The sequence below is a fragment of the Lygodium microphyllum genome, chromosome 9 (assembly GCF_053477565.2).
Source record: "Lygodium microphyllum isolate KBCC chromosome 9, Lygodium_microphyllum_v1.1.10, whole genome shotgun sequence".
Classification (NCBI taxonomy): domain Eukaryota; kingdom Viridiplantae; phylum Streptophyta; class Polypodiopsida; order Schizaeales; family Lygodiaceae; genus Lygodium; species Lygodium microphyllum.
Window position 1 is genome coordinate 142,167,333 of NC_141143.1, and position 144,179 is coordinate 142,311,511.

A 144,179-nucleotide genomic window follows, 5' to 3' on the forward strand; every position below is an offset into this window, starting at 1 on the left:
AACTGACTTATCAATCCAACATCATAGCTCAAATCTGGCCTGGTAATAGTCATATAAATCAAACTTCCTACTATGCGTTTGTACATAGTAGGGTCTTCCAGAAGCTCACCTGCATCTGCGCTCAGCTTCACATTCTGTTCCAAAGGAACTGAAATAGGCTTACAGCCTGTCATTCCATATTTGGACAACATGTCCAATCCATACTGCCTCTGCAAGAGCCGTATCTCACTTGGTGATCTAATCACCTCAATGCCCAAGAAATAACGCAGCTCTCCCAAATCCTTCATCTCAAACTTCTACTTCAATAGCATTTTCACATGAAGGATATCTTCATCACTGTCACCTGTCATAATCAAATCATCAACATAAATGACAAGTAGCATAATACCTTTCTCTGTTTTTCTCACATAAAGTGAGAAATCTGCCTTGGAAATCTGAAAGCCAATAGTGACAAGATACTGTCCTATCTTGTCAAACCATGCTCTAGGTGCTTGCTTCAACCCATACAAGGCTTTCTTCAACCTACAAACAAACTCAGGATGAAGAGCATGCATATAACCTGATGGCTGCTCCATATAGACCTCTTCTTGCAAATCACCATGCAAGAAGGCATTCTTTACATCCATCTGATGTAAAGACCATTCCTTTGATGCAGCCATAGCAATGACTGCTCTTACAATTGCCATCCTTGCAACCGGACTGAATGTTTCTTCATAATCAATGCCATATGTTTGTGCATACCCCTTGACTACTAATCTTGCCTTGTATCTGTTCACAGAACCATTTGCATTGTGCTTCACCTTATAAACCCACTTACAGCCAATTGCATTCTTACCTTTAGGCAAAGGTACCAATTCCCATGTAGCATTTGCTTCCAAGGCATCCATTTCTTCATCCATGGCTTTCTCCCATTTTTCTTTTCCCATGGCTTGCTCAAAAGAAGCGGGTTCTGGTTCATGTATCACTTTGACCATATAGGCATAGTGAATGGCTGTAAATCCATCATCCTGGTCTTCCTTACTCCAGGTGTAACAATAGAAGGAATACCCAACTCATCATCAATGCTCTGTTCTGAGCCACTGGATTCACCATCCACATAAGAGTGACCTGCATTCACATCAAACATGGGCTGATCTACCTTCTCTTTTCCTTTTCATGAAACCTGCATACCAGTATCTGCATTGTTTTGAGGAGATTCTCCTAATCTCAATCTGCCTGTCCATGGCGAAGAATATGAACCACTGCTAGAGGACACTCCAGGTCCACTAATATTTTGTGACTGCTACTGTGAATTCTGTGCCGCGTTACCATTTTGTGCATCTACATCATCAATCACATTTATTGGTTTATACCAACTACTCATCTCATCAAAAACAACATCTCTGCTCACTGTAAACTTACGAGTAGAAGGGTTATAGCATCTATACCCTTTCTGCTCTGCAGAGAGTAACCAATAAAGATACACTTCTCAGCTTTTGGATCCAACTTGGATCTCAACTCATCTAGCACATGAACATAGGCAATGCAACCAAAAATTTTCAAATGAGAAATATCCGATTTCCTACCAGTATACCTCTCCTCTGGAGTCATCCCATGTATTGCTGCAGTGGGAGTCCTGTTCATTATGTAGACTGCTGTAGCAACTACCTCAACCCAATAAAAATCTGGCAAGTCTTTTTCATTGAGCATGGCACGAGATACCTCTCCAATATACCTGTTTTTCCTTTCTGCAATCCCATTTTGTTGTGGGGTATGACTGCATGAATATTGCTGCTTTATACCATGCTCGTGCAGGAACCTTGCAAACTCATTTGAGAGGTACTCTCCCCCTCCATCTAACCTTAGGCATTTTATTTGCAGGCCTGTTTCTTTTTCAACCATAGCTTTAAGAGTTTTGAAATGCCCAAAAACTTCACTTTTCTTTTTCATAAAATACACCCAAATTTTCTTGCTATAGTCATCAATAAAAGTGACAAAATAATGACAGCCTCCAAGAGATGTAGCTTTAGTAGTCCACACATCAGAGTGGATTAATTCCAATGGCTTCTTACTCTCTTGAACATGTCTAGGAAATGGTTTCCTTGCCTGTTTTCCAAACTGACAGGCTTCACATACCTTATGCATTTCTACAACCTTGAATTTTGGCAATCCTGCAACAATATTTTGGGCCTGCATTGATTTAAGTCATTGTACATTAACATGACCAATGCGTTTATGCCAGATATCAATATCTGCAACTACACTGGTCCCATGTGCAAACATTGCTGCACTTAATTCAGACATGTCTGCATCCAACGTAAACATTCTGCCCTTCTTCTTTCCTTTTGCTATCAAGCGACCTTTATTTTTCATATCCTCAACAAAGCATCCATGAGGATTAAATCTGACCTGCAAGCCCTGCTCAACCATTTGACCAACAGAAACCAGATTCTTGGTGATATTCGGGACATGAAATACATCGGACAGGTATCTCTTTTTTCTGTCTTGCATAGACAAAGGAATTTTTCCAATCTGCACAATAGGATGTGTAGTATTATCACCAGTCTCCACAAATCCTGGTTTTTCCATTTTTCTTGCATCCTCCATCCATTCTGCATGACCTGTCATGTGGTTTGATGCACCTGAGTCAACATACCACACATCATTGCTTTCTTCTGCACTTGTCACAGAATTGTTCATGTGCTGCACCATAAACAAATGCTCATTTCTGTCATCACCCTGTTTACTAGAAGATGCATAATTCCCTTGTTGCAATTTTCCATTCATGATGTCATTCTGCTTTTTATAGCAGTCTTTAGCCATATGACCCATTTTACCACAATAGTAGCATTCAACATTGCTATTTGCATTTTGGCCTCTTTGCCATCCACCACGACTTCTTTGGCTCCCCCTGCCTCTAGAGTTACCACGTCCTCCTCCATAGGACTGGTTTTCTTGAGTCTGTTGCATATTCTGATTTCTACCACGGCCTCCAGATCGGCCTCCTCTACCTCTGCCTCTACCTCTTCCAGCATTTGAGTAGAAGACAGCTTCTTTTGAAGTTCCTCCTGAAGAAGATGCACCACCATTTCTCTGCTCCTCAGAAATTAGAAGAGCAATCAACTCCTCAAAATCAGGAAATCTTTCACGGATGGAAATGGATGTTCGGAACTGTGCATAATCCTTTCCTAGACCATTCAAGGTCACAGAAACTAAGTCATCATCTTCCACTGGCGACCCAATGGAAGCAAGTGCATCTGCAATCTTCTTCACCTTCATGTGGTAGTCATTGATGCTCATATTTTCTCTTTGCACATTATGAAACTCTTGCTTGAGCTGCATTTTCCTGGCTTGCGTATTTGTGCTATACATTTTTGACAAAGTATCCCATGCCTCCTTTGGCGTACTTGCATCTTGAATATGCACAATCATAGAGTCTGAAATGCTGATAGACATCCAGTACATAACTTTCCTGGCTCTCTCATGCCATGCTTTAAATGCTTGCATTTGTTGTTGATTGGAAACATCAGGAAGAACTGGTTCTTCTTCATTTCCTGTAACAAATTCCCAATATCCTTTTCCCATAAGGAAATTCGTCATTCTAAACTTCCATGCTTGGAAGTTGTTCTTGTCAAGCTTTTCAGTGACAATCAGTGAAAGAGAATCAGATGCCATTACAGAACACTGCAAAAAAATTCTGTCACTGCAAAGAACACAGCTTCAGCCTCACAAGGGCAAGTCTGCAAAACTGACGAAAGTGGTATTTGATCACACAGTCACTTCCTAGTGACGATTTTGCATCAATAGGCAACAAGGATGATTCTGTAACTCCCAATGTCTCTGCGCACAGGCATACGATGCAATTTCTACAGTAACTTTTCACCGACCTATAGAATAGTGGTTACACAGCATAAAACTGGGCCTTTTCCTGAGTGCGTACAGAAAACTTCCTCCTCCAAAACAGGCCCCGAAATGGCCTCAAATCAAAAAAACAGGGTCACCAAGGGCTAAAGCCATATCCCGTAGCGTATACTGCCCTCTTACTTCACCACGAAGGGCGTCTCAACCTGAGACAATGCACTCTTGCAATTTTCGGCTGTGCTACCTGCAGAGATCTGCTCCCAAAACAGAAAATGAAAGCAACACTGCTCCTCTTACCAGAACACCACGAGCTTGGCTTGCTTTCTTGAGCTCCTTACCACGAGCAAGGCTCTGATACCATGTCAAGATTGTGGGAGAGAAGGAAGGAGTCTCACTTGTAGCTTTCTTGCTTGCACAATGGGGGAATACACACAAAGGTGGAGGCTGAAAACAGTTTTTCTCTCTTAGTTGTGTAAGCCAAAAAGAACTCTTGTACATAGAAATAGAAGAACCCTATATATGGGTCTCAAACCAAACTCAACTAACTAAGGTGGCATACTAACTGAGCCACGAACTAGAGTAGATAAGGATAGCTGTCATCTAGCTATTATTCATAAGCGGTGTACCAACTGCATCTGCAAGTGACAAGTCGGTGACATAAATGCACAACGGTCACCCTGGCATATCACGAGTGGAGCTCGATATCTCAACAGAGAGGACATAAGGAAGCCTGTCTCTAAAGAGCTGCCAAGTCGTGCTGTGAGAGAGAAGGGATCAAGGGAACATGAGGGCTTGGAGGAACAGATCATGACTTTGCCAATTGATCTTGCAACTGCTTGATTTGGGAAGCTTGTGATTCCATTGTGTCATTAGTAGTCTGTAAGGCTGAAAGTTTGACATTTAAAAGAGTTTGGAACTCCTGTGCTTCTTTGGACATCCTCTCCTTCTCCTCTGAAAGGCTAATAACCTCCGATTGAGCCTCTGTTAATTGAATCTTCAAAGAAGATATCTCATCTCTTTGGGTTGCAACCAGGTGGGTTTGTTGCTCCATCTACTTAAACAAATTGGCTAGGGTATCCTTATCACAGGCTAACTTGGATGTTGCCTTATGCAACTGGTCCTTAGACTGCATCAGTTCTTCATAAAAGGAAGCGTACAGCTGTTGAACACAGGCTGTCACGGACAGTTCAATGGAACTCTGAATGTCTTTACATAGGAAAGGAATGGCATCTCCCGATACTAGACTATTCAGTGAGGGGATTAATATATCCAACGAACCTTCTCGATGTGCTCTGAACAGGTTATTACATGTGAGATAACCAGGGAGATCATTGCCAGAAGTAGCAGGAATGGGCACTGAAGGAAGAACTGAAGGAGCTTTATCTGCTACCCGCTTCAAGCGTTTGCGCTGTATGACCATGGGAGGCAGAGAATCATCATCCTCTATATCAATTAGTTCTGACTCATCTGAAGGTGGAGGAGGAGGTACTAAATCAGATGGAGGAGATGGAGGCACACTCTTCTGTAAACCTGAGTAGGTCAAGAAGGCAGACAAGTACGATCCATAGGTGACATTGATAATATTGCCCCTGGTAACTTTGACGAAATGTTGATCTATCTTAGTGAGTAGGTAAGTGCTCCAATCAATAGCTACTCCTTTTAACACCATCCTTGAAGCTGTAAAGAGCTCTTTGGGCAAGTAATGGGATGGCATTTTTGCAGGCATAAACCTGTCTTGAAAAAACTTTGGAGGAAAGAGACAGAGCCTTCCCTAGCCCTCGAGGTGTCAAATTCATAGAAATACCCTAGACCAGTCCTAACTTCTTGCTATAGGAGGCCAAAAACTCGTCACACAAGGATGGATCCTTTGGAAGCAATGGAAAGGAGACAGCTACAAAAGGTACGAGTCCCGCCTTCGTGAGAGGCTCAAAAGTGAGTAGGGAAGAGTAATCCCTACTGACTAGTGGGACATACTGGATAGGTGGAGGAGCGTGAGACGCCATTCATATGGTTACAAACACACCACAAACACAGACAATCAAGGAGAATTTCTGCAAAGTAAGAAACAAAAACCAAGGATAAGATATCAACCAAAACGGTAAAACGTGACTCGACCAACTATCCCCAAGCAAACCACAGCCTAGAAAAAATTCGACATGACCTCTAGACATATGTGACCAAAAGCTTCATGCTATGCAACATGCAAACACCCAAATCCCCGTATCAGGCAATTAAAAAAAAAACTACACACCGTACCCTTAACGGTAACAAAGAAACTGAACCAGAATATAACCACAACCCACACATATCAAGACCACAACTTTGATAATCAAGTGTTGACCATGGAGACAACTCCAAAGACTTCGCATACCCATCCCACGAAACGATTTCATTAAAAAGGGAAAATAAGTGCAGTGAGGGGGAATTAATTTAATGAAATGTTCATTTTATGAATTATTAAGAAATGTGTGAATTTTTAATTAAGTGAAAAACCTTATCAAGAAAACGACGGTTCCTTTTTAAAATTTTAATTACCAATTATTAGATTAAAGCAGTGCTTAAATCCGAATCCCGGACTTCGATACCCAAACTGGCTCTCTAAATGTAAATTCATTTATTAAAAATTAAGGTGATATGGAGCGCTTTTTTGCCAGCGCGTGCTCTTGTGACGGCTGGTTCATTTTAATTAAAAATATTAAAGTACCTCTTAAGCGCACTTAGCGCGTGCTAAGTGAACGGCGGGTTTATTTTTATTAAAAAATGGTGTGTTTAGTGCGAATGCGTGTGCCATGGTGATGTTTAGGGTTCATTTTATGAATTAACCATGGAGTTTAGGGTAGCTGGAAAAATATAAAAGGAAAAAGGAAAAAAAATACCTGGTAGTGGGTATATGTGAATGCAAAGAATGCGCTCTTCTCAATCCCAAAAATATATGGATTTTTTTTCTAGATGTTTAGTTGGTATTTGGATGAAAAAGGATTTTTTTGGATGAATTTAGGTGTTTAATGAACTATTTTTACAGCTGAGAAAATATGCCAAAAATAAGTAAAAATATTAATGAAAATTTTAGGCATTTTTTGGAAATTAATTTGGATTTTTTTACCATTTTTAATGATTTTTTTTCATTTTTTGGGTATTTTTAAAAGAATTTTTAATTTCAAAATGGTATGAATTTTTTTCTGAAATTTTTAGGTTAGAAAAAATAGGGCAATTTGCTGCAGAAATAGGGGGAGTTTGTCTAGATTTTTCTGTAATTTTGTTCAGAATTTTAAGTGGGTTTTATTTTTTGAATGATTTTTTAAATTTTCAATGTTTTTTTAAAAAGGTTTGCGGGTATTGGAAATTAACAATCCGGGAAAATACCTAGAAATAGACTGCGTGGCAGCTATGTGTGATGTACCCGCGCTACTCAGGGCCATAGGGCGGCGTGGGAGGGAGGGAGGAGAAGAGGAGGAGGAGGGGAGAAGAAGAAGAGGAAGAGGGGAGGGAGAAGAAGGAGGTGGAGAGGGAAGTAGAGATGGAGGGGAGGAGATGGAGGGAGGGAAGAGAGAGAGAGGGAGGGAGGTAGTTGGGGTGGGGAGGGTCGGGGAGAGAGAAGGTTGGGAGGGTGAGGGGATAGGGAAGGGTATGGGGGGGGTAAAGGGTGGGAGGGTATGGGCAGGGGCCCATGGGGGGTGGGCATAGGAAAATGGGCAGGGGCCCATGGGATGGGGGGTGCCCAAGGGGGTGCCCGGGGGAAGGGTAGGGGAAAGGGGGTGGGGGGGTGCCCGAGGGGTAGGGTGCCCAAGGGAAAGAATGGGGGGGGGGGAGGGAGGGCGGCGCCATAAAAGAGAGGCGTACCCCCGTCCCACGCGCGTGCGCAGGGCGGGGTAAAAAACATTTGTCGAGATGGGATCGAAATAGTGCAGGGATGGCGGTACGGGCCACGCGGACGCGACCGGGGGGCGTGGAGGCGCGTAAAATCGAAACGCACGCGCAGGACGAGTCGCGCGAAAACACATAAAAAATAAAGAAACATGAATATCTCCCAATACGAACGTCAAAACAAAATGCCATAAAAACAAAAAGTGGGCAATATGGCAGGGTGAAGACAGGGAAAATGTGGAACAAGGGTTTCGGGGGGGTAAAGGGCGTTCACGTGCAAAAAAACGGAAAAAACGGGTCCAAAAACGTAATTAAAAATTAATATTGAAAGTTCCATGCATCGGAACGAGGTTCACAAGAAAGGAAAAATGTGCAGACAAATGTGCCCGACAATCCTATCACACCAAAACATAGTTCCGAGTGAGATAAGACGCGTTCACATGGAAAAAACCCAAAAAAAACCCGAAAATGGGATCGAAAATTAATATTGGATGAACCGCTCGCCGGAATGATAGGCAACAAAAAGAAAAAATGTCCGAGGAAGGGGGGGTACAGGGTTGTTATGTTAGAACGCAGTTTTGGCTAAAGTAGGAGGGGTTCACATGCGAAAAACACCAAAAATACACCGAAAAACACATTGAAAATTTAATAATAAAAAATTGAGAAGTCGAAAAGGGGTGGAGGAAAAAGGAAAAAGGTGGGGAAAGGCACAGAGACACGATTGTCAAATCAAATTGGAGTTCCGATGCAAACAAGGCAGGTTCACATGGAAAAATGTCAAAAAGACGCACGAAAAAGTCTTTAAAAAACTGCAAAATTAATATTGGACAAACCGTGCATCAGAATGACACAGAGTAAAAAGAAAAAATGGCAGGGAGAAAGTGGTTGTCAGGGCTATGATGTCAGATCACGGTTCCGAGGCAAGCAAAGCGCGTTCACATGGAAAACCGGCTAATGTGTGCAAAATGCTTCAAAAATTAATAACTCGAAAACCGTGCACCAAAACAGGGGTAGGTAAAAGGAAAAATGGTCAGTTCAAAGGGATGAACAGGGCTATAAGGTTGGATGTGGACTTCGGTGAACGTAGGGTACGTTCACATGGCAGGACCGCAAAATCAGGGAATTAAGGAAAACTGTAAGGGAGCAGGCCCGAGGGTGGGTGGAACATAAACGAGTGGGTGGGGAGAGACCCATCAGGGTAAAAGAAAGGCATGGCATAGAGGCATTAGCAGGTGGAGGCATATGCAAAATGATATGCAATGTAGACGCGCAGGGACGCGTCCCCACACTTAAAACCTGAACGGATAGGGTTAACCAAGCAACAGGGACCTAGGACCATATAACAGAACTTCCACTAACGTCCCAACACTTAAAACATGAATGTCACTGAGAAACAGAAGTGGTAGGGTTAGAAAAACTTGACCCATGTTGTTGAGGATCAAGGTTGATTGTCGATGGCACGTCCTATGTTATTGTCGGCTGCAGGAGGTACCAAGGTTCACTCCAGTACACGTCCTTCATGGCAGGGAACACGCGGAAACACCCAGGGAGGTAGCTGGTTGAAGGAATCGCAGGAAATTTGTCGATGATGAGGAATATTGCACTCAACTCACAGTCACTCAAATGGAATGAAAGAGTTGTCACTCGCCCCACGACTAATATCACTCGAGGAATAATGATTGAAACCCATATCTCATACCCGGTTTAGAAATCGACAGGGGGGATGGTGCAGAGGGAGTATGCTAGGGTACACAGTTGATGGTGCATTAGTGCATCTAACCCATCTGGCATAAGTGCAAGGAGGAAGGCAAGGGAGCCTTACAGTGCAGTGTACAGAACAGGGTGACGTGTCTTGTGATAACGGTAGAGACCCATCCCGTGGGGTGCATAGGGAAACGTGAACATACCTGACTCCAAGTGTCGTAACGTCTCTCAATCTCACCTCTCGGTAATTGATTGAAGAAACTCCAGTCACACTCAACCCACCCTCTATCTCACGCTCTACTGATAAATACAGGAGGGCAGCCCTTTCCTGAACCCCATTGATGTTATCCTCACGGTCACTTGTGCAAAGATTGTATGCCTTGTGCACATTTGATGTTGCAACTGTGCATCCCGCCCCGTGTCGGCATACTGTGCAAGAAGGAAGGCTAGGGAGCCTTATGGTGCAGTGCACAGAAACAAATTGTGCTTTGTGCATTGAGAGGCCCATCCCGTGCGTGCAACACTTCATTCACACTTCTCACCTCTCATTTGATTTGAAGGGAAAGATTGGTCACGCGCCCCACCCTCTGTCTCACACTCTGTTGATAATTACAGAGAGCAACCATACTCACTTCCCCATCCGGTTAGGATGAAAGCTCACATCACTCAATTGTTTGTCGATGAAGATCGCGTTGCCAGTTGTTGAAGAGGCGTACCCAGGGAGGTAGCTATCAAATCGAACGTTGTGTTGGATAGGACATGTCATCTGCTAGAGGACAGTTAGACACTCTACAGAGAGACCCAAGACACAGCACAGCGTACCAAGGGAGGCAGCTTCGGAACTGGATCCTGGGGATATCAATTGATGAATCCACTTTCTGGACTGCTGGGTATTGCCACCTTTTCCATAGCCAGCTTCCCGCCCAAGGGTGTTAGCCACCTTTTCTTGGAGCGAGGCCTGCTATGACAGGGAATTGCTTCCTTTTCTCCCATAACAGATTTTGTTTTTTTTCTTTTCTTTTGTTTTTTTTTTCTTCTTTTCTCTTTTTTTTTCTTTTTTTTCTTGTTTTCCCCTATTCCCGAGGGTGTTTCCACCTTTTCTTGAAGAATAGGTCGGCATGACACGGACCTAAGTCCTTTTCTCCCATGACTGATATATATATTTTTTCTTTTTTCTCTTTTGTTTTTCGATTTAAGCAAGGGAATGGTAGAAATACCACTTATCAGAACCCACCTCGCCACTGTCGCTAGTGAAAATAGAGGATAAGAGATCAAGGCTGGAAGATGGGGCTGAGGGGACAGAGGGTTGCGTCCACCTCATCAGGAGTGGCTGAAGAATGGCTATCAGAAGTAGCATCATAAGACTTGCAGTGCCACGCCAACGGGGGAAAAGATCAGGTGACCGTGATTGTGAAGATCCCCAAGGAGGGAAGTACTTCTTCAGGCGATATCCATTGATCAAGAAGGGATCATCAGAGGCATCAACGGTCTGCACTTGGACAGAGCCATTAGGGTTGACAGCAAGTACCTTATATGGGCCCATGCACCGCTGTTGGAGCTTGCCAGGAAACTTGCCAAATCGTGAATCATAGGCTAGGACCAAATCACCTTCTTTGAACTCCTTGTGCTTGATGAAGCTATCATGGTAAGCCTTACGTCGAGCTTGCGTGGCTTCCATGCACTATAGAGCCATCCTACGAGTTTCGTCCAAACATTCCAGGTGCAGGAGATGGTGTTGCAGTGAATCATCATCCCCCAAATGCTCTTGGATAGCCACTCTCAAAGAGGGCAATTCCAATTCAACAGGGAAAACAGCTTCTGTACCATACACCAGCTAGAAGGGTGTCTGTCCTGTTGCTACTTTATGGGAGGTTCTGTACGCCCAGAGGGCCTCTGTAAGTCGATCATCCCAATCACGACGATGTGTGGCAATCGTCCTTGTCAAGATCGAGCAGAGGATGCGATTGGTGACTTCGATCTGGCCATTGGCTCTGGGGTAATAAGGAGTGGACTTGCGATGGCGGATCTTATACAGCTCTATCAACTCTTCCATGACTTTATTAATGAAATGAGTGCCTCTGTCACTTACCAGCTCTAAGGGACTGCCAAAACGGGTGATGATATTCTCGTACATGAATAGGGCTACGCTGTTACCATCGTCTCGCTTTAGGGCTTTAGCTTCACACCACTTTGTGACATAATCCGTACATACGAGGATGTATCGGTTCTGCTTCCTTCTGGTAGGAGGATCGATTGGGCCTATGAAGTCGATGCCCCACTTCTCAAACGGCTTCAAAGGAAGGATAGGTTGAAGTGGCATGGCACTTGTTTTGGTGGGTTTTCCCATTCTCTGACAAGCATCACATCTTTTACAGTAACCATAGGCATCCTTATGGAGGGTCGGCCACCAGTATCCTGCTAGTAGTAGAGCCTTCCTGGCTATGGCTTCTCCTGCAAAGTGACCTCCACATGGCTCGTCATGGCAAGCCTTTAGAACAATCCCAATCTCATCTCCTGCAACACATCTTCTAAGCACTTCATCTTTGCCTATCTTGTATAGTGCACCGCCTAACAGGGTATAGGGGGCTGATTCTAACATAAGCTTCTTCCTTTCCCGACTAGAAATGCCAGGAGGGTACTGTTGGGTTGCCAACAGATTGGCAATGTTTGCATACCAGGGAGTTACAGTTTCTACCAGGAATAGGGAAGAATCAGGGAGGTCTGGATCATCCTGCTCCTCGTTTTCAATTTGTGGGATACGTGACAGATGATCAGCCAGAACATGGGAACGACCAGGTTTGGTAATTATCTCAAAGTCAAACTCCTGGAATAAAAGGAGCCATCTCATCATTCGTCCTTTCACATTCGCTTTGTTCGTCAGGAAGGATAGGGCCTCATGATCCACATAAAATTTAAAGTGGGTAGACAGGAGGTAGTGGCGAAACTTTTCTAGGGCAAACACCATTGCCAAGCACTCCAGTTCTGTCACTGTGTAATTCCGTTCCCGATCAATGACTTTTCGGCTTGTGTAGTAGATGGGTTGATCTAACTTCAAGGAGCCCTTCTGGCAAAGAACTGCGCCTAAGCCTTCAACTGATGCATTAGTGTGTACATGAAACTCCTTCGTCCAATCAGGAGGTTGTGGAATGGGTACCTCAATCAGACACTGCTTCAGAGTGTTGAAGGCTGTGTCACATTCTTCCGTCCAAGTATGTTCCAAATGTCCCCAGTGTTCACGGATCAAACTATAGACATAGAAGTCATCCAAATATACCTCAATAAAGTCGTGCAGGTGATTTTGGAATGCGGCCATCATGACTTGTTGGAAAGTAGCACGGGCATTGCAGAGTCCAAACGACATCACTCAGTAAGCGTAGGTCCCCCATTCTGTGGTGAAGGTTGTTTTGGATTGGTCCTTTTCTACTATCTGCACTTGGTTGTATCCACTGAATCCATCCAGAAGGGAATAAAGCTCATGGCCTACCACTGTGTCCAACAGTTGGTCTGTTAAAGGGATAGGAAAGTGATCATTCTTTGTCTTGGAATTCAACTTGCGGAAATCCACACATATACGAAGCTTTCCATTCTTCTTGGGTACAACCACGATGGGTGAGACCCATTCACTATTTGCCACTGGATAGATGAACTCGGCCTCTAGAAGCTTCAGCAGCTCTGCTTTCACCAATGTGGAATAATTTGGGTTCAATCGCCTCTATCATTGCCGTACTGGCTTGGCATCAGGCTCCAAGTCAATATGATGCTGACATATTGTGGAATCAATCCCCTTTAGGTCTTTGTAGGACCACACAAACATGTCCAAATTTTCTTTCAACAAGTTGTACAAGGTTGACAACTCCTCTTCTGGTAGGCTGCTACCCACCTTCAAGTGGCATTAATGCCATCTGCATCCACAAAAGCTAACTGCCTTTCACCTTCTACTTCACGGATGAAGGTCCCACGGACTGCTTCTAGATACAGATCGGACTCCTTCAAGGGAGTGGTGTCCTCTTTTGATGTCCCACTAGAACCACTTCTTCCTTTGGTGGAGACTTAGGTTGCTCCTTAAGATGTTGAAATGGGATTAGAGCTGTTTCGGGTTTGGTTTCAAAATTAGTTACCTCTTGGCTTGAAGACTCATCTTCCGATGACGCGTCGAGGAACGTCGCATAATAGGGACTTGCTGATGCCTGTTGGGTTTGTGAGACTGGTGCTTGTTGGCACGGTGCATCATCATCATCTTTCTTTGGCAAGGATGGTTGAGGGTGGCATAAGCCACTGCTAAAAGATGGCTTGGTCTTCTTAATCCATTTCTTATAAAGATTTTGCATATGAGAAGATCCATTTACTAGACCAAATGGTACCATCGACATTCTGTCCCACAGCATGAGCTCGTCTGCTTGTGATACTTCTGGAACTTCTTCTTCATATATATTCTCTTCGGGTGGGATAGACTCTTCCATCTCGCTTTCATAACCTTCTTCTTCAATATCATCTCCATCCTCTTCTATCTCTGTCTCTGGCTCTGTCTCTGTCTCTGTCTCTGGCTCTGTCTCTGTAGGAGCTCTGTAAGAGAAGAACAGGTTCTCTGTTTCATCTTCTGCCTCTGTCTCTGGCTCTGCTATGGCCATGTAATAGGGAGAGCAGTACATCCATGCTTCTATCTCACTGTCAGAAGTGATTTCGGAAATCATTCCTAGTTTAGGCAGGAAGTATTCACCCATTGACAATGGCTTTGTATCTTTTGGGAGTCGGCTTACAGTATCCACTGTTAAGGAACGTGCCACTGTTTTCTTGGGAAGGATCTGTTTGACAGCATCTTCGTCTGCTGATGTTCCATCTGTAGCCTCATTAGGGGAGTCAGAAGATAATTCCAAGGAGGTGGATCCATGTCCTTTTTGAGAACCATATAGCTTCAGCACCACTTTGTTGGGTCCTCTACCCAAGGTCAAGGTTCCTTTGAACCAATCCGTCCTTTCTCTGGCTTCAAAAAGCCATGGTCTGCCCAGTAACAAAGGGTAGGATGTACCGTAAGAGTTTGGCTTCACCACCAGATAGGTTAGCCAATAATCTTTTCCGGCCACCGTAGTCTTCACATATGGGAGAATACCCAAAGGCTTGATTCTACTCTGATCCGCCAGTCTGATGAGCCATTGGGTGGGTTGCACACCTTGTAGGCCTAGATCCTTCATTGTCACATCCGTCATAATGTTCACTGATGAGTCACCATCAATCAGTGCATTTGCAATGAAGCAGCCTTCTATCCACACGCCAATCTCTAGGGTACCTAGATCTAGGAAGGCGTTAGCTACGTCCACTTCTTTGACAGGCTCTGGAGCTTTGTTGGACTTTGTTGCTATTGAGGGAGCAATCCTTAATCCACGTCTTCTTGTCAGTATACTTTTGAACCTTTTTCGGCAACTGGGAGACAACATCAATAATTGTCAGAATGTGAGGTTTGGTTTAAAGGTATCTAGATCTCTTACCAGATCGTTTTCCTTAATAGGATCCACTGGCTTCTCTAACCGGTTAGGAAATGGGGCAACACCCATTTTCATTTTCCTTTTTTCTTCCAACAGGGGTATCATGGGGACTTCTTCTGCCACTTGTGGTACTTCCTCCTCTTCTATCTCCTGGACCTCTGGTCCTGTCTCTGGAACTGTCTCTGTGACTCTCTGTGGCACTGTAGTGCTCTGTACGGCACTGTCAGGCTCTGTTCTGTTTTGTTCTTCTGGTGGAAGATTGAACTTCACTATTCTAGCAGGAGGATTATTTTCTTTCTGGATAGGTGGTTCCTTCTTCTTTGCATGCATGATGGCAGCAACTTTCAATTCCACTAAATTGGAGGTAGGCTCTTGGGCCTTGGCTAGACTATTAGTAGCACTGTTTTTCACTGGGACTGGCTTGGACAGTCTTTTGTAGTGTGGCCTTCTCCTTTGCATCGACTCCATAAGGGCTTATAATCCACTGACCTTCTGGGATTTGGACAATTTGGTGAAATGTGTCACTTTTCTCCGCATCTGTAACACTCTACTTCTGATCTCTGACCACCGCCAGACTGTCTTCCTCTGTAACTTTGGGATGGAAATCTTTTGGGTCCGAAATTAGGACCAAAATCTCTAGGCTTGGGTCCAATATCTTGTGTTGTCATTTTTTATTCCAACAAGTTGAATCTTGCGTCTTCTTCCTTCCTTCTTCTATCATGCATCTCCTTCAGAGAGCAAATATCCTCTGTATGGTTCTTTCACAAACAGTAGGAACAGAAGGCTCCAGGAATGGTTGGTTTGCGTGTACATTCAGTGGCTAAAGGGCCTGCTTGATGACACTTTCCACACCAAGTATTTGACCGCATCACATCTCTTCCTACTCCTGCAATGTTGGATATGCTAGCGGTATTCACTTTCAGCGTCTGTAGCTGCTTTGTAATCACATCCATCAACTCCTTTTTGATATTTGCAACTGAGTTAGATAAATAATCCTTCAAGCTTTCTCCTCCTGAGATACTGGTAGTAGGGTTTTGAGGAGTCTCTATAATCACTGCATAAACAGGTTGGGCTGGTGCAGAGGGATCTCTATTCTGATTCTGATTCAGAGCTCATGTTTGAACTGTTGGCTGTTGGCTCCAGTTGGTAGGGTTCCACTGTTGCTGCTGATTTGGTATTGGGGAAATTGGTTGGGACCATTGTTGTTGTGGTTGAACCATCATTTGAGGCATTGATTGTGGCCATTGTGGATTTGGTGCATTGTACTGTGATACTGGGGGCATCTGTTGGTAGGGGTAGGGGACTGTCCCTAGGACTGCATTTGGTGGGTACATCATTCCTGGAATCAGAGGAGGTAGGACTCCTCTTCCTGGATTCATTGCCAATCTAGCTTCCACTTCATCATACAGTCTTGCACCTTCTGTTGCAGCTTGCAGTGTGGTTGGTCTTTACAGCTCCATAAACTTACAGACTTCTAGTTGTAATCCTCTGAGAAACACCCCCTTCTGAATGCCATCATCTAGATTATGATTAGTCCATCTCTTCAGGATGGATTCCATTCGTGAGACATAAGCTTCTACTCTTTCTCTAGAGGACTGACTTAGGTTCATAAATTCCTCTCGCATCTGCTCTTCAAAACCTTCACGCCTGAATTTAGTGAGGAAGGCCAACTTCAGGTCGTCCCATGTGCCAAAAGTTCCTACTGCTTGTCTCTCATACCACTGAAACGCCACGCCCTTGAAAGTGGCAGGGAATATTGCTAGCCAATGCTCAAGAGTTCTGGCATTGTTAGCCACACATGCTACCATAAACTCTGCTACATGAAGATCGAGGTCTTCATTGTACTCTCCCTTAAAAACTGGCAATGGAACTACATTTGCTGGCCTGTCATCAATATTTCCAGGATGGATCTGGCTTGGAAGTGGGCCTCCAACAGGAAGAGGAAGGGCTTGATGTGCCATTAGGACTTCTGTAAATAGTTCCACAAGGGTGTCAAAGGTAGCTTCTGCTACGAGCTCGTTCTCGGCTCTAATTTTTGCTTTCTCTCTTCTCACGTACCTCTGGACTCGTTCTAACGCTTGCCTCTTTATTGCGTCATTCATCAGGGGGTTGGCTCCACTCTGTTGTTAGTGCTCCACAGAGGGTTAACAGAAGGCTTCAATATCTGGAGGACTCTCTTGCCAACATTTCTTCTACTTCTTCCTTTTCAACGTCTCTAAATTCTGCTTTCATGCTGCTGCTGCACAGAGGAAGGTATTCAGTTCTGAAGGTGTCAAAATGCATACCTCTGAGCATTGTGGTGGTGCCATCATCATAGTAATGCCAGCATCTGATGGTTTCAACAATATATGTTGTGAAGAACACTCTGTCTACCAACTTCCAGTGGGTTGCTAATTGAACAAACAGAAGATTATCAGTGCACCAAGCATCCCATGTATCTTGCTGTTGAGCATCCACGAACAAATTCCAACTCTTTTCCTTCTTGTATTTGTGAACCTCTACAGACCAAGACTCCTGAAGCTTCTTCACAATCTCCCACTTGATGATGTTTGGAAACTTCTCAATAAATGCCAAATCTTCCATGTATGGTCATTCTCTCTATTTCTGCTATTCAGTTTGTCCCCAAATAGTTTGCCAAAGATGCACGTTTCTGCTGCTTTAACAGGAAGAGGAAACTGTCCACCACATAGAGCATGCATCATGATGGTGATGTGTTTCCGCCATTGTGGGATGAAATTCTTGTGGAAAGTGGCTTTGATTATGAGAAATTCCAACTCTTCAGTAGAAGAAGGAACTTTATAAACATCCATTGAATTCTTCTTTTCTTGACAATGCCATTTCCTTCATTTTCAACCTCTTCTGGTGCTTGTTGATGGCAAGGTTCCCCGGCTGCGCACCAAAAACATGGAGCCCCAAGAGGAACACCAAGGAAAAGGGAATTCTCTTGCAAGAAAATCTATCTTGTAACATCAACAAGCTTGTTTATTAGGTTTTATATGATCACAATGAAGAAAAGAACACCAGGCACAACAAATCTTCATGTAGCATCATGTAGATCTCCCACGGATTTGATAGAATCAACCATATTCTTCAATATCTTCACAAAATCCATCAATAGAACAAAGAAAGCAAAGGAATACACCATATTTGAATGGAAATACATCACATAGTATTCATCTTCAATCTTCATAGTCTTCTCTCTCAATCTCTCACATATAATCACTCTGTTTTAGTAGAATTGGCTATCTCTGACTCTCTCTCTCTCTCTCCATCAATAATACATCATATCCTCACTAAAATCTCTCATAATCACTCTCAATAATCCTTCTTAGGTCGTGGATACCCCTCCCAAGAGGTATGTCTGATATGAAGAGTCACCAGAGCCACTACAGTGTCCTGTCATAGCTCACTACTATCACTTCACTTCAGTCTTTACTTGAGTCTTCAGTAGCTACTTCTTTCACTTCTTTTAGTTCTTTTGCACTTGTATTCACCTCTTTCCAAGGCTAGAAAACTTTCCCAAGCTACACTCTCATCCAACAGAACACATACAGAATCATACAGAACAGTCACAGTACAGTACCAGAACAGCTACAGTACAAAGACAATACAGCTACAGAAGCTCTACAGAAGCTCTATAGAAGGTTACAGAAGGTCATCAAAACCTCATAACTCATACTCAAACCATTCCAAACTCTCAAAAAATATTCAATAAACTTTCACAATATCTCAATCTTCATCAATCAATAATCCATCCCTCCTTAGAGAAAGAAATCAGAACAAAACAGAAGCTATACAGAAGGTATACAGAACCAATCAGAACCTATCAGAACATTACAGAACTTCATATCTCTACTAATAAACATCATGAACTTCCAAAACATAATCAATATAATCCAAAACACTCTCAAACCACTTTCAAACCAATCAATCATCTCATAAAATCAACCATTCAACTCTCAAAAACAACAAAAATCAGCCAAAAAACAGGTCATTTCAGAGATGCTAGGGGAGATCTCTATCAAGGATCAAGACCCGAAGCTACAAGAAAGGTATCTAGAATTCTCTATCAATGGTAGACTTATCTACTATAGAACGAGATTATGTATACCAGCAAGCCAGTCGCTTAAGTAGAAAATACTTTGGGAAGCTCATGACTCCCCTTTTTCAGGACATCCTGGCTATGCCAAGACCCTCAATGCAGTCAGGAAGAGTTATTATTGGGAGAGGCTTAAAGGTGACATTCTCAAATATGTCACAGAGTGTTTGTCTTGTCAACGCATTAAGGCTGAACATGTCAAAATGCCAGGGAAGTTGCAACCACTTGACATTCCCCAAATGAAATGGGAATTCATTAGTATGGATTTTGTTGTTGGCCTACCCCAAGTTCAGGGAGGATACAACTCTATTATGGTTATGGCGGATATGCTAACCAAGGTTGCACATCTTATTCTTGTTAAGACAAAATATAAAGCCTCAGACATTGCAAGGTTATTTATCAATGAGATATTCAAACTGCATGGGTTACCCAGAAGAATCATTAGTGATCGTGACTCACTCTTCACATCACACTTCCAGAGGGTTATCTTCGAAGCCATTGGGACTCAACTTTGTTTTAGTACACCTTACCATCCCCAAACCAATGGTCAAACAAAGCGAGTCAACCAAGTTATTGAAGACATACTAAAGGCACACTGTTGTCACGAACCCAAAAAGTGTATTCAATATTTGCCACTGGTTGAGTTTGCCTACAATGCTTCCTACCAACAAAGCATTCAAATGACCCCTTTCAAGCATTGTACAGATACGACTGTCGAAGTCCTTTAAACTTCTCAAATCCAACCTTGAGGGTTGAAACTTCAAAGCAACTGCTGGAAGATATGGATGACCAAATAAAGTCAATAAGACAGGATATCCAAGCCACCAAGGATAGACAGAAGGCATATGCGGATTTGAAACGTCAAGATAGATCCTTCGCTGAAGGAGATATGGTCTTCATTCGCGTACGCCCAAAGAAGAGTTCCCTATCCTTAGGTGAATGCAAGAAGCTAAGTCCAAGGTATTGTGGACCCTACAAGATTCTCAAGTGCTAAGGACCTAATGCTTATAGACTGCAACTCCCTGAGAACCTAAAGGTTCATAATGTATTCCACATCAGTCTACTGAAGAAGTATGTACCTAGCCTTAGCCATGTGCTTGATGATCAACAAGTTGTAATGCCTAGCCAAGGAGTCCTTGAGCTACAGCCTGACAGGATCTTAGATGTTAGGGAGAGACATTTGAGATCCAGAACCTTGAGAGAACATCTCGTCTAGTGGAATGATTATCTCGAGGAGGATGCCACTTGGATGGATGAAAGTACTCTCAACAACAATACCCCCAGTTCTTCTCAAGATGAGGACATCTCGATTCCTCTAAGGGGGAGAGAATTTAATATTTGTGCTCAAAATATTAAAGAATTTTGATCGCCGCACGCTCGTACAAAAGCTATGCAAAGTCAACTCCCGCATTGATTAATGTCAGTGACAAAGTCCTTAACCACACATGCAACAATACTCCCCATCCATGTTGTGAAATTAAGGCCGGGGCTTGAAGACCGCAAAGCCACATGAGAACACCCTTCGTGAAAAAAGGGGCAATTGGATAATGGGTAAGGATTAAGACAAATTTTTGTAATTATCCCTCCCCTCAGCTGATGCATGGCAGGGAGAGAGGGAGTGGGAGAAGAAGGTGTAGTGGTGGAGCGCATGGGGAGAAGGCATCAAAGCTCTCCACATGTGTGGAGCTTTCCCCCCCTCAAAGGCTTTAAAATCTCCCCCTTAGGCTTGAGGGGAGGTAGGAACAAAGTGAGAGAAGAGAAGGCCATGCTACAGCCGTTGTTGCCGCCTTACAACACCATGCAGGCCGCCATTGTCGCAGCTGTGAGGACCGCCGCCGCCCATCCCACCACCATCGTCGTCAATTCCTCTCCTTCAATCATTACCCCCCCCCCCTCCACGTAATCCTGTTTGAAGCAGAAACTTCTTAGAAGCTTCTTTAGAAGCTTCTAAAGGCAAGATTCCATAAGCCTAGTGCATACGGCTCATCCCCAGGATTTAAAAACCCAAGCTCCAAGGCCCTGATCCCGCGCAGGAGAGGAAGATTCACGAACTGTGAGTCTCCAAGACGCGCGAGTAACCCAAGGAAAGTTGCTGCAATAAAAAAATACGCTACATAAATGGCCCCAAAACAAAAGATGCAAGGCGCACATGCCAAAGTCTCGAACCCAAGTCTACGCATGGATATTCCTATAAGTTCTCATGCCCAAGTTCTACGAGTTTAATTCCACATAAAAGAAATGCATTAGGCATGTTATATTTCATGGGAAGAATGCATTTACACATGGTTCTAATTCACATAGCCCAGTTAAAATACATTTGGGAAATTATCTCCTTGAACGATTTACAAGGGTTAGTGCATGTCATGCAAATTGGGTTGCTTGCATTTCCAAGTTGAAATTCCTAAGCACATATTGCTTAGGGTTAAAAGATGAAATTGTTTAAATGCATCTTTGATTGGCCATGGAAAGAACAAGCGTATATTGCATTTAGGCAATAACTTCCTTGTTGTGATTCACATGAGAAGGTTGTTAACATCCGTTAGATGTTGTCCAAAGAATTGCATGGCATGAAAATGAAACCATGGACTTGCATGTTGCATGCGAAGATGCTTGTAGGATGGATTAAGTCAACATTAGTCTTATAATATTCATCATACATGAGCTTCATTCATCGAAGTTGTATCTAGAAAAGGTTGCATGTTACATATTCATCATGCATGAACTTCATTCATTGAAGTTGTATCTAGAAAAGGTTGCATAGCATATTAAAGCTTGAAATTCAATTGCATTAAACAAAAGGTTGTAGGCATAGCTTCTTGATGTAAATCTTTGTAGGTTTTATGCAAGTTGTTCTCCAAATTGTCATTCGTCATGACTTTAGCAAGAAAAGAAAGGGCTATTGCAAATCTTATAGTACATAGAGGTAATGAATTGCATATTTACACGTAATGTGATGTCTTGCAACTATTTAAACCTTTAGAACAAGTTTAGCATCTCTAAGAAGAGATCGTTTCTTGTCGCAAGACAAGTAGACCGATTTGGTTAGATCACTTTTAAGGGTATAACCCTCAAGGGATTCCTATAAGCATAACTAGTTAGTACAACGAACACCTCAAAGTATTAACTAGGGTTTAGCACGTTAGAAATTCTGCCTAGTATCGCACTTGGTCGCCAAGTCGAGACCCTCAAACCCAAAAGTCCTACCCACAATTCACAGAATGTTTGGGTTAAATCGAACGCCCATACAATAACGATCTAGGGTTTACCCTAAGGATCGATCAACCTAATACTAAACTTCTGATTAAGTTTAGAATCCCTAGGACCAAACATTATTGGCCTAGTAAGGTTAGGGATTGGGTCGGGTAAGTAGACACCCCAAACCCTACATCTTGGGTAAGCATATTTCTTGACCAAGGAATGTCGTTGAAGGGAGATTGATCCCACAAGTTAGATGTGACTCCTATGCAACAAGTTGCAATGTCGCATGGTTTTGTGTTAAACCACAAAGTTGAGTTGCCACTCCTTAGAACAAGGTTGGCAGGTTCTAGCGCAAGTCCAACTTGCAAGGGGATGTGTAGTCATCCTGCTACATCACCCTTCTTGGTCTAATTTGCCAAGTTAGGGGAAGTTATGTATTGCCTAGCAAGAAATTGATCAATGAAGTTAGAGTGACATGGTCGCTAGGTTTTACTTAAGGAACCTGAGGTGTTGGTTGATTGGGTTAATAGGGTATAAAACCTAACCCAAGGATAAAAGGTAAACAAACAAACCCTTGAGATCTTGCCAAGTCACAATTGATCTTAGATTGAATGCTGGATGCATTCGAAGAGAAGGATTCACTCCTTAGCCGTTGGCCAAGTAAACAACCACTAGTTTGATTGTGTTTGTATAGTTTAGGAGCACTGTTTGTATTGCTTTGCTCAAGGAACTAAAGGATGGAAAAATAATTAATCCTTCAAGTTGAAAAATAATTAATGCTTCAAGTTGAAGGCCTGGAGGGAGAGATAGCATCAGTTACCCCCGACTGTCTGCTTGACCCTAACCAAGGGGGTTGTTAGCCGCGTCGAGAACGTGGATCGAACCCACCGCAAGAGGTCTCTTCGTTGGGTGCTACTTGGAGCAGGAGGATGCTTGGGTGCTAGAGGGGGCTCTGGCCGTAAATCCCTTGCCTTCCGGGCCCTACACAAGAGGCCAATGTGACTCGGAATTGGATCTCGAGGCCCGCATACTAGTCTATGGGGACAGAAACTTTGATTAGTAATCCCTCTAGATTATGGATTGCATTTGGGCGGATTATGGATTAGCCTTCGGGCTAGATTATTATGATGTATTCCAAAGACTGATTAATAAGATAACTTGTTGAAAAGGAACTTGTTTGGCATTGTTTTTCTATGTCAGTGCTGCTAAGATTACGTGAAGGAATCGGTGACTAATTGGCTAATTAAGGAAGCTGTCTTATGCGTGTCCAACTAAATGTGGTAGGTAATTAGATAACTAAAGCAACCCTGAGGAAAGTGTGGTGGATGTGGCCATGGGTCTATCCTACGGATGGGTAGTCCCGGTTGGCCAGGAACTTTTCTCAAAGAAATGAATAGCAAGCAACATTGACCTAGAGTCTAGGTTACTGGAATCCCTATTTATACTGTTTGAGGGGAACGGAATGGGACTATGCCTTATGGGCAAAGAGGTCGAGCTTTGCATCCCTCTCGTTTCCCATTCTCCTTGAACCAAGTGCAGCATGAATCCACTTCGACCCTGACATTTCTGCGTAAAGTAGTTCTTCGTAAAGTGACATTTCGTGGGAGTGCCGGGTGGCGCTTTCTGGACTCTCTTCTCGATGGGCTGCTTAGACATGTCCTACGAGCGAACAGGTGGACACATTACATCTGCCCTTATGCACCCTTGCTTACAGTGGGTTCCTATGCCTATCTTCTAACAGATTATGTGTACCTACATTATGGTACATTTCATATTAGTCATTTATTATGTTATAGAGCTAGCTTTTTTATGTTGAAGAAGGAGGAAGGAGAAGAAAAAATAAGAAGAAGATTTCAACTCTATCTCCCTATATTGTGCTCAAGTTTCCATTGCTTTTGTATGTGTGCTCTTGGTCTCTTCACCGCTCTTTCCTCTTGTTTGTTTTTATGGTATCAGAACCGTCACCTAGCTATGAAAAGCTGAACTAAAGGCTGAGGTGAAGGCATTGGAGTATGAAATCAAGAAAGTAAGCATCAGATAAGAAGCTCTTTCACCTTACTTGATTTGCCTCAAGTTATAGCTATAGGAGGCTCTTGATGCTTGAAAAGTTGTAGTCTCTAATTGCAGTGAAACTTAGTGAGTATAAAAAATGATGCATATACTTCAAATAAGCCCTTTCGGACATGCCACTACGATTTTTGGAATTTGAGGTGATTTTGGTATCCATTCAAGACCTGTAAGTGGTCCCAACATCAATTTTTGGTATATTGTAGTTTTTCCTGTGTCCACCATTTACAAGTGCACAAATTATAGATTATGAATTTGTAAGGTTTTAGATGTTTGCTAGGTTGCAAGTACAAATTCATTTTCATATAGATTGCAAATTTTAGTTATTGTTATGCATTCAGGGAAAAACACAACGTGTTTAGTTGTGATAGACTTGGTATCAGGTTGCTTACATATTGCAAGTTTTGCAAGGCTTTTGGTTTTGTCAAAATGTCTGATAACTTCAATTAGATTGTCAAAATGAGAAGCTTCATAATAAAAATTATCATGCATGGAATTTATGATGATAAATTTCTTGAAGGGCAAAGGAATTTGGAATTACATTGAAGGAGACATTGTAGTAGCACCTAAAGTTCCAGCACGAAATGCTACTGCAGAATAGTTAAAGGCTAAAAAAGATTAGGGACAAACATAAAGTAAAGTCATGTACTGGGTTGTCTATTAGTGCCACAAATAGCATGATGGGCTATTTGGAGGAGTCTTAAATCCCCCTACTACATGGAAGAATTTGGCAAGATTGTTTGAAGTAAATACAAAGGCCAGAAAGCTATAGCTTAAAACTAACTTGTAAAAAGAGGAAACCTACCTACTAATGATTACGCCTTAAAGATCAAGTGTATTTTTGAAGCTCTCGGATCTATCAATGTGGTAGTTTATGTCAATGATATTGTGTGTGCATGTTTAGATGGACTTGGAGATGAATACAAGAGCTTCAAGTCATATATGAATACAAGGGATGATATCCCTGATTTTGCAAACTTGATTTTGATGTTGATTCTTGAGGAGAAGAACCTTGGCTTGGATTCCTATTTTTCTCAAAGCAAAAACAAGTCTAAACAGGTGTTTTATTCTATTAACACAAGTAGAGATCGTGGTAGAGACCAAGGTGGTAGTCGTTGGTCAAGGTTATGATACACATCAAAATAGAGGAGGATTGTCATGAGGAAGGGGGAGTCAAAAGAAGACATTGCAAATTCTAATAGATAGTAGAATTTTGATGATAGCAGTAGGGAGTGCTAGCATTGTAGTACAACAGGTTACATCTCTTAAAATTGCTTCAAAAAGAAGGTAGAAATAGAAAAAAAAGAGGTAATTATGCATCTAATAGCAGAAATAATCCTGTCAAAAAGTGAACAATTATTTATTATTCAACAATTTATGAATACTATGACTATTGATGACTTATTAAAGAATGATGTATGATATATAGACTTAGGTGCTTCTAACCACATGACTTCTCATGGATAGTGGTTTAGAGAGATACGCAATCCAGAGTCTTTAGGCTATGTGGAGATAGGAGATAATACAACTCACCCCATTACTCATGTTGGAAATGTTCCTTTGATTATGTAAGATGGCAAAACTAAGTACTTGGATGATATGCTACATGTACCAAATATTATAAAAATTTTGATTTCTACTGTTCAGATGGTAGAACATGGATTGTAAGGTTGGTTCACATCTAATGGTTATTATGAATAATATATAAAAAATGATTGTAGAGTGATTGCAAAAGAAAATGTGTTGGTAGATTTCTTACTCTTGATGTAAGTCTGCATGAAATGGATGCTACTATGTTTATATAAGGTTCCATATTGTGACTAATATTGAAGTCTGGAATAAGAGAATTGGTCATATGAATTTAGTTCCTGAAAGGCATGCAATCAAAACATATTGTAGATGGCTTGCTAAGGTTTAGGGTTGATGGATTACATAAAGTATGTGAAGAAAGTCAATTTGGAAAGTAAGCAAGGCATGTGTTTCCATATGAAAAGCATGTATGCAAGAAGTGTTGAGAGTGGAAAAAGACTGAATTTTTGACTGATTTTTGTTGATTTTGAGGACTAAATGATTGATTTTTTATGGATTTAGAGTGATGTATGGTTGATAATGGAAGTGTTTTAGAGTGTTTTGGATTATATTTATTATGTTTTGGAAGTTCATGATGATTTTTAGTAGAGATATGAAGCTCTGTGATGTTCTGATTGGTTCTGTATACCTTCTGTATAGCTTCTATTTGTTTTGATTTTCTTCTGTATGAAGCATGGATTGATGATTGATGAAGATTGAAATCTTTTGGAAGTTTATTGAATTATTTTTGATAGTTTGGAATGGTTTTAGTATGAGTTATGAGGTTTTGAAGACCTTCTGTAACCCTCTGTAAACCTTCTGGAGAGCCTCTGTCTCTGCTCTATCTCTGCTCTGTAACTGTTCTGTATCTGTTCTGGTACTATACTATACTGTTATGTAGATATTCTGTAAGTGTTCTGTAGGAAGTATGTGTGACTTTGAAAAAGTTTTCTAACTTTTGGAAAGGATGAATCTAAGTTTAAAAGAACTAAAACAAATGGAAGAAGCAGCTGCTGAAGACTGAAGAGAAGACTGGAGTGACAATGACAGTAGTGAGCTATGAAGAGACACTGTAGTGGCTCTGGTGCCTCTTCACATCAGACATACCTCTTGGGAGGTGCATCCACAACCCAAGAAGGATTATTAAGAGTCATTATGAGAGTATTGTAGTGAGCAGATGATGTACTATAGAGAGAGAGAGAGAGAGAGAGAGAGAGCAAAAGATAGTCAATTTCTATCAAAATAGTGTAACTATATATGAGAGATTGAGAGAGAAGACTATGCAGACATTGAAGATGAATATTATGTGATTGATTTCCATCCAAAGATGGTGTATTCTTCTATATTCTTTTTTCTATTGATGGATTTTATCAAGATGTTGAAGATTATGGTTGATTCTATCAAATCCATGGGAGATATCTACTATGATGTTGCGTGAAGATTTGCTATTTTCTTTTTTTGGGTCATCAAAAGAATGAAATAAAAGCTTGCTGATGTTACAAGATAGATTTTCTTGCAGTAGAATGCCTTTTTCCTTGGTGTGCCTCTTGGGGCTCCATGTTTTTGGTGTGCAGCCGAGGAAACTTGCCATCAACAAGCATCAAAAGAGGCTGAAAATGAAGGAAATGGCATTGCTGAGAAGAGGAGAATTCGATGGATGTTTGCAAAGTTCCTTCTTCCACTGAAGAGTTGGAGATTCTCATTATCAAAGCCACTTTCCACAAGAAGTTCATCCCACAATGGCGGAAACATATCACCATCATGATGCATGCTCTATGTGGTGGAGTGTTTCCTCTTTCTGTTGAAGTAGCAGAAATGTGTATCTTGGTGGCAAAATTGTTTGGGAGCAAAAATAGAGAGAATGACCATCCATGGAAGATTTGGCATTCATTGAGAATTTTCCACGCATCATCAAGTGGGAAATTGTGAAGAAGCTCCAGGAGTCGTGGTCTGTAGAGGTTCACGAAAACAAGAAGGAAAAGAGTTGGAATTTGTTCATGGATGCTCAATAGCAAGATACGTGGGATGCTTGGTGCACTGACAATCTTCTATTTGTCCAATTAGCAACCCACTAGAAGTTGGTAGACAGAGTGTTTTTCACAACATACACTATTAAAACCCTCAGAAACTGGCATTATTATAATGGCACAACAACGATCCTAAGAAGAATGAGTTTTGATACTTTCAGAATGGAATATCTCCCCCTCTGTAGTGGTTTGAAAGCCAAATTCAGAGATGTTGAAAAGAAGGAAGTAGAGGAGATGTTGGCCAAAGAATCCCCCAAAGACTGAAGCCCTCTTTGATACTATCCTATTGAGTACAGATCAACTGGTTGGAGCCAAGCCCCTGATGAATGACACAATCAAGAGGTAAGCGTTAGAACGAGTCTAGAGGTACTTGAGAAGAGAGAATAAAAAAATCAAAGCTGAGAACGAGCTAGCAGCAGAAGCCTTCTTTGATGCTCTAAATGCACTCTTTATAGAAGTTCCCATGGCGACTCAAGGTCCCCTTCCTAGTTAGATTCGTCTTGGAAATATTGATGATAGGCCAGCAAATGTAGTCCCATTGCTAGTTTTTGAGGGAGAGTACAATGAAGACCCTGATCTTCATGTAGCAGAATTCATGGTAGCATGTGTGGCTAACAATGCCCGAACCCTTGAGCATTGGTTAGCAGTATTCCTTGCCACTTTCAAGGGCGTGGCGTTTCAGTGGTATGAGAGACAAGCAGTAGGAACTTTTGGCACATGGGACGACCTGAAGTTGGCCTTCCTCACTAAATTTAGGTGCGAAGGTTTTGAAGAGCGGATTAGAGAGGAGTTCATGAAACTAAGTAAGTCCTCTAGAGAAAGAGTAGAAGCTTATGTCTTGTGAATGGAATCCATCCTGAAGAGATGGACTAACCATCATTTGGACGAAGGCATTTAGAAAGGAGTGTTTCTCAGGGGCCTACAACTAGAAGTTCACAAGTTCGTGGAATTGAGAAGACCACTCAATCTCCAAGCTGTAGTGGAAGGTGCAAGATTGTATGATAAAGTTGAAGCAAGGCTGTTAATGACTCCAGGAAGAGGAGTCTTACCTCCTCCCATGCTAGGAATGGTATACCCACCAAATGCACTCCCAGGGACAGTTTCCTACCCCTATCCCCAGATGCAAACAGTGCCACAATATAATGCACCTAATCCACTGTGGTCAGCACAAACGACAGTGCCTCAAATGATGGTTCAACCACAACAACAGTGGCCTCAAACAGTTCCTCCAATGGCGACTCAACAACAGTGGAATCCTACCAATTGGAATCAACAACCCCAAGTCTTAACAGGAGCTCTTAATTAGAACCAGAATAGAGGACCCTCTGGATCAACCCAACTAGTGTATGCAGTAATTACAGAAGCTTCCCAAAACCCTACTACAATCACTTCAGGAGGTGAAAATCTGAAGGACTACTTATCCAACTTAGTTGCAAGTATTAAGAAAGAGCTTATGGATGTGATTACAGAGTAGCTACAGACGTTGAAGGTGAATACCGCCAATATATCCACTCCTGCGGGGCTGAAAGAGATGTGATGCGCTCTAATACATGGTGCAGAAAGTGTCATCAAGTGGGACATTTAGCCACTAAATGTACCCAAAAACCAACCATTCCTGGAACCTTCTATTCCTACTGTTTGCAGAAGAACCATACAGAGGATATTTGCTCTTTGAAAGAGATACATGAATGAAGGCAGAAGGATGAAAATGTAAGATTTAACTTGTTAGAATCCAAAATGACAACATACGATATTGGACCAAACCCTAGAGAATTTGTTCCTAATTTTGGTCCAAGGAGGTTTCCCTCTCAAAGTTACAGAGGCTGACAGTCTGGTGGTGGTCAGAGATCAGAAGTGGAATGTTATAGGTGTGGAGAAAAGGGTCATATCTCCCTAAATTGTCCAAACCCTAGATAATCTATGGATTACAAGCCCTTATGCAGCCGATGCAAAGGAGAAGGCCACACTGCAAAGGACTGTCCAAGTCCAGCCCCTGTAAAGGCCAATGGCACTGATAGCCAATAAAAGGTACAAGAGCTTGCCTCCAATTTGGTAGAATTGGAAGTTGCTGCTGTCACGCGCACCAAGAAGAAGGGACCAGTTGTGCAAGAAGAGAACAACTCTCATGCCTGTCAACAGAGGGACAGAGCAGTACAGAACAAAACAGTACAGTACAGAGCATTGTAATGCCACAGAGGGTTACTGAGACCGTCCCATAGACAGTACCAAAAGTTCAGGAGATAGGTGATATAGAAGCACCTCCAGAAACAGAGGAAGTGCTGATGGTGCAATTATTAGAAGAAAAAGGAAATATGAAAATGGGTGTAGCCCCATTCCCTAGCAGGCTGGAGAAGCCTGTGGATCCTATCAAAGATTATGACTTGGTCAAAGACCTAAACACTTTTAAACCAAACCTAATATTTAAATAGTTACTGATGTTGTCTCCCAGTTGCCGAATGAAATTCAAAAGCATCTTGATAAGAAGACGTGGGCTAAGGATCGCTCCTTCAATAGTGACCAAGACCCAATAAGGCCACAAAGCTTGTAAAGGAAGTAGATGTGGCTAATGCCTTCCTAGATCCTAGAACCCCAGAGATTAGTGTATGGATTGAAGGGTGTTTTATTTTAGAAGCATTGATTAATGGAGGCTCATCAGTAAACATAATGACAAATGTGACAATGAAGGACTTAGGGTTGCAAGGAATTCAACCTACACAATGGCTTATAAGATTGGTAGACCAAAGCAGAATTAAACCGTTGGGCATCCTCCCATACGTAAAAACAACCCTTGCAGGAAGAGACTATTGGTTGATATATCTATTGGTCAAACCAAATTCTTATGGAACCTCATAACCTCTGCTGTTGGGAAGACCTTGGCTTTTTGAAGCGAGAGCCAGGACGGACTAGTTCAAAGGGACTCTAACCCTAGGCAGAGGACCCAACAAAGTGGTGTTAAAGTTGTATGGATCGCAAAAAGGCAATGGATCCACATCCATTGAAGTTATAACAGACTCTTCCAACGAGGTAACAGATTGTACATCAGGAGACGAAGAGGCTGTCAAATAGATCTTTCCTAAGAAAACAGAGGCAAGTCCCTAACAGTGGGCACTGTAAGACAACTACCAAGGAAAGAAAAGTCCTTGTCCATGGGAGAATACCTCCTGCCTCAACTAGAATTAACTTCTAAAATCACCTCTGACAGTGAAATAGAAGCATGGATATACTGTTCTCCCTATTACATGACAATTGTAGAGACAAAGCAAAGGCAAAACTGATACAGAGCAGTAACAGATACAGAGACAGAGCCAGATGCAAAACATAGACAGAGAAGATACAGAGATAGTCACAAAGACAGTAACAGACACAGAGCCAGAGATAGAGGCAGAGGCAGAGTCAGAAGCTATGACAGAAGTAGAAACAGATGCAGAGGCAGAAGATCTGTTCTTCTCTTACAGAGCCTCTACAAAAGCAGAGACAGAGCCTCCAAAGGAAGAGGATGAAAATTATGAGGAAGAAAATGAAGTAGGTTATAAAAGTGCAAATGAAGAATTTTCTCTAATAGCGGATGATCTTGCTGATGTCCCTACAGAGACCTTAGAGGCCGAAGATCTCAGGGTGCTGTATGGAAATACTATGGTTCCATTTAAGTTGGCCAATGGACCACAAAGTATGCAGAGTCTGTATAAGCAATGGATTAAAAGCATAAAAATTAAGTTCACCAATGGCTCCTGTCTTCGTAATTGTTCAAATCAGAGAAAAGACGATGATGATGCCCCCTGCCAATAGAAGTCAGAGCTATCAAAGCCTTGGCCTCTAGAAGATCCGTATTATGTGACATTCCTAGACGCATCCTTTGAAGATGAATCCCTAATTCCATAAGAAATTACCACTCACACAGAAGCAAACAAAGTTCTGATATCCTTCAAGCAATCTCAACAGACAAACAAGTCCTTTGTTGAGAAGGAGGATAGTGGTTCTAGTGGAACATCAGACAAGGATATGGCTCTCTTGAAAGAGTCAGACCTCTATCTAGAAGCAATTCGTGGGACATTTATCCATGAAGTGCAAGGTGAAAGACAAGTAATGTTCTTGGATACTAACGGTACTGAACATCACTTGAAAGTGGCTCTCAATCTTCTAGAAGAAGAACTAGTGGTCCTACGAGATCTACTCAAAGAGAACTTAGACGTGTTTGCTTAGTCATATAAAGGCCTAAAGGGGATTGATCCCATAGTATGTCAACATCACATTGACCTAGAGCCTGATGCCAAACCTGTAAGGCAAAGACGAAGGCGTATGAATCCTAATTACTCTGCTCTGGTGAAGGCTGAATTATTGAAACTTCTTGAAGCCGAGTTCATTTATCCCATGGCTAACAGTGAATGGGTTTCGCCCATTGTGGTTGTAACCAAGAAGAACGGGAAACTTCGAATATGTGTGGACTTTCGAAAGCTCAATTCGAAGATGAAAAAGGATCATTTCCCTATCCCTTTTATAGACCAACTGTTGGACACAGTGATAGGCCATGAGCTGTATTCCCTCTTGGATGGATTCAGCGGATATAACCAAGTCCAAATCGCAGAAGAGGACTAATCCAAAACAACCTTCACCACAGAATTGGGGACCTATGCCTATAGAGTGATGCTATTTGGGCTCTATAATGCTCCTGCCACCTTCTAATGAGTAATGATGGCTACCTTCCAGAATCATCTTCATGATTTCATTGAGGTGTATCTTGATGACTTCTGTGTCTATAGCTTAATCCGTGAGCATTGGGGACACCTAGAGCAATGTTTTGACATATGCCGAGAGTATGGTATTTCTCTCAAACTCGACAAATGTGTCTTTGGCGTCTCATCAAGCGTTCTTCTGGGCCATATTGTCTCTGTGTACAAGGGATTGCAACAGACCCGGGCGAAGATTGAGAAGATTGCCACCTTGATAGCACTAACAAACCTCAAGCAATTGAGAGGATTTCTTAGCCATGTGGGCTATTACATAAGATTTATTGCACATTTTGCAACCAAGGCAGCCCCTGTGCACAAGCTCCTAAGGAAAGATGCGGATTTCCTTTGGACTAATGACTGTGAAGAGGCCATTAATACCCTAAAACAGTGCCTTATCCAAGCACCTATTTTACAACCTCCTGATTGCACGAAGGAGTTCCATGTGCACACAGATGTTTCAGTCGAAGGGCTAGGTGCTATCCTATGTCAAAAGGGCCCCTCTAAATTAGATCAATCGATATATTATGCAAGCCAAAAGGTCACTAATAGGGAACGGAACTACACAGTGAGAGCTTGAGTGCTTGGCAATGGTGTTTGCATTGGAGAAGTTTCGACACTATCTATTGTCAATGCATTTCAAGTTCTATGTGGATCATGAAGCCCTATCCTTCTTGATGAACAAAGTAGATGTTAAAGGACAACTGATGAGATGGTTGCTCCTATTCTAGGAGTTCGATTTTGAAGTGGTCACTAAGCCTGGCCATTCCCATGTCCTAGCAGATCATCTATCACGGATCCCTCAAACAGAAGAAGAGGAACCGGATGACCCAGACCTTCCTAATGCTTCTTTGTTTCTAGTTGAAACAATTACTCCTTAGTATGCAGACATAGCCAACCTCCTGGCAGCTCAATAGTATCCTCCTAGCATCTCAAACTGTGAGAAGAAAAAGCTTCTGTTAGAATCAGCTCCCTACACTTTGCTCGGCGGTGCACTGTACAAGAGAGGCAAAGATGAAGTATTACGAAGATGTGTTGCAAGGGATGAAATCGGCATAGTATTGAAAGCATGCCATGACAAACCATGTTGTGGACACTTTCCAAGAGAAGCGACAGCCAGGAAGGCTCTGTTAGCAGGATACTGGTGGCTGACCCTCCACAAGGATGCATATGATTACTGCAAAAGATATGATGCTTGTCAGCGAAATGGGGAAACCGACCAAAACCAGTGCCATGCCACTGCAACCTATTCTTTCCCTAAAGCCGTTTGAGAAGTGGGGGATTGATTTCGTGGGTCCCATTGATCCACCCACTAAACGGAAGCAAAACAAATACATCTTAGTATGTACAGATTATGTCACAAAGTGGTGTGAAGCTAAAGCTCTGAAGCGGGACGATGGTAACAACGTAGCCTTGTTCATGTACGAGAATATTATCACTCGTTTTGGCAGTCCCCTCGAGCTGGTAAGTGACAAAGGTACTCATTTCCTTAACAAAATTATGGAGGAGCTGACGGAGCTGTATGCGATTCGCCATTGCAAGTCCACTCCTTATTACCCCAGAGCCAATGGCCCAGTTGAAGTCACCAATCGCATCCTTTGCTTGATTTTGACAAGAACGATTGCCGCACATCGTTGCGAATGGGATGATCGACTTACAGAGGCCCTCTGGGCATATAAAACTTTCCATAAGGCAGCTACAGGATAGACCCCTTTCCAATTAGTGTATGGTACAGAAGTCGTCTTCCCTATTGAACTGGAATTGCCCTCTTTGCGAGTGGTAGTTAAAGAACGCTTGGGAGATGCTGAATCACTGCAACACCGTCTCCTACACTTGGAATGCTTGGATTTAGATATGGTGGATGGCCCTATAGTGCATGGAAACTACTCAAGCGCGACGCAAGGCCTATTGTGACAGTTTCATCAAGCACAAGGAGTTCAAAGAATGTGATCTTGTCCTAGCCTATGATTTGCAATTTGGCAAGTTTCCTGGCAAGCTTCAACAATGGTGGATGGGCCCGTACAAGATACTTGATGTCAATCCTAATGGCTCTGTTCAGGTGCATACCATTGATGCCTTTGATTATCGCTTCCTGATCAATGGCTATCATCTGAAAAAGTACTTCCCTCCCTTGGGATCTTGATAATCACAGTCGACTTACCCTTCCCCTTTTGGGCGTCGCACTGTTCTTCTCATCGTGCTTCTGATAGCCCTTATGATTCTCCTCATGAGGCGGTCTCGTTCTGCTAACCCCTCATAGAAATATCTCAACCCGACCTTGTTCTCTTCTCATTTGATCCAACAATGGTGGCGAGATTGGTCCTGACACATGGTATTTCTAAAATTTTCTTTCTTAAATGAAAAAAAAGGAAAACAGAAAAGAAAAGAAAAGAAAAGAAAAAGAAAAAAAACAAACAAAACTGTTATGGGAGAAAAGGAAGAAATTCTTTGTCATAACAGGCCTCGTTCCAAGAAAAGGTATAAACACCCTTGGATAAGAAGCTAGTTTTGGAAAATGTGGTAACACTCCGCAGTTCACGATAGCTGATTCATCAGAAGAACCTCTCTAGCATGTAATTTGAAGCCACCTCCCTTGGTGCGTTGTTTCTGCAATATCAGTCCGTCTGCCCTTCTTAACAGACGACTTTTCTTACAAATCATTGAAGTATGAGATTTGTAGGCTGTCTCCTTGGGTACGCCTCGTCTTCAAGATCCTGATGACAACAGCCGACATGATCTTCCTCACCAACTCCTTGAGTGATGTGAGCTTTCATCCTAACAGGATGGGAACGTGAGTATGGGCTGCTCTCTATATCTATCAAAGAGTGAGACAAAGGGTGGGGTGAGTGACTAGTCTTTCCCTTCCAATCAAATGAGAGGTGAGATCTGTGAACGGAGTGTTGCACGCATGGGATGAGCCTCTCAATGCACAACGCACGATCTATTCCTGTGCACTGCACCATAAGGCTCCTTGGCCTTCCTTCTTGCACTGTATGCCGGCACAGGGCGGGATGCACAGTTACACCATCAAAGCGTACAAGGCATACAACCTCTGCACAAGTGATAGTGAGGATTACATCAATGGGTTTCAGGAATGGGCTCCCCTCTGTATCTTTCAACAGAGCGTGAGACAATGGGTAGGTTGAGTGTGACTGGTGTTTCTTCAATCAATTATTGAGATGTGAGGATTGAGGGACGTTACGACAATTGGAGTCAAGTACGTTTCTGTTTCCCTATGCACGCATGGGTTGGGTCTTTGCCATCAGCACAGGACACGTCACTCTGTTCTATACACTGCACTACAAGGCTCCCTGGCCTTTCTCCTTGGACCTATGCCATATGGGTTGGATGCACTGATGCACCATCAATTGTGTACCCTGGCATACTCTCTCTGCACCATTCCCTTGTCGATTCCTAAATTGGGTGTGAGATCTAAGTTTCCATTATTATTTTCTCGAGTGATGTTAGTAATGGGGCGAGTGACTCTTCTTTCATTCCATTTGCGGGATCGTGAGTTGAGTGCAATATTCCTCGTCATCTACGACTTTCCTACGATTCCTTCAACGAGCTACCTCCCTGGGTGCTGTCGCATGGTCCTTGCCACGATGGAGGATGGACATGAGATGTGAAGACATCTGGGTACCTCCTGCAGCCAACAACGATACAAGATGCAACCTCGATAGTCGACATTCCTCCTCGGCAATTTGGGCCAAGTTTTTCTAACCCTACACCTTCTGTTTGTCAATGACGGTCATGTCTTAAGTGTAGGGACGTTCGTGGTTGGTCTGATGTGTGGTACTAGGTCCATGATGTTCAGTTTACCATTTCTATTAAGGTTTTAAGTGTGGGGATGCGCCCCGCGCGTCTATGTTGCATATCCCCATACATATACCCTGCTATGATCACCCTTTTACCAACCCCTGTTTCGATAGACGGTTCTAAAGTTATTAATTTTTAAAGCAATTCTCGTAAATTGAACGATTTTCCATGTGAACGTGTCTTCATTACTTCGGAACCCTGATCTGATGTGCCAGCCTATCCTACCCATTTCCCCTGACATTTTTTCTTTTTACTCTGTGTCATTCCGATGCACGATTGGTCCGTTATTAATTTTTACGTGTTTTCGGGCCCTTTTCGTGCATATTTTTCACATTTTTCCATGTATACCTGCCCTATTCTCACCGGAATTTCAGTTTAACTTGAAAGTCATGTCTTTCCAACCTTTCTGCCATTTTTTCTTTTTTCCTCCCTCCTCTTCCGACTGCTAGATTTTTAGTTATTAAATTTTCTGTGTGTTTTCAGGTGCGTTTTTTGTGTTTTTCCCATGTGAACCCTTTCCACTTTCCCCCAAACTAAGTTTTGATACACCAGCCCTATGAATCCCTTTCTTTCAGATATTTTTTCTTTTTACCGTCCTCTATTCCGATGCATGGTTCTTCTCGTATTAATTTTCGAGTCCATTTCGGGTCCCTTTTTGGGGTTTTTCATATGTGAATGTATCCTATTTTGATCTGAGGTGTGTTTTGCTATGATAGAGTTATTGGAACCTTATTCTGCACAATTTTACTTCTTTCTATACTTCATTCTGATGTGCGAATTTTCCGGTATTAATACCCGTATGTGTTTTTGGGATTTTTTTTGCGTTTTTTTCATGTGAACACCCTGATTTTGCCCTGGACTCGATGTTGCATGTTTCCATCGTTTTTCCCTTGTCTCCCAACACATTTGTCCTTTTTACAGATTTTCAATCTGACGTGCGGTTTGGGTTTTATTAAATTTTCTTCCCTTTTACTGTGTGGCTGTGTTTCTCGTGTCGCGCGTGAAGGCGCCCGTTTTTGGTTTTACGCGCCTTGAGACGCCTCATGGCATCTGTGGCTCGCGCGTCGCCATCCCTACCCCGTCTGCTCCAGCCAATGCAATTCTTTTTTTACTCCCGCCCCGCGCATGCATGCGGGACGGGGGTGCGCTCTTTTTTCCCACCCCTCACAAATTTAACTTTAAAAAAAAAAACAAACACCATTAACAAAAAAAAAGGAACAAAAAAAAAACACACACCAACCACCTTTTTAAAAAAACAACAACAACCAACAACAACACATTAAACTACTCATACAATAAACTTTAAAAGAAAAAAACAACAAACCATTCATCTTTTTAAAATATATATAATAAAATAAAAATCAATCAAAAAATTTAAAAACTAAAAAAAAAAACCCACAAACACCCTTCTCCACACAACCCTACATTTTAAAAAAAAAACAAAGGGACAAATGAAAAAGAGAAAAAAGAAAGAAAAAAAACCAACAAATAAGAAGAATTAAAAAAAAAAACGACTTACCTGCCTTCTGCGTCGTGCCCGTGAGACTGGTGCACAGATCGGTCGCAGTATGCTCATGTAGTGAATCCCGGAAGGTCCCCAAGAACAATGAACTCTACCTTTTTGCACAAAAAACAATGTAAAAGCATGAACAACAAGAAGCAAGAGACCAATTGGGTTCAATCTCCCCCCATGCCCTTGTGTGAGCGCTTCACAAAGCATGTATTTTTATGTATATTTCCATCTTCATGCTCAATAATAGCCCAATTTACAAAAATATGACAAGATTTTAGCTTTTGAGTTTGCTTTCTACAAAAATAGGAAATAAAGCTAATGGACGGTGCCCATAGAGTCTGGCACGCCCAATCTCAATGTCCAAATAGAAATAACATATCCGTGCGCATAGGCGCGTACAAAATAATAATCAATAATCAATGCCTCAATAGACATAACAAAATATAGGGGTGGCACCTATCCAAATATAATCCAAAGGTCGAATACTTGCTAGACTCCAATGCTTTCCTCCGCCACTGCTGCTATCTCTACACATCAACTGAAGCATTCACAATCGTTAGTAAAATAATACAATTAAACCGACAAAAGTGAATACCTAGCAGTCTTCAGCTACAAAAATAAATCAACTGGTTAGAAATAAATCCTAACCTTAATTTATTACGAGTGCGCACTCTAAACTTATAAACGTTTATTAATTTAATATGCATTTTGCGGAATCACCCGCTATGGAATCACCCATGTATACACTAAATTAATGAAACGCCCAAAAAGGACACGCGTCCCCATCAACTTCTCGCACAAAGAATCCTCTTTGTGTATGAGCCCCGGTCATCTAAGTTTACGGAATCCACCGTAAAACCTCACGGAATCCACCGTGGCACGGAATCCACCGTGAAATATGCCTCCTGGCATCATACCCCCGGGGTGGGATAGCAATTGACCTCAATTGCTATTAGCTCAATGTGGAGCTAACAGAGTGGGGAAAGCATTTAGGTCTCTAGCGTGCATCCATTGTGCTTCCTCTACATGATGGTTCTTAAATTTAACTAGATATCTAGAATACCTTCGGCCAGTTCTAGTGGTCATATAGTCAGTGTCTATGATGGCTTCTGGTTCAAGTATTTTAGTCTCTTCCTCTAATAAAGGTGGGTTTTCATAAATAGGGTGGATAGGTAATTGGCCTCTAAATGGTCTCAATAAACTAATGTGAAATGTATTGTGAATTTTCCAATGAGATGGTAATTCTAACTGAATATTATCATTAATTTTATGAATGATTCTAAATGGTCCATAGAATCTAGGAGCTAATTTGACAACTGGATGTCTATCTACACTTTGCAGTCTACGTTTTTCTATTCTCAGCCAAACATAATCATCAACTTTGAAATTCATGGCTTGTCTTTCCTTATTGGCTTGTTTGGTATATGATTGTTGGGCTTTAGCAATCATATCCTTAACCTCATCAAAAATACTATTATGCATACTAGCAATATCATCAGCACTCTCAATTCTATTAGACAAAGATGCAACAGGTGTAGATAATCTATATCCATAAATGACTTCAAATGGTGCTTTCTTTGTAGATGTGTGCGGTGTATTGTTATATGCAAACTGTAATAAATGCAAATGAGTGTCCCATGTCTGAGGTTTAGAGATAGTATATGCACGTAAAAGATCTAGAATGGTGCTGTTTGTGGCTTCTGTTTGTCCATTAGTTTCTCGATGAAATACAGATGAGAAATCAATCTTTGTGCCTAGATTAGCAAACAGGGTAATCCAAAAATTGTTACAAAATCTAGAGTCACGATCTGAAATAATCACTTTTGGCAATCCATGGTTAGTAAAAACAGTTTTCAAAAATAACTGTGCTGCTTGTGATGCTGTTAAAGTTTTCTTACATGGAATGAAATATGCTTGCTTACTAAATCTATCTACAACTGTCCAAATCATATCATGGTTAGATTTAGTATTTGGTAAACCAGTGATGAAATCCATAGAAATATGTTCCCAAGGTTTAGATGGAATAGACAAAGGCATTAGTAATCCATACTGTTTACCATGATGTCTTTTTACTCTTTGACAAATCAAACATTCAGAAACGAAATTAGATACATCTATATCCATATGCGGCCAAGAAAAATCTTCAGTTAACATACGTAATGTAGATATGATACCTCTATGACCTTGATATGGGGGACAATGAATTTCATTCAAAACAAAAGATCGGAATGGAATAGTAACACACAGTCTCTTTTCATAAAACATAAATCCATCATTATATGACAATGAATCAACAGGAATGAAATTATTTTGAACTAATTTATTCCAATCAGAATGAAAGGTAATATCCTGGTGATATGTATCTTTCATAGCAATCAAAGAATCAAAAGATATGACAGAAATATTATGAATTGCAGGTCTTCTACTCAATGCATTAGCAACTACATTTTCTTTTCCAGGTTGGTATTGAATGATAGGATGAAAACTTTGAATAAAGGAAGCCCATTTGATATGACGGTCATAAATTTGAGGTTGGCTAAGTAAATGTCTAATGCTTTGCTGGTCGGTCTTTATCATGAATTCTAAACCCATTAAGTAGTGTTTCCACTGTCTTAATGCTTGTACAACTGCTAATAATTCTTTGTCATAGGTGGAATATTTCAGCTCAGAGGGTTTCAGCTTAGAACTAGAATATGCTATTGGATGATTGTCTTGCATTAGTACGGCTCCTATTCCTGATCCGCTAGCATCGGTCACAACTAGAAAGAATGGTCTATTAAAGTCAGGCAACTGTAGAACAGGGGCATTGGTTAATGCACGTTTCAGTAAGTCAAAGGATTTCTGCTGGTTTTCAGTCCATTGATAAACAATTCCTTTCTTGAGAAGTTTGGTTAATGGTAAAGCAAGTAATGAGAAATTACGTACAAACTTCCTATAGAAACTAGCAAGACCAAGGAATGAGCGCAACTCATGCACGTTTTTAGGAACAGGCCAATGCAATATTGCATCAATTTTCTTAGGATCAACTTTAATTCCTTCAGATGATACAATATGACCTAAATACTCTATTTCTGTCTTAAAGAATTCACTCTTTTCAAAATTTGCAAACAATTGATTTTCTTTCAGTAATTGAAAAACTAATGACAAATGCTCATAATGCTCTTTCTCATTTTGACTAAACACCAAAATATCATCAAAGAAAACAATCACACAGTACTGATATTTCAAAAAGATATGGTTCATCATTCTACTGAAAGTGGCAGGTGCATTAGTAAATCCGAATGGCATGACTAAGAATTTGTAATGGCCAAACTGTGTTCTGAATGTAGTCTTAAATATGTCAGATCTATCTAGCCTCACCTGATGATATCCAGACTTAAGGTCAATTTTACTAAATATAGAAGATCCTTGCAGTTTGTCCATAAGGTCATCAACTCTAGGTATAGGATACCTATTCTTTACAGTGATCTTATTTAAAGCTCGGTAGTCAATACACATACGATAAGTATTATTCTTTTTCTTGACTAAGAGTACAGGTGCACCGAATGGAGAACTGCTAGGTCGAATTAAACCTTTATTTAGTAATTCTTCAACTTGACTCTGGATTTCTTTTTGCTCTATTTGATTGTGCCTATATGGTGCTTTGCAAGGTGGTTGTGTGCCAGGGATCAAATCAATCTTATGGTCTTCTGGACGTGAAGGAGGTAAACCTGGTGGTAGGTCTTCTGCATAACAGTCCTTAAAATATGCAAGAAATTCCTTATGCCTAGGGTGCATATGATTTTCCTTTGCGTGCAATTCATTCACCCAAATGAGATATGATTTAGTACTCTTGCGTAATGCATGTTTTGCTTGAGTATGCGAAAGCAGTGGAAAAATATTAGATGCATGCATACCATATAATGTAATAGATTTTCCTTGAAAATTAATATTCATTGTGTGTGTGGAATAATCTATATTTGGATTATGCTGGTGTCGCCAAGGCATTCCTAAAATAATGTCGCTTGACTGTAATGGAACAACTAAGAAATTTCTTCTTTCAGTGTATGAACCAATTTGAATCTCTAAATCTTGTACTTCTTGTGTACCATTATACCTAGTACCTAAAAATGCAGCTTTTATGCGATAATGCGTAGGTACAATCTGTAATTTCAATTCCTTTACCAATTTTACTGAAATAAAGTCATGAGTACTACCGTCATCATGCAAGATAGTCTTTTCCTTTCCATGCACCAAACATTTCATAGTCAATAATGAATGTGGAGTAGGCATACCTGGTAAAGTGTCGGAAGTAGTAGTAGTATCATCCTCATCTTCAGTGAAATCAGGCATATCTTCATGTTCGTCTTCGTCCATTGCTCCAAGGTAGTTGATATGGGCAGGTGGCTTCTTTGAATGACAATTTGCTGCGAGATGCCCAGGTTGGTGACATTTATAGCATACTATTGGCTTGGCTTTGGTTACATTATTTGCAATGGCTGGAAGTCTGGGTACATTTGGATTTGCTTGTGGAATAGGCTTAGGATTTGGATTGACATTGGATGGTAATGCAGGTGGTTTAGCCCAATTCTTGCGGAAAGATGGTGAAGAGAAACGACCTGGATTAAACCTTCTAATATTGGAATTGAATTGTTTAGATCCATAATTACCATTGGCTTGGAATTGCTGTGGTCGTCTGTCTCTTCCGCGTAACTTATCTTCAGTGTCGTGAGCTAGTGAGATGGCGTCTTCAAGGGTAGCAGGCTTGAACATGTTCACTTCAGCGTAGTAATGCCCAAGAAGTCTAGACATATACTTCCGCTTATGTGTCGTCTCTGGTACGTCTTCAAGCATACGTAGCTGTAGGAGTGCATTCCAAAAACGCTCTGTACACTGTGGAATAGGCTCACGATCCCGTTGTTGAAGCAGATCCTATTGCTTGATAGCCTTCTCATGAAATTGCGGTGGAAGGAAATTCTGCATTATTTTCTTCTTGAAATCTTCCCAAGTAGCAGGACATTCTATGCTCTTGCGTACTACAATCCACCAAAGTGATGCGCTGTCTACCAAATGATTAGTAACACACTTGATTTTATCTTTTTCTGGATAAGTTTCCTCATGGAAATAGTCATCAAACTGGCTAATGAATGATAAAACAGTCTTTCCTTCTCGCATGCCATTGAAAGTGCGAAATTTGAAACTTCGTTTACTTATCTTTGATTCCTTGCGAATGGTTTGAGCTTCAAGAGTGGCGTCGATGGTACGTCAAATCAAATCTTCAGCTTGAGGTTCTTCTTTGTTGGTAGACGCTCTTTGTAAATTTGTCAATTGCGCTTGCAATGCTTGCCTAGCACTTCGTTCTTCTTCCAATTGCATCATGATTAGATCCAACTTTTGTTCCATGGTAGGCTCAGGTAGGTCGTCTTCAGCCATAGGATCATCCATATGTGGGGTCGTCATCCTGTAAAACTCAATAAACCTTTCTCACTCAAAATCAGGTTAGCGGGATGAGCGTAGCTCAAATTCGGGGTTACAAGGCTATGTATTTTTGGGTATTTCTTTCTCAATTTTCAGAAAATCTGCAATATTTCCTTCTTCGCATGTTGAAAATACTTCAGCGGACCTGTGGATGGGTAGAATACTTTGCCACGAACAACTTTGCAGTTCAGAGTTTCTGCGCAGGAACAACCCTTCTAGGAGTTTTGAGCACTAGTCAGTTCTGACTCTAGTTCACTATTTGACTTGCAGAGTTGCAGACTTAGCCGACTTGCAGAGTTGCAGACTTGCAGAACTTAGTGAACTTGCAGAACTTGATTCCAGTCGACTTGTAGGACTTGACTTCGGAGGTGCATGACCTAAAGTTTGTTGACTTGTTTGTCTTGTCCAACTTGATGAAAGCTTAGTGATTTAAGCTTAATAGCTTAAGCTTAATAAGGGGGGGTTAATGGACAGCAACAGCGCGAATCGGGGGGGGGGGGGGGGGGCGTTTTCTCCACGTCGCGTGATTTTCGAAAGGCCCTCTTACACATCGATGAGGATTTGTGGAATTTCCTTAAGCTTTTAAGCCTTATGACTAAGCTTTTGAAGAAAATAGATATGAACTTCTTACTGTATATCCACGACTTGTCTATGGAGATGATTGCGTGGTTCTCCGCCTGTACAGCCTGGTCCTTCGCGATCTGACAGTAGAAACAGGGGTTCTTGATCGCGAGAAGTCTGCCTGTACCGACGATTCGTGACGAGATTGACTGTAGAGCCCGATCCTTCCAGGAGCTCCGCCTTCGCACGAGATGGGTACTGATTGGAAGCTCTTGATCTCAGCTCCGCTCTGATACCACTGGTGCACAGATCGGTCGCAGTATGCTCACGTAGTGAATCCCGGAAGGTCCCCAAGAACAATGAACTCTACCTTTTTGCACAAAAAACAATGTAAAAGCATGAACGACAAGAAGTAAGAGACCAATTGGGTTCAATCTCCCCCCATGCCCTTGTGTGAGCGCTTCACAAAGCATGTATTTTTATGTATATTTCCATCTTCATGCTCAATAATAGCCCAATTTACAAAAATATGACAAGCTTTTAGCTTTTGAGTTTGCTTTCTACAAAAATAGGAAATAAAGCTAATGGACGGTTCCCATAGAGTCTGGCACGCCCAATCTCAATGTCCAAATAGAAATAACATATCCGTGCGCATAGGCGCGTACAAAACAATAATCAATAATCAATGCCTCAATAGACATAACAAAATATAGGCATGGCGCCTATCAAAATATAATCCAAAGGTCGAATACTCGCTAGACTCCAATGCTTTCCTCTGCCACTGCTACTATCTCTACACATCAACTGAAGCATTCACAATCGTTAGTAAAATAATACAATTAAACTGACAAAAGTGAATACCTAGCAGTCTTCAGCTACCAAAATAAATCAACTGGTTAGAAATAAATCCTAACCTTAATTTATTACGAGTGCGCACTCTAAACTCATAAACGTTTATTAATTTAATATGCATTTTGCGGAATCACCCACTATGGAATCACCCATGTACACACTAAATTAATGAAACGCCCGAAAAGGACAGGCGTCCCCATCAACTTCTCGCACAAAGAATCCTCTTTGTGTATGAGCCCCGGTCATCTAAGTTTATGGAATCCACTGTAAAACCTCACGGAATCCACCGTGAAATATGCCTCCTGGCATCAGTGACCTTCCCCCTCATGTTCTCCCTCTCCCGTGTTCTCCCTCGCCTGCACGTCAGCTTCCTCCAACTCCACGCCACTCCACGCCCTCCCTTCCAACTCGCCTCCACTCCCTCCCTTCCAACTTGTCTCCTCTCCCTCCCCTCCGCCTCCTCTCCCGCTCTCCCCCCCGCCCCCCCCCCCCCCCCCCCCCCCCCCCGCACCTTCTCTGCCTCTCCTGCCGCCTCCTCCTCCCCTCCTCTCGTCCACCTCCTACTCTCATCCCCCTCCTTCCCTCCACCACCTCCTCCCTCCACCCCCTCCTTTCCTCCACCACCATTCCTCCACCCCCTCCTTCTCTCCACCACCTCCTCCTCTCATCCACCTCCTCCCCCTCCACTTCTGGTCCCCCTCCACATTGGCCCCCTCCACATTGGCTCCCCCTCCAAATTGACCCCCTTTAACCCCACAGTGGTTCCCTTAACAACACTGAGGTCCCCTTAACCCCACAGTGGTTCCCTTAACCCCCCTGTGGTTACCCTTAACTCCACCCTGGTTACTCTTAACCCCAAACCCCCCCCCCACCCAACCCTAACCCTTGTTCCTACCTTAACCCCACCCCCCACTAACCTCAGTTACCCTTCCCCTAGCCCCCCTTCTCACCCACACCCCTCTCCCCCCGTTGCAAACCCCCCTCTCCCATAGTCCCTGTTCCCCCTCACCATCGGATGAACAACACCCGCGTCACACCCTCCCCACACCTCCCCACAAGCCCGTATTTCTTTTCGTGCGCGTCTCCGCGTGTGCTTGTGATGTGTTCGTGAGTTGCTCGCAGACGATCATGCGCGAGGACACACTTTCAATTCGTTCGTGCGGTGGTGTATTGCAGTCAACCGTTCACACGCAGTCATCCTCCGCTGTTCACACATAGCTCGGGTACCGCCTTTTAATTTTCAAACTCGAAAAACATATAAAAACACATAAAAATACACCTAAAACACCAAAAAATCCAAAAATTTATTAAAATTCATTTAAAATTCAAAAAATTTGCAAAAAATCCCTAAAATTTTTCCAACATTGCTAAAATCATTTGGAATATTTTTTTAAAGTGAGAATTCAAGAAAATAAATTGCAAAAAATTCAAAACTTTAAATTTCCTTCAAAAATACATGAAAAATAAGTAAAATTCATTAAAAATTAGTAAAAGTTCGAAAAAATATTTCCAGAAAAAATTCAAAAAATTCCACAAACCTCCTTGCCCCTTTTATCAATAATTTCTCAATAGAAAATGCTTCCATAAATGGCTAAAGTATTATTTGAAGCCAAAACCCTAATTTTGATACTTTACCTCACGAAAATTCATTTTAAGTTCCAAAAACCAGTTGAAAAGTCATGGATAAATTACAACACATTGTTGACATTTGCTGGATTGCTGAAATTCCACCCTTACACTTCACAACATATTCATGTGTCATATATCTCGTTTTAATTATTAAAAAAATAATAAAAACAAAAGCAAAAGAAAATAAAACACACACACATAACCTACAAAATACAAACGCACTTTTAAAAAACAAAATAAAAAATAAAAAAATAAAATAAAAATAATACAAAAACACTAAGGTGTTTTTTTTTCAATCGTAGTGTTTGTTTTTTTTATTGGATTCCTTGCATTTGGGGACTACTCAGTGCGCCTTCAGTCTCTTGCATGCACACCCCTACCAGGTATTTATTTTTGTGCTTTATTCATTTTTATTATCCCTTAACCACAATTAATTGCTAAAATACACTTTATTCACCCACTTTTTCACGCGTACTCATGCTAAACACATAATGTTTCTAATAATTAAAAATGAACCAACCGTTCACTTTGCACACACTACGTGTGCTTCAGAGGCACCTTAATTTTTATTTAAAATGAACAAGCCGTCACAAAAAAAACACGGACTGGCAAAAAAGTGCTCTACATTACCATTAATTTTTAATTAATAAATTTACATTTAGAGAACTCAATCTAGGAATCGCAGTCTGAGTTTTGTTAAAGCATCGCTTCACCCTAATAAATTGTAATTAAAATTTAAGAATGAATTGTTGTTTTCTTATTAAGGTTTATAACCTAATAAAATGTCACCCATTGTTAATAATTTCTTAAAATGAACCCTTTATTAAAACCATTTCTCCTCGCTACACTTTTTTCCCTTTTAATAAACATGCTTCGTGGGATGGGCACATAAAGTCCTCTTAGCTGAAATTGTTGGTCAAAAGTTATGGTCAGGTCTTGATTAGGTTTTTTTTGGTATTATGGTCTTCTTATGTGCTACGATTAGGGGTGCGATTTGAAGTTTTTTTCTTTCTTGCCTGATACGGGGTTTTGGGTGCTTGTTTGTTGCATCGCATGAAGTTTTTGATCGCATATGTGTAGAGGTCATGCCAAATTTTGTCTAGGATGTGGGTTGTTTGGGATGGTAAATTGGTTAGCTACGTCTGTGTGTGTGTGCTTCTTTTGATCGATTTCTTTTTTATAACTCTTTGGTTGTTCTGCAGGCATTCTTTGTGATTGTCTGTGTTTGTGGTGTGTGTGTTTTCCATCTGAATGGCACCTCACGGTCCTCCCCCTTTCGTGGCTGCTTCACTCCCATTGATTTCAGATGATCCATCCCTGTGTGATGAATTTCTTGCATCATATACTAAGAAGTCGGGTCTAGTTCATGGTGCTTCCATGGTGTTGACACCTCGAGGGTTAGGGAAGGATTTGTCTCTTCCCTACAAAGGAGAACCCTTTGTTACAGTTAGACAATTATTCTCCCATGATAAGATTTTCAAGCTGTTAACAGAAGCAAACCAAAGAGATTCTGGATGTCAAGAAAGTGATAAACACTTCAGGAGTATCTTTTTCCATGATCATTGATCCTCTTTGGAAGTTAGTCTGCCAATTCCTCCAAGACAGGTTTATGCCTGCCAAAACACCATCCCATTATTTGTCCAAGGAACTCTTCACAGCATCCAGGATGGTGTTAAAAGGGGTGGCCATTGATTGGAGTACTTACCTACTTACGAAGATGGACCAACATTTTGTCAAAGTAACTAGAGGAAATGTCACAAATGCCACTTATTGTTCCTACTTATATGCTTTCTTGACATACTCAAGCCTTAAGAAGGGTGTGCTACCACCTCCTCCATCTGATCCAGTTCCTCCCCCTCCACCTTCAGAAGAGTTAGAACCTATTGACATAGAGGATCTTGATTTCCCTCCTCCATTGGTCATTCAGTGGAAGCGCTTGAAGCGTGTGGCAGATAAAACTCCATCAGTCCTTCCTTCAGTCACAATTTCTGCTACATCTAGCAGTGACCTCCCTGCTTACCTCACATGTAACAATTTATTCAGGGCACATAGAGAGGGTTCTTTGGAAATATCAGTCCCTTTACTAAACAATTTAGTGTCAAGAGATGCTATTCCATTCCTTTGTAATGACATCCAGAGTTTGATTGAGCTTTCAGTGAGACAGCTTGTATTCAACAATTGTATGTTTCTTTCTATGAAGAACTGATGCAGTCCAAAGACCAGTCGCATAAGGCAACCACAAAGTTAGCCTCTGCTAAAGACACACTTGCTAATCTCTTTAAGCAGATGGAGCAGCAGACCCAAATGATTGAGATCCAGAGAGAAGAAATATCTTCTTTGAAGATTCAGTTAACAGAATCTCAGTCAGAGGTCACTAGAGTCTTAGAGGAGAAAGAGAGAATGCCCAAAGAAGCTCAAGAGTTTCAGACTCTTTTAAATACAAAACTGTCAGCTTTGTAGACTGCTCATAATACATTGGAATCACAAGCTTCCCAAATTAAGCAGTTGCAAGATCAACTGACACAGTCACGGTCTGTTCCTCCAAGCCCCAATGTTCCTATGATTCCTTCTATCTCTAAGCAGGACTTGGCAGTTCTCCAAAGACAGGCCACATTGTGTCCATCGTTTCAAGATAAAGTGGAAAGATTGCAGTCCAAGATGGATTTGTTATGGTCTACATTTGAGCACTTTCAAGAATATGTTTCTCCGGACCATTCTTTCTTTATCCACTATCACTTGCAGAAGTTGGCCTTCTATATGAAGCTTTCAACGATGGACTTCCTCTTCCAGAGGATGGTTGGAGTGGGGCTTGGTCTTCTGATTTGCTAATAGAAGTGGTCCGTATGGTGTTTGAAGATTCTATGATGACGGATACCATGTTGCTGTCTTATATGTATCTACGAGGTGATCTGTTGACTTCAGATGATATAGATATGGCCTGGTATGTGGGAGATGTGGTTTTCCAAGCTGCCTTATATGTCAACTATTTGGAGTTGCGGATAGATGACTTGTTCCAGTGTTATTCCTCAAAAGTGGCTACTTGCCCTAATAATTCATGGCATTCAATGATTGATTCTGTAGTCCTGAATCAATGTCAAACTACAGTTTCTACTTATGTGCAGAGCACTAACCAACTGAGAGTGGATCTCTAGCTTATCTTTCCAAGAACCATCCATTTGATTCATTCTTTTTTGGTGCCTACTAGAGAAGATCTGTCTTAGGTCCCTTTGTTCCTAGCCTATTGTACTACCAACAAATGGCTCATCGCCATGATACTTATCTTTCTCTTTATCAAACCAACTCAGCAGCTATCTTACCTCTTCTTTTCCAACCTCAAGGTTTTCCTCAAATTTCTATATTTACCTATTGTTCTTTCATCAAAGATAGAGTTTTTTTCCCTTCTCCACCTTGCCCTTCACCATCTATCCATATACCTTCTACTTTTCTTGCTTATCAATTGACACCTTTCCTAACTGATTCACTTAAATTTTCAGCCACTCCTCCTTTATCTTATTCCTCCTTTTATGATTTCGCCTACCCATCTCTTCATCCTCTTTTACTTATTCCACTTCCATCTCTTGCCACTTCTATTTCTCAACCCCCTCAGTTGGCTAGTGAGTATGAAGGATTTGATCAGTAGATTTCTAGAAGAAGAGGATGGAGCTCGACTGATTCTCTCACAGGACCACAGATTAACTGACTATTAATTTCAGGGGACTGGATAACTGCTAGTCAAGCATACCAGAATTACCTCCATTTTGCTCACCAATATTCACAATCTCTAGATCCTTCAGTGAGATTGACATCTCATTTTGCTTGGTATCTAGCATACATGCATAGGCATTTCCATAACGATCAAAAGGCCATTCCAAAGATTTGTATGAATGTCAATGTGAACATTGATCCCCAACAGTTGGATGTCCTATATTTTCATGCCCTATGTTTACCTAACATATACCTTGTTTTGCTAGAAAGAATGTGCTGCCTGTAGTTCTTTCAAAATCCTCCAAAGACATTTGTGGATGAGTCCTTCTCCATGGATCGTTTTCGAAACCACCAAGCCTTCAAAAGAGATCACCTTCATTGATGCCTTTGCAATGTATTTTGGATGATTCTTAATGATATATATCTCTCTTTTTGGAGGTGTAATTTAGATGGTTGTGTTAGTGTTTGTGTGTGTTGTAATAATTTGTATGTGATGAGTTTGTGTTGGTTGAGTAATTTGTTCGAGAGCTCTTTTTAAACTATTAATGGTGGATGGCATGCCTATCATGGAAAGCTGAAGAATCTCTTATATTCTTAACAAATTTGTTATGACTTTCAATTGTTTATCAGATGAGTTGATGAATAACAAAGTTTTCCTTTAGTAGTTTTTTCTAGAAATACAGGTAATAAGTTGGGGCCGTGACTAAGAGAGATTGTTGAAGATCCTACGGAAGATAAAATTAAGCTCTTTAGTGAACTTATATTCTTTTTTTCCTTAGGTTGTAAGGATGCTTTCTTTCTAAGTGTGGGGATATGTTGAGAGTGGAAAAAGACTGAATTTTTGATTGATTTTTATTGATTTTGAGGACTAAATGATTGATTTTTTATGGATTTAGAGTGATGTATGGTTGATAGTTTGAGAGTGTTTTGGATGATATTGATTATGTTTTGGAAGTTCATGATGATTTTTATTAGAGATATAAAGCTATGTGATGTTTTGATTGGTTATGTTACCTTCTGTATAGCTTTTGTTTTGTTCTGATTTTCTTCTATATGAAGCATGGATTGATGATTGATGAAGATTGAAATCTTTTGGAAGTTTATTGAATAGTTTTTTATAGTTTGGAATGGTTTTAGTATGAGTTATGAGATTTTGAAGACCTTTTGTAACCCTCTGTAAACCTTATGTAGAGCCTCTGTAACTGTTATGTATCTGTTTTGGTACTGTACTGTACTGTTCTGTAGATCTTCTGTAAGTGTTATGTAGGAAGTATGTGTGACTTTAGGAAAGTTTTCTAACTTTTGGAAAGGATGAATCTAAGTTCAAAAGAGCTAAAACAAATGGAAGAAGCAGCTGTTGAAGATTGAAGAGAAGACTGGAGTGACAGTGACAGTAGTGAGCTATGAAGAGACACTATAGTGGCTCTGGTGTCTCTTCACATCAGACATACCTCTTCCGAGGTGCATCCACGGCCTAAGAAGGATTATTGAGAGTCATTATGAGAGTATTGTAGTGAGGAGATGATGTACTATTGAGAGAGAGAGAGAGAGAGAGAGAGAGAGAGAGAGAGAGAGAGAGAGAGAAAGAGAGAGAGAGAGCAAAAGATAGTCAATTTCTATCAAAACAGTGTAACTGTATATGAGAGATTGAGAGAGAAGACTATGGACATTGAAGATGAATATTATGTGATTGATTTCCATTCAAAGATGGTTTATTATTTTATATTCTTTGTTCTATTGATGGATTTTATAAAGATGTTGAAGATTATGGTTGATTCTATCAAATTCGTGGGAGATATCTACTATGATGCTGCGTGAAGTTTTGTTATTTTCTTTGTTTTGGTCATCAAAAGAATGAAATAAAAGCTTGTTGATGTTACAAGATAGATATTCTTGAAGTAGAATCCCTTTTTCCTTGGTGTTCCTCTTGGGGCTCCAAGAATCTACTTGAATTGATATATTCTGATGTGTGGAGTCCGACAAAGAGTGCAAATTTGAGTGGTTGAAGGTATAATGTTTCCTTTATTATTTACTAGGTGCTTTAGCATCCTCTTGTGCCTTCCATACATCGGGTATTTTAATAGATGGAATTCTAAACTCCTCATCCAAGCTCTACTTAAAGCCATCTAAGTTAGCATTAACATGAGAGAAAGCTAATGATAAATCTATCGCAATAAGTGAGTCCCCAACTTTCTCTTTATCTTTTCTTGACATTTGTAATGTACCTACAGGAGTAACTTGTGATCTCAATCTACCACTTCAAGATCTATGAATAATAATATATAGGAGTTAATATCCTTACGTAAAGGCAAGAAAGCTATTGGCTGCAAATGGGTTTACAAGCAAGCATAAGTCAAATAAATCTATTGAGCACTATAAGACGTGATTGGTTGCCAAAGGATATGTGCAAACTCATGGTATTGATTATGAGGAGATTTTTGCTCTAGTGGCTAAAATGGCCACTATAAGGGCTCTCATAGCAGTGGCTGCATTGAATGGTTGGATCATGTATCAAATGGATGTCAAGAATGCCTTCTTATAGGGGGAGTTTCAAGACGAACATTATATGGAGTAGCCACTTGGTTTTGTGAATGAGAATGATCTAGATTATATATGCAAGCTTCATAAGGCCTTGTATGGGCTAAAGCAAGTACCTAGGTCCTAGCATGATAGGATTGTAGAATACCTTGCTAACATTAGATTTCGCAGAGCATAGGTTGATCACTTACTCTATGTATGTGAGTGAGAGTGATGTAGATATTGTGGTTATTATTATATATATGGATGATTTGATCATTGTGGATGATACTAAGATAGATATTAACAATGTGAAGAGTATTTTTAAGGCTAAATTTGAGATGAAGGATTTAGGAGAGTTATGTTATTTTCTTGGCATAGATATCATCAAGACTCTAGAGGATATATGGTTGTCACAAAGATAGTATGCATAAGATATGTTAAAGAAGTATGGTATGGTTGATTGCAAGCCTATTTTTATACGTTTGGATGTTATTGTTAAGCTTAGTGTACATAAGGGTGACTTGATTGAGGATGTCATCATGTATCAAAAAATTGTGGGCAGCCTTATCTAATTGACGATCACTAGGCTAGACCTAAACTACACAATTGGTTTGGAGAGCCAATTTATATAGTTTCCATGGAAGCCACATTTGGAGACACTGCAGTGCACATTGCACTAAAGTCCACATTAGACTATGCCTTATTTTATGGTACAAGTATATCATTGGACTTACATGGTTATACAGATGTAGATTGAGATGGTAGTATTTTAGATAGGAGATCTACCAATTTTTCTATATTTTTCTTTGGCAATGGTGCTATTACTTGGAGCAGCAAGAAACACCCAACCATTTCCTTATTTAGTATGGAGGCAAAGTATAGAGTTGTTGTAACTATAGCATGTGAGGTAGACTTGGTGATTTGAGGATGTATGTGGATAAGAAGATTATCATCTAATGTGATAACCTTAGTAGCATTCAATTGGCTAGGAACCCAATGTATCATACATGGATCAAACATATAGAGGCCCATTACCATTTCATTGGGGAGCACATTCTACTTGGTGATATTGACTTGGTTTATGTCAGTAGAGAGGATCAAGATGCTAGTACTCTTACAAAGGCCTTGGGATCTTAGAAGCTTCAATGCTTTAGGTCTATTCTTGGAGCTCACAAGCTCATGGTGAGATCGAGGGGGGAGCAATTAGATATCAAGCTCTACATGAGTTAGCATCCACTATGTGCCTTAGTGATATGTCAAGATATTATTCACTTGTATATTAGGTGATTGATATGGAGATGCGCTAGTGATTCTATAGTTGGATTATACCCATGTGGTCCTCCTTGGTTACAACAGATTCATTATGACACCTCTTCCTTTCTTAGCATGTTCACACTTAGTGACTACGTGTATATACATTGTGGTCCTTTTCATATTAATATTTTATCATGTTGTAAACTTAGTTTTTTGGTGTGATAAAATAAGGAAGAAGAAGAAAGAACAAGAACTTGTGTAATGAAGTCTCAATTTCTTTTGTGTGTGTGCTCTTGGTCTCTTCACTGCTCTTCCGTCTTGTTTGTTTTCAACTGGTCCTATGGTTCCATGAAAAGCTTTCATATAGTTCAATATACATCAAAAGGTCTATGCCTAGGTCCATTCTCGAAGAATTCTTGTACTCTTGTTTCCTTGCCTAGATTACATGTGCTTATCTCCTTCACATACTACAAGCCCTTCTTAGACTCCACCTCCTCCATATAGCAAGTTCTCTATCTACATACTCTCCAAGTCCATACTAAAGACATTAATTTTATCATACAATCAAGCACTTTGAGGTATTGATAGCTCAACATACTACCAATGAGGGTGTCATGGGCTTGGATAGAAGATGATCTATTTAATGTAAAAAAAGAGCATGTTGCAAAGAATGAAAAAGAAATTGAGAAATTTTTGTTATGAAAAAAATAATGAAAAAGCTCATGCATAGGCTCATAATGACTTGTCAAGACAAACATATCGCACAAATCATTCCATCTTTTCTTGAAATCTACCTCTAAGAATCTGAATGGTCCTCACCGAATGGTTCCCTACTCCTTCCAATACCACTTTAAACCATTGTACATCGAATATGATTATGGAGGAACTATGGTAATCTGGTGAAATAACACTTTGTAGGTTGCCAATATACTCCATCTTGTCCACCATAATGTTTAGATCTATGGCCCACCATCGATCCTTTTCTTGCTCAAAATTTTCCATGGCACTGGAGTCCCTCGTGTGGAGTGCATTTTGTCAATGTGCTTGACTCAAAAATATCACCCATGTGACCATTCCGTGTTATAGATTCAATATTGTACATTGAAATACTGAGGTTAGTCATCGTGTTGAATACAATTGCTAGATACAGCAACAACAAAGAAAGCACGTGGTTACCTTTGGATTGCATCCCCTTGAGAACTCCCACTCCTCAGAGACTTCTTTCTCTTATTGTAAAGTTGCGGTCAAGGCATCATGCTGCCATCTTGTAGACATGGATTGCAGCAACTCCTCCATGCCCTCGAGATGTCAAATCACCATTGGCATGTCCTATGCCAAGATTGTGATCACACTACCTCCATTCCCTTATGGCTTACTTGTACCTACCTAGTGACTTCTCCATGGATTTATGGTACAACATAAAAAAATAATTTACTTTCTCCTTCATGGCACCATCCATCCTCTTCTCTGTTCCAATTCCCACTACCACATCTCCTATTAGTCTATCATCATCCTTTAGCATCAATAGTATCTTGGTAATCTTAATACATCATTGACAACCACTCCAAAACATATACCAATGCCTCCAACACTAGCCAACCTTCAACCATGTTGCCCTCTAGACACAAGCCCATTGTCACACAAAGCCTTTCATGGTTTTCATGAAGTAATCCAAGAAGAATATTCATTAGGTATGGACTGGTCCTACAATGCCAACTTCATCCACAAGATGCACTAGGAGGTGAGTTTATATCATGAGGATTCTCATGGGTAACTACTTCTCAAAGAGATAGATTGTCTCCACTACTTCTTTCCTTGGGAATTCAATTGAGAATGTCTTGATCTCCTTTAGTAAGATCCATTGCACTAACAACTTATAAATCACCAAACATATCTCTATAGTGAGGTGCTCGATGATTCTGGTCAGTAGAGATGAACTACTATAAATTTAATGTATTACAAACACTCCCTTTCCCACTCTCTTTCTTTCTCCCTCTCTCATTTCTCACAGTCCCTCCCTCTCTATTTCTCTCTCACTATCTCCATGTTTTTCTCTCCCTCTATCCCTTTTTCTCTATTTATCTCTCACTATCTCCATGACTCTCTCTTGCCCTCCCTATCTCCTTCTTTCCCTCACTCTATCTATATCCTTTTCTCTATTTATCTCCATGTCTCCATCTCATGCTCCCTATCTCCTTCTTCCCCTCACTTCCTCTATCCCTTTCTCTCTTCTACCTCTTCCTATTCCTCTCTCTTCTTGACCATCTATTTATCTCTCACTATTTCCATGTCTCTTCATCCCTATTTCTCTCTCTATCTCTCACCCCTTTCCTCCCTCCCTCACCATCTCTATTTCTCTCCCTCCCTCCCCCTCTATTTATTTTTGTCTCTTCCTTCATAGACTCTCTCTATTAATATTTGCCTTTCTCTCTCTTTATTTTTGTCTCTTCCTCCCTAGGATCTTTATATCTCTCTCTCCCTCTTCTTCTCTCTATTCTTCTCTCTCCCTTCTCTATTTTGCTGGCATCATTTTTATCTCTCTTGTTATTTTTCTCTCTGACTTTCTATCCTCTCTCTACTTCTGTCTCGCTCCCTCTCTCTATTTCTCTCTTTCTCTCTCTATTTTTCTCTCTATCTCTCTCTCAGTTTCTCTCTCTCCTTTTCTCTTTTGTTTTCCTCCTTTTCTTTTATTCCTTCCACTATCTATTTCTCTATGTTCCTCCCTCTTCTTTAACTCTATTCCCTAGAGGGGGGTCACCTTATAGAAGCCCTCTATATAACATGCATTCAAAGGATACTTTAAATTTTTTTTGGTAAACTTTTTGCATCATTTTGTGTACCCTTTCGTATGATTTTCGGAGGCAATAGTTATATCCCTTCTATTAGTCTAAAATTCAAAGAGAAGGTGCATTTTCATGGCCCTTCTATACAATTCAAATTAAACCATGGTCAATTAAAGTTTAGAGTGGAAAATTGTGCTTGGATTTTTCATAAATACTTCATAGGTTAGAGACATAGAATGCTTGCCATCCCCTTGTTGTTTTATCTTACTTGTAGATTTTCTCTTCTACCAACATGGACCTTTCCCTCCCAAAGGTAGATCTTGAATCATCTCTTAATGCTACTGCAAAATTTTCTTCTATAGTAAGGTAAGGAAATGCAAGGAGCTACTTAGTTAAAGGGAAGGAAAGTTGATGTTGATTTGATGTAGCTTCTATAATAAGGTAAGGCAAGGCAATGAGCTACTTAGATAAAGGGAAGGAAAGTTGATGCTGAGTTTATTGCTTTGGGTGTGGCTAGAAGTTGAAACTTTAGATGAGGTGGTTGAGATGGCATCCCCTTATCTTAAATGTTTTTTTTCCTATTGTGCATAATTAGGGTTGCCCTTGATTCCTCTTCCATATGCAATAATCTTATGGCATAGCTATCTTGCTTCTTCTTTTGAATCGATTCAAGTTTATTGATGCCAGGAGGCATATTCCACGGTGGATTCCGTGAGGTTTTACGGTGGATTCCGTAAACTTAGATGACCGGGGCTCATACACAAAGAGGATTCTTTGTGCGAGAAGTTGATGGGGACGCCTGTCCTTTTCGGGCGTTTCATTAATTTAGTGTGTATATGGGTGATTCCATAGCGGGTGATTCCGCAAAATGCATATTAAATTAATAAACATTTATGAGTTTAGAGTGCGCACTCGTAATAAATTAAGGTTAGGATTTATTTCTAACCAGTTGATTTATTTATGTAGCTGAAGACTGCTAGGTATTCACTTTTGTCGGTTTAATTGTATTATTTTACTAACGATTGTGAATGCTTCAGTTGATGTGTAGAGTTAGCAGCAGTGGCGGAGGAAAGCATTGGAGTCTAGCGGGTTTTCGACTCTTGGACTAGATTTTGATAGGCGCCACGCCTATATTTTGTTATGTCTATTGAGACATCGATTATTTATTATTATTTTGTATGCGCTTATGCGCCTGGATATATTATTTCTATTTGGACATTGAGATTGGGCGTGCCAGACACTATGGGCACCGTCCATTAGCTTTATTTTACTATTTTTGTAGAAAGCAAACTCAAAAGCTAAAAGCTTGTCATATTTTTGTAATTGGGCTATTATTGAGCATGAAGATTGGAAATATACATAAAATACATGCTTTGTGAAGCGCTCACACAAGGCATGGGGGAGATTGAACCCAATTTGTCTCTTGCCTCTTGTCGTGCTTGCTTTTACATGGGTTTTTGTGCTAAAAAGTAGAGTACTTTGTTCTTGGGGACCTTCCGGGATTCACCACGTGAGCTATCTGCGACCGATCTGCGCACCAGTGGTATCAGAGCGGAGCAGAGATCACGAGCTTCCAATCGCTACCAATGTCGGGCGAAGGCGGAGCTCCAGGAACAAATAGCCTCTACAGTCAATCTCGTCGCGAACCGTCGATACAGGCAGACTTCTGGCGATCAAGAACCCCTGTTTCCACTGTCAGATCGCGAAGGACCAGGCTCTGCAGGCGGAGGACCACGCATCCAACTCCTTCATCAAGTCGTGGATAATCAGAGTATTTCCTTTTCTTCAAGCTTAAAAGCCTAACATTATTAATCAATAAAGCTTGGAGAAGAAGCTTAATAAGCTTCAAATTTTAAATCGAGGTAACTGAGGACGTCCGAAAAATCCGCGTCGTCATCAAAGACATACTCTTGTCCTCCACGAATTGCGCCGTTTTTTGATGGCTCTTCATCTCCACAAGGTCTAAGCTATTAAGCTTATTAAGCTTAAGCTTAACTTCTTAAGATAAGTCACACAATTCTCTGCAAGTTACACTGGGCAGACAAGTTCAGTAACTCCGGGTCTCGCACTTCTGAAGTCAAGTTCCGTAAGTCGACAGTAATCAAGTTCTGCAAGTCGACTTAAGTCCAGCAAGTCAACAACTCTGCAAGTCTGCTAAGTCTGCAACTCTGCAAGTCAGACTAAATCAAAACTGACTAGTGCTTAAAACTCATAGAAGACTTGTTCGTATGCAAAAACTCTGAACTGGAAAGTTGTTCGCAGCAAGCTGTTCTACCTATCTACAAGTTCGTTGAAGTACTTTCAGCAAACGGAGACAAAAATATTGTAGAATTTCTGAAAATTGAAGAAGAAAATATCCAAAAATACATAGCCTTGTAACCCCAAATTTGAGCTACGCTCATTCCGCTAACTCATTTTGAGTGAGAAAGGTTTGTTGAGTTTTACAGGATGACTACCCCACATATGGATGATCCTATGACTGAAGACGATCTACCCAAGCCTACCATGGAACAAAAGCTGGATCTTATCATGCTGCAATTGGAAGAAGAGCGAAGAGCTAGGCAAGCCTTGCAAGCGCAATTGACAAAGCTACAAGGAGCGACCACTGATAAAGAAGAACCCCAAGCTGAAGATTTGATTCGCCGTACCATCAACGCCACTCTTGAAGCACAAACCATTCGCAAGGAATCCAAGATAAGTAAACGAAGTTTCAAGTTTCGCACTTTCAATGGCATAAGAGAAGGAAAGACTGTTTTATCATTCATTAGCCAGTTTGATGACTATTTCCATGAGGAAACTTATCCCGAAAAAGATAAAATCAAGTGTGTTACTAATCATCTGATAGACAGAGCATCACTTTGGTGGACTCTAGTCCGCAAGAGCATAGAATGTCCTACTACATGGGAAGATTTCAAGAAGAAGTTCATGCAAAATTTCCTACCACCGCAATTTCATGAGAAGGCTATCAAGCAATGGGATTTACTTCAACAGTGCGATCGTGAGCCTATTCCACAGTATACAGAGCGTTTTTGGAATGCACTTCTACAGTTACGCATGCTTGAATTGTGTTGTCTAAGTCACATAAACCACACGGGATTCATATGGGCATGGTTCAGACGATATGATAAGTATCCCAAGTGCTAAACTAGGGTTTAGTGCGATAAGAATTCGACCTAGCTTTACACTTGTTGCCAAGTCAAAACCCGCAAACCCAAAGATCTTACACACAGTCACTAAATGTCGAGTCAATTGGATGTTCATGCATAAAATGATCTAAGGTTTTATCCTAAGGATCATTCATTCAAATGATGAAACTCCGACGGAGTTGCAAACTTCTAGGACCATGGGACAACATAATTAGGAATGGGTTGGAGGATACCCTAAACCCTGCTACTCGGCTAGAGGTAATTCCGTGACCGGAAAACGCTAAACAATGGGAAGAATAATCCCGTGGAATAGATGCAATACATGTGCAAAAAGCTGCAACATCGTATAGACTTGAGATTTGTCCACAAGAGAGTTTTGTCATCTCTCGAAATGAGGTTGGCAAGTTATTGAAAGAATTTAACTTACAAGAGGATGAGTAATCATCCTGTTACTCACTTTTCTTGGGGGATAACTGCCAGGGAAAAGGAAAGGTTAGGTGTTTGCCTTGAAGCAAATGACCAGACAATAAACTAAAGCGACATGGTCGCTGGATCCTGCCACAACAAAACCTAAAGTATGGGTAGGGTATGACCCTAACCCAAGAATGATAGGAATCTTGCCAAGTTGCAATTGATTCCGGATCGAATGCGGGTTGCATTCGGAGAAAAGGAGTCACTCCTTAACAGTTTGCCAGCTAAACGACCATTGAAATTGATTGTGCTTGTAACAGTTAGAAAGGACTGTTTGCATTGTTTGCTCAATGAACTAAAGGATGAAAATATATCTAAAGCTTCAGGTTGGTACCTGAAGGGAGAGGCAGCTTCAGTTACCCCCGACTGCCTGCCTGACCCTAACCAAGGGGGTTGTTAACTGCGCCGGGAACGTGGACCGAACCCGCCGTGAGAGGTCTCTCCGTTGAGTTCTACTTGGAGCAGGAGGACGCTTGGGTGCCAGGGGGGGCTCTGGCTGTAAATCCCTCGCCTTCCCGGCCCTGCACAAGAGACTAACGTGACTCAGGATTGGATCTCGAGGCCCGCATACTAGTCTATGGGCAGAAACTTGGATTAGTGATCCCTGGTGGATTACTGGATAGCCTTCGGGCGAATTATGAATACGCCTACGGGCGGGAACTCCTTGTATTTCAAAGATAAAAGGATAAAATGATAATAAAGGAGTTGTTTGACATTGTTTTCTTTATGTCCTGTGATAAGATTACGTGAAGGAACCAGTGCTTAACAGGGCTAATCAAGGAAGCTGGTTGTTATATGTCAAAATAATGTGGTAGGTAATTACGTAACTAAAACAAACCGAGGAAAGTGCGGAGGATGGACCATGGGTCCGTCCTATGGATGGGTGGTCCCGGTTAGCCGGGAACTTTTCTCAAAGCATTCGACGAACAGAAGGACGATCGACATCACCGAAACAAGTAATGAGAACGATGACTCGGAATTACCGATTACCCGATTCAAGCTGTTTTAGGGGAACGGAATGGGACTATGCCTTATGGCAGAGAGGTCGAGCCTTGCATCCCTCTCGTTTCCCATTCTCCTTGAACCAAGTGCAGCGTGAATCCGCTTCGGACCTGGCATTTCTACGTAAAGTAGTTCGCTCGGGTCTGACGCTAGTTGTTGCTAGCTAATGACCAAACAGGGAAACCCAAATTCAGGTCGATCCTAAGTGGGAACGGCCAGGATACTTCCGCTACGTGGCAGACTCGGGAAGACCTAGATTGCAAAACCCGTAACATTCCATGGGAGTGCCGGGCGGAGTTTTCTAGACATCCTTTCCGATGGACTGCTAAGACATGTCCTGAATGGTTCTAGTGGACACGTTACAAGATCCATTTAATAATTTTATGGTCTTTTACTAGTGAGAATTTCTTCCTGAGTAGATAATGTCTCCATAACTTAAGAGCATGGATAATTGCCAGTAATTCTAGCTCATGAGTAGCGTAATTTCTCTTGTGAGTCTTCAATTTTTTGGAGGAATATGCTATTGGATGTCCTTTGTGCATGAGTACGCATCCCTAAGAAAGAGAACTCGCATCGGTCACCACTTCAAATTCTTTGCTAAAATTGGGTAGTTTGAGGATCAAGGTTGTGACTAAGCTTGACAAGCTAGACTGTTCAACTTGGGTCCATTTAATGGAAACTCGCTTCTTGAGTAGGTCGATGAGGGGTACAATGATCAAAGCATAATTCTTGATAAAGATTTAATACCATCCTATTAAATCCAAAAAGCTACGAACTTCACTTATGGTGGTTGGAGGCGACCAATCTTGTAAATCCTTGACCTTGGATCTACTGAAATTCCCTTTGTTGAAACTACAAACCCTAAATACTCGATTTGCTCCTTGAAGAACACACACTTCTTTTTCTTAGCATACAGCTTGTGAGTTTGCATTGTCTCAAGAACTATCCGCAGCTGTGACTCGTAACTTCCTTCATGCTTGGAATATGTTAAGATGCTGTCAAAGAATACAAGGACAAGATCATTAAGATAAGGTCTAAATATATCTTGCATTAAAATTTTGAAGGTAGCAGGGGCATTTGTTAATCCAAATGACATTATGATAAACTCGTAATCCATACCTTGTGCTAAAAGCTGTTTTTGGGATATCTTCTTACTTGATTATGATTTGGCAATACCCTAATCTGAGATCAATCTTGGAGAAAATCTTCGCTCCTTGTAGTTGATCAAGTAGTTCATCAATTCTTGGAATCAGATACTTATTCTTGATCGTTACCTAATTTAGCCCTCGATAATCAATGCAGAGATGGAGAGTCCCATCCTTCTTTTTTTGAAATAACATTGGAGCTCCCTAGGGTGAGTTACTAGGTCTAATGTATCCCTAATCTAAAAGTTTTTTGAGTTTTTCCTTTAGTTCTATGGCTTTCTGAATGAACATTCAATATGGTTTCTTTGCAACTGGTGCAGCTCCTAGTACTAGTTTGATTTTGTGGTCGACTTCTCTCTATGGTGGAAGTTTAGTTAATTCTTCAGGAAATACATAATCATGTTTCCTTAGCCATGACGGTTCATCTTCAGCTTCTTTATCCTGTTCAATTTTATTTAATTTGATTAGATATACAGGTAAGCCTTTTCTTAAACCTTTAGCGATTTGAGAAGCTTTTGCTAATTGAATCTTTGGTTTTTTTGCTTCTCCCTGTGTGGTCACTTGTTGTCCTACAAGATTCAAGAATGTGACTTGGCCCTTTTCACAATGAATATGAGCATCATTTGGAATTAACTAGTCGATTCCTAACAGGCACTCATAGGTTCCCAGGTTCATCACTCAGAATTGCATGTTGGTCTGATTGCCACCCAAATTAAACTCCACCTTACTTGTCTATTGTATTGAGGAAAACTTCTTTTCCATCAGCTAACTTAACAATCAGCCCTGGTGCATACATTGTGTCTACACCTAGTTTTCTAGCACACCTTGGTGATATGAATGAATGTGTGATTCCAAAATTAATCAAAATTTTAAAGGGTTTACCGTTATAGATTGATGGTGTTTGAATCACTAAGAACTGTCGATTTGGTCCCTTCTTGTTGAGAGAGGCGTGAATTCTCACTCTCTCCATGTCGATTTCCAAAGTGGGACCCTCATCATCTTCTACTTCCTTGAGGGTTATGCCAGAAAATCTTCCTCTAACTATGGTTGTGCGAGTCTCAGGTTGTTACGGAACTTGCTTTGGCATTTGTTTTGTTTGAGTTTTGGGCATCACCTTTGGATGTGGCTAGGTTCGTTATAATAATAGTACCTGAAAGTATCCTTATTATCACTAGTAAAGTTCTCTACCATCGACATCTTAGCCTTCTTGCTATTAGCAGATTGGAATTGACCTTGGGCTCTTTTTGCATAGTCCCTAGTTATATTTTTGTTTTGGAACTTATTATTTCAAGGCTTATTGTTTCTTGGTTTGGACTGGAGTTCTTGTACAATTAGTCTTGCTCTTATCAATGCATCTTGGAGGTCAGATGGATGCATTGCTTCAAGCCATGTGCTCAAGGGATCATCCAATCCATGGCAAAACTTGGATACTTGTTGTGAAATATCCATAGGTGGTGCATACTTGAGAAGTGTTACAAACTTCAAGTAATAGGCTTCTAATTTCATTCCACCAAAGAATTCATTCATCTTTTGCATACGGTATGCTGGCCAGAGTTACCGGCCTTGCATTGTATCCTTTAATACGTTCCAACTAGTAGATGCTTCGGAGATTCCTTGGTCTTTACACCATTGTTTTCACCAAATTCTGGCTTCTCTTGTTAGCTTTAGCTTGCTAATCATTGCTTGATTCGCTGGGATAATTCCAACAGCAAATGAAATAATCTTCCAGGGACTTGACCCATATTTCTAGTTCAACCTCGACATTTTTTCATTGGCCATCAAACTCAGGTGGTTTGATTTGCTTAAGCATGAACTTCTTTTCTTGGATCTCAGTAGCATTAAGGGTAGGAATAGCTTCCCATGGTATCGTAATATTTTCTCTAGTTAGCTCTACAAATGTTACCATATAATTTGCTCGTATCTTTTGAAAAAGAGAAATCATTTCACAAGGATAGAAATACCTTATATTAAATTTTCAAAGAAGGTTACATCATGATAGAGTTTTTCGAATTAACTTAAGGAATGTAACCTTGGATTTCAGATATATCTACTGACTCGTAAATCTTAATTGCTAAAGTGGTAACCAATTTCATATTCAATGGATAGAAAAAATAATTTCCTTTGCTAAAGGAAAAAAATACATGGTTTATTTTGGGATGACTGGTTATTTGGGAGAGAAAATCTCCTTAATACAATCTAGGCATGGCATTTGGATACATCCATTAGGTAATAATTGGGCTTTGAAGAATGGATGTCTAAAAATTGATACTTTAAAGGAAGATTAAGAAGTCCATCTTTGATGTAGTTACAATTTTTAGAGCAACCAACAACTATAATTCGGTCCGCTAGGATGACCTTTGTCACTTCCTCATAAATACATCGATTTAGTTTAACCTCTCGACCTCTAGTGAATAAAGTTGAATTCACTTTGGCTTCATGGAATAAATAAACCTTGAAGACTAGGAATTTCTCACAATCTTTGTCTCTCTAGGTAATATTAAAAAACACATATCAGCAAGGGAAAGGGAAAACAACTCATATCTCAGGCTAGAATTACTAAGTTTTTTATTTCTTTTGGTTTTGATAACAATTGTAATATATCCGTCTTTATTACATGACGAGTTACATTTAAGTAGTCGCCTAGAGTTTACCTTCCAACCATCACCATCCATACTCTAACCAGAATGATCAAATTTTGTCCGGCTCTATAACCCTAGGTCTACCCCGTAGGGGAAGCATCTTGTCGTTACCCATGGAGGATCGACCTGAAGGTTTCTAATTGACCTAATAGTCATCTATCAACAACCAGCTCTCGTATCCGGAGGCGTCCTTCTAGAGGCTTATTGTCCGGAAGGAGTGACTGCCATTACCCTTGGTTCATGGAGTACAACACTTTTTTCCAGGACCAGACTAAGGATTTATAAAATCCCTCACAGTGCTCTGGCACAGTCATTGTACCTTTTCCCTAAGATAATTTACACTCCGAGTTCTGAGACCAAACCCTAGGTAAGTCAGCCAATCGGCCCTTCTTAGAGTTTCTTCCTGGCGTTTGTTTTTGGGAAAACCTCTTCACAAACTGAGATCACTGTGCCATAGGACTAGATTCGTCGAGAATCCATCTACTTGCTTCCATCTATGGAAGTTCTTAGTTATCTAATTACCTACCACATTACGTGAAATATAAAAAAAAATCTTTATTAATTAAAAATAATCATTTTTTGCATAGTTGTTCATTTGTGTAATTTACTCATAGACATATAGTCATAATAAAATAAATTTATTAATTATGTTTCATAATGTGTGTTCTCCTACCCATACAATAGAAACATTACAATTATACGTGCTGCCTCATTCGACACATCTGCATGTCACCAAGATCAAATCCACCCATAGCTAGCATTTTTAGGTGTCCCAAGTAGAACTTGGGTCATACATGGGACCAAGTAGTTCCTAGGTGCATAAAGGATTTACTAGCCAGAGCCCCTCCTAGCACCTTAACCACCTCCTACTTAAAACAATCCCTCTTGGGAGACCTCTCGCCATTGAAGTCAGTTCATGCTTCCATGACTGTAAAGACATCCCCTCTTGGTATGGGGATTCAACACCTATCCTTGGGGGAGCTATAGGGTTCCTCAATTTTTATATGTTTCAATACTTAATTCAATCAGGATGATCTAATCTAGAAAATCACAAACAAGATTGATGTCTTTAAGCAATTATGACTTCAAACACTCATGCAACTTTCAAGTGATGATTAATCTCGTAGCAATCGAACTTTGAGATTCACGCAGTGAGCTCTTCCCCTAGGGTATCTAGATTTTGGGGACTCTAAAAATTGTTTTAACTATCAACAATACTTTATTGATGCTAATAACATGCATTGATGGAAACTTATCTATCAATAACCATTATAGCCAACTAGAGTCCCTTCTTATGCATGTTTACTAGGGAGCATTAATACTATGGCAAGAGGTAGGCTTACTCTCGCTCTTCACTTAGACTAAATTAGCAAGGTACTTGACATAAATGCACTTTGTATAGTATTGAAGATGAATCAAATACACTTTGCATAGTATTAAAGTCTGTTTTTTCAACTTAGAGATATTTCCGATCTTAAAATCTTTTATCAAAGCTTCTAGATTAAACTAGATCCTTGACTAATTTCTTTGAGGTTCATTCTTAATAAATCCGTCTTGAAAAATTCCTCATGATTTCATTAGCCAACAACCCCTACAAAAATAGTAAGGGATGTCCTACGAATATGTCGTTGAACGATCCGATGCATCCATGATAGAATAGGAAGATGGTCAATCGTTACCAATTAACTTGTAACCCATACTAACCATTAGCAGTCCAAAATAGGACATGTCAGCAAAGTAGTCCCCAAAGTTTCCTTGGAATAACATTAAGAGGCAATTGTAAAATGCCCTCAAGACCACAGTTAAGAAAAACATGTTCAACTAAGACATAATTAGCTAGGGAGTCTACAAAGAAATTCCACTATCGTTGGGGAATAAGTGGCATGTCACTACATCAAAGATCTCAAGGGTGTCCAAGGTTACATGATGGTATATCCTTAAAATGGGATCCCTCACACTATAATGGTAAAGGGTTGTTATCCGCTCCCGTGACTCTATCAGTGACTCCTGTGCTCGCAACTCCAATTGTTGCTTCCATGTTAGTAGGGTCATTCGTGATTTGTGCTTTTGAATTCTTTTTCTTTAGGGCCATGAATAATTATCTTCATAATGAGGGTCGATTTCATAATTAGAGCTAGTATTCAATTTTCTTTGGAATGTATACACACATTAAAGTAAACTAAGTAATGGGGACATTGTCAAACAATCTTATAAAAGAATCATCCCATTTGGGTTTGAACTTGCCTGGGAAGAGCTCACAACTAGCATCATAATATAGGACCAATTGGACTATTACCAAACTTATATTTCTTAGTATGAAGATCATGACGTATTTTAATTAGCTCCTTTCCTACTTCATGATTTAACAAGGCTTGCAATTGTCTCATTAAGATGTTCAAGGGAAGTGAGCTTTTCTTGCAATTCTTTCTCCTCACTCAAAGAATGATTTAGAGTAAACCTCACTATAGGCAGCTCATTCTCCAAATGTAGAGAGCACTCTTTCACATATGCTAATTTAAAAGGGGTATGGCTTGTAGCTCTTTTGAATGTTGTATTATAATCCCAAACAGCCACATACAACTTCTTATCCCAATCATGCTTATCTTTAGATACAATCTTGAATAAAATCCTCAAAAGTTGCTTATTGGGCAACTCTCTACTTATCTGTTAGCTTGGGCTTGTAAGGCATGGTTTTATTATGTTTAATCTTCAAATATTTCTTCAATGTCTCAAATCCTTTATTCAAAAAATGTGTCCTACGGTTAGACACAAGCTCCTTAGATGGACGAAAATGATAAGTAATATCCTCCATATTAAAACTAGTCATTTCCTTGTTATCATCCTTCATTGTAGCATAGGTTTTAGACCACTTAGTGAAATAGTCTGTCACCACAATGATATAATGCTTTTGTTTAGTTAATGAAGGATGTATAGGTTCAGTTAAATCAATGATCCACTTCTCAAATGGTAGTATAGCCATGGTAAGAGTCGGTGAACACTTCCTATTCTCTCTATTGTCATGTCTTTGAGATGTTTCACATCTCTTAATATATGCAAATACATCCTAGGAAATGGACAACCACCAATATCCAGCTCTTAAAAGGCCCTCCACGAGAAAAGTCATTACACTTTTCCAAGACAAAGAAAACCTCATCAAGTATGACATATCAGTCATAAACATCATCGACTCCTTGACAATGTAGTGTTCCTATAATCAAGGTAAATTTCAAGGCTTATTGCCTAAATTTTCTCTTTTCAACCTTTGACAAAGTAGCTTCAATCTCTCTTGTGGATAGATAGTACATTATGGCAGCATATTAGGATCGAATGGAGAGCGTATCAATTTTAAATAGACCCTTGAGGTCACTACCTTCAACCAAGACTTCCGCTTTCTAAAATCCACAAGACATTCAACGATGCCTTGCAACTTCGGCGATTTACTCCTAATTTTATAGTCAAATTCCTACAAAGTGATTAACCACTTTGCTAGGTGGTCAAGCTGTCAAGCATCGCGTGGTGGAGGGGGTTGCTCAAGATGCTGCGCCGAACACACACAGAATGCACAAGGAGAAGCTCACTCAAGAGACAAGAAGAGAGATGGAGGCCAAAACGTTTTCTTGCTAGTTTCTTCTTCTTCTTCCACACACTTTACAATGTACACAAACTATAGATAAGATACAACATAAAAGGAAAGTGGCCTACTAAGTCAAACAATGCATAACCGACTACACTAGTCGACTGGCGCTATAACTATGCCAGTTGTAAATAGGTGTAACAACCTAAATATAATAAGTAATGAGTCAGTGGCCATGTGAGATGCATAATGACCACCGACGTGCTAAGTGTAGACGTGTGGACCCATCTAACCAGGCGGTCCATCATCCATGTCCACATGTGTTGAGCTTGCCATCTCAACACTCCCCCTCAAGCTCAACTGCATCTCTGCAACTCCAAGTAAGCTTTGAAACTTTTGAAGCTTCTCTGTACCCAATGCCTTCATGAAGATATCAGCTATCTGATCCTGTGTGCTGACATACACCAAGTCAATCTCACCTCCTAGTACCTTCTCTCTCATAAAGTGGTAGTGTACCTCAATATGTTTTGTCCTGGAATGGAACATAGGGTTCCTAGCCAACTGTATACTGCTCATGTTGTCACAATAAATGACAACTGGACCTTCCACCTGGACATCCAAATCAGCCAATAGCTTTTGTAGCCATACTACCTCACATGCTACAATAGCAGCACCTCTATACTCAGCCTCTGTACTCGACAAAGCAACTGTAGATTGCTTTTTGCTACTCCATGCAACTGCTGCACTACCAAGAGAGAACATGTATCCGCTGGTAGATCTTCTATCAGACATACTACCAGCCCAATCTGCATCTGTGTATCCAAATACCTGTACATCTGTACCTACCTCATAGAAAAGTCCATAATGTAATGTGGACTTCACATACCTCAATATGTGTCTGACTACATCCAAATGTGGCTTTCTAGGTACTTGCATAAACTGACTCACAAGACCAACAGTGTAGCTCAAGTCTGGCCTTGTAATAGTCATGTAAATCAAACTCCCCACTATCCTCCTGAACATAGTAGGGTCTTCTATCTCATCTCCAACATCAGCACTTAGCTTTACATTCTACTCCAATGGGACTGAAAGTGGTTTGCATGCTGTCATACCATACTTGGACAACATATCCAAGCCATACTGTCTTTGGGACAGCCATATACCATCATCACATCTGACCACCTCAATGCCAAGGAAGTACCTTAGCTCACCTAGATCCTTCATCTCAAACTTCATCTTCAACCAGCCCTTAACTTCAGCAATCCCAGTATCACTATCACCTGTAATAATCAAGTCATCCACATAGATGACTATGATGACCAAACCTGCATCTCCCTTTCTCACATAAAGTGAGTGATCAGCATCAGAAACATAAAAACCAATATTGACAAGATACTCTCTAATCTTGTCAGACCATGCTCTAGGTGCTTGCTTGAGCCCATAGAGTGCCTTCTTCAACCTGCACACATACGTGGGATGCTCTAAATCTTCATAACCTGCTGGCTGATCCATATACACTTCTTCCTGCAAATCACCATGCAAGAAGGCATTCTTTACATCCATTTGCTGCAACCTCCAACCTTTGGCTGCTGCCAAAGCAATCACACATCTGACAGTTGCCATCCTAGCAACTGGACTAAAGGTTTCATCATAATCTATGCCATATGTTTGAGCATAGCCTTTTGCAACCAGCCTAGCTTTGTACCTGCTAATAGAACCATCTGCGTTGTGCTTAATCTTATAAACCCACTTACATCCAATAGCTTTCTTTCCCTTCGGCAATGATACTAGATCCCAAGTCTTATTGGCCTCTAATGTAGCCATCTCCTCATCCATTGCTGCATCCCAATGAGCATGACCAACAGCCTCCTCAAAACATGTGGGCTCAACATCCTCAACTAGTTTCACTATATAAGCATAATGGTGAGTTGCATAACCCTCAAAACCAAATCTTTTAACAGGGTATTTCACCCTGCTAGACCTGCGTACCACTGGATCACTCAATGGAGTCTTTGCATTAACACATGCTCTCTGCACACCTGGAATCCTCACTGAAGGAATGCCAAGCTCATCATCCAAGCTCTTTGAGCCACTGGAGTCTCCATCAATAACTGCATCAATGCCTTCTGACACTTTATTCTTTCCTTTGTCTTTACCTGTAGTGCTACTAGATGCACTCGAAGATGTAGAGGTACTCCTTAGTCTCCTAGACCAAGGACTACCAGATGATGTCTCTGGTCCACTAAGAGTCCGTGATTCTTGCCTTTCAGCCTGCACATGAGTGTCACGATCATCATCAACATCCAATGCATCACCACTAGATGCATACCAACTGCTCATTTCATCAAAGATGACATCCTTGCTCACTCTGAACTTACATGTGACAGGGTTGTAATAGCGATACCCTTTCTGCTCTAAAGAGTATCCAATAAAGACACATTTTTCAGCCTTTGGATCCAGTTTCTTCCGCAACTCATCTGGCACATGAACATACGCAATGCAGCCAAACACTTTCAAGTGTGAAACATCAGGTTTCTTACCTGTAAAACATTCTTCAGGGGTCATACCATGAACTGCAGCTGTGGGAGTTCTGTTCATAATATAAACAGCAGTATGAACAGCCTCAGACCAAAAATGCTTAGGCATATTCTTTTCAGCCATCAAGGCACGTGCAACTTCTGCAATATGCCTGTTTTTCCTTTCTGCAACCCCATTTTGCTGTGGGGTATACCTGCATGTGAACTGTCTCTTTATCCCATGAGACCTCAGAAAATCACTGAACTCATTGGAGAGGTACTCTCCCCCTCCATCTGACCTCAAGCACTTTATTTTCAAGCCTGTTTCTCTTTCAACTGCAGCCTTGAAAGTTCTAAAGTGCTCAAAAGCTTCACTCTTTTCCTTCATAAAATATACCCACAGCTTTCTAGAAGAATCATCAATGAATGTGACGAAGTATGAACTACCTCCAAGAGATACATTTTGTGTAGGCCCCCAAATGTCTGTATGAACAACATCAAGGATATTTCTGCTTACATCTATGTCATGTGAAAAGGGTTGTCTTGCCTGCTTACCAAACTGACATGCTTCACATACCTTCTGAAATTCTGCAACTTTAAATGTAGGCAAACCTGTAACCAACCCTTTGGACTGCATTAATTTCAGCCTTTGTACATTTGCGTGTCCAATGCGTTTGTGCCAAATTTCAATGTCTGCAACAACACCTTTTCCTTTGGCATACATAGCAGCATTCATAGTAGGAATTCCAGCATCTAGAGTGAACATACGTCCAACTCTACTTCCCTTTGCTACCAACCTGCACTTGTCATTGAAGTCTTCTACAAAGCAACCCTTTGCATTAAATCTGACTTGCAGCCCTTGCTCTACCATTTGACCGACTGACACCAAGTTCTTTGTAATAGATGGCACATGTAATACATCTGAAAGACTCTTTGTCTTACCATCATGCAAGGACAAGGGAACTTTTCCAATGTGTGAAATTTGGTGGCATGAGTCATCACCCGTCTGCACATAACCTGCATTCTGCAAATCCTGCATCTCTCCAAACCATTCTGCATGGCTGGTCATATGATTGGATGCACCTGAATCAACATACCAAACATCTTCATGTGTTCCCTTTCCTGTAATAGCATTCAGCATATGTTGCATAACGAACAAACGTTCATTTTTATCTTCATTCTGTCGTGAAGACGATGCATAGTTTCCTTGCTGCAACTTACCACTGCGGATATCATCTCTATCAAAACAGTGTAACTGTATATGAGAGATTGAGAGAGAAGACTATGGACATTGAAGATGAATATTATGTGATTGATTTCCATTCAAAGATGGTTTATTATTTTATATTCTTTGTTCTATTGATGGATTTTATAAAGATGTTGAAGATTATGGTTGATTCTATCAAATTCGTGGGAGATATCTACTATGATGCTGCGTGAAGTTTTGTTATTTTCTTTGTTTTGGTCATCAAAAGAATGAAATAAAAGCTTGTTGATGTTACAAGATAGATATTCTTGAAGTAGAATCCCTTTTTCCTTGGTGTTCCTCTTGGGGCTCCAAGAATCTACTTGAATTGATATATTCTGATGTGTGGAGTCCGACAAAGAGTGCAAATTTGAGTGGTTGAAGGTATAATGTTTCCTTTATTATTTACTAGGTGCTTTAGCATCCTCTTGTGCCTTCCATACATCGGGTATTTTAATAGATGGAATTCTAAACTCCTCATCCAAGCTCTACTTAAAGCCATCTAAGTTAGCATTAACATGAGAGAAAGCTAATGATAAATCTATCGCAATAAGTGAGTCCCCAACTTTCTCTTTATCTTTTCTTGACATTTGTAATGTACCTACAGGAGTAACTTGTGATCTCAATCTACCACTTCAAGATCTATGAATAATAATATATAGGAGTTAATATCCTTACGTAAAGGCAAGAAAGCTATTGGCTGCAAATGGGTTTACAAGCAAGCATAAGTCAAATAAATCTATTGAGCACTATAAGACGTGATTGGTTGCCAAAGGATATGTGCAAACTCATGGTATTGATTATGAGGAGATTTTTGCTCTAGTGGCTAAAATGGCCACTATAAGGGCTCTCATAGCAGTGGCTGCATTGAATGGTTGGATCATGTATCAAATGGATGTCAAGAATGCCTTCTTATAGGGGGAGTTTCAAGACGAACATTATATGGAGTAGCCACTTGGTTTTGTGAATGAGAATGATCTAGATTATATATGCAAGCTTCATAAGGCCTTGTATGGGCTAAAGCAAGTACCTAGGTCCTAGCATGATAGGATTGTAGAATACCTTGTTAACATTAGATTTCGCAGAGCATAGGTTGATCACTTACTCTATGTATGTGAGTGAGAGTGATGTAGATATTGTGGTTATTATTATATATATGGATGATTTGATCATTGTGGATGATACTAAGATAGATATTAACAATGTGAAGAGTATTTTTAAGGCTAAATTTGAGATGAAGGATTTAGGAGAGTTATGTTATTTTCTTGGCATAGATATCATCAAGACTCTAGAGGATATATGGTTGTCACAAAGATAGTATGCATAAGATATGTTAAAGAAGTATGGTATGGTTGATTGCAAGCCTATTTTTATACGTTTGGATGTTATTGTTAAGCTTAGTGTACATAAGGGTGACTTGATTGAGGATGTCATCATGTATCAAAAAATTGTGGGCAGCCTTATCTAATTGACGATCACTAGGCTAGACCTAAACTACACAATTGGTTTGGAGAGCCAATTTATATAGTTTCCATGGAAGCCACATTTGGAGACACTGCAGTGCACATTGCACTAAAGTCCACATTAGACTATGCCTTATTTTATGGTACAAGTATATCATTGGACTTACATGGTTATACAGATGTAGATTGAGATGGTAGTATTTTAGATAGGAGATCTACCAATTTTTCTATATTTTTCTTTGGCAATGGTGCTATTACTTGGAGCAGCAAGAAACACCCAACCATTTCCTTATTTAGTATGGAGGCAAAGTATAGAGTTGTTGTAACTATAGCATGTGAGGTAGACTTGGTGATTTGAGGATGTATGTGGATAAGAAGATTATCATCTAATGTGATAACCTTAGTAGCATTCAATTGGCTAGGAACCCAATGTATCATACATGGATCAAACATATAGAGGCCCATTACCATTTCATTGGGGAGCACATTCTACTTGGTGATATTGACTTGGTTTATGTCAGTAGAGAGGATCAAGATGCTAGTACTCTTACAAAGGCCTTGGGATCTTAGAAGCTTCAATGCTTTAGGTCTATTCTTGGAGCTCACAAGCTCATGGTGAGATCGAGGGGGGAGCAATTAGATATCAAGCTCTACATGAGTTAGCATCCACTATGTGCCTTAGTGATATGTCAAGATATTATTCACTTGTATATTAGGTGATTGATATGGAGATGCGCTAGTGATTCTATAGTTGGATTATACCCATGTGGTCCTCCTTGGTTACAACAGATTCATTATGACACCTCTTCCTTTCTTAGCATGTTCACACTTAGTGACTACGTGTATATACATTGTGGTCCTTTTCATATTAATATTTTATCATGTTGTAAACTTAGTTTTTTGGTGTGATAAAATAAGGAAGAAGAAGAAAGAACAAGAACTTGTGTAATGAAGTCTCAATTTCTTTTGTGTGTGTGCTCTTGGTCTCTTCACTGCTCTTCCGTCTTGTTTGTTTTCAACTGGTCCTATGGTTCCATGAAAAGCTTTCATATAGTTCAATATACATCAAAAGGTCTATGCCTAGGTCCATTCTCGAAGAATTCTTGTACTCTTGTTTCCTTGCCTAGATTACATGTGCTTATCTCCTTCACATACTACAAGCCCTTCTTAGACTCCACCTCCTCCATATAGCAAGTTCTCTATCTACATACTCTCCAAGTCCATACTAAAGACATTAATTTTATCATACAATCAAGCACTTTGAGGTATTGATAGCTCAACATACTACCAATGAGGGTGTCATGGGCTTGGATAGAAGATGATCTATTTAATGTAAAAAAAGAGCATGTTGCAAAGAATGAAAAAGAAATTGAGAAATTTTTGTTATGAAAAAAATAATGAAAAAGCTCATGCATAGGCTCATAATGACTTGTCAAGACAAACATATCGCACAAATCATTCCATCTTTTCTTGAAATCTACCTCTAAGAATCTGAATGGTCCTCACCGAATGGTTCCCTACTCCTTCCAATACCACTTTAAACCATTGTACATCGAATATGATTATGGAGGAACTATGGTAATCTGGTGAAATAACACTTTGTAGGTTGCCAATATACTCCATCTTGTCCACCATAATGTTTAGATCTATGGCCCACCATCGATCCTTTTCTTGCTCAAAATTTTCCATGGCACTGGAGTCCCTCGTGTGGAGTGCATTTTGTCAATGTGCTTGACTCAAAAATATCACCCATGTGACCATTCCGTGTTATAGATTCAATATTGTACATTGAAATACTGAGGTTAGTCATCGTGTTGAATACAATTGCTAGATACAGCAACAACAAAGAAAGCACGTGGTTACCTTTGGATTGCATCCCCTTGAGAACTCCCACTCCTCAGAGACTTCTTTCTCTTATTGTAAAGTTGCGGTCAAGGCATCATGCTGCCATCTTGTAGACATGGATTGCAGCAACTCCTCCATGCCCTCGAGATGTCAAATCACCATTGGCATGTCCTATGCCAAGATTGTGATCACACTACCTCCATTCCCTTATGGCTTACTTGTACCTACCTAGTGACTTCTCCATGGATTTATGGTACAACATAAAAAAATAATTTACTTTCTCCTTCATGGCACCATCCATCCTCTTCTCTGTTCCAATTCCCACTACCACATCTCCTATTAGTCTATCATCATCCTTTAGCATCAATAGTATCTTGGTAATCTTAATACATCATTGACAACCACTCCAAAACATATACCAATGCCTCCAACACTAGCCAACCTTCAACCATGTTGCCCTCTAGACACAAGCCCATTGTCACACAAAGCCTTTCATGGTTTTCATGAAGTACTCCAAGAAGAATATTCATTAGGTATGGACTGGTCCTACAATGCCAACTTCATCCACAAGATGCACTAGGAGGTGAGTTTATATCATGAGGATTCTCATGGGTAACTACTTCTCAAAGAGATAGATTGTCTCCACTACTTCTTTCCTTGGGAATTCAATTGAGAATGTCTTGATCTCCTTTAGTAAGATCCATTGCACTAACAACTTATAAATCACCAAACATATCTCTATAGTGAGGTGCTCGATGATTCTGGTCAGCAGAGATGAACTACTATAAATTTAATGTATTACAAACACTCCCTTTCCCACTCTCTTTCTTTCTCCCTCTCTCATTTCTCACAGTCCCTCCCTCTCTATTTCTCTCTCACTATCTCCATGTTTTTCTCTCCCTCTATCCCTTTTTCTCTATTTATCTCTCACTATCTCCATGACTCTCTCTTGCCCTCCCTATCTCCTTCTTTCCCTCACTCTATCTATATCCTTTTCTCTATTTATCTCCATGTCTCCATCTCATGCTCCCTATCTCCTTCTTCCCCTCACTTCCTCTATCCCTTTCTCTCTTCTACCTCTTCCTATTCCTCTCTCTTCTTGACCATCTATTTATCTCTCACTATTTCCATGTCTCTTCATCCCTATTTCTCTCTCTATCTCTCACCCCTTTCCTCCCTCCCTCACCATCTCTATTTCTCTCCCTCCCTCCCCCTCTATTTATTTTTGTCTCTTCCTTCATAGACTCTCTCTATTAATATTTGCCTTTCTCTCTCTTTATTTTTGTCTCTTCCTCCCTAGGATCTTTATATCTCTCTCTCCCTCTTCTTCTCTCTATTCTTCTCTCTCCCTTCTCTATTTTGCTGGCATCATTTTTATCTCTCTTGTTATTTTTCTCTCTGACTTTCTATCCTCTCTCTACTTCTGTCTCGCTCCCTCTCTCTATTTCTCTCTTTCTCTCTCTATTTTTCTCTCTATCTCTCTCTCAGTTTCTCTCTCTCCTTTTCTCTTTTGTTTTCCTCCTTTTCTTTTATTCCTTCCACTATCTATTTCTCTATGTTCCTCCCTCTTCTTTAACTCTATTCCCTAGAGGGGGGTCACCTTATAGAAGCCCTCTATATAACATGCATTCAAAGGATACTTTAAATTTTTTTTGGTAAACTTTTTGCATCATTTTGTGTACCCTTTCGTATGATTTTCGGAGGCAATAGTTATATCCCTTCTATTAGTCTAAAATTCAAAGAGAAGGTGCATTTTCATGGCCCTTCTATACAATTCAAATTAAACCATGGTCAATTAAAGTTTAGAGTGGAAAATTGTGCTTAGATTTTTCATAAATACTTCATAGGTTAGAGACATAGAATGCTTGCCATCCCCTTGTTGTTTTATCTTACTTGTAGATTTTCTCTTCTACCAACATGGACCTTTCCCTCCCAAAGGTAGATCTTGAATCATCTCTTAATGCTACTGCAAAATTTTCTTCTATAGTAAGGTAAGGAAATGCAAGGAGCTACTTAGTTAAAGGGAAGGAAAGTTGATGTTGATTTGATGTAGCTTCTATAATAAGGTAAGGCAAGGCAATGAGCTACTTAGATAAAGGGAAGGAAAGTTGATGCTGAGTTTATTGCTTTGGGTGTGGCTAGAAGTTGAAACTTTAGATGAGGTGGTTGAGATGGCATCCCCTTATCTTAAATGTTTTTTTTCCTATTGTGCATAATTAGGGTTGCCCTTGATTCCTCTTCCATATGCAATAATCTTATGGCATAGCTATCTTGCTTCTTCTTTTGAATCGATTCAAGTTTATTGATGCCAGGAGGCATATTCCACGGTGGATTCCGTGAGGTTTTACGGTGGATTCCGTAAACTTAGATGACCGGGGCTCATACACAAAGAGGATTCTTTGTGCGAGAAGTTGATGGGGACGCCTGTCCTTTTCGGGCGTTTCATTAATTTAGTGTGTATATGGGTGATTCCATAGCGGGTGATTCCGCAAAATGCATATTAAATTAATAAACATTTATGAGTTTAGAGTGCGCACTCGTAATAAATTAAGGTTAGGATTTATTTCTAACCAGTTGATTTATTTATGTAGCTAAAGACTGCTAGGTATTCACTTTTGTCGGTTTAATTGTATTATTTTACTAACGATTGTGAATGCTTCAGTTGATGTGTAGAGTTAGCAGCAGTGGCGGAGGAAAGCATTGGAGTCTAGCGGGTTTTCGACTCTTGGACTAGATTTTGATAGGCGCCACGCCTATATTTTGTTATGTCTATTGAGACATCGATTATTTATTATTATTTTGTATGCGCTTATGCGCCTGGATATATTATTTCTATTTGGACATTGAGATTGGGCGTGCCAGACACTATGGGCACCGTCCATTAGCTTTATTTTACTATTTTTGTAGAAAGCAAACTCAAAAGCTAAAAGCTTGTCATATTTTTGTAATTGGGCTATTATTGAGCATGAAGATTGGAAATATACATAAAATACATGCTTTGTGAAGCGCTCACACAAGGCATGGGGGAGATTGAACCCAATTTGTCTCTTGCCTCTTGTCGTGCTTGCTTTTACATGGGTTTTTGTGCTAAAAAGTAGAGTACTTTGTTCTTGGGGACCTTCCGGGATTCACCACGTGAGCTATCTGCGACCGATCTGCGCACCAGTGGTATCAAAGCGGAGCAGAGATCACGAGCTTCCAATCGCTACCAATGTCGGGCGAAGGCGGAGCTCCAGGAACAAATAGCCTCTACAGTCAATCTCGTCGCGAACCGTCGATACAGGCAGACTTCTGGCGATCAAGAACCCCTGTTTCCACTGTCAGATCGCGAAGGACCAGGCTCTGCAGGCGGAGGACCACGCATCCAACTCCTTCATCAAGTCGTGGATAATCAGAGTATTTCCTTTTCTTCAAGCTTAAAAGCCTAACATTATTAATCAATAAAGCTTGGAGAAGAAGCTTAATAAGCTTCAAATTTTAAATCGAGGTAACTGAGGACGTCCGAAAAATCCGCGTCGTCATCAAAGACATACTCTTGTCCTCCACGAATTGCGCCGTTTTTTGATGGCTCTTCATCTCCACAAGGTCTAAGCTATTAAGCTTATTAAGCTTAAGCTTAACTTCTTAAGCTAAGTCACACAATTCTCTGCAAGTTACACTGGGCAGACAAGTTCAGTAACTCCGGGTCTCGCACTTCTGAAGTCAAGTTCCGTAAGTCGACAGTAATCAAGTTCTGCAAGTCGACTTAAGTCCAGCAAGTCAACAACTCTGCAAGTCTGCTAAGTCTGCAACTCTGCAAGTCAGACTAAATCAGAACTGACTAGTGCTTAAAACTCATAGAAGACTTGTTCGTATGCAAAAACTCTGAACTGGAAAGTTGTTCGCAGCAAGCTGTTCTACCTATCTACAAGTTCGTTGAAGTACTTTCAGCAAACGGAGACAAAAATATTGTAGAATTTCTGAAAATTGAAGAAGAAAATATCCAAAAATACATAGCCTTGTAACCCCAAATTTGAGCTACGCTCATTCCGCTAACTCATTTTGAGTGAGAAAGGTTTGTTGAGTTTTACAGGATGACTACCCCACATATGGATGATCCTATGACTGAAGACGATCTACCCAAGCCTACCATGGAACAAAAGCTGGATCTTATCATGCTGCAATTGGAAGAAGAGCGAAGAGCTAGGCAAGCCTTGCAAGCGCAATTGACAAAGCTACAAGGAGCGACCACTGATAAAGAAGAACCCCAAGCTGAAGATTTGATTCGCCGTACCATCAACGCCACTCTTGAAGCACAAACCATTCGCAAGGAATCCAAGATAAGTAAACGAAGTTTCAAGTTTCCCACTTTCAATGGCATAAGAGAAGGAAAGACTGTTTTATCATTCATTAGCCAGTTTGATGACTATTTCCATGAGGAAACTTATCCCGAAAAAGATAAAATCAAGTGTGTTACTAATCATCTGATAGACAGAGCATCACTTTGGTGGACTCTAGTCCGCAAGAGCATAGAATGTCCTACTACATGGGAAGATTTCAAGAAGAAGTTCATGCAAAATTTCCTACCACCGCAATTTCATGAGAAGGCTATCAAGCAATGGGATTTACTTCAACAGTGCGATCGTGAGCCTATTCCACAGTATACAGAGCGTTTTTGGAATGCACTTCTACAGTTACGCATGCTTGAATTGTGTTGTCTAAGTCACATAAACCACACGGGATTCATATGGGCATGGTTCAGACGATATGATAAGTATCCCAAGTGCTAAACTAGGGTTTAGTGCGATAAGAATTCGACCTAGCTTTACACTTGTTGCCAAGTCAAAACCCGCAAACCCAAAGATCTTACACACAGTCACTAAATGTCGAGTCAATTGGATGTTCATGCATAAAATGATCTAAGGTTTTATCCTAAGGATCATTCATTCAAATGATGAAACTCCGACGGAGTTGCAAACTTCTAGGACCATGGGACAACATAATTAGGAATGGGTTGGAGGATACCCTAAACCCTGCTACTCGGCTAGAGGTAATTCCGTGACCGGAAAACGCTAAACAATGGGAAGAATAATCCCGTGGAATAGATGCAATACATGTGCAAAAAGCTGCAACATCGTATAGACTTGAGATTTGTCCACAAGAGAGTTTTGTCATCTCTCGAAATGAGGTTGGCAAGTTATTGAAAGAATTTAACTTACAAGAGGATGAGTAATCATCCTGTTACTCACTTTTCTTGGGGGATAACTGCCAGGGAAAAGGAAAGGTTAGGTGTTTGCCTTGAAGCAAATGACCAGACAATAAACTAAAGCGACATGGTCGCTGGATCCTGCCACAACAAAACCTAAAGTATGGGTAGGGTATGACCCTAACCCAAGAATGATAGGAATCTTGCCAAGTTGCAATTGATTCCGGATCGAATGCGGGTTGCATTCGGAGAAAAGGAGTCACTCCTTAACAGTTTGCCAGCTAAACGACCATTGAAATTGATTGTGCTTGTAACAGTTAGAAAGGACTGTTTGCATTGTTTGCTCAATGAACTAAAGGATGAAAATATATCTAAAGCTTCAGGTTGGTACCTGAAGGGAGAGGCAGCTTCAGTTACCCCCGACTGCCTGCCTGACCCTAACCAAGGGGGTTGTTAACTGCGCCGGGAACGTGGACCGAACCCGCCGTGAGAGGTCTCTCCGTTGAGTTCTACTTGGAGCAGGAGGACGCTTGGGTGCCAGGGGGGGCTCTGGCTGTAAATCCCTCGCCTTCCCGGCCCTGCACAAGAGACTAACGTGACTCAGGATTGGATCTCGAGGCCCGCATACTAGTCTACGGGCAGAAACTTGGATTAGTGATCCCTGGTGGATTACTGGATAGCCTTCGGGCGAATTATGAATACGCCTACGGGCGGGAACTCCTTGTATTTCAAAGATAAAAGGATAAAATGATAATAAAGGAGTTGTTTGACATTGTTTTCTTTATGTCCTGTGATAAGATTACGTGAAGGAACCAGTGCTTAACAGGGCTAATCAAGGAAGCTGGTTGTTATATGTCAAAATAATGTGGTAGGTAATTACATAACTAAAACAAACCGAGGAAAGTGCGGAGGATGGACCATGGGTCCGTCCTATGGATGGGTGGTCCCGGTTAGCCGGGAACTTTTCTCAAAGCATTCGACGAACAGAAGGACGATCGACATCACCGAAACAAGTAATGAGAACGATGACTCGGAATTACCGATTACCCGATTCAAGCTGTTTTAGGGGAACGGAATGGGACTATGCCTTATGGCAGAGAGGTCGAGCCTTGCATCCCTCTCGTTTCCCATTCTCCTTGAACCAAGTGCAGCGTGAATCCGCTTCGGACCTGGCATTTCTACGTAAAGTAGTTCGCTCGGGTCTGACGCTAGTTGTTGCTAGCTAATGACCAAACAGGGAAACCCAAATTCAGGTCGATCCTAAGTGGGAACGGCCAGGATACTTCCGCTACGTGGCAGACTCGGGAAGACCTAGATTGCAAAACCCGTAACATTCCATGGGAGTGCCGGGCGGAGTTTTCTAGACATCCTTTCCGATGGACTGCTAAGACATGTCCTGAATGGTTCTAGTGGACACGTTACAAGATCCATTTAATAATTTTATGGTCTTTTACTAGTGAGAATTTCTTCCTGAGTAGATAATGTCTCCATAACTTAAGAGCATGGATAATTGCCAGTAATTCTAGCTCATGAGTAGCGTAATTTCTCTTGTGAGTCTTCAATTTTTTGGAGGAATATGCTATTGGATGTCCTTTGTGCATGAGTACGCATCCCTAAGAAAGAGAACTCGCATCGGTCACCACTTCAAATTCTTTGCTAAAATTGGGTAGTTTGAGGATCAAGGTTGTGACTAAGCTTGACAAGCTAGACTGTTCAACTTGGGTCCATTTAATGGAAACTCGCTTCTTGAGTAGGTCGATGAGGGGTACAATGATCAAAGCATAATTCTTGATAAAGATTTAATACCATCCTATTAAATCCAAAAAGCTACGAACTTCACTTATGGTGGTTGGAGGCGACCAATCTTGTAAATCCTTGACCTTGGATCTACTGAAATTCCCTTTGTTGAAACTACAAACCCTAAATACTCGATTTGCTCCTTGAAGAACACACACTTCTTTTTCTTAGCATACAGCTTGTGAGTTTGCATTGTCTCAAGAACTATCCGCAGCTGTGACTCGTAACTTCCTTCATGCTTGGAATATGTTAAGATGCTGTCAAAGAATACAAGGACAAGATCATTAAGATAAGGTCTAAATATATCTTGCATTAAAATTTTGAAGGTAGCAGGGGCATTTGTTAATCCAAATGACATTATGATAAACTCGTAATCCATACCTTGTGCTAAAAGCTGTTTTTGGGATATCTTCTTACTTGATTATGATTTGGCAATACCCTAATCTGAGATCAATCTTGGAGAAAATCTTCGCTCCTTGTAGTTGATCAAGTAGTTCATCAATTCTTGGAATCAGATACTTATTCTTGATCGTTACCTAATTTAGCCCTCGATAATCAATGCAGAGATGGAGAGTCCCATCCTTCTTTTTTTGAAATAACATTGGAGCTCCCTAGGGTGAGTTACTAGGTCTAATGTATCCCTAATCTAAAAGTTTTTTGAGTTTTTCCTTTAGTTCTATGGCTTTCTGAATGAACATTCAATATGGTTTCTTTGCAACTGGTGCAGCTCCTAGTACTAGTTTGATTTTGTGGTCGACTTCTCTCTATGGTGGAAGTTTAGTTAATTCTTCAGGAAATACATAATCATGTTTCCTTAGCCATGACGGTTCATCTTCAGCTTCTTTATCCTGTTCAATTTTATTTAATTTGATTAGATATACAGGTAAGCCTTTTCTTAAACCTTTAGCGATTTGAGAAGCTTTTGCTAATTGAATCTTTGGTTTTTTTGCTTCTCCCTGTGTGGTCACTTGTTGTCCTACAAGATTCAAGAATGTGACTTGGCCCTTTTCACAATGAATATGAGCATCATTTGGAATTAACTAGTCGATTCCTAACAGGCACTCATAGGTTCCCAGGTTCATCACTCAGAATTGCATGTTGGTCTGATTGCCACCCAAATTAAACTCCACCTTACTTGTCTATTGTATTGAGGAAAACTTCTTTTCCATCAGCTAACTCAACAATCAGCCCTGGTGCATACATTGTGTCTACACCTAGTTTTCTAGCACACCTTGGTGATATGAATGAATGTGTGATTCCAAAATTAATCAAAATTTTAAAGGGTTTACCGTTATAGATTGATGGTGTTTGAATCACTAAGAACTGTCGATTTGGTCCCTTCTTGTTGAGAGAGGCGTGAATTCTCACTCTCTCCATGTCGATTTCCAAAGTGGGACCCTCATCATCTTCTACTTCCTTGAGGGTTATGCCAGAAAATCTTCCTCTAACTATGGTTGTGCGAGTCTCAGGTTGTTACGGAACTTGCTTTGGCATTTGTTTTGTTTGAGTTTTGGGCATCACCTTTGGATGTGGCTAGGTTCGTTATAATAATAGTACCTGAAAGTATCCTTATTATCACTAGTAAAGTTCTCTACCATCGACATCTTAGCCTTCTTGCTATTAGCAGATTGGAATTGACCTTGGGCTCTTTTTGCATAGTCCCTAGTTATATTTTTGTTTTGGAACTTATTATTTCAAGGCTTATTGTTTCTTGGTTTGGACTGGAGTTCTTGTACAATTAGTCTTGCTCTTATCAATGCATCTTGGAGGTCAGATGGATGCATTGCTTCAAGCCATGTGCTCAAGGGATCATCCAATCCATGGCAAAACTTGGATACTTGTTGTGAAATATCCATAGGTGGTGCATACTTGAGAAGTGTTACAAACTTCAAGTAATAGGCTTCTAATTTCATTCCACCAAAGAATTCATTCATCTTTTGCATACGGTATGCTGGCCAGAGTTACCGGCCTTGCATTGTATCCTTTAATACGTTCCAACTAGTAGATGCTTCGGAGATTCCTTGGTCTTTACACCATTGTTTTCACCAAATTCTGGCTTCTCTTGTTAGCTTTAGCTTGCTAATCATTGCTTGATTCGCTGGGATAATTCCAACAGCAAATGAAATAATCTTCCAGGGACTTGACCCATATTTCTAGTTCAACCTCGACATTTTTTCATTGGCCATCAAACTCAGGTGGTTTGATTTGCTTAAGCATGAACTTCTTTTCTTGGATCTCAGTAGCATTAAGGGTAGGAATAGCTTCCCATGGTATCGTAATATTTTCTCTAGTTAGCTCTACAAATGTTACCATATAATTTGCTCGTATCTTTTGAAAAAGAGAAATCATTTCACAAGGATAGAAATACCTTATATTAAATTTTCAAAGAAGGTTACATCATGATAGAGTTTTTCGAATTAACTTAAGGAATGTAACCTTGGATTTCAGATATATCTACTGACTCGTAAATCTTAATTGCTAAAGTGGTAACCAATTTCATATTCAATGGATAGAAAAAATAATTTCCTTTGCTAAAGGAAAAAAATACATGGTTTATTTTGGGATGACTGGTTATTTGGGAGAGAAAATCTCCTTAATACAATCTAGGCATGGCATTTGGATACATCCATTAGGTAATAATTGGGCTTTGAAGAATGGATGTCTAAAAATTGATACTTTAAAGGAAGATTAAGAAGTCCATCTTTGATGTAGTTACAATTTTTAGAGCAACCAACAACTATAATTCGGTCCGCTAGGATGACCTTTGTCACTTCCTCATAAATACATCGATTTAGTTTAACCTCTCGACCTCTAGTGAATAAAGTTGAATTCACTTTGGCTTCATGGAATAAATAAACCTTGAAGACTAGGAATTTCTCACAATCTTTGTCTCTCTAGGTAATATTAAAAAACACATATCAGCAAGGGAAAGGGAAAACAACTCATATCTCAGGCTAGAATTACTAAGTTTTTTATTTCTTTTGGTTTTGATAACAATTGTAATATATCCGTCTTTATTACATGACGAGTTACATTTAAGTAGTCGCCTAGAGTTTACCTTCCAACCATCGCCATCCATACTCTAACCAGAATGATCAAATTTTGTCCGGCTCTATAACCCTAGGTCTACCCCGTAGGGGAAGCATCTTGTCGTTACCCATGGAGGATCGACCTGAAGGTTTCTAATTGACCTAATAGTCATCTATCAACAACCAGCTCTCGTATCCGGAGGCGTCCTTCTAGAGGCTTATTGTCCGGAAGGAGTGACTGCCATTACCCTTGGTTCATGGAGTACAACACTTTTTTCCAGGACCAGACTAAGGATTTATAAAATCCCTCACAGTGCTCTGGCACAGTCATTGTACCTTTTCCCTAAGATAATTTACACTCCGAGTTCTGAGACCAAACCCTAGGTAAGTCAGCCAATCGGCCCTTCTTAGAGTTTCTTCCTGGCGTTTGTTTTTGGGAAAACCTCTTCACAAACTGAGATCACTGTGCCATAGGACTAGATTCGTCGAGAATCCATCTACTTGCTTCCATCTATGGAAGTTCTTAGTTATCTAATTACCTACCACATTACGTGAAATATAAAAAAAAATCTTTATTAATTAAAAATAATCATTTTTTGCATAGTTGTTCATTTGTGTAATTTACTCATAGACATATAGTCATAATAAAATAAATTTATTAATTATGTTTCATAATGTGTGTTCTCCTACCCATACAATAGAAACATTACAATTATACGTGCTGCCTCATTCGACACATCTGCATGTCACCAAGATCAAATCCACCCATAGCTAGCATTTTTAGGTGTCCCAAGTAGAACTTGGGTCATACATGGGACCAAGTAGTTCCTAGGTGCATAAAGGATTTACTAGCCAGAGCCCCTCCTAGCACCTTAACCACCTCCTACTTAAAACAATCCCTCTTGGGAGACCTCTCGCCATTGAAGTCAGTTCATGCTTCCATGACTGTAAAGACATCCCCTCTTGGTATGGGGATTCAACACCTATCCTTGGGGGAGCTATAGGGTTCCTCAATTTTTATATGTTTCAATACTTAATTCAATCAGGATGATCTAATCTAGAAAATCACAAACAAGATTGATGTCTTTAAGCAATTATGACTTCAAACACTCATGCAACTTTCAAGTGATGATTAATCTCGTAGCAATCGAACTTTGAGATTCACGCAGTGAGCTCTTCCCCTAGGGTATCTAGATTTTGGGGACTCTAAAAATTGTTTTAACTATCAACAATACTTTATTGATGCTAATAACATGCATTGATGGAAACTTATCTATCAATAACCATTATAGCCAACTAGAGTCCCTTCTTATGCATGTTTACTAGGGAGCATTAATACTATGGCAAGAGGTAGGCTTACTCTCGCTCTTCACTTAGACTAAATTAGCAAGGTACTTGACATAAATGCACTTTGTATAGTATTGAAGATGAATCAAATACACTTTGCATAGTATTAAAGTCTGTTTTTTCAACTTAGAGATATTTCCGATCTTAAAATCTTTTATCAAAGCTTCTAGATTAAACTAGATCCTTGACTAATTTCTTTGAGGTTCATTCTTAATAAATCCGTCTTGAAAAATTCCTCATGATTTCATTAGCCAACAACCCCTACAAAAATAGTAAGGGATGTCCTACGAATATGTCGTTGAACGATCCGATGCATCCATGATAGAATAGGAAGATGGTCAATCGTTACCAATTAACTTGTAACCCATACTAACCATTAGCAGTCCAAAATAGGACATGTCAGCAAAGTAGTCCCCAAAGTTTCCTTGGAATAACATTAAGAGGCAATTGTAAAATGCCCTCAAGACCACAGTTAAGAAAAACATGTTCAACTAAGACATAATTAGCTAGGGAGTCTACAAAGAAATTCCACTATCGTTGGGGAATAAGTGGCATGTCACTACATCAAAGATCTCAAGGGTGTCCAAGGTTACATGATGGTATATCCTTAAAATGGGATCCCTCACACTATAATGGTAAAGGGTTGTTATCCGCTCCCGTGACTCTATCAGTGACTCCTGTGCTCGCAACTCCAATTGTTGCTTCCATGTTAGTAGGGTCATTCGTGATTTGTGCTTTTGAATTCTTTTTCTTTAGGGCCATGAATAATTATCTTCATAATGAGGGTCGATTTCATAATTAGAGCTAGTATTCAATTTTCTTTGGAATGTATACACACATTAAAGTAAACTAAGTAATGGGGACATTGTCAAACAATCTTATAAAAGAATCATCCCATTTGGGTTTGAACTTGCCTGGGAAGAGCTCACAACTAGCATCATAATATAGGACCAATTGGACTATTACCAAACTTATATTTCTTAGTATGAAGATCATGACGTATTTTAATTAGCTCCTTTCCTACTTCATGATTTAACAAGGCTTGCAATTGTCTCATTAAGATGTGCAAGGGAAGTGAGCTTTTCTTGCAATTCTTTCTCCTCACTCAAAGAATGATTTAGAGTAAACCTCACTATAGGCAGCTCATTCTCCAAATGTAGAGAGCACTCTTTCACATATGCTAATTTAAAAGGGGTATGGCTTGTAGCTCTTTTGAATGTTGTATTATAATCCCAAACAGCCACATACAACTTCTTATCCCAATCATGCTTATCTTTAGATACAATCTTGAATAAAATCCTCAAAAGTTGCTTATTGGGCAACTCTCTACTTATCTGTTAGCTTGGGCTTGTAAGGCATGGTTTTATTATGTTTAATCTTCAAATATTTCTTCAATGTCTCAAATCCTTTATTCAAAAAATGTGTCCTACGGTTAGACACAAGCTCCTTAGATGGACGAAAATGATAAGTAATATCCTCCATATTAAAACTAGTCATTTCCTTGTTATCATCCTTCATTGTAGCATAGGTTTTAGACCACTTAGTGAAATAGTCTGTCACCACAATGATATAATGCTTTTGTTTAGTTAATGAAGGATGTATAGGTTCAGTTAAATCAATGATCCACTTCTCAAATGGTAGTATAGCCATGGTAAGAGTCGGTGAACACTTCCTATTCTCTCTATTGTCATGTCTTTGAGATGTTTCACATCTCTTAATATATGCAAATACATCCTAGGAAATGGACAACCACCAATATCCAGCTCTTAAAAGGCCCTCCACGAGAAAAGTCATTACACTTTTCCAAGACAAAGAAAACCTCATCAAGCATGACATATCAGTCATAAACATCATCGACTCCTTGACAATGTAGTGTTCCTATAATCAAGGTAAATTTCAAGGCTTATTGCCTAAATTTTCTCTTTTCAACCTTTGACAAAGTAGCTTCAATCTCTCTTGTGGATAGATAGTACATTATGGCAGCATATTAGGATCGAATGGAGAGCGTATCAATTTTAAATAGACCCTTGAGGTCACTACCTTCAACCAAGACTTCCGCTTTCTAAAATCCACAAGACATTCAACGATGCCTTGCAACTTCGGCGATTTACTCCTAATTTTATAGTCAAATTCCTACAAAGTGATTAACCACTTTGCTAGGTGGTCAAGCTGTCAAGAATCGCGTGGTGGAGGGGGTTGCTCAAGATGCTGCGCCGAACACACACAGAATGCACAAGGAGAAGCTCACTCAAGAGACAAGAAGAGAGATGGAGGCCAAAACGTTTTCTTGCTAGTTTCTTCTTCTTCTTCCACACACTTTACAATGTACACAAACTATAGATAAGATACAACATAAAAGGAAAGTGGCCTACTAAGTCAAACAATGCATAACCGACTACACTAGTCGACTGGCGCTATAACTATGCCAGCTGTAAATAGGTGTAACAACCTAAATATAATAAGTAATGAGTCAGTGGCCATGTGAGATGCATAATGACCACCGACGTGCTAAGTGTAGACGTGTGGACCCATCTAACTAGGCGGTCCATCATCCATGTCCACATGTGTTGAGCTTGCCATCTCAACACTCCCCCTCAAGCTCAACTGCATCTCTGCAACTCCAAGTAAGCTTTGAAACTTTTGAAGCTTCTCTGTACCCAATGCCTTCATGAAGATATCAGCTATCTGATCCTGTGTGCTGACATACACCAAGTCAATCTCACCTCCTAGTACCTTCTCTCTCATAAAGTGGTAGTGTACCTCAATATGTTTTGTCCTGGAATGGAACATAGGGTTCCTAGCCAACTGTATACTGCTCATGTTGTCACAATAAATGACAACTGGACCTTCCACCTGGACATCCAAATCAGCCAATAGCTTTTGTAGCCATACTACCTCACATGCTACAATAGCAGCACCTCTATACTCAGCCTCTGTACTCGACAAAGCAACTGTAGATTGCTTTTTGCTACTCCATGCAACTGCTGCACTACCAAGAGAGAACATGTATCCGCTGGTAGATCTTCTATCAGACATACTACCAGCCCAATCTGCATCTGTGTATCCAAATACCTGTACATCTGTACCTACCTCATAGAAAAGTCCATAATGTAATGTGGACTTCACATACCTCAATATGTGTCTGACTACATCCAAATGTGGCTTTCTAGGTACTTGCATAAACTGACTCACAAGACCAACAGTGTAGCTCAAGTCTGGCCTTGTAATAGTCATGTAAATCAAACTCCCCACTATCCTCCTGAACATAGTAGGGTCTTCTATCTCATCTCCAACATCAGCACTTAGCTTTACATTCTACTCCAATGGGACTGAAAGTGGTTTGCATGCTGTCATACCATACTTGGACAACATATCCAAGCCATACTGTCTTTGGGACAGCCATATACCATCATCACATCTGACCACCTCAATGCCAAGGAAGTACCTTAGCTCACCTAGATCCTTCATCTCAAACTTCATCTTCAACCAGCCCTTAACTTCAGCAATCCCAGTATCACTATCACCTGTAATAATCAAGTCATCCACATAGATGACTATGATGACCAAACCTGCATCTCCCTTTCTCACATAAAGTGAGTGATCAGCATCAGAAACATAAAAACCAATATTGACAAGATACTCTCTAATCTTGTCAGACCATGCTCTAGGTGCTTGCTTGAGCCCATAGAGTGCCTTCTTCAACCTGCACACATACGTGGGATGCTCTAAATCTTCATAACCTGCTGGCTGATCCATATACACTTCTTCCTGCAAATCACCATGCAAGAAGGCATTCTTTACATCCATTTGCTGCAACCTCCAACCTTTGGCTGCTGCCAAAGCAATCACACATCTGACAGTTGCCATCCTAGCAACTGGACTAAAGGTTTCATCATAATCTATGCCATATGTTTGAGCATAGCCTTTTGCAACCAGCCTAGCTTTGTACCTGCTAATAGAACCATCTGCGTTGTGCTTAATCTTATAAACCCACTTACATCCAATAGCTTTCTTTCCCTTCGGCAATGATACTAGATCCCAAGTCTTATTGGCCTCTAATGTAGCCATCTCCTCATCCATTGCTGCATCCCAATGAGCATGACCAACAGCCTCCTCAAAACATGTGGGCTCAACATCCTCAACTAGTTTCACTATATAAGCATAATGGTGAGCTGCATAACCCTCAAAACCAAATCTTTTAACAGGGTATTTCACCCTGCTAGACCTGCGTACCACTGGATCACTCAATGGAGTCTTTGCATTAACATGTGCTCTCTGCACACCTGGAATCCTCACTGAAGGAATGCCAAGCTCATCATCCAAGCTCTTTGAGCCACTGGAGTCTCCATCAATAACTGCATCAATGCCTTCTGACACTTTATTCTTTCCTTTGTCTTTACCTGTAGTGCTACTAGATGCACTCGAAGATGTAGAGGTACTCCTTAGTCTCCCAGACCAAGGACTACCAGATGATGTCTCTGGTCCACTAAGAGTCCGTGATTCTTGCCTTTCAGCCTGCACATGAGTGTCACGATCATCATCAACATCCAATGCATCACCACTAGATGCATACCAACTGCTCATTTCATCAAAGATGACATCCTTGCTCACTCTGAACTTACATGTGACAGGGTTGTAATAGCGATACCCTTTCTGCTCTAAAGAGTATCCAATAAAGACACATTTTTCAGCCTTTGGATCCAGTTTCTTCCGCAACTCATCTGGCACATGAACATACGCAATGCAGCCAAACACTTTCAAGTGTGAAACATCAGGTTTCTTACCTGTAAAACATTCTTCGGGGGTCATACCATGAACTGCAGCTGTGGGAGTTCTGTTCATAATATAAACAGCAGTATGAACAGCCTCAGACCAAAAATGCTTAGGCATATTCTTTTCAGCCATCAAGGCACGTGCAACTTCTGCAATATGCCTGTTTTTCCTTTCTGCAACCCCATTTTGCTGTGGGGTATACCTGCATGTGAACTGTCTCTTTATCCCATGAGACCTCAGAAAATCACTGAACTCATTGGAGAGGTACTCTCCCCCTCCATCTGACCTCAAGCACTTTATTTTCAAGCCTGTTTCTCTTTCAACTGTAGCCTTGAAAGTTCTAAAGTGCTCAAAAGCTTCACTCTTTTCCTTCATAAAATATACCCACAGCTTTCTAGAAGAATCATCAATGAATGTGACGAAGTATGAACTACCTCCAAGAGATACATTTTGTGTAGGCCCCCAAATGTCTGTATGAACAACATCAAGGATATTTCTGCTTACATCTCTGTCATGTGAAAAGGGTTGTCTTGCCTGCTTACCAAACTGACATGCTTCACATACCTTCTGAAATTCTGCAACTTTAAATGTAGGCAAACCTGTAACCAACCCTTTGGACTGCATTAATTTCAGCCTTTGTACATTTGCGTGTCCAATGCGTTTGTGCCAAATTTCAATGTCTGCAACAACACCTTTTCCTTTGGCATACATAGCAGCATTCATAGTAGGAATTCCAGCATCTAGAGTGAACATACGTCCAACTCTACTTCCCTTTGCTACCAACCTGCACTTGTCATTGAAGTCTTCTACAAAGCAACCCTTTGCATTAAATCTGACTTGCAGCCCTTGCTCTACCATTTGACCGACTGACACCAAGTTCTTTGTAATAGATGGCACATGTAATACATCTGAAAGACTCTTTGTCTTACCATCATGCAAGGACAAGGGAACTTTTCCAATGTGTGAAATTTGGTGGCATGAGTCATCACCCGTCTGCACATAACCTGCATTCTGCAAATCCTGCATCTCTCCAAACCATTCTGCATGGCTGGTCATATGATTGGATGCACCTGAATCAACATACCAAACATCTTCATGTGTTCCCTTTCCTGTAATAGCATTCAGCATATGTTGCATAACGAACAAACGTTCATTTTTATCTTCATTCTGTCGTGAAGACGATGCATAGTTTCCTTGCTGCAACTTACCACTGCGGATATCATCTCTCTTAGCATAACATTGGGCTGCAATATGACCTGTTTTGCCACAGTAGTGGCACACAATACCAAAGTTGTTAGAACCTTTGTTCTGCCATCCACCTCTTCCTCTAAATCTCCCTCTGCCTCTAAAATTACCACGACCTCCTGAAACCTGCATATCGCCAAATTGCTGATTCAATCTATTTTGCTGGTTATCACTACCACGTCCTGTACCACGGCCTCTTAAAGAGAACCTACCACGTCCCCTTCCTGAATTGGAGTAGAAAGCCTCGACCTGTTCACCACTTCTTTCAGATGTCTCACTCTGCATGTTGATTTCTTCAGTGATCATTAGAGAGACCAACTCATCGAAATCTGGAAATGGCTTTCTGACATATACGGAAGTTACAAAAGACTTCTAAGCCTTTTCATTGTTAAGTCCACCCAAGGTAGACGACACCAAATCATCATCGTCGGGCATTGCATCAATCGCTGCCAATGCATCTGCAATGCTTCTTACCTTCAGTGCATACTCATTGATAGACATCTTCCCTTTCTTTAATGTATTCAACTCTTGCTTGAGTTGAATCTTTCGTGTCTTTGTATTTACAGAAAACATACTTTCAAGTATGGTCCAAGCTGCATATGAATTCTCTGCATTTCTAATGTGTCCCAGCATATTATTGTCAATTACTGCAGACAACCAATACATGACCTTTTTATCCTTTGCATTCCATTCTTTCCGTGCCTTTGTCTCTTCTGCAGTTGGAGGATCACTCATCTCCGGCTCCTTTTCTTCACCTGAAACGAACTCGTAGAGGCCTTTTTCAATAAGGAAGTTCGTGACATGGAACTTCCATGAAGGGTAGTTGCTCTTGTCGAGCTTCTCAATGATGGGGCTTTCACTGTTCTCTGCCATTATCACAAAATTAATACCAATAGCAAGCAAATCTTATGCAACCCTGGACCTGTAGTGCACAGCAATACACCAGACAGCCTTTTTCACTGTCTGCTCAACAATACATGCAATCTGCAACCTGTTTGCAGATCAACCTTGTGTTTACTCACTGGTAAACACCTTTGAACTTACAGATCTAAAATCTGTAACCTGCGCACTCACTTTCGGTCAATACAGTCCAAGTCACAGCGTACCCTAAAACTGCTGTCCGCAACCTTGCAGCTCTAAAAAGGGCCCCGAAACGGCCTCAGATGCCCAAAATAACTGCGATAAGCCCTAAAGGGCTTATCTGCAGAATACACAGCGCTCTTCGCGCACACCAAATCTTACTGCAATCTGAGATTTTTGCTCTGCCCTGCTTCCGGTGCCTCCACAGGCACTATCCAAGAGAAAGAGTTGAAGGATGGGAGAGCTTCTTACCCGTGGCTTGCTTGCTTGAACCTTGCTTCTTCTCCTTTGCTTCAATCTTCGAAATCAGCCTCTCTCAATGACGCGGCTCTGATACCATGTCAAGAATCGCGTGGTGGAGGGGGTTGCTCAAGATGCTGCGCCGAACACACACAGAATGCACAAGGAGAAGCTCACTCAAGAGACAAGAAGAGAGATGGAGGCCAAAACGTTTTCTTGCTAGTTTCTTCTTCTTCTTCCACACACTTTACAATGTACACAAAGTATAGATAAGATACAACATAAAAGGAAAGTGGCCTACTAAGTCAAACAATGCATAACCAACTACACTAGTCGACTGGCGCTATAACTATGCCAGCTGTAAATAGGTGTAACAACCTAAATATAATAAGTAATGAGTCAGTGGCCATGTGAGATGCATAATGACCACTGATGTGCTAAGTGTAGACGTGTGGACCCATCTAACCAGGCGGTCCATCATCCATGTCCACATGTGTTGAGCTTGCCATCTCAACACAAGCAAGTGCAACTTATTCAACAATAGTCTCAGTTCCTCTGTCTTTGTATAAAGTACTACCTTTTCATACATGATGTAGTACTTGAAAATTTTTGTCGCAAAGACCATCCCAAGGCGGATTTTCTCCACGGAGATATAATTAATCTTAGATATCCCCAAAATGCATGACTAGTAAATGCAATGGAATGATACCACATCGCCTTTCAGATTTGGGATAAACAATTGTTGATGCTATACATGGTAGAGTAGCCGCTAAAAGTATATAAAATATCACACCCCATTTAGGTGCTTTTAGAATTCACGCTTTTGCTAATCCTTGCTTCATATCCTCAAAGGATACTTGACATGGATCACTCCAAACAAACAAACAATTAAAGGACAATAGATTCATCAATGGCAATGTCCTCTCAACCAATGCATAAATAAATCCTCGATAATATTTGACTGATGAGATAGAAAGTTAAAACATTCAACTCCTTTGGGAAAATATCACAAAATTTTTATCAGCCACATGTTGCTAAGACCCTAGCACATTGCATAATCCAAAAGCCATAACATGATACCTAAAGATGCCAAATCTGATTAAAAATGTTATTTTCAACTTATCTTCCTCTATGATAGCTATTTGGTTACAATCGGTAAAGTAGTCCATAAACGAATCCGTATCCTACCTACTAACTGATCTAGAATCTAATCAATAAATGGCAAGGGATAGCAATCTTTGACCATCTATTTATTGAGCTACCTAAAATCTACAACAATTTGGATTTGATTTTTCTTTCTTGATAACTACTAGCAAACACAACTCCATGTGTTATATAGGAAATATCAAGCTAGCCTTAATGCAATTTTTGTAGCTCCTTAAACAGTCCATCCCTTAGCTCAAAAGGTATATGCCTAAATTTTTGTCGAATAGGGCAACCATCTTTCTTTTGGGGGAATAGTATACATATCAAGACTAGGAGAAATACCCCTTAGCTCATGCACTAGGCAAAAATCTCATGGAGTTCTTAGATTGAGGAAATTTTATCCTGCATCTCTTCTAGACTAAGCATAGATCCTAATTTAATTTATTGTGGATTATCCAATATACTGAGGTCTAGCTCAATAACATATGTGTCTCTCATTCAGACTTGAGCTTCTACTAGCACATTCTGAGTCACCTGGTAGATATCTTTTGTGGTGGACTCCTCTCTTGATTCATCACTTTCGACGAAGTCTCACTGCTAGAAGGATCCTCTAATGTATCTAATCGTGTCAAAGATAAGGGTACTCTCTTGCAGAGAAGAGATTCAAGATATGCATCCACTATTACACGTTCGGCTTCTGTGTCAAAAATCAGACGACCAACGAGTATATCAACTTAGCATTCAGATTGCAAGATCCATGGCCTTTCTAATAATACTTGATAGCTTGGCCACCTTGCAAACCTAATAACCCTAAATTCCAAAATGCATTCCAATTAGCAATAGTCACATGGACTTTGGTGATACAACCTTTTGATTGCCTTAAACTATCATCAACCAACCAAAGAATTGTGGAGGCATTCTTTTGGATTTTTAGTCCTAGCGTTTCAATCAATTATGAACTCATAATGTTGATGGATTATGCCATATCCACAATGGCATGATCCACTAATATATCATCAACATATGCTATTACCCTTGGATAATGCCTTTCAACATGTTCAAACCAATCATCTCCCACATGGGCTATTCCCAAGGGTTCGACGATATTCCCAATGTCAACGATGTTCTTAAACTCTATATGCACTCCTGAAGATAAGTTGATTAGTTGCAATAATAGATTCACATCATGCTTTACCTCACAAAGAGAATTGGCTAAGTCAAATTCATGATAATTAGCAATGGTTCTCTTTTCCTTCTAGAACATTCTTTCTCTTGGTCATTGAACAAGCTTAGGTGCCTCTTTCTTGGCTTTTACCTTATTATTTGGCAACACCTTATTTGAGTCAACTTTACCATCATTAGCTTTTAGAGGATTGGCTTCCACATCAGGGTTAAGGTCCCCTTATCCTCCTATTTAGGGTTTACCTCAATAGGTTTTACATTATCCCTATGCCTTCTTTAATCTTCTATTGTAATGGCTCATAATGTGGAAGCCTCAATGGTGTTGACATGCACAACTTTGATAAGGCTAACACCACTACCATTGGGAAGCTCTCCTACAATAGCTTTTCATCTCTATAATATTTGCTTTGGTCCCTCATCCTACTGAAGATTATTCCCTTTTGCTTAATGATTAATCTGACATGGCTACTTATTCCCTTGCTAAAGAGAGCTAATCAAGTACTAACCGGATGGCTAGACTTCCCACATATGTTGCATTTGACATTAGGACAATTCCTCGAAAAGTACTGACCACCACACCACTTACAACTAAATCTTGATGGACCACCCTCTTCATGTGTTAACCCTCGAAATGACATAAGGTGAAAAGGAAAAAAACAAACAACACAAGGTGCAAAGAGACTTATGAACAAGCATGAAAATATAGCTTCTTGGAAAAAGAAGACTAAGAAGAGTGGGAAAAAATGTTTAAAAATCATGAACAAGACATGTAAGAAATAGAGCACCAGGCTCCCTCCTATGCAAAGTTGTAAATGAAAAGACACATGTAAAAGAGCCATGAGAATAGAAAAAGAATAGAAAAGAAAGTAGAAAAGAGCATCAAGGCCAGATGGCCAGCCATGAAAAAAGAGTCACTACAAGGATTTAAGCTTATAGCGAGGGTGATTAGCGACAGCGGGTGGGTAGCGGCGTTACTATTTGCGTCGCAAATAGCGACACTCCACAGGGAAAAAAAACGGGCCGAAATCGAGCGCCGGTTTATTTTACGTTTTCGCATTTTGTGTTTTGAGAGCGAGAGTGAGGAAGAGAGCGACCATCGTGAGAGAAGGAGAGGAAGAAGACTTGCCACCGCCGTTGTTCATGAAGGAGAGGAGGAGCCTTCATCGCAAAGAGGAGTCGCCCCACACTCGCCATATCTCATCGGTGAGTCTCCCTCTCTCCTTCTTTTGCTTGTTTAAGGTTTAAATCACTTTCTCTTTTGCTTGTTTAGGAGAGGAAATGAGAGAGAAAGAGAGGGAGAGAAAGAGAAAGAGAAAGAGAACGAGAGGAAGAGGGAGAGGGAAGGGGAGGAAATGAGAGAGGGAGAGAAAGAGAAAGAGAGGGAGAGGGAGGGAGAGTGCATTCTCTCGCGTGTTAGGATATATTGTGAGAGGGAGAGGAAATGAGAGAGAAAGAGAGGGAAAGGGAGAGGGAGGGAGAGAAAGAGAGAGAGAGAGGGAGAAAGAGAAAGAGAAAGAGAGGGAGAGGGAGAGGGAGGGAGAGAAAGAGAGAGAGAGAGGGAGAAAGAGAAAGAGAAAGAGAGGGAGAGGGAGAGGGAGGGAGAGTGCATTCTCTCTCTCCCTCTCCCTTTTGCTTTCGGAGAGTGTTAGGATATATTATGAGAGGGAGAGGAAATGAGAGAGAAAGAGAGAGAGAGGGAGAGAGAGGGAGAGAAAGAGAAAGAGATGTATACTCAAATGTATAGCTTTATGGAGATGTATGTCTACTCAAATGGATAGCTTTTGTCTACTCAAGATGTAGTCCACCTGTGTGTGTATATATTGGAATGATAACATATCCATGATTATGGTAATGGTATGCACTTTTCTTTTTTTATGGGTACCATTACATCGACTCCTTAAGAGGGCTAAAAATTGGTCATACACTTTATAAAGTCTAATTAGGAGATTTAAGATGCACGATAATAGACTTATCGATAATGGTATACAATGTGCTTTGCCATGGGCCACGTACGTTGGTGACTCTTTAATATGGCTTAAAATTGGTCATATCCTTCATAATGTCCAAGTTAGGATGCATTAAGTTTGGAAAATAAGAAAAAAAAGAAGAAGGAAAAGATAGGACTTTGTAACAACCAGGAAACAAGTGAACAGAGAAAGGAGGAAAAACAATTTTGAATATCTAAGATGGAAAATAGATAGTAAGGGAAGAAAGAGAGAGAGAGAGAGAGCAAAAAAAAGGGGGAATAGCTCATTGGAGTTTGTGAGAGATTGAGAGACAGAGAGTAGTAGGCCAAAGGAGCAACAGAGATTCATGTGTCTTTGCCCTCGGTGGTTCTAGGTATGATTAGAACCCTCATTGCAAAGTGATGAATGTGAACAGGATCATAGTTAGTCATGTGTATGGTTGAGTGAATCACTACTATCATTTTTTTGTCATTCAATGTGTCTTTTTCATTGCTCTGATGGTGTCCCTAGGCCTCAAATGGTCGAATCCGCACCGGCTCTTGGATGTTCGAGTCACCTTAGTCCCAGTGAAATTCGGACACTCGGACTCAAACAGTTCCACTCAGACACTTAAACGAAAAATTCAACTCAGTCTCGGACGGTTCAATCACTTCAGTCCACTCGGACACTTAAGAAAGTCTACTCAGAGAGTTTGACCATTTGAACAAGCTAAAACCGCCACTCAGATGATCAAGTCTCAGACTCAAATGCTCATAGACTTGCAGCTCAGACATCCAAATTAGAAGATTACTAATACCATAACACTCTAGTTAGATCCAAGACCTGGGTGCATGACCCAATCTGGATCCCAAACATGCAAGCATATTGAGCAATAGAGCTTATCAACACAGAATTCACACCAACATGCCCAATAATTTTGACCAAATCACTTAATCACTCATAGCTTGCTACCTAGTGGAGATAGTATTTGACACTAGCATCCCAGCTTTCCAATGACTCTTGTGAGGTTTGTTTGAGAACCTGCTCAAAACACCAATAAAAAAATTGATATATGGTCAAGTGTTACACAAGTAGATCTAGACTGCCAACCAACCTCCTGTACCTCCCAACCTCTTGTATATGGTCTGGTGTTACATAAGGAGAAGGCAGACGGGCCAAGGAGGTGTCAGAGGATAGAGGAGCAAAGAAGGGCTTCTAGTCACATAGTCAATATGGCTTTAATGGTTGAGATTATGAGAGAAGTAAAGGAGCCAACTCACTTAGAAGAAGAACTTGCAGATCTAGCATGGAAGACAGCTATGCAAGCCGAGTATGATAGCATTATGAAGAATTATACTTGGGAGCTAGTGGATCTGGAATGTAAAGTACAAGACTGATGGTACCTTAGAAAAGTACAAGGCTAGACTGGTTGCACATGAATTTTCACAAGTTGAAGGGTTTGATTTTCAAGAGTTATTTGCTCCAACTGCTAGAATGATCACTATTTGCATAGTACTTGAAGTGGCCACCCACAAGCAATGGCCAGTTTACCAAATGGATGTTAAGTCAGTGTTCTTAAATGGTGACCTCAAGGAGGAGGTGTACGTGGCTTAGCCACTAGGGTTTGAGGTCCCCCCATCCTGAGAACAAAGTATGTAAGTTGAAGAAGACATTGTATGGGTTGAAGCAATCCCCCAGAGCATGGTACCAGCAGATAGATAAACTATTTTTAAACTTAAAATTCAAAAGGTGTGCCTCATATGCTAACTTATATGTTTACAAGGATGGTGAAAAGTATGTAGTGATTGTCCTATATGTGGATGACCTTCTTATTATAGGTAACTATGAAGATATGATCAACCAAACTCAAAAATATTTTATTTTTGAGTTTGAAATGACACATTTGGGCTTGCTGCACTATTTTTTGGGGATTAAAGTCTTGCAAGAGCTAGGAAAGATCTTCATCTCTCAAAAGAAGTATGCATGGGAGATGCTAAAGGCATTTGGCATGACATAGTGCAAAAAGATAGCTACACCTATGGAGGTGAATGCAAAGTTATCCATTGAGGATACATTAGCACTGGCAGACTAGGAGGTATAGAAGGTTGGTCAGCAATCTGTGATCTACTTGTGGGAGGTTGGAAGATAGAGGGGGTTGGTCGACAGTCTAGATCTACTTATGTAACACTAGACAAATATTAGTTTTGATGTTGGTTTTTTGAGCAAGTTCTCAAACAAACCTCATGAGAGTCATTAGAAAGCTAGGATGCAGGTACTCAAATACTTGAAGGAAAATCTTGACTATGATATCACATACAATTCTAAAACTTCTCTTATGGGGAATTGTGACTTAGATTGGGCACGAGACAGTGATTCCATAAAGTTAGTTTCTGGTTATTGTTTCTCTTTGGGTTCAGGAGTTTTCTCTTGGATTAGTAAGAAGCAGCCAATAGTGGCATTGTCTTCTACCGAAGTAGAGTACAAGATAGCTTGTTTTGTTGCATGTGAAGTAGTAGTATGGTTGAGAAGGATCCTATGGCATATGAGAGTGCAGGATAAAGAAACAATTATGTTGAGATGTGACAATCACATGTGCATTTTTATTTCCAAAAATTTAGTATTTCATGTGTGCAACAAAGATATAGAGATCCAGTATCACTATGTGTGTGAGTTGATCGAGGATGGGATAGTGGAACCAGTCTACTATCCAACAAAGGAGAATGGAGCAAATATCTTCAACAAAGCACTTATGAAGGATTTGTCTCGATTTCATCATCAAAGACTCCGACATTGGGCCGAGGAGATAGTTCACCTGCAAGTGGGATATTGAGGGGGGGTGTTAGATATACTCAATGCCTCACCCTCATAAGGTGCCACCAATGATCCATGGTGCTCAAAGTTGTAAGGTCCCCCATTATGAGGAGAAGCCACATGCATGTGAGCTCAAATATTGGTTAAGTCCTAACTTGTATGTTAGATGAGGTCTATGTGATGGGATGGCAAAAAGGTGACCATTGTGGCTCTAATATTTGGGTTAGATGCAGTAGTTAAGCTGGTTGCAACTCAAGACACATTGCATCGAGTTGCAAGACAAGGGAGTTATCAGGGGCCCTAGCCTATGGTAAAGGGAATATTCCAAGGAATATTTCCTAGCCAACTAGTGGAGGTGCATATGGAAGGTCAATAGAAACATGTGCATATGGAAGGTCATCCATCATGACCCCCTTGACAAGCTATAAAAGTTAAACCCCTTCAGAGCCATCAATCATCTATCTTTCACCCAGTCAGAGTTATTCTAGATGGCCTTAAGATTTTCACCTATCTTTGTTACTCGATGCCCCACCCTCATAAGGTGCCACCAATGATCCATGGTGCTCAAAGTTGTAAGGACCCCATTATGAGGAGAAGACAAATGTGAGCCCGGACATTGGTTGAGTCCTAACTTGTATATCAGATGAAGTCTATGTGACCGGATGGCAAAAAGGTAACCATTTTGGGTCTAATCTTTTGGTTGGACTGAGTAGTTAAGATAGTAGCAACTCGAGGCACATTGCATCAATTTGCGGGGTAAGGGAGTTAAAAAGGGCCCCTATTTTGGGGTCTGGGGGCCACGAAAGCGGCCCCTAGCTGGGGGGGTCCCAAGGGGGCCAGGGCCCCCCTTGGTGTGGGTCCGGGGGCAATGCCCCCGGCTTGATGGTAAAGGAAATATTCTCTAGCCAACTAGTGGAGGCTCATATGGTAGATAGGTCATGCCGACCTAGCCATCTTCATAGGCTATAAAAGATAAACCCCTTCACAACCATCAATCATCTATCTTTCACCCAGTTAGAGTTGTTCTAGCTAGCCTTAAGATCTTCACCTATCTTCTGTCTAGATCATCATCTAAGCTTCACACTGAAAGCACACGGTTTCTGTATCAGTTGTTTGGAGCTAAAGAAATTTTCTAATTCTCCTCTTATCTTTTGTGTACTCTCTATCTCTATCTCTTTCTCAGATTTTGTTCACTGCGCCGTGTAATTTTTACAATCTTTTGTCTAGATCTCCATCTACTAAGCTTCATAGTGGAAGCAGACAGGTGGACAGAGTCATCTTTGTATTAGTTGTTTGGACCTAAATAAAATTTTTATTTTCCTTTTATCTATTGTGTACTCTCTATCTCTTTCTCAGATTCTGTTTGTTGCGGCGTGTAATTTTTACACACATTTCACCTTCTCTCCCCTCTTGGAATAATGACAACCATTCCCAGGATTAGAGAATGAAGGGATAAGGGCATTTGGTATGCTCTTGATGGGCTCTAGTGTTTCAAGAGCCAATCATAGAAGTGTGAATTATACTCCAATGTAGCTTGGTGGTCCATATCTTGTGGGTGCATGCCCATATGTGTGATATAGGTCAAGACATTCGTCAAGAGATCACGTGAATTCTTTCTACTAGCAATATGAAGTTTTTCTTCTATATCAAGATCATATCTAAGTATGGATTCAACATGATATTGTCCTCTAATGGTCTATTTCATATCAAGGTCAACATTCTAAACAAAGTTGGGGCTACATAGATGAAGTCATATTCAAAAGTCTTGATGGTTCATTGTTGTTCTGCATTGGTCATGATTTGGCACCCCTCTTGTTCCCATTGGTTGCAAAGAGCATAGCATTTTCATAGGAAATTAGATTTGGATTCAATTAGCTTTTCAGCTCATCCAATTCATCGGGCAACATTGGAATTTTACTCTTTTTGAAGGGCATGATTAGCCACCCACCACTGGTTTAAGGCTTTTTCTTCAAAAAGTTTAGTGGCAATCAACTCCTCTACAATTGTGGAAGTTTTTTTTTTGAATATGAATTCAAATTCCTCCCAAGAACAAGGCATGGAGCAAACCTCATTTTCTATGTGTTCTTCAAGTAGTAGGGCTAGGTCCAAGTGTTCATAGCTTCTAGCAAATAATGTGAAAGTTGAGTCCAGTCATTTGATACAAGGCATTAAGTCATCTCTTGTGTTCATAGCCATATCGAATGCCAATTTAAGAATTAATCGGCATTAATAAGATGGTTTAAGACCTACAGATGAGGAAATGTTTAGCCAGCAACAATTTCTTTATTTCATTTTATTGAGATCTCATAAAAACAATTCCGTTGTTGGTCAGCTCTGATACCAACTGTAACGTGTCCCCTAGTATCATCCAGGACACGTCTTAGCAGTCCATCGGAAAGGATGTCTAGAAAGCTCCGCTCGGCACTCCCATGGAATGTTACGGGTTTTGCGATCTAGTTCTTCCCGCGTCTACCACGTAGTGGAAGTATCCTGGCCGTTTCCACATAGGATCGACTGGAATTAGGGTTTTCCTAAAGGGGTCATTAGCTAACAACAACTAGCGTAAGACCCGAGCGAACTACTTTACGCAGAAACGCTAGGTCCGAAGCGGATTCACGCTGCACTTGATTCAAGGAGAATGGGAAATGAGAGGGATGCAAAGCTCAACCTCTCTGCCATAAGGCATAGTCCCTTTCCATTCCCCTAAAAGAGCGTAAATCGGGTAAGATGTAACTCTAGGTCATCGTTCTCGTTATTCTTTTTGATGATGATGATCATTCCGCTATTCTTCGAGATTTTTGAGAAAAGTTCCAGGCTAACCGGGACCACCCAACCGTAGGACGGACCCATGGCCCATCCTCCGCACTTTCCTCGGTTTGTTTTAGTTATGTAATTATCTAACACATTAATTTGACATATAACAATCAGCTTCTTTAATTAACCTTGTTAAGCACTGGTTCCTTCACGTAATCTTATCACGAGACATAGAAAAACAACATCAAGCAAGTTCTTTTAACATTTCATCATTTTATCTTTGAAATACAAGGAGTTCCGCCCGTAGGCTTTTCCATAATCTGCCCGAAGGCTAACCAGTAATCTCCAGGGATCACTATTCCAAGCTTCCGCTCGTCAACTAGTATGCGGGCCTCGAGATCCAATCCCGAGTCACGTTAGCCTCTTGTGTAGGACCTGGAAGGCGAGGGATTTACGGCTAGAGCCCCCCTGGCACCCAAGCGTCCTCCTGCTCCAAGTAGGACTCAACGGAGAGACCTCTCGTGGCGGGTTCGGTCCATGTTCCCGGCGCGGTCAAACAACCCCCTTGGTTAGGGTCAGGCAGGTAGTCGGGGGCAACTAAAGCTGCCTCTCTCTTCAGGCCTTCAACCTGAAGTATAGGTACTTATTTAATTTGTAATTCATAATTCAAACAGAACCCTGAAATCTCTAGCAAGCATAGACATTTCCACTAATCAACCCAGTTGTATGGCAAACTGCTAAGGAAGTGTTCTTTCCTTTTTTTGAGTGTATCAGCACTCGTTCCCAAGGTGTCTTGTAACTTGGCAAGATCTCTTACATTCCGCTGTAGGGCATACCCAACTTGGTTAACCCTAAGGTGGCTTAGATATGCTAGTTTCTGGTTTACAACTTTCCTTATTTAAAAGGATATCCAAAAATACGTCTTTTTGCAAGATAACTTGCGTAAGGATTTGTCGTCCTTGATGAGGGTTTTTCCCTTTTCTCCTTGTGAATCAATCACAAAATGATTTCATACATGTTACGCAAGTCCTACGATGGAATAATCTGTCTAGATTCTTTAAGCTGACAAATGTCAGGCCTAGGGTTTCTTCTTTTAAGAACCTTAGGGACAAACCCTAGTTTCTTATCTTTATGAATTTATTGTCTCTATGGTAAGGAAAGTAGTCAAGTGTTTAGGGTATGAATGTTTCTATGTTTAGATTGGTTCTGTTATCTTTTGGAAGGTAATATTAATCGTCTTGTCACGGTTTTTTTTTTTCTATCCTTGTGACAATTTACTTTCCCAATCAATACAGTTTAAATTGGCATATAGCATAATGCCAAGGTGATACAAAGAGCGACAATACTCCTTGGGACAAAAAGGCCTAGCTGAGAAATTGGTGTATACACACTTTATTAGTCCCAAGTCCTCAAATAGTAGGGGAAAAGTGTTAATAGAGTGTCATCCAGCAGTTCCCTTTTACATTTTCTTTCCAAATGAATTCGTATATCTAATTTTTATACTTGTTAATTCTTAACATTTAACTTCCGTTTTCTTTAAAGATGAACTCATGCCAAATAACAACAATTTCCTTGCTAAGATGTGCAACTAGCAAAGATAACTCCCTAGTAATTTGAGCATCGAAAGAAACCTTTCTTGAATTTAGCTATTTACCATGAATCGTTGCGAAAGGAATAAGACTAATGGTGCAAGATATAATTTCTACACTTTAGGAATATATTACTATAGTAAATGGTTAATCTTGCTTGTAATTTTATAATGCTTGATGCAATTTGAAGAAAGCTAAGTTGTATACATTGTCATTCATAAGCTAACTCCTTCGTTAAAAATAACTTGAACAAATATATCCTATCCTTAACAATTTTTCTTTGCATGATCGACTTAAAACCGAATTAACACCAAGAAGAAAAAACCTGGCTTTGAGGTGAGATATCCACATGGATACCAGGAGATGACCCTCCCGCAGCTACACCTTGGACTTTCTTCGGCAGCATCATAGTTCGAATGTGAGATAGCCTTTTCCTTTTTCTTCTTGGAATTCCACCGTCTTCTCCTTCCTTTTCTTTTACCTTTTTCCCACTCTTCCTCCTTCACTCCCTCTTTTCACTCCCTCTACTTCCCTCCCTATCTTTTATCTCACGGCTATTTCTTCCTTATGGGATACCATACGAAGCCATGATGATGAATTGGATTTTTAGGACATGGGAGTGTGTGGACACCGGCTTGTTTGATAAAACTAAGAACACAAAGCTCAACTAAGAGAGCACTTGCACAAAAAGATCTAAAAAGTGAGTGAAGGAATTAATGCAAGAGAATGGAAGTCCGCAAGGTAGCCTAAGGACAAAGTAGGCCTATGGGTGTGACTTGAATAGTCTAAAGAGCTAAGAGGGGGGAAAAAGAACAAGGGCTTAGGGGGGAATTAAAACCCGGGAGGGGGGGGAAACAAGGGCTTAGGGGGGATTTAAAACCCGGAGGGGGGGAAAACAAGGGTTTAGGGGGGGATTATACCCGAGAGGGGGAAACAAAGGGGGTTTAAAGAAAAACATAAGGGGGGGGGGGGGGGGGGGGGGGTGAAAGGGGGCTAAGAAGGTTCTTTTAGAAGAGCTTCCACGTGGGGGGGGGAAAGCTTATTCAGGAGACTACGGCGGCGTGTTGACGGAATGGACGGACTGCGACAGTCGATGGCGATGTGGTGGAGGGCAGATGTCGGCGTGATGATCGGCAGTGGCGACTCGTCTTCCTCCCTTGGCTCGGAGTTATGGCGGCACTTCTCCTCGTCTCGCTCAGCCTCTTCTCTCACGGCCCAACCTCTCCCTGTACAGTGCCCCCCCCCCCCCCCTTGGTTAAATAGTGGAAGGGAGGGGGATCTTTCCTCATGGCGTGTCAACACGCATGGTCCTCCTCCCTCCTAAGGCTCCATCAAGGAGCTTACAGCTCCTTCTATTCCGCTCCCCCTCCAGCTCGTCAGTCGGCTGGAGGGATAAGGGGAGGAATTTAAGAAAACAATTCCATAAGTCCCATTTATTTTCTCAATGCAGAATATTACACTTGTGAAGGCTTGGTAAGTTCCTATAGGGCTGATATCTTGTCTTCTTGGGGTGGGCATTTAGTCGACAAAAAAATAAATAAGGACGGTTGGAGTGAAGAAAAAGTGAGTAAAAGAAAAATGATTTAATGTCGCCTTGCGAGAGCTTGGTAGATTCTTGGGTACTAAGAAAAGACCTGAGGCCGATGCCTTGTTCTCCTTGGGTCACAATATGCATAGCTCTCTCCTTTTTACACACCAACTATAAAATACTGAAGAAAAATAATGTGGTAAAACGAAAAGCTATATCATTTTCAATAGACTAAGTTTTAGGAGTCCTCGTCTAGTAAGAGTTCTTGCTCTGGTTGTCCTAGGTCAAGTAGGTAGGTTAAAGACCACCACTTAGGATGACTCCTTTGATAGTTCTTTTTAGTCGATATGTGTTTGAGTAGTTGATTAGCAACTCGAGTAAGTTACTCATGAATATGTGTACATCACGTAGGTTCAAAATAAGGTATTTTTAAAATAAAAATTTTATACATTTTTTTACATATAGAAGGGTATAATATAAAGGGGTTATTTACTGATTGAATAGAAAAGGGTTTTGTTTTATTCAAGAAAAACTCACAGATAAGGATATTTATGAATAGGCCTTGAAGGCACATGATGTAGAGGATATACATATAGTAACTTTCTAGAGGTAAGCAACTAGCTTCACATATCTGTCAAACTATACTTGGCCTATCCATCGTGGATTTCATGCTTTGATTTTGTAAAGAGATAGTGTGTTTTTATCTTGTTGTATATTCTTATTTATAGTAGCTTGACACTCTTTACGGTTTCCATTTGTGTAGATCAGTTCGTGGATTCAATGGGATAAGTTGCCCTATCCCGTGGTTGCCAATGAGAGCTAATTTTAAGTCAGCATTTAATGTGCAAAAATAGCATGAGAGTCATAGTAGAGACATTTTTGGCAAAAAATAAAATGGAGCTAGAGTTTTCCTAAATGCATTTCGATGCCGAGAATCCAAAGCAAGTGTCTATTTGTCGATAGTCAGTTTGACCCCCCATTAATGGCCATAAGGTTTAGTATTATGAATCAACTATTCGATCCAAAAGCCGAAAAGCAAGTGATGGAAGCCAAGGTAATAAATTTCAATGCCAAGAAGCCTGTTGTCCAATCGAATAAGGAATCTAAGGTTGTTTGTCCCTCTGTCGGACCAAAACCACAAGATAGTGTGAACATGAAGGAATGAACCAGTGTTTTTCAAGTTTAAGTGGGAATGTTGATTTAAAGAAGCAAAAAATCAAGAAATGATGTCGTGAGGAGGGAGGGGGTACAAAATTTTTTACATCCCATTTCTTTTTATTTTCGGCAATTTTGCAACTCTTCGAATAAAGCTTTTTCATTCTGGCTATGGATTGCTACAATTATTTGCTCCAATTTGCTCGAGAATACACACAATTTGATGCAAGGAATACAAAGTTTAGAATTTAATCTCTCTCTCTCTCTCTCTCTCTCTCTCCATAAACGTGGCTCATATTGCCTGAGAAAGTGAGGGAGAATGGGTGCCCATTTATGACGAAATGTGAGGGATGGATTAAGGAAATGCAAATGAGACATGAATGAGACTGTAAAAAAGCATAAATGGATTTTTTTAAAGAAATATAATATATGCGTATGCGGATTATAGCGCAAGTGTATTTTATTTAACTTTTATGATGAATCTTTCATTCTTGTGATGGAAAGTGGTTGGAAATGGTTGAATATGCTTGAATATATCTAAAATCATAGAAGAAACCACAATTTTTAGAAATTCACATGATAAAAATTAAAATCGTAAAATCCACAATGCGAGATTAAATAGTAAAATGATAATTTCATGGATTTTTATGACTCCAATGGTATTCTTATGGAGTGATATTAAATATATTGTTGAATCACAATCCATATAAGCTATAAGATCTAAAAATAAAATAAAAATAGTAATTCATGTTTAAATAAATCATAAAATTTGTAAAAATAGAATTTCTAATGAAACAAATTAGTTTAAGAATGAAAGAAAATATTGAAAACTAGAGGAAGGTCTATGAGTATATAATGGTTATAAAGCATGAGGTTGCCCTTAGTCACACCCATTTCGGTGATAAAATAATCGATTTAGAGGGTGTTTTTATGGAAAAATATTGTGAACTATAGAAAACACCTTATATAATAAATGAATACATACAGAAGTTAAAATGTTAAGAATTTTACATAAAAATATAAGTGCTTGTGTATTGAACTAAGCATATATGACTCGCTTTATTTAAGTTTAATGGGACAATAGCATGGATTAGTCCAGTATTGTTTCTGAGCAATGAAACACTATGTTAGAAAGGAAATCATTGAAATAATATTTTATACATGACATGTTGGTTGATTTGTTGCTAATTTGTTTGAGCATTATATAGTATTACACAGTGTATCTACATTTAAACATGGTATTAAAAGAAAATCTCTTGGATGCATGGCACTTGATTACTAAAATGATTGACCAATGATGAGAGTGTGTGAGAATTCCCGAGCTGTAGGATAGAACGATTGTCTGTGGGGACTCTTATGTGAGGAAATAAAATTCTCTCCTGGAATGCTTTATCAAAAGAGTGGATAATGGTATTAGCCACCTTAATCTTTGGATAGTCCCTCTATTGGAATTGGGATGGGAAAATTTGTAAGACTACGAATCGGTACAAATGCATGATTTATTTAGAGTAGTGTATAGCTTCTAGCTCCTAGCCATGAGGCCATGAGGATAGTTTGTTGAGCATAACAGGCTTGGATAGAGCCCTAGAGCTCGTATCAAGCCCATTTTAAGTCCTAACAACTGCCATGATTGAATCTATTTAAGCATAGTTTAAAGAACCTAATTTTCATCAAATACTATTGGATTTTAAGATTGTTGCACTTGAATATGATTTTTCCTTGGCCCTTAAAATGGCATATGCAGATGATTGGATAGCTATGTTAGTTAAGACTACAAACAAGTAAATTTTTGAGACGAAAATCTTCATGGCCCAAAGTCGGAACCAAATTTTCTAGGTGTGGGAATACTCATATTAGACTCAAGAAAGTTAAACTAGGCATCTTCTTCTTTCTTCATTTCTCATATATTTCTTTCAAGAAGTGAATCTCTTTAATGTGATTGTTTAACAAACATAATAATAGAAGCACGTGGGATTGAGGTTTTTTGAGTTTAATGAGTGACTAGGTAATTCACTTATAAACAAACTTTTCCAAACCATGTGTTGGGTCACGATGCTTCTTCTCTAACAAGCCATGTAGCATGGATTGAACAAGTTGTACTCACATCGAGTATCTCAAATTCTATCTTTTGGCTAATGTTCGGGCTTCAATACTCACTATTAGCATCTTTCCATATCCATAGGAGGCAAGAAGATGTATGCACATTATTGTAAGATTTCAAGGTGCTTTCAATCCTTGTGTTTAGAGAAGTGTGATATGATGGTCACACAAACACATATATGTATATATGTACACCCGTGCACATGCATGCATGCACGTGTACACACACATATATATATGTCTTTCTAGCATATTTACAAGTAAAAGCACAAGATTGCTTCACCCGCGCTATAGTTTTGTTCTGTCGAGGTGTTACTCGAGTTCCCTTTGGGGTAGCATCCACCTCCCGTTGGCATCCTTGTGCAGACCCTTGTTAAGCTCCTGCCACCAGGACGATGGAATCCCATACTCATCTAGGAGGAGGGCAGTGTGCTTGTTTACGAGAGCTGGGTCTCGGCCGTGGGGTATAAAACCTTGGTGGAGTTCGGGGCCGGTATAGCCGTCGATGAGGTGCAGGTACACCTCCAGGTTATGGATGAAGTGCGGGTTGTGGGTGGGCTTGAGGAAGGGCGAGCGTTGGTTGTCGAGGAGGACCTGGGTGCCGACGTCGAAGTAAGTCCAGGGTAGGGCATGGAGGACGGGAAGGCAGCCTGCCGCGTCAACTGATATTGAAGACGAGGACTTTGAAATGGTACGCTTGTTGCGCGGGCGGATATGACGCCGACGGGAGCTTTTGATCTAGCAGATGAACCCCCTACCAGATTCATTTGAAAGAAGTGCCGCATATAGGGTCCTTCTGATCCTCTACATATTCCAACCTTTGTGACACAGGTTCCAATTCCTAAAGTGTCTCATAGCTCCCTTTCCTCATTCCTATCATGTACTAGTCTTTTTGCTATATAAAGGGAAGGACAACTGGATCCATGGATTCTTTCTTCATTACAAACCATCATTTCTTGATCTATGCTGTCACAACTAGTTTCGGGTGTTTAAAATGCTTTGGAGACCTTCATGACTCATGTCTTCAAACCATTTATAGGGGAGTGTATACTTCATTGCAAGATAAGGTGGATTCTTTGACGAGTTAGCTTAGTAAAGCTCTCGTAGATTTAGCCTTGGAAAAGACTGCTTTAGGTGATATCCATAGCCAAATGATGGTAGCTATGACTTTGATGGATTCACAACAGCCCATGATTAAGGAGTTAGAAGCCAAGGTTGCTACTTTAGAGGAAGAAAATGTGTCCTTAATCAAAGAGAAGGATGTTGCCCTTAGGGAAATAATTGAATCAGCTCGCAACTTGGTGTTTGTGAGGGCCAATTGTAGCATTCTCAAGAGACTATAGAGTCGCAAAAGAATTTTATTGAAGAAGTTAATCAGAAAGTTGCCACTCTTTATGTTCCTTCTCCAGCTCCTATAATGTCTTCGTTGTTGTCTAAGGAAGGACTAGATCATTTGTACTAAAAGGCTAAATTGTGTGATGGATTTTTTGCAAAGGTAGAACACCTTTTAGTAGCACATAAATTGTGTCAAGGAGGATTTTTCCCACTGTGTTGAATTGGTGTCACCTCCATCATCCTTTTGGATTCAATATCAATAGCAATGCTTTGTGTTGTATATCTCTTTGAGTAATGTGGATTTAGAACCTCTAGAGGATGGGTAGGTAAATATGTGTCAACAGATTTACTTAAAGCAGTATTTGATAGATTTCTTGATGATTTGATCTTTCATGAAGCTCAACTCTTATCTTTAATGTATCTTTGAGGAGATTTGCACATCCCTGATAAAGAGGATATGCAATTTTATGTAGGAGATGTGATTTTACAGGAAATTATGTTTATCCATTCAGCTGAAATGAATATGGTGGATGGCTTGAAGACTTATCTTCAGCAGACATTATGGTGTAAAGGCTATGCTTGGCATCCTCCTTTGGAGGATAATGCTCTGGAGCGTTGCCATCGACAAAGTGTATTTCACAAGTCTCATGTTCAGCCCTTGAGATATCAATAGTTAAACCATATTGCTAATAATCCTTTATTCAATGAAGAGTTCTTCTCATCCTTTGATTTTTGTTGTTCTATTTTCCTTATGATCCTCATGATATCCTATCATATTCCTTAATCTCCTATTGATTACCCTTTTATATTGCCATTCTCCAATCTAATCTAGATAGTATCCCTATTTTATCTTTTACTCCTATAGTTTTCCCTCACATTCTAGTTTTTACTACATGCCCATAATCCTATATCCTTGCCTACTCCTATTGAAACTACTTATGTTGTTGAACCTATTCCTTCTCTCTTTCCAGCAGAATCTCTTCAAAAATTCCTATTATCTTTCCATTCTTTTTCACCCTCGTTATCTCTTTAGATATCTTCATTCTATGATTTATCTTACCCCCCTCTTCAGTGTTCTCATATTATCCATTTACCATCTCCATAAAATTATATTAATCATCCTCCCCAGTCAGTGTGATGGATACTCTTGGGTATAATAGTGATATCCGCCATCGATCGCAATGAACATTGAATGATTCTTTGATACGACCAGTGTTTAATTGGCTGATCATTCCTGGTTCTTGGGACACTTCGGTGCAATGTTCCAATTCTTATTTGAAATTTGCTAAAGGACATGCTTCTTCTAAGGATACTTTGGTATGCTTGGAATCTAATTTTTGCTGGTATCTTGCTTTTAAGCATCAACAATCTCACTTGATTACTAGAAAGACTATTTTGAACTTTATGATTAATCCAAATGAGGATGTGATTGTTGCTCAGATGGATGTTCTATATTATTTTGCACAAGCTTTTCCTACTTGGTTCATTATCATGTTGAAAAGGATGTGTTGCTTACAATTTCTTCAAAATGTGCCTCTACATTTTGTGGATGAGAACAAGAGTCAGGGAACGTCTCATGCTAAGTATGAAGTTCAAGAAAAAATATATTCATCCTGCATAGCCTATGGACACTCTCTTGGATGTATTGATATTTTTCAATGAAAATATTTATCCTTGCACTTCAGTTTTTGGGAGCATGTGCCATTTAGACTACATTGTTTAGTGTCCATGTGAGTTGAGTATATGTTTTATGGTGTATATATTGTATTTTATCCCTCTTGAGTGGAGTTGAAGATGAAGATAAAGCTGATTGAAAACATGATTAATGGTAGTTCGAGATTTTATCCACAGGATGGATGCTTTTGATGGAAGATAACAAACCTCTTATATCCTTTAAGAGTTTGTTATGCTTTTATCTTTTTAAGTTATGATAATGGATAAAGGTGTTTTCCTTTCGTTGTATTCTTTATTAGATACATGTTATAATATGGGATCGTGGCTGGATGGTATTTATTGAAGATACTAAAGAAGATAGAGTTATTTTGAACTTATATCCTCTTTTTTCTAGGTCGTGAGGGTGCTCCCTAATTAAGTGTGGGGATATATTAAGGGTTGAAACGACTTGATTTTTTGGTTGATTTTTGTTGTTTTTGTGGACTGAATGGTTGATTTTTTATGGATTTTTCATGATGTTTATTTATTCTGGTAGCGCTTGGGAGTTTTTTGGATGAGGTTGACTATGTTTTGAAAGCTCATGATGTTTTTAGTGGAGAAATGATGTTTTGACATGTTTTGTTGATGTTCTATTAATGTCTGAATGTGCCTGTTTGAGTCTGTTGACCTTCTGTTTTGCTTTATTTTTCTTATGTATGAAGGGTTGGAGTGATGATTGATGAATGATGAGAGTTTTTGGAAGCTTTTTGATTGATTCTTGATAGTTTGGAATGATTTAAGTCGAGCTAAAAGCTTTTTGATGCCTTCTATTGACCCTCTGTTGAGTGTCTGTAGAGATGTTTTTTTGTTCTGCTATGTTCTAAATGCCTCTGTAAAAGTGATGATGGATAGATGTGAAGCTTGGAAAAGTTTTCCAATCTTGGGAAGGGATGAATATAAGTTGAAATTAGCTCTAAGAGGTAGCTGTTGAAGACTTGAAGTAAAGACTGAAGTGAAGTGATAATAGTGAGGTCTCTGGGGATACTGTAGTAGTCCTAGTAACTTTTCATACTAGAAATACCTCTTGGAAGGGGTATCCATGACCTAATCGGGGTTATGAATGATTATTCTTGATGATCTCATTGTAAAATTGAGAGATATCATATCATAAGCTCTGTCACTCTCAATCATAAGCTGATGTGATGATACCCTGAGCTGTCCAATAAGAACTCTCAATCGATGTGGCATATAGATCTGCATATATCTCGGAATCTCTATGAATCCCTGCTCTGATATGCTCAAGAACTGTGTATAATAATGTGCCATCTTCGATGGCAGTGGGGCTATGCAGGGCTAACCCATGTCCTCTGTATATAAATATGCCATATCTCCTGTCTGATGACTCTGTTCCTCTCAGAGAGAGAGAGGGTGTAAGTGGGAGCCTGAGTATCATATAGAAGAGGTGGGAGTCTATCAATGTCCAGCCCATGTCTGTCAAACCAAGCTTTAGTCTGTGCATACCATGACGTGGTATCCCCCACTCGAGCCATCTCCTGAGATGCCGTATATACTCTGTATGCAATGCGATCTCTGTTCATATCCTGAAATCTGTGTAGGAAGCAGACTGTCTGAAATAATGCCTCGACTAGCATGGGCGGTGTGGCAAGCTCTGCTCGCACAATGTCATGTGGGACTGAGGCCTTGCTGCGAATCAATCTAGATATCATGATCACCTGAGGTCTCTCCATCAATGTCCATACATAATCGGCAAGGCCTGGCCCCCATATAGCTGCTCCATACATCAGTGCTGGAGTGACTAGAGTATCAAAGAGCCACCCCTTTGTGCGGGGCTCCTGGAAATGTGCCTGATGACACTGTCACTCCGTAAGAGCCAATGCTGAGTATCCTCTAGTGAGGCGGTCACGAGCTCCTTGTATCATTGAGAAAATCCCTGAAGCTGCTGTAAAGGTGACTCCCAAATATACATATGATCCAGTGACCTCAATACTCCCTCCTAGTGCCATGAAAATACTCTGTCTGCGTATCTGAGCTCATATATGGAATATAAGAACCTTGGTTTTACCAAGGTTCACTGTCATGCCTCTCTATATGCAAAAATCATCCAATGCTAATAAATGCTGCTATAATCCCTGACCTGAATCTGAGATCAACACAATGTCATCTGCATATAGTAAGATATGAACTGTGGCTCCACTGAGATCCATACCTCCACTGGCTCGCTATTGAATAAACTCTGCTATCTCATCAATGTATAGCCCAAATAGAGTCGGTGAGAGTGGGCATCCTTGTTTCACACCAATGGTGCTCACAAGGGGATCTGATATACCTCCCGGACATCTGACTCTGCCAGTAACCCACTCATATAGTGCATAAATACCCCACATCATGTCATCATCCACCCCCAGATCAAGTAGGCGTCTGAAAAGCCTCTCTCTCGGAACCGTGTCAAAGGCTTTGCGGAAATCCACAAAGCAACAATACAATCTCTGTTTCTTCACTCATGTCTGGTCGATCAGACAACGGAGAGTGAAGATGTGGTCTATGGTAGAAAATGCCCGTCTGAACCCTGCCTGTCCGGGTGCGCACATGCACTCTCTCTCTGCCAGTGTGCTGAGCTCCTCCTCCATCACCGTGCCATAAAGTTTGGCCAAAATTGGCCCAATCATGATGGTTCTATACGTGTTAGGATCCATAGGATCCCCTGACTTGTGGATAGGTACAATTGTGTGCTCTGTCCACGAGTCAGGGAACCCCTCAGACAATGCACGGTTGAAGAGGTGAGCAATGAGTGGAGCCAATGTGTCTCTGCCATATATAATATGCTCTGCCTGAAGATCAGAGTGCGGCCATGCTGTAATCGTGAGATAACATGTTTCACCATACTAGTGGTGAAAAATGATGAAATACCCGGTCTTGGTGTACATGGTGTGGGTATCAGCGGCGGCTATGCGGGTACATGATATAAACTCTATGCGTATCCATGCCATACTGCAGGGTCATGTATCGGTGTGGGTGAGCGTGGTTCTCTGATCTGCCTCCATGCCTCTGCACAATCTCTGCTCATAAGAAGGTGGTATATATCCCAATATCTCTCCTCCTCCCATTCCCGCTTTTTACGGTGGGTCAAGTGGTGCATGCGTCTCTGCGCCTATCTGTGTGTGATCTCTCCTCTGGCCTCCAAATCGCGTAGCTGTCAACGTAGATCTCGGCACTCATCATCATACCACCTGTTCTGTGGCATGGTACCGGTCCGAGGGGGTGCGTGTATGTGTGATGTGGAAAACTGAGTGTAGCAGAATCATGCAGAACGCGTGTGATATTAGTGGTCAGTGTATCAAGGGGTGCGTATGGATCAAGTGACGTGATGTGCTCCTCCACATGCTATGAGTAAACATGTGAGAGCTCATGAGTGAAGTGTGTGGTAGTATGCATGTGGGGTATGATATCTGCAGGTGGTGATGGTAATGAGGTGAGGAGTGAGAAACTGAGAAAGGTGTGATCGGCACCAAGTGGAAGTCTCCCAAGGCCAAAGGACTCGATAGTATGCATCCCATCGATCGGTCTGAGTAGATAATCTACAGTACTCTCGCCCCCCCCATGTGGGAAGCATGTAAGACCTCCTGAATATGGCCATCTCCCACAAACATGTCAATCTCTGTGGAATCACCTTCAACTGCAAGGACAATAGCTTCCTGAAAGCTTGAGCATCTCCAGACCCAATATTCACAACAAGGTAAGGGTACAGGGTCAGGTTGCCTTCTATCAATACACCACTTTCACAAGGACTCTCAGGTACTCTAGTATTTCTCACACTCTTTGTTTCCTTTTCATACTTCTCCTTCTCACTGTGAGGATTGACAGCAGGTTCCTCCAGTTCATTACCAAGTAAAACCTCATCTTCTCCAGAAGAACCATCACTCTCGGAGGTGCTCTCTTCTGGTGACTTAATAGGTCGCTGAATGACACCCCCTTGGAAGGACCCAGATAAATCTGTTCAACCACCAGTTTCATTCGATTGTAGTCACGTAAAACAATTTGAGTGGAAATTCATTCTCTGCGGTGCTGCAATGTTTCTGTATATAGCCACCTTCACGGCCAATTAGATACCAGTGGTCATACCATTCAAAGCACCTCCATACGGTTGAAGGAGCTCTTTAATGTCTTCAAATATACAAAAGCAGCTATCAGGGCTGATAATCAAGAACCACAAGCATGAAGTCAGCAGACTCACTAGCTGTTGATTTCTGGAGGATTAGCAGAGGGGGGAGGTCAGGAGCATGCGATTGCTGCTGCAAGACGGCTGTCAGGTTGCGCCCTGTTGATGAGACAGGCCAGCTTTCTGGATGTTGTAACTGAACTTCTTGATGCAGATCTTCTGCTTCTCTCAATGAGCTTTGCTAAGATTGAAGGTAGGATCGCTTGGAGCTGCAAGACGACGTCCGAACTGATCACAGGCGCCATCTGGTTAGCTTGGACCAGCTTCGACTTACATTTCGTTTGACACTTTTGACCTCTGATCCGCATGTGAATTGCACAGTTGACTTGGCGGCTCTTGTAGTCTTTCTCACATAAACCCTGCTTCATCTCGTCTTCAGTGTCTCATCCCGTCCTCCTTTGGCATCATCTACTGTCGAGCGAGGAATAACTTGAAACTCAATCTGCCATAACCGTTGCTTTCTGAATGTCCAGAGAGCGACAGTCCCAAAGACTACAAGAACGGCAAGAAGCCTCACTGCTTGAGCCCGCTCTTCCCAGGCGCTCAGGGGCTCCAGACTCAGACCGCTGGAAAATGGTAGGACGTGCAGAGGGACTGACAACTTGAATATGTTGCAGCACGGATTCTTAGAGAAGCCTTCCTTTGATGGAAAAAAACCTGGCAATTGCTTGCATTTTGGCCGGTGAAACAATGACAATAGAGTATCTGCGTGACAGTGTTGCGTCTTCCTGCACGAACGCCACCAAAAGTTAAGCTATGTCACAAGCATCTTGTACAGACAGACCTCAGAGAGAGAGACCGGAGGAGCCCACTATTCGAATTCTACACTTTTCTATATTGCACAGGCCGCTCCTCCCCTCTTTTCGTTCCAAAAGCGTCCTTCCTTTTCCTGGCTTTTCTGCAAGCCTGCCATTGATAGCATTTCAAAAATATCTCTCTTTTCTTAGCTTTTTCCCTCATTCCGGCCCTTGTATAAAGGTCTGACATGAGCATATAAGATGAGGCATCATGTGAATTCAATGAGACAATTTTGTCAAAGTATTGTTGTGCTAGCAATATGTCACCATGCCTTTTGCATTAATTTAACATTGACAACCAAGCAACCAAGATTATTTACAAGAGGCATATCTTGCAGCAACTCTGCTTCCTCCTTTAAATGTCCTTCTTGTAGCATATCTTCAAAACACTTGCACCAAGGCTATCATGTTGGAGCAAACTTTGACTACAGAAACAAAAGTAACTTCATTTGATTGTTTGAAAACAGTAACCTTTTTCCTCAACCCTGAAGTTCCTGGTTTTTGACCTTCATACCGAGATGTATAGCATGTGGTGATCTTAAAGACTGTCATTGCACATAGAGCTAGAACAAATAGCAGCAGGACAAAGATCCTTTGGCATCAGTTTTTCATATTTTTCTAATACACGCACATCATGCATCCAAACAAAATCATGCGCATGCACTAAGGGAATATATACATTGGATGCGGATTATTAAAATGCATCACACAAACAATGAATCACATGCGGAAATTAACACAAATGCACAATAAAAGAAATGGAGGTGTATACGACTCGGATGAGCAGCAACACGACAGCGGGCTTAAATCCACCCGTAAATACCCGTCTCGAATCTATGTGTCCATCAGATCTTCAGGATGCACTCATTCGAGCGGCACCTATAATTCAGGAGGTGCAAGCTAGACCAAGGGGTAATAAAACTTGGTCTTATAATGACCCGAACAGAGGAGCATTCAGACCTCAAGTGAAGAGAGTTCAAGGTCACAATCACGGACAAAGGAAGAAAGCAAGGACAAATAACGTCAATAACTTTGTTCCTACTCAAAGTAATGGCCGAAACCTCCGATGTTTCCACTGCAACGAACCCGGTCACTTCAAGAGGCAATGTTCCAAGCTCAGCGGGGGACATCGTCAAACGCCTTTCCAAGGTGCAGGCCGCGGTCAAGGAGCCGCCACCCGTGGAAGAGGAAGAACTGCCTGCATTGCCAATAGGAAAAGATGCGAAGAAGAAGAAGAAGAGGAAGATCCGACTATGGAAGCAGAATTCGAAAGATCGACAGTCCATGCCGCTTTACACAAGAAAGGGCCGAATCGCCAGTTCACGGTGATTCAAACACCGTCAGACTATCAAGGTAAAGGTTTCAAAACCTTGATTGATTGTGGTAGTACACATTCCTTTATCTCACCAGCATGTGCAAAAAGATTAGGAATAGCCACAGTAGAAGCAGCTACCCTGCTTGTGGAATTGGCAAACGGTCGTGAGATAACTTGTACTAGGCAAACTGCTAAGGTGGAATTCTTTCTAGGAGGAAAGAAGACTTTAGTCAAATTCAGAGTCATGAATTTAGGTGTCCATGAGTGTCTACTCGGGATGGATTGGCTTAAGCCTAATGACGCCCACATTCATTGTGGAAAGGGTGAAGTTTCCTTTCGAAACTCTGAAAGGGAATTTGTCACAACTCAAGGTGGGGCAGGAGTGCCAAGAATCCAATTAGCCAAAATATCTCGGATCATAAAAGGAGTCAGACAAGGATTACCCATTTACCTGATCAAACTCAACAAGTTAGATCAATAGCAAGAGTCTCATGAAGGACCTTCTTGGCTAAAGGAATACGCTGACGTATTCCCTGAGGAATTGATTGAACTTCGGCCTCCAAGAGAAGTAGATCATGAAATTAGGCTAGTGCCTGGAGCTGCACCAATTGCAAAGAGACCTTATAGAATGTCCATACCTGAAGCAATTGAGTTGAAGGAACAACTCAAGCAATTATTGGATCAGGGTTATATCCGGCCTAGCAACTCACCGTGGAGAGCTCCAGTACTATTCCAGAAAAACAAAGATGGGACACTTCGACTACGTATTGATTACCGAGGGTTGAATCAATCAACAGTTAAGAACAAGTATCCTATTCCTAGCATAGATGAGCTTCTTGATCGTCTTCAAGGTGCAAAGATCTTCTCCAAGATTGATCTCAAGTCAGGTTACTATCAAATAAGGATCAAGGAAGAAGATATTCCAAAAACGGCCTTCAATACAAGATATGGGCACTTTGAGTTCTTGGTTATGTCATTCGGGCTTACAAATGCACCTGCCACCTTCAATAGATTAATGCAGGATATTTTTAGACCATATCTTGATGATTTTGTGCTTGTCTTCTTCGATGACACTTTAGTCTATTGTAAACAGGAAGAAGATCATGAACCTCAACTTCGGATTTTGTCCTTGAGACAATGAGGGCCCATAAGCTGTATGCAAAAATGAAGAAGTGTGCATTCTTCAAGCGTTTGATTGAATATTTGGGATTCATAGTATCATCAGAAGGAATATCAGTAGACCCAGCCAAAGTCAGAGATGTGCTTGAATGGCCAATACCAGTATCCATCAAAGAAATACGTAGCTTTCTTGGCTTGACAGGATGGTATAGGGTCTTTATCAAAAACTATGCTTTGATTGCAACACCTCTTACAGACTTACTAAAGAAGCAGACTTCTATTACATGGTCAACTTTCGAACAAAATAGCTTCGACAAATTGAAGTAAAGTTTGGTATCAGCACCTATTCTAAAACTCCCTGACCTCAATAAGGAGTTCGAGGTAGTAACTGATACTAGCATTCTTGCCTTGGTGTGTGTACTTATGTAGGAAGGTCATCCAGTAGCATACTTTTCAAGGAAATTGAAGAGTCATGAAAGGAATTATGCCACGCATGATTTGGAATTACTAGCTGTCATCCATGCTCTAAAGCTTTGGAGACACTACCTGTTGGGTAACAAGTTTACTCTAGTAACCGATCATAAGAGTCTCAAATGGATTTTTACCCAGAACGAGCTCAACATGAGGCAACATCGGTGGATTGAAGTATTGGAGGAATATGATTTTGAAATCAAGTATCGACCAGGGAAAGAGAATGTAGTTGCCGATGCACTCAGTTGCAAGGCATTCCTAAATTCCCTAATCGTGCAGAATCCATCAACGGCCAGATCTCTAGCTACAAAGGTATCTATGCCAAACAACCCTATACTTGAACTAGCTAGAGAGAAAGCATGCCATGATTTGGCCTACCAAACAATGATAAAAGAAATATCTACCAAGGAGCAAAATCAGAAGCTGCAAGCTAAGTATCAGGAATTTTCCATTGATAATGGACTTGTCTACTATAGAACAAGGCTGTGTATACCAGCAAGCCAGTCACTTAAGCAGAAGATATTATGGGAAGCTCATGATTCTCCTTTCGCAGGACATCCTGGCTATGCAAAAACTCTTAATGCAGTTAGGAAGAGCCACCATTGGGAGAGGCTTAAAGGTGACGTTCTCAAGTATATCATTGAATGTTTGTCTTGCCAACGTATCAAGGCCGAACATGTCATGATGCTAGGGAAACTGCAACCGCTTGACATTCTCCAAATGAAATGGGAATTCATCAGTATGGATTTTGTTGTGGGCTTACCCCAAGTCCAAGGAGGATACAATTCCATTATGGTTGTGGTTGACATGCTTACCAAGTTTGCACACCTGATTCTAGTAAAGACAAACTATAAAGCCTCCGACATTGCAAGATTGTTTCTCAAGGAGATATTCAAGCTACATGGGTTACCTAGAAGAATCATTAGCGATCGAGATTCTCTCTTCACATCACACTTCTAGAGAGCTATCTTTGAAGCTATGGGGACTCAACTCTGTTTTAGCACCGCCTACCATCCCCAAACGGATGGCCAAATAGAGCGAGTAAATCAAATCATTGAGGATACGCTTAGGGCATACTACTGTCGAGAGCCGAAGAGGTGGATTCAATACTTGCCATTAGTTGAATTTGCCTACAATGCTTCTTACCAGCAGAGCATTCAAATGACCCCTTTCCAGGCATTGTATGGTCATCATTGTCGAAGTCCCCTAAACTTTTCTGATCCAACCCTAAGAGTTGAAGCTTCAAGACAAATGTTGGAGGACATGGATGATCAAATAAGGTCAATAAGACAAGACATACAGGCAGCTAAGGATAGAAAAAAGGCATATGCAGATTTGAAAGGTCAAGAAAGAGTCTTCGAAGAAGGAGACATGGTCTTCATTCGGGTACGCCCTAAAAAGAGTTCTCTATCCCTAGGAGAATGCAAGAAGCTAAGTCTAAGGTATTGTGGGCCATATAAAATCCTCAAATGCCTAGGACCCAATGCTTATAGATTGCAACTCCCTGAGAACCTAAAGATTCACAATGTATTCCATATCAGCCTATTAAAAAAATATGTACCCAATTCTAATCATGTACTTGATGACCAACAAATTGTAATGCCTAGTCAAGGAATCCTTGAACTAAGGCCGGAAAGGATCTTAGATGTTAGGGAAAGACAGTTAAGATCTAGAACCTTAAGAGATTGCCTCGTCCAGTGGAAAGATTATTCCGAAGAGGATGCCACCTGGGTAGATGAAGGTGCTCTCAACCATTAATATCCCCAGTTTAACTCGAGATGAGGACATCTCGATTCCTCCAAGGGGGAGAGAATGTAATATTCCGCATTGAGAAAATAAATGGGACTTATGGAATTTTTTTCTTAATTCCCCCCCTTATCCCTCCAGCCGACTGACGAGCTGGAGGGGGAGGGGAATAGAAGGAGCTGTAAGCTCCTTGGTGGAGCCTTAGGAGGGAGGAGGACCATGCGTGTTGACACGCCATGAGGAAAGATCCCCCTCCCTTCCACTATTTAACCAAGGGGGGGGCCGCTCTATAGGGAGAGGCTGGGCCGTGAGAGAAGAGGCTGAGCGAGACGAGAAGAAGTGCCGCCATAACTCCGAGCCGAGGGAGGAAGACGAGTCATCACTGCCGATCATCACGCCGACATCTGCCCTCCACCACATCGCCATCGACTATCGTAGTCCGTCCATTCCATCAACACGCCGCCGTAGTCTGCTGAATAAGCTTCCCCCCCCCCCCCCCCCCACGTGGAAGCTTTAGAAGCTTCCTGGGGGGAAGCTTCTAAAAGAACCTTCTTAGCCCCCTTTCACCCCCCCCTTATGTTTTTCTTTAAACCCCCTTTGTTTCCCCCCTCCTGGGTATAATCCCCCGGGGGCTAAACCCTTGTTTTCCCCCCCTCCGGGTTTTAAATCCCCCCTAAGCCCTTGTTTCCCCCCCTCCCGGGTTTTAATTCCCCCCTAAGCCCTTGTTCTTTTTACCCCCTCTTAGCTCTTTAGACTATTCAAGTCACACCCATAGGCCTACTTTGTCCTTAGGCTACCTTGTGGACTTCCATTCTCTTGCATTAATTCCTTCACTCACTTTTTAGATATTTTTGTGCAAGTGCTCTCTTAGTTGAGTTTTGTGTTCTTAGTTTTATCAAACAAGCCGGTGTCCACACACTCCCATGTCCTAAAAATCCAATTCATCATCATGGCCTCGTATGGTATCCCGTAAGGAAGAAATAGCCGTGAGATAAAATATAGGGAGGGAAGTAGAGGGAGTGAAAAGAGGGAGTGAAGGAGGAAGAGTGGGAAAAAGGTAAAAGAAAAGGAAGGAGAAGACAGTGGAATTCCAAGAAGAAAAACGAAAAGGCTATCTCACAGTCGAACTATGATGCCGCCGAAGAAAGTCCAAGCTGTAGCTGCGCGAGGGTCATCTCCAGGTATCCATGTGGATATCTCACCTCAAAGCCAGGTTTTTTCTTCTTGGTGTTAATTCGGTTTTAAGTCGATCATGGAAAGAAAAATTGTTAAGGATAGGATATATTTTTTCGAGTTATTTTTAACGAAGGAGTTAGCTTATGAATGACAATGTATACAACTTAGCTTTCTTCAAATTGCATCAAGCATTATAAAATTACAAGCAAGATTAACCATTTACTATAGTAATATATTCCTAAAGTGTAGAAATTATATCTTGCACCATTAGTCTTATTCCTTTCGCAACGATTCATGGTAAATAGCTAAATTCAAGAAAGGTTTCTTTCGATGCTCAAATTACTAGGGAGTTACCTTTGCTAGTTGCACATCTTAGCAAGGAAATTGTTGTTATTTGGCATGAGTTCATCTTTAAAGAAAACGGAAGTTAAATGTTAGGAATTAACAAGTATAAAAATTAGATATACGAATTCATTTGGAAAGAAAATGTAAAAGGGGTGTGCTGGATGACACTCTATTAACACTTTTCCCCTGCTATTTGAGGACTTGGGACTAATAAAGTGTGTATACACCAATTTCTTAGCTAGGCCTTTTTGTCCCAAGGAGTATTGTCGCTCTTTGTATCACCTTGGCATTATGCTATATGCCAATTTAAACTGTATTGATTGGGAAAGTAAATTGTCACAAGGATAGCCAAAAAAAAAAAACTGTGACAAGACGATTAATATTACCTTCCAAAAGATAACTGAACCATTCTAAACATAGAAACATTCATACCCTAAACACTTGACTACTTTCCTTACCATAGAGACAATAAATTCATAAAGATAAGAAACTAGGGTTTGTCCCTAAGGTTCTTAAAAGAAGAAACCCTAGGCCTGACATTCGTCAGCTTAAAGAATCTAGACAGATTATTCCATCGCAGGACTTGTGCAACATGTATGAAATCATTTTGTGATTGATTCACAAGGAGAAAAGGGAAAAACCCTCATCAAGGACGACAAATCCTTACGCAAGTTATCTTGCAAAAAGACGTATTTTTGGATATCCTTTTAAATAAGGAAAGTTGTAAACCAGAAACTAGCATATCTAAGGTACCTTAGGGTTAACCAAGTTGGGTATGCCCTATAGCGGAATGTAAGAGATCTTGCCAAGTTACAAGACACCTTGGGAACGAGTGTTGATACACTCAAAAAAAGGAAAGAACACTTCCTTAGCAGTTTGCCATACAACTGGGTTGATTAATGGAAATGTTTGTGCTTGCTAGAGATTTTAGGGCTCTGTTTGAATTATGAATTACAAATTAAATAAGTACCTATACTTCAGGTTGAAGGCCTGAAGGGAGAGGCAGCTTCAGTTACCCCCGACTGCCTGCCTGACCCTAACCAAGGGGGTTGTTTGACTGCGCCAGGAACGTGGACCGAACCCGCCGCGAGAGGTCTCTCCGTTGAGTTCTACTTGGAGCAGGAGGATGCTTGGGTGCCAGGGGGGCTCTGGCCGTAAATCCCTTGCCTTTCGGGTCCTGCACAAGAGGCTAACGTGACTCGGGATTGGATCTCGAGGCCCGCATACTAGTTGACGGGGCGGAAGCTTGGAATAGTGATACCTGGAGATTACTGGTTAGCCTTCGGGCAGATTATGGAAAAGCCTACGGGCAGAACTCCTTGTATTTCAAAGATAAAATGATGAAATGTTAAAAGAACTTGCTTGATGTTGTTTTTCTATGTCTCGTGATAAGATTACGTGAAGGAACCAGTGCTTAACAAGGTTAATTAAAGAAGCTGATTGTTATATGTCAAATTAATGTGTTAGATAATTACATAACTAAAACAAACCGAGGAAAGTGCGGAGGATGGGCCATGGGTCCATCCTACGGTTGGGTGGTCCCGGTTAGCCGGGAACTTTTCTCAAAAATCTCGAAGAACAGCAGAATGATCATCATCATCAAAAAGAATAACGAGAACGATGACCTAGAGTTACGTCTTACCCGATTTACGCTCTTTTAGGGGAACGGAAAGAGACTATGCCTTATGGTAGAGAGGTTGAACTTTGCATCCCTCTCGTTTCCCATTCTCCTTGAATCAAGTGCAGCGTGAATCCGCTTCAGACCTGGCGTTTCTGCGTAAAGTAGTTCGCTCGGGTCTGACGCTAGTTGCTGTTAGCTAATGACCCCTTTAGGAAAACCGTAATTCTGGTCGATCCTATGTGGGAACGGCCAGGATACTTCCGCTACGTGGCAGACACGGGAAGAACTAGATCGCAAAACCTGTAACATTCCATGGGAGTGCCGGGCGGAGCTTTCTAGACATTCTTTCCGATGGACTGCTAAGACATGTCCTGGATGATACTAGGGGACACGTTACAGTTGGTATCAGAGCCGACCAACAACGGAATTGTTTTTATGAGATCTCAATAAAGTGAAATAAAGAAATTGTTGCTGTCCAAACATTTCCTCATCTTCAATGCTGTCTTGCAGAACTATGAAGCATGGAACAAGTTTTTGGTGTTTCAGGTCATGTTTACGACTGCAATGCATTCTCCGCTTTATAGACAAAGAATTGGGATGATGAACATCCTGGAGCACATTTATAATCCATCACCTTTATACATAGAACGAAGATGGACAGGGTCTTCAGGAATCTACTACATAGTCGCCCACCGGTTCGCTTATCTACAGACCAACCTAAAGAGGATCAAGTGGTTGGAAGACTTGAAAGTCGTGAAGCTATTCATTTTTGTGGAAGCTCACGTAAATTCGACTTTACATATTCAAGGTCAGAGGGTTGAAATGAACTCATATGTATGTGAGAAAGTAACCCGTGTAATCCTAGCCGACAGGATTAAAGTGTTGGGCCGCCATGAGAAGTATGGATTCCAACGAAAAGGGTATCCTGAACTTCCAATGAATTATTGATTCCTAACTCCCCAAACTGAATGTAATGATTGGATTATCATCACACGAGACGTTGTATAAGGTTACGCCCATGTAAATATAAATAAAGATTTCTTTTATCAATATCTGGCTGTGCATCAGAGTTGTTAAAAAGTTAATTAGCTTCATTATTTACGAGATAGCTGAACTAAAGATAAGCTAACGTCAATTATCATATAATAACGTTAAGAAAACTTTTATCCAGGCACAACCCCAGGTACAGGTTCCAAATTCGCCCCCTACATCAAGTACTGCTGTGACCCAGGAGAAGAAGTTCCTCCTCAAGCAGATAAAGCCACCCGAGTTTGACGGGAGAGGCAGATTCGTCCAGTCTGATGCTGAAATTTGGATTGAATCTATGGAGGATTACTTTGAAGCAGCTGGTATTGTACCTACCAATCAGGCCATGCTCGCCAAGTTAAAACTCACCAGCGAAGCCAGACTTTGGTGGAAACAATGGTGCAGGGATCAAGGGACTTCAGAGGGGTCCGTTACCTGGGAGAAGTTAAAGAAAGCCGTGCAGGGGAGATATTTTCCACCTGCATATCGTACACAGAAAATGAATGAGTTCTACGAGCTAAAACAGCTAGGACTCACTCTGGACGCATACTACTCTAAATTCGTCTCACTTTTAAAGTATGCGCCACAGATGGACATGACGCAGCAGGTGTCCAAATTTTGCGCGGGCTTAAATCCACCCGTAAATACCCGTCTCGAATCTATGCGTCCATCAGATCTTCAGGATGCACTCATTCGAGCGGCACCTATAATTCAGGAGGTGCAAGCTAGACCAAGGGGTAATAAAACTTGGTCCTATAATGACCCGAACAGAGGAGCATTCAGACCTCAAGTGAAGAGAGTTCAAGGTCACAATCACGGATAAAGGAAGAAAGCAAGGACAAATAACGTCAATAACTTTGTTCCTACTCAAAGTAATGGCCGAAACCTCCGATGTTTCCATTGCAACGAACCCGGTCACTTCAAGAGGCAATGTTCCAAGCTCAGCGGGGGACATCGTCAAATGCCTTTCCAAGGTGCAGGCCGCGATCAAGGAGCCGCCACCCGTGGAAGAGGAAGAACTGCCTGCATTGCCAATAGGAAAAGATGCAAAGAAGAAGAAGAGGAAGATCCGACTATGGAAGCAGAATTCGAAAGATCGACAGTCCATTCCGCTTTACACAAGAAAGGGCCGAATCGCCAGTTCGCGGTGATTCACACACCGTCAGACTATCAAGGTAAAGGTTTCAAAACCTTGATTGATTGTGGTAGTACACATTCCTTTATCTCACCAGCATGTGCAAAAAGATTAGGAATAGCCACAGTAGAAGCACCTACCCTACTTGTGGAATTGACAAACGGTCGTGAGGTAACTTGTACTAGGCAAACTGCTAAGGTGGAATTATTCCTGGGAGGAAAGAAGACTTTAGTCAAATTCAGAGTCATGAATTTAGGTATCCATGAGTGTCTACTCGGGATGGATTGGCTTAAGCCTAATGACACCCACATTCATTGTGGAAAGGGTGAAGTTTCCTTTCGAAACTCTGAAAGGGAATTTGTCACAACTCAAGGTGGGGCAGGAGTGCCAAGAATCCAATTAGCTAAAGTATCTCGGATCATAAAAGGAGTCAGAAAATGATTACCCGTTTACCTGATCAAACTCAACAAGTTAGATCAAAAGCAAGAGTCTCATGAAGGACCTTCTTGGCTAAAGGAATACGCTGACGTATTCCCTGAGGAATTGATTGAACTTCGGCCTCCAAGAGAAGTAGATCATGAAATTAGGCTAGTGCCTGGAGCTGCACCAATTGCAAAGAGACCTTATAGAATGTCCATACCTGAAGCAATTGAGTTGAAGGAACAACTCAAGCAACTGTTGGATCAGGGTTACATCCGGCCTAGCAACTCACCGTGGGGAGCTCCAGTACTATTCCAGAAAAACAAAGATGGGACACTTCGACTACGTATTGATTACCGAGGGTTGAATCAATCAACAGTTAAGAACAAGTATCCTATTCCTAGAATAGATGAGCTTCTTGATCGTCTTCAAGGTGCAAAGATCTTCTCCAAGATTGATCTTAGGTCACGTTACTATCAAATAAGGATCAAGGAAGAAGATATTCCAAAAATGGCCTTCAATACAAGATATGGGCACTTTGAGTTCTTGGTTATGTCATTCGGGCTTACAAATGCACCTGCCACCTTCAATAGATTAATGCAGGATATTTTTAGACCATATCTTGATGATTTTGTGCTTGTCTTCTTCGATGACACTTTAGTCTATTCTAAATAGGAAGAAGATCATGAACCTCAACTTCGGATTTTGTCCTGGAGACAATGAGGGCCCATAAGCTGTATGCAAAAATGAAGAAGTGTGCATTCTTCAAGCATCAGATTGAATATCTGGGATTCATAGTATCATCAAAAGGAATATCAGTAGACCCAGCCAAAGTCAGAGATGTGCTTGAATGGCCAATACCAGTATCCGTCAAAGAAATACGTAGCTTTCTTGGCTTGACAGGATGGTATAGGGTCTTTATCAAAAACTATGCTTTGATTGCAACACCTCTTACAGACTTACTAAAGAAGCAGACTTCTATTACATGGTCAACTTCCGAACAAAATAGCTTCGACAAATTGAAGCAAAGTTTGGTATCAGTACCTATTCTAAAACTCCCTGACCTCAATAAGGAGTTCGAGGTAGTAACTGATGCTAGCATTCTTGCCTTGGGGTGTGTACTTATGCAGGAAGGTCATCCAGTAGCATACTCTTCAAGGAAATTGAAGAGTCATGAAAAGGATTATGCCATGCATGATCTGGAATTACTAGCTGTCATCCATGCTCTAAAGCTTTGGAGACACTACCTGTTGAGTAACAAGTTTACTCTAGTAACCGATCATAAGAGTCTCAAATGGATTTTTACCCAGAACGAGCTCAACATGAGGCAACGTCGGTGGATTGAAGTATTGGAGGAATATGATTTTGAAATCAAGTACCGACCAGGGAAAGAGAATATAGTTACCGATGCACTCAGTCGCAAGGCATTCCTAAATTCCCTAATCTTGCAGAATCCATCAACGGCCAAATCTCTAGCTACAAAGCTATCTATGCCAAACAACCCTATACCTGAATTAGCTAGAGAGGAAGCATGCCATGATTTGGCCTACCAAACAATGATAAAAGAAATATCTACCAAGGAGCAAAATCAGAAGTTGCAAGCTAAGTATCAGGAATTTTCCATTGATAATGGACTTGTCTACTACAGAACAAGGCTGTGTATACCAGCAAGCCAGTCACTTAAGCAGAAGATATTATGGGAAGCTCATGATTCTCCTTTCGCAGGACATCCTGGCTATGCAAAAACTCTTAATGCAGTTAGGAAGAGCTACCATTGGGAGAGGCTTAAAGGTGACGTTCTCAAGTATATCATTGAATGTTTGTCTTGCCAACGTATCAAGGCCGAACATGTCATGATGCTAGGGAAACTGCAACCGCTTGACATTCTCCAAATGAAATGGGAATTCATTAGTATGGATTTTGTTGTGGGCTTACCCCAAGTCCAAGGAGGATACAATTCCATTATGGTTGTGGTTGACATGCTTACCAAGCTTGCACACCTGATTCCAGTAAAGACAAACTATAAAGCCTCCGACATTGGAAGATTGTTTATCAAGGAGATATTCAAGCTACATGGGTTACCTAGAAGAATCATTAGCGATCGAGATTCTCTCTTCACATCACACTTCTGGAGAGCTATCTTTGAAGCTATGGGGACTCAACTCTGTTTTAGCACCGCCTACCATCCCCAAACAGATGGCCAAACAGAGCGAGTAAATCAAATCATTGAGGATATGCTTAGGGCATACTGCTGTCGAGAGCCAAAGAGGTGGATTCAATACTTGCCATTAGTTGAATTTGCCTACAATGCTTCTTACCAGCAGAGCATTCAAATGACCCCTTTCCAGGCATTGTATGGTCATCATTGTTGAAGTCCCCTAAACTTTTCTGATCCAACCCTAAGAGTTGAAGCTTCAAGAGAAATGTTGGAGGACATGGATGATCAAATAAGGTCAATAAGACAAGACATACATGCGGCCAAGGATAGACAAAATGCATATGCAGATTTGAAACGTCAAGAAAGAGTCTTCGAAGAAGGAGACATGGTCTTCATTCGGGTACGCCCTAAAAAGAGTTCTCTATCCCTAGGAGAATGCAAGAAGCTAAGTCCAAGGTATTGTGGGCCATATAAAATCCTCAAATGCCTAGGACCCAATGCTTATAGATTGCAACTCCATGAGAACCTAAAGGTTCACAATGTATTCCCTATCAGTTTGTTAAAAAAATATGTACCCAATCCTAATCATGTACTTGATGACCAACAAATTGTAATGCCTAGTCAAGGAATCCTTGAACTAAGGCCGGAAAGGATCTTAGATGTTAGGGAAAGACAGTTAAGATCTAGAACCTTAAGAGAATGCCTCGTCCAGTGGAAAGATTATTCCAAAGAGGATGCGACCTGGGTAGATGAAGGCACTCTCAACCATCAATATCCCCAGTTTATCTCGAGAATGTAATATTCCGCATTGAGAAAATAAATGGGACTTATGGAATTTTTTTTAAAAATTCCCCCCCTTATCCCTCCAGCCGACTGACGAGCTGGAGGGGGAGGGGAATAGAAGGAGCTATAAGCTCCTTGGTGGAGCCTTAGGAGGGAGGAGGACCATGCGTGTTGACACACCATGAGGAAAGATCCCCCTCCCTTCCACTATTTAACCAAGGGGGGGGCCGCTCTACAGGGAGAGGCTGGGCCGTGAGAGAAGAGGCCGAGCGAGACGAGGAGAAGTGCCGCCATAACTCCGAGCCGAGGGAGGAAGATGAGTCGTCACTGCCGATCATCACGCTGACATCTGCCCTCCACCACATCGCCATTGACTGTCGCAGTCCGTCCATTCCATCAACACGCCACTGTAGTCTGCTAAATAAGCTTCCCCCCTCCCCCCCCCCCACGTGGAAGCTTTAGAAGCTTCCTGGGGGGAAGCTTCTAAAAGAACCTTCTTAGCCCCCTTTCACCCCCCCTTATGTTTCTCTTTAAACCCCCTTTGTTTCCCCCCTCCGGGGGCTAACCCCTTGTTTTCCCCCCCTCCGGGTTTTAAATCCCCCCTAAGCCCTTGTTTCCCCCCCCTCCCGGGTTTTAATTCCCCCCTAAGCCCTTGTTCTTTTTACCCCCTCTTAGCTCTTTAGACTATTCAAGTCACACCCATAGGCCTACTTTGTCCTTAGGCTACCTTGTGGACTTCCATTCTCTTGCATTAATTCCTTCACTCACTTTTTAGATCTTTTTGTGCAAGTGCTCTCTTAGTTGAGCTTTGTGTTCTTAGTTTTATCAAACAAGCCGATGTCCACACACTCCCATGTCCTAAAAATCCAATTCATCATCATGGCCTCGTATGGTATCCCGTAAGGAAGAAATAGCCATGAGATAAAAGATAGGGAGGGAAGTAGAGGGAGTGAAAAGAGGGAGTGAAGGAGGAAGAGTGGGAAAAAGGTAAAAGAAAAGGAAGGAGAAGACGGTGGAATTCCAAGAAGAAAAAGGAAAAGGCTATCTCACATTCGAACTACGATGCTGCCGAAGAAAGTCCAAGGTGTAGCTGCGGGAGGGTCATCTCTCGGTATCCATGTGGATATCTCACCTCAAAGCCCAGTTTTTTCTTCTTGGTGTTAATTCGGTTTTAACTCGATCATGCAAAGAAAAATTGTTAAGGATAGGATATATTTGTTCGAGTTATTTTTAACGAAGGAGTTAGCTTATGAATGACAATGTATACAACTTAGCTTTCTTCAAATTGCATCAAGCATTATAAAATTACAAGCAAGATTAATCATTTACTATAGTAATATATTCCTAAAGTGTAGAAATTATATCTTGCACCATTAGTCTTATTCCTTTCGCAACGATTCATGGTAAATAGCTAAATTCAAGAAAGGTTTCTTTCGATGCTCAAATTACTAGGGAGTTATCTTTGCTAGTTGCACATCTTAGCAAGGAAATTGTTGTTATTTGGCATGAGTTCATCTTTAAAGAAAATGGAAGTTAAATGTTAGGAATTAACAAGTATAAAAATTAGATATACGAATTCATTTGGAAAGAAAATGTAAAAGGGGACTGCTGGATGACACTCTATTAACACTTTTCCCCTGCTATTTGAGGACTTGGGACTAATAAAGTGTGTATACACCAATTTCTCAGCTATGCCTTTTTGTCCCAAGGAGTATTGTCGCTCTTTGTATCACCTTGGCATTATGCTATATGCCAATTTAAACTGTATTGATTGGGAAAGTAAATTGTCACAAGGATAGCAAAAAAAAAAAACGGTGACAAGACGATTAATATTACCTTCCAAAAGATAACTGAACCAATCTAAACATAGAAACATTCATACCCTAAACACTTGACTACTTTCCTTACCATAGAGACAATAAATTCATAAAGATAAGAAACTAGGGTTTGTCCCTAAGGTTCTTAAAAGAAGAAACCCTAGGCCTGACATTCGTCAGCTTAAAGAATCTAGACAGATTATTCCATCGCAGGGCTTGCGCAACATGTATGAAATCATTTTGTGATTGATTCACAAGGAGAAAAGGGAAAAACCCTTATCAAGGACGGCAAATCCTTACGCTAGTTATCTTGCAAAAAGACGTATTTTTGGATATCCTTTTAAATAAGGAAAGTCGTAAACCAGAAACTAGCATATCTAAGGTACCTTAGGGTTAACCAAGTTGGGTACGCCCTACAGCGGAATGTAAGAGATCTTGCCAAGTTACAAGACACCTTGGGAACGAGTGCTGATACACTCAAAAAAAGGAAAGAAAACTTCCTTAGCAGTTTGCCATACAACTGGGTTGATTAATGGAAATGTCTGTGCTTGCTAGAGATTTTAGGGCTCTGTTTGAATTATGAATTACAAATTAAATAAGTACCTATACTTTAGGTTGAAGGCCTGAAGGGAGAGGCAGCTTCAGTTACCCCCGACTGCCTGCCTGACCCTAACCAAGGGGGTTGTTTGACCGCGCCGGGAATGTGGACCGAACCCGCCGTGAGAGGTCTCTCCGTTGAGTTCTACTTGGAGCAGGAGGACGCTTGGGTGCCAGGGGGGCTCTGGCCGTAAATCCCTTGCCTTCCGGGTCCTACACAAGAGACTAACGTGACTCGGGATTGGATCTCGAGGCCCGCATACTAGTTGACGGGCGGAAGCTTGGAATAGTGATCCCTGGAGATTACTGGTTAGCCTTCGGGCAGATTATGGAAAAGCCTACGAGCGGAACTCCTTGTATTTCAAAGATAAAATGATGAAATGTTAAAAGAACTTGCTTGATGTTGTTTTTCTATGTCTCGTGATAAGATTATGTGAAGGAACCAATGCTTAACAAGGTTAATTAAAGAAGCTGATTGTTATATGTCAAATTAATGTGTTAGATAATTACATAACTAAAACAAATCGAGGAAAGTGCGGAGGATGGGCCATGGGTCCGTCCTACGGTTGGGTGGTCCCGGTTAGCCGGGAACTTTTCTCAAAAATCTCGAAGAACAGCGGAATGATCATCATCATCAAAAAGAATAACGAGAACGATGACCTAGAGTTATGTCTTACCCGATCTACGCTCTTTTAGGGGAACGGAAAGGGACTATGCCTTATGGCAGAGAGGTTGAGCTTTGCATCCCTCTCGTTTCCCATTCTCTTTGAATCAAGTGCAGCGTGAATCCGCTTTGAACCTGGCGTTTCTGCGTAAAGTAGTTCACTCGGGTCTGACGCTAGTTGCTGTTAGCTAATGACCCCTTTAGGAAAACCCTAATTCCGGTTGATCCTAAGTAGGAACAGCCAGGATACTTCTGCTACGTGGCAGATGCGGGAAGAACTAGATCACAAAACCTGTAACATTCCATGGGAGTGCCGAGCGGGACTTTCTAGACATCCTTTCCGATGGACTGCTAAGACGTGTCCTGGATGATACTAGGGGACACGTTACAACAAGGCAATGAATATCTACACTTATGATTTTTCTTTCTTTATTTTCTTATCTTAGGGGTTGGAACCCCTTTATAAACATCTTCGTATCTTATAGATTTGAGATATATTTATTATTTTTTATCTTTTATTTGGCAAGCTTCCCTGGCTGCCTCAAGACTAAAAGGTATTCCTAGAAACAACCACCCAACAAGTACACAGGACATGATCACTTGAACTACCCTTAAAAACAAATCTTAGAGTACCAAACAATGTCTTTACAAGAGATAGACAACTGCTCAAACCTCCCCAAATACACCTAACCTAATATTAGGACTTCATGTCGTGGATAATAATCCCAAACAAAAGAAAAATACCCCAAGTACATACATATGTATAGGAACATAAAGGGAAAGAACTTGTAAATGAAGGATATCAACTAGAGTTGGCCACAAAAAGCTTCTGCACAGCAAGAGGCTCTCTCTATATGCTCCTCAAATCTATTTAATAGAGTACTAAAATAAAAACCATTAACCTCACTTGCACCAAACAAATAAATGGCCCTCTTGGCCTAATGAAATAAACCATTTCACTATAAGAACAAAGAGCTCTTTTGGCCTAATGAAATAAAATAATTCTCTACAAGAACAAGGGTTCCTCTTGGCCTAACAAAATATCACTACAACAAAAAGGCCTCATACACGCACATTTAGACGCGATTTTTGAATACATAGAAAAACTTACGGGCGTGTCTATTTGCCCGTCTATTTGCACGTCTATCATTTCGTGTCTATAATCGCATGCATCGACGAATTTACACTCACAAATAGACGCGCAATAGACGCACATATACACGCGCATATAGACACGCTTTTATACGTGCTTTTACAAGCACTGATAGACGCGAACGAAAAACAAGAAATGTCTTTTTTTAAAAAGATATTTAATTTCCTTTTTTAATTTGAATTATGCAGCGTTGTATGAGCGCGTGTAGTTTTCATTATAGACGCGGGAATAAACGCGAATTACCTGCAATTTAGACGCGCTGATAAACGCGCAAAATAGAACTAGAAAAAAAAAACCAGAGAGCATGTGTTTGCAAAGCAACCACATGCTCTCTGGTTTTTTTTTCCCCCTTCCATACATCAGATTGTGTATTTGGGAAAAAGACAATGTATCTTACGGGCACGAGAATTGAAAGTGAAAGTCCATGTATTCATTATATATCAAAGCATTTACAAGGGAAGTTTTGAGTGCTTGTGACCTAAAGCGTGGCCGCAAGCAGTAGGCTCAAAGAGATATCATACATATACAAGAAAAGAAGGCCTCATGAGGAGGTATGGTGCTCCTCTACGAATCTGAAGAGGAAACATCCTCGCTAGTACCACCATGGCTACTAGCGTCGCTATCCCCCTCCTCGCTGTGCTCCACATCCGGATTCGCCTACACACACAAAAGATTAGGGTTGCTTACATAGACAAGGTGGAGAAAAAGTTATAATTAGTTATACTTTTAATAGAAAAGTAAGAAAAACATACCTCCTCTGGCTGTCGAATCCTCATGGCCCGGTTGTATTGGTCCTCAGTGATGAGACCCTCCTCATAAAAGTGAAGCCATGTCGCTGCGCAGTTATGGACTCGATGGTAACCTACCTCTCTAGGGGTAGGTGTCCTACCAACAATGGTAGTCTGCAAAACATTTAGAGATATACAAACAATTAGATGTCACAATATATTAGACTAAAATATATAAAGAATTTAAAGAAATACACATTAAAAAAAACTAGAAATCAAAATATACTTACAAACTCTGCCTCCCACGACTCTCTGTCGCCTGATCCGCGATCCCATGGTTTCCATTTGGATCTGTCACGCCTCTGCGTGCTGGTGACTCTTCACTTTCTCAACTGCTTTCTTCTTGGCTTTCTTCCACTCTACGCGGTGGCACATAGGTGGTTGGCTAAAGGCTCCACGCCCCTCCTCCAGCCTCCGCAGTGAGACCCTGGCCCGTGTCATGAGGTGGAATCTTTTGTTGTGAAGCATATCCCTCACTTTTGTACGTCCCCAATCATCTGAGAATCGCTGACCCTCAGGATTTGGGTACCTCCTATGGACTGCCCTCAACACCTCTTGCCACAAGCCGCTTTTCTGATTTTTGAAGGCAATGAAACAATCTTTATACGTCACATGCACGATGCTCCTCATGTACGCCATTACATCCCTTCCCTCATCATCATGAAAGATGCCACTAGCATCTGTAACTCTATAGTAATGGCGTACAACCTCCTCTACATGATCTATTGGTGAGGGTGATCGCTCGCCACCTCCTAGGCAACCCCCACACAACCCTCGTCCTCCCCCTCGACTCTCCCTCCTCCCTCTCTGTCGACTGCCCTCTGCCTCGCTGGACGCACAAGATTCTGCAGATGCACATGCTTCTGCAGATGCTTGTGCTTCAGCCGATGCACGTGGAGCACGTGGAGTACCTGCAAATGGAGTACTTGCATATGGAGTACCTGTATGTGGAGTATCTGCATGTGGAGTTTGGGAAGTAGTGCCAGGCAAAGACGTTAGAGGCGTCCCAGACATGACACTGAACACCTCGTCCATTGTGGGAGAGCGGCCAAGGTGTCTGGTCATCTCTCCCATGAAGTCTTCCCTACTAGGAAAACCTCCAAAAAATGCATTGACCCCCCTGCCAAAGGAGGCCAATGTATCATTCATGCGATCCACATCTGGGTCATTGCTACATGAACCACGATACGACATCTGCAAAAAAAACACAGGAAAAAGATAAATATACGGAGAGTGTTCAGGTACATATATATAACTCTATATTTGAAATTCAAGACTTGAATCAATTGCATTTTATTAATTCACTTGTTTTTTCAGGTTTAACCATGTCAGGATATCATGCATATCCTATTTGCGATCCCTCTCCAGTTTCCTCTAGGCCGACAGGTTTAAAGAAGGTTATCTACGACAATCATCATCAATTTCTTCCTATTGACCATCCCAAATATGTTCTCCGTACTAATGGAATGACTCCATAATCTCTAACCATTCGAGATTGGAAGGAGAGATGGATTAATGCCGACAGCCACCCTCCACATGGCATGAGTCGGTAAGAAGTGCATTTCTCTCGATTGACTTTAAAGTATTTAGCATGATGAAATGTTTACATAATATATTGTTTGTTTGTTAGGTTCTCTATATTCTTTCGTCTTCCGTACTGGACTGAACTCATGAACCCCATGCACATATTAAAAAATGTTGTATCTACATTATGGGATCACTTGATAGGGGCTCGCAATTCAGTTAATGTAAGGGAGGATTTACGTAACATTGGTCGCATGAGACGAGCCTGGCCACGAATTGGACCCAGAGGAAAGATTGAGCTAACCCATGCACCTTGGATATTCTCAAAGAATGAGGAAAAAATAATGAATGAACAAATATTTAGCTTTCGAACACCCACAGGATGTATGAGATGTCTCAAGGGAGCCTTCATAAAGAAAAAGAAAAGAGGTGTGGAGCAACTATCTGGTTTGAAGTCCCACGATTGGCACAAAATGATACAAGTAAGGGTATCTCTAACCATGAATATAGTAATTAGTGGCGTAACTATGTGTAAACTTTGGGGTATGATGACTTTTTCCTCTACTGACAATTTGCATCTATGAATATTGTTTACATTCAGTTCGTACTTTCTACTAGCATATCCCATTGTGCCTCCAAAGATGTATGTGATATCATTTACAAGATGGGAGAGCTTGTGAGGTGTGTATACATTGTATTTTTTCATTATATATCTTTGAATTTCTACACAAAAATAAACAATTCTCAAATACATATTGACAGATACGTGAGCCCGAAGGAAATTGATCCAAACACATTGCAAGATGCTCGAGTATTATCTATTGAGGTGGTTTGTTTGGTGGAGGAAATTTTTCCTCGATCCATTTTGACTACTCAAATACATTTACTCGTACATTTGATTGATGAGATCGCACTTTGTGGGGAAGTTCATGTAAGGTGGATGTTTTTTCTTGAGTGCTTCATGAAAACCTTGAAAGATTTTGTGAGGCAAAAAGCACGGCCTGAGGGAAGCATGGCTGAGGGTTGGTTAGTGCAATCATCCCTTGTTTATATCTCTAAGTATCTTGCTGAAGTGGATCCCTCTCAACCACGACTATGGAAAGATGATGAAGACTTGAGGATGACCTCTATAGTACCTCAAGGGAAAGGAATGAGTAAAGTGCGAACAAAAGAAGAACTTCGTAAGTTAACTAGTTTTTGTGTGCTCAATAGTGATGTTATGAGCAAATGGGTGACACTATATAATGAAGCAAGGGCAAGAAGAAAAAGCGAAAGACAAGAATTTCGCACTAGATATGGACGTAATGTCTCATTTCCAGATCATCTAAATGCGCTCCCACGTCATATTGGCATAGATTGGTTACATGAGGAAATGGAGAGAATGGAAAAAGAGAAGGAAATTAATATATCTCAAGAAGAGTGGGAATATGCACGAGGTTGCTTATCAAAGGTGAGACATACTATTAATTAATTTGTTTCTATAAGTTTTATTTTATATAAATAATTGACATGTTTGATCTTTTATCTTTTACTACTAGTGCACATTATTCAATGCACTTTGGTGTGAGGGTAAACATCTTCGAACTCAACGTATAGATGAAAAGAGAAATACCCAAGATTGTGGCGTCCTTGCTCACGTCGAGGCTGCCAATGGTACCATGGAAGGTAATTGTGGCTTGATCCAAGATATTCTAAAGCTTGACTTCAGACGATTCTTTATATATGTACTGGATGTGAAGTGGTTTAAAGAAGTGGTAACAAATGGTGAGCATTGCACAATCAGACGTCATCCAAGTGGTTTTGTAATCATTGACTCTACAAAAATTCACCAAAACAAGAATGACACATTAGTACTACCTCAACAATGCGAGCAGGTATATATACAAAGGCTAATTTTTTTATATGTATACATGTGATACATATACACAATATAATAAGTACTTAAGTTTTTTGCTTTTGTTTTTCAAATACAGGTTGTGTATCATCTAATGGTAAACAATAACCGATGGTGGTATATCATCCCTATATCTAATCGTTCAAAACCAATATATGGTAATATTACCGACATGGAGATAGCAGATGACAATCCAACAAACAATGATGATGTGCATGATGACACCATAATGGATGATATGCGTGATATAGTACAAGATGAACCTTGCGATGATGTTCAAGGAAACACAGAAGAAGGCAATAATGTGATTGTCGATGATATTGATGAAGTTATTGAGCAATATAGCAACACATCTGATAGTGGGATAGACTTATTTGTTTTGTTACCTCTTGGTAACATAGACCTAGAAGTAGATAGTTTAGCAAGGGCTGATCTCATTGAAGATGAGATGGATCATTCACTGTAACATACTTAATTTGCTTATTGATTCAATATATGTGTATTCCTAATTCTATGCTTTTTATCATGCGCACACGTGCATATTCAAGAATCAATAGTCCATTTTAAAGCAAGCATTGAATTTTCCATAATAAAAAGGAAGTATCTTTTATCATCTTCAAGTACATAGAGAAATTACGAGATACATATTGCAATGCTTGCTGCTAATTGTAAGGTTTCTGTCGCTTGCTGCTAATTACTTATATCAGGCTTGTCAACTGGAGGAACTGCCATTCATTAGAGAGCAATGAAAAATTAATTATTAACTCTATTTTTTTAATTCAATGATTCAATGTGTATTCTTAATTCTATGGTTTTTATCATGCGCACATGTGTATGCTCAAGAATCAATTTGAGGTGGTTAAATAATTATTAACTTTGGTTTTTCAATTATGTGAATTGCTAATTTTAGGTGGTTAAATAATTGTGTGTCTGATAGCGCTTCTATATTAGTGTCTTTTTGCGCGGATATATAGACGCAAAATTCGCATCTATTTACATGCATGTTTACACGCATTTATAGACGCTCTGATAGACGCGCTTGACTTTGCGCATCTAACGTGCGCGTCTATGCATCGTTTCTATTGTAGTGTATAGCCATGCAGTACATCATTCAACATCTGATTGCTAAAAATAAACCCTTGGTCCCCACGTAAACCCTAATGAAGCACAAAACGAAAGCAAGGGGATGGGCCATTTAGGCTCTACACTAAATGCATCAAATTATTAGTAGCTAACCTTCTACTTAAATGGTAAGAAATATTTGAAAAATATATCATTGAATGATCCAATGCATCCATGAAATAATATTAAAAGAATCAATCGCTACCGAGCATAACCCATACTAATCGTTGGTGACCAAAATAGGGTATGTCAGCAACAATCTGTCTCCATATTAGCCCTGTACTAACATCAATAGGTAATTATAAAAGCCCTTCAGGCCTATAGTTAAGAAATACATTTTTAACAAAGGCATAATTAGCTGGGGAGTGTGTAAAGTGATTCTACTGTTGGGGAATCAGCTAGCAAGTTATTGCCTCTAAGATCTCAAGGGTGTCCAATGTTACACAATGGTACTTCCTAAGAATGAAATCCCTCACACTATAGATTCCATTCAATTGGTTGATCACTAATTGTGAGTCATCTTCCACCAATAACTAGTGAGTAATACCACGTTTGGCTAGATTCAACCCCATAAGCAAGGCCTTGTATTTCTCCATGTTATTCGTAAAAGCAGTGCTTAGATACACTCTCATTTTTCAAATCACTCAACGATGGGGGTCTTTTATGACAATCCCTATGCTTGTATACTTAGCAGGTCCTCACGAGAAGCTCCATCAAAATTTAATGTATGAATCAATGCTTCATTGATGTAACCTACCATGGCAATCAACCTATTTGTACTAATGATAGCCAAAGTCTAATCGAGAGAGGGGGTGTAAGATAGCTAGAATCCCTCCTTTCTCACTAAACTCAATAGGGACACTAGTAAGAACTTAGTGATAGAGATAGCAATAAAGATTAATATCCCACATGAAAGAGACGTCTTGCCACTTAATAATGTGATAAACCTTGCTCCACCAGATCACTTTGCATTAGTGATAACACTACTCTAAATATCGACACTCAAGATAATAAATGATTTTTTCAATCCAATGGTCTTGGGACCCTCTCCAAGTTTAAGCTAGATCCCGAAGGACCTGCAAAGGCACCAAGACTGATGTCAGTCTCTATACATAATAGGTCTTCAATTTATCGAAATTTAATTTAGTTTTGAAATATACCCCTTGTAAATCTACTAAAAGGGCTATAGATCCATTTATTCCTATAGAAATATGTAACCTACTGGCCTTTATTACGTGACGAGTAACGTTTTAGTAGTCGCCCAAAGTTTTACCTTCTAGCCCTATAATCCTAGGTATATAATCTTAGGTCTATCCTACAGGGGAAGCATCCTGCTGTTATCCACGGAGAACCGACCAGAAGGTTCCTAATTAACCTAGCAGTCACCTATCAACAACTAGCTCACATCTACAAGTGTCCTTCAAGAGGCTTCTTATCCGGAAGGAGCGATTGCCCTTACCCTTGGTTCATGGAGTACAACACTTTTTTCTAGTAGTAGACTAAGGACTTATGAAATCCCTCGGAGTACTCTCGCACAGTCGTCATACCTTTCCCCCAAGATAATTTACAGTTTGGGTTCTAAGACCAAACCCTAGGTAAGCCAGCTAATCGGCCCTTCCTAGAGTTTCTTCCTCGTGTTTGTTTTTGGAAAAACCTCTCGCTAACAAGGACTACCCTGCCATATGACTAGATTCGTTGGGAATCCATCCACCCACTTCCCTCTATGGAAGTTCTTAGTTATCTAATTACCTACCACATTACATGAAACATATAAAAAAAACTTCATTAATTAAAAAGAATCCTTTTATGCATAGTTGTTCTTTTGCGTAATTTACTTACGGACATACAATCAGAATAAAATAAATTCATTGATTATGTTCCATAATGTGTATTCTCCTGCCCATATAAAAGAAAAATTTCAATTTCACATGCTGTCTCATCCGGTGCATCTGCACGTCACCAAGATCAAATCCACTTATAGCTAGCATTTTTAGGTACCCCAAGTAGAACTTGGGCCATACAGGGGACCAAGTAGTTCCTACGTGCGTAAAGGATTTGCTAGCAAGAGCCCTCCTGGCAGCTTAACCACCTCCTACTTAATACGATCCGTGCTGGGAGACCTCTCGCCATTGGAGTTGGTCCATGCTTCTATAGCAGTAAAAACATCCCCTCTTGGTATGGTGATTTAACACCTGTCCTTGGGGGAGGTATAGGGCTCCTCAATTTATGTTTGTTTCAATACTTAATTCAATCAGGATCTAATCTAGAAAATCACAAACAAGATTGATGTATTCAAGCAATTATGACTTCAAACACATGCAACATTCAAGTGATGATTAATCTCATAGCAATCAACCTTTGAAATTCACATAGTGAGCTCTTCCCCTAGTATATCTAGATTTTGGGGTCTCTAACCTCTGAGTTTAAGGTTTATAATGACATTCTTGTAACCAAGTTTCTTGGCCTGAAGTCCGTTTCTTCAATTTAGAGACATTTTTTGTCTTAAAATTTTCTATCAAATCTTCTAGATTAAACTAAATCCTTCACTAATTTCTTTAGGGTTTGTTTTGAATAAATCCGTCTTGAAAAATTCCTCATGATTTCTCTTGAGTTCTAGAATTTTCTAGTTTCCCTAATAGTTTCTAACCTATAAGATGTTCTAAT